The sequence below is a fragment of the Atractosteus spatula genome, chromosome 17, assembly GCF_055471065.1.
Source record: "Atractosteus spatula isolate fAtrSpa1 chromosome 17, fAtrSpa1.hap1, whole genome shotgun sequence".
Classification (NCBI taxonomy): domain Eukaryota; kingdom Metazoa; phylum Chordata; class Actinopteri; order Semionotiformes; family Lepisosteidae; genus Atractosteus; species Atractosteus spatula.
In genome coordinates this window covers 8,937,561-9,044,283 of record NC_142722.1, presented here as the reverse complement: position 1 = coordinate 9,044,283, position 106,723 = coordinate 8,937,561, and the positions used below count along the sequence as shown (strand labels likewise).

General features: G+C 37.0%; 7 protein-coding genes across 10 annotated transcripts; 5 read left to right on the top strand and 2 right to left on the bottom strand.

Annotated features, from left to right (window-relative positions):
- The first annotated feature begins 3,530 nt into the window (after window positions 1-3,530).
- Window positions 3,531-4,224, top strand: cldn26 (claudin 26). The gene has a single exon (XM_088936166.1). The coding sequence runs from the start codon at window positions 3,531-3,533 to the stop codon at window positions 4,179-4,181; it is 651 nt and encodes a 216-aa protein (XP_088792292.1). The 3' UTR covers window positions 4,182-4,224.
- Window positions 4,225-13,198: 8,974 nt separating this feature from the next.
- On the top strand, window positions 13,199-36,848 carry aifm3 (AIF family member 3). The gene is made up of 20 exons (XM_088935878.1): window positions 13,199-13,287; window positions 21,731-21,932; window positions 24,941-25,157; window positions 25,998-26,107; window positions 26,313-26,422; window positions 27,128-27,172; window positions 27,624-27,720; window positions 27,858-27,970; window positions 28,255-28,341; window positions 28,424-28,515; window positions 29,118-29,248; window positions 29,572-29,687; window positions 31,208-31,279; window positions 31,564-31,627; window positions 31,711-31,787; window positions 32,357-32,474; window positions 32,595-32,693; window positions 33,435-33,510; window positions 35,026-35,130; window positions 36,127-36,848. Exons 2-20 carry the CDS (start codon window positions 21,902-21,904, stop codon window positions 36,167-36,169), a joined length of 1,803 nt encoding a protein of 600 aa, XP_088792004.1. The 5' UTR covers window positions 13,199-13,287; window positions 21,731-21,901; the 3' UTR covers window positions 36,170-36,848.
- Window positions 36,849-38,206: 1,358 nt separating this feature from the next.
- LOC148819005 (uncharacterized) lies at window positions 38,207-56,944 on the bottom strand. Of its 3 annotated transcripts, none has more exons than XM_088935985.1 (12): window positions 56,730-56,944; window positions 52,694-52,805; window positions 50,999-51,092; window positions 49,075-49,129; window positions 44,955-45,111; window positions 44,494-44,654; window positions 44,060-44,158; window positions 43,377-43,522; window positions 43,024-43,195; window positions 42,092-42,204; window positions 41,898-41,985; window positions 38,207-41,221 (listed from the first exon to the last, which is right to left on the bottom strand). In XM_088935985.1, exons 3-12 carry the CDS (start codon window positions 51,088-51,090, stop codon window positions 41,165-41,167), a joined length of 1,140 nt encoding a protein of 379 aa, XP_088792111.1. In that variant the 5' UTR covers window positions 51,091-51,092; window positions 52,694-52,805; window positions 56,730-56,944; the 3' UTR covers window positions 38,207-41,164. The 3 variants fall into 3 exon arrangements, with proteins under 3 accessions (XP_088792111.1, XP_088792109.1, XP_088792110.1); XM_088935983.1 differs by having other exon boundaries at window positions 44,955-45,095; XM_088935984.1 differs by having other exon boundaries at window positions 38,207-41,218; window positions 44,955-45,095.
- Window positions 56,945-60,741: 3,797 nt separating this feature from the next.
- slc2a11b (solute carrier family 2 member 11b) lies at window positions 60,742-70,023 on the top strand. The gene is made up of 12 exons (XM_088935831.1): window positions 60,742-60,813; window positions 62,938-63,036; window positions 63,902-64,062; window positions 64,416-64,540; window positions 65,135-65,264; window positions 65,511-65,659; window positions 66,058-66,245; window positions 67,179-67,289; window positions 67,924-68,025; window positions 68,273-68,348; window positions 69,020-69,147; window positions 69,820-70,023. Exons 1-12 carry the CDS (start codon window positions 60,742-60,744, stop codon window positions 70,021-70,023), a joined length of 1,545 nt encoding a protein of 514 aa, XP_088791957.1.
- Window positions 70,024-72,262: 2,239 nt separating this feature from the next.
- Window positions 72,263-76,018, top strand: gstt2 (glutathione S-transferase theta 2). The gene is made up of 5 exons (XM_088935917.1): window positions 72,263-72,392; window positions 73,210-73,297; window positions 73,912-74,062; window positions 74,765-74,941; window positions 75,033-76,018. Exons 1-5 carry the CDS (start codon window positions 72,269-72,271, stop codon window positions 75,177-75,179), a joined length of 687 nt encoding a protein of 228 aa, XP_088792043.1. The 5' UTR covers window positions 72,263-72,268; the 3' UTR covers window positions 75,180-76,018.
- Window positions 76,019-76,153: 135 nt separating this feature from the next.
- On the bottom strand, window positions 76,154-88,670 carry chek2 (checkpoint kinase 2). 2 transcript variants are annotated; one of them, XM_088935915.1, is made up of 15 exons: window positions 88,557-88,670; window positions 86,491-86,800; window positions 85,979-86,103; window positions 85,607-85,739; window positions 85,137-85,227; window positions 84,942-85,038; window positions 84,775-84,828; window positions 83,382-83,446; window positions 80,792-80,891; window positions 79,270-79,356; window positions 78,811-78,974; window positions 78,548-78,666; window positions 78,228-78,313; window positions 77,210-77,275; window positions 76,154-76,888 (listed from the first exon to the last, which is right to left on the bottom strand). In XM_088935915.1, exons 2-15 carry the CDS (start codon window positions 86,774-86,776, stop codon window positions 76,805-76,807), a joined length of 1,557 nt encoding a protein of 518 aa, XP_088792041.1. In that variant the 5' UTR covers window positions 86,777-86,800; window positions 88,557-88,670; the 3' UTR covers window positions 76,154-76,804. The 2 variants fall into 2 exon arrangements, with proteins under 2 accessions (XP_088792041.1, XP_088792039.1); XM_088935913.1 differs by lacking the exon at window positions 88,557-88,670 and adding an exon at window positions 88,024-88,133.
- hscb (HscB mitochondrial iron-sulfur cluster cochaperone) lies at window positions 88,383-96,046 on the top strand. The gene is made up of 6 exons (XM_088935916.1): window positions 88,383-88,866; window positions 89,433-89,529; window positions 91,772-91,861; window positions 92,829-92,973; window positions 93,899-93,946; window positions 94,471-96,046. Exons 1-6 carry the CDS (start codon window positions 88,430-88,432, stop codon window positions 94,563-94,565), a joined length of 912 nt encoding a protein of 303 aa, XP_088792042.1. The 5' UTR covers window positions 88,383-88,429; the 3' UTR covers window positions 94,566-96,046.
- The last annotated feature ends 10,677 nt before the right edge of the window (window positions 96,047-106,723 follow it).

Here is a 106,723-nt window from a genome sequence, read left to right as displayed (position 1 = left end):
ATGTATTAGGTTGCTTTCGTTTAATGATCGAACGCTGAATACATAAACATCAAATCTGGTTGATACGTAGAAAAGTAAAATAACTCCCATCTGTAAAATACTGTTTTTTCAGAAACGTATCCACCATTTTCAGTGTGATGTGTTTAAAATTAAATTTAGACTATGAATTATTTGTTTCTCTGAAGAATTGCTATTTGCATTGAAGGCAAATAGATGGCAAACAGATAAAAGCTGTAGAGTAATTTTAAGGTCATCTTTTAAAAATCAACTCTCTTCCAATATCAGTCACTGTTACTGACGATTGATAGGAAAGATCATTGTGAGCCTCTTGTTATACTCATAATTTTGTTACAAGTACTTATTCCCGCTAAAAGATAAGTACACTCTTATTGCACAGACGGTATAAACAGGCAGAGCAAATCAAGTACTCAAAAGAAAAAAATGAAAATATGTGAAAGCACCATTCAAATATGAATAATCCCTTTACACTTTTTGATTATTCTAAGGCATTACACCGCATGGTTGTTTTGTTATTCAGGATGGTAAATACTTTTTTTTTTGCAAATATGTTTATAGTGTTACCGATCTGTGAGTTTTTTGCTGTCATGCTTTTGCTTTTTTTATTGTCATGCATGGATCAGTGTGACAGGAGCGTAATTCTCACAGAGGAAACCTCAGAAACATGTGAGTGAAGCACAGCATTATCTTTATACTGAGTTCAAAGGGTATAGGCGATCTAGTTCTGCACATGCATAATTAGATTAGTGCTGTCTAACCAGGAAAGCACTCCCCTCACCACAGTGTGCAAAGCTGAAACAAGGCACACACATGGGAATATCAGTGGTAGAAGAGATAAAAAAACTTAAGCAGAACATGTCAAGATAGTTTTAAAAAAAAAAATTAAATAAGTATATTTACCAAAACGAAACTTGATAATAATGAATGAAAATCAGGCTGCTCAAACCATGTTTGAATGATGCAGGGGCAGAGCGGTCGGTCTTAACTGACGTTGATAAAATGTTCTGCTGTTAGGTAAACCTTACTCCCAGGGTCAGTTGTGTGGTCAATGCAATGCGAAACGATGCAGAATGAGCTCTTTGAGAGGAGAATGCTTGGACACACAGGACTGCCAAGCTAATTTTGGAGAACAGCCTAGAAGCACATTACCAAACTAGACAATCTGCACAGTAATGAATGATTAGGCTAGACAATAAGATGCCATCATGGCCATCATGAACGCCCTGTACATAGTTTTGCACGTCAAAGTGCTAGGAAGATGTGCTCAGTATGCAGAACAGTCGTCAACAACAAACCAACACCTTTAATAAACAATGACAATCTACAAGACCTCTTGACCTTTTATGTCTCAGACCCCTTACTAACTTCTTCACTTCATAGCAAATCCCAAAGTGCAAGATTAAGTAAGATTAATAATCTTAATTAAGATTAAGACTTTGGAAACAAGCTCTGAATCACCAACATATTAAAGTGGTGGTTCTGTAGGAGGTTGCTGGTTCGAATCCCACGGCCAGTAGAGGAATCATACTCCGTTGGGCCCCTGAGCAAGGCCTTTAACCCCAAGTGCTCCAGGGGTGCCGTCACAAACCGCACGCAGACATCGCTGCATTCCCACGAGCATCTGATCACTCACAAATTAACTTCGCTCACCTTTGGCTGTTTAAACTCCCACTCTGCAACTTGTCTTCGCTCACTACTGAGGTTTCTTCAGCCAAAGCTACATGTCCTATTCGCAACTTAGTCTGACCTCTCGTTGTTCTTGTGACCCCCTGGATTTCTTACCCCTTGCTCCTGATCTCCGACCTCGCTCTAGCCTCACGATTTGGATTACGTTCGCCTAAGGAATCCAGTTGTTCTTTCTCTCTCTGACTCTGCACAGGGTCTATTTTCCTACCCTTTTCCCTCGGCACACCTGACAGGCGCCGTATAAATGGCTGACCCTGCACCCTGACCCCAAGCTTCTCTCTCCCTGTCTGTGTGTCTCATGGAGAGCAAGTTAGGGTGTGCGAAAAGACAAATTCCTAATACAAGAAATTGCGTATGGCCGATAAAGTAATCGTATCTTAAGTGATCTTATATCTGCAAACAAGTATTTTGAGAGAAAATGGTTCTCACACTGAGTGATCATAGAACTTCAAATAAGATCGATGACTAGGTTAATCTTTGACCTTTCTGTGCAGAAACTAGTCAGTGCCTTTCAGCAGCTTCTGTTTCCTCATATATCATAGTGAGATAAAGTTACACTAAATAACCTCAGTTGAAAATTTGCCATTGAAGTGCAAGGCTAAAGTAATATGCCTTATAATAATTTTAGTAATAAACTTGAAAATAAAGAAAATGTAACAAAAAAACGAATGAACTCATCTAATTGTTTTAAGAAGAATGGGAATGAGTCCATGTTTAGAAATACTCTCAACAAATCTGATAAAATTCAGGAGACATTTAGATATCTAGCCTTTGGAAATTAATTATCCAGTTCCACCCCAAAGAAAATCTAATACTAAGAGAAACAGCAATTAAACACAAGTTAAATAGTTGCAAAAAAGGGCAAAAATGAAACTCCCAAAAGCCATACGAGGGAGCTAGAGACAACTTTTTCCCTGTATAACCGTTTCAATGAACATAGATAACAGACTATTATTGTGGCGGACTATACAGTGTTTTACCAGCTGTTTAAGATTGAAACCTAGAATTACGCTCTTTTGAAGGGGGGGGGGGGGAATCGAAGACATTATGAAGAACGAAATAATAGTATGAGTGCAATAAATCTTCATTGTATGAGCAGCCGATATAGTTATCCTTAAAAGTATCTGATTTCGGAAGCTTGCCTCAAAAAATTATCCACTAAGTTTTGGCTCGAAAAGCAAATGTGTGGTCTGAATGGAGACATTACAGGTCATACTGTAATAGCATACTACAATATAAAAAATATCAGGAGTACTTGGCGTCACAGTTTTTGTATCAGGTGTTACCATTAATCCAGAGGACAGCTGAGACGTTAGTCTTTTGTTTAATAGAAAGGCTTGTAATCTGAACCTTCAGCAGTAGCTATCAGTATAATCTGTAAAACACATTATACCATTTAATTCACTAATTAAACCTTTTTAATGAGTATTAGTTAATAACACAAGATCTACATGAAATGACTAACAGCCTATATGTTGACGTTTTAGACCAATTCGTTCCCCACAACTTTCTTTGAGTTTCCCTATTCTTTACTTGATCATGTTTCCTTTGCCTTGAAAACGTCTTGTGTGTGCACTGCCGTCCGTTCTCTCTTGGACATATCTGGTTTCATCTAAAACAGTGCTCATTGTTCCCTATAATGATATTTATCGCTTTTACAAAACAGTATGTCTGTTGTAATGCTCAAGCTTAGGGATTACCCAGCATTTATAAGGTGCATTTATAAGGTACTTGATTAGGAGCCCTACCAGGTCATTACCACTGCAGAGCCTGTGCTTGCTGCAGCTCACAAGCTGTTCTCTAGACTGGAGCTGAACTGATAGACAATGGTGTTGTTGACTTCCAAACTAGTGGAGAGGATGGCTTTTTTTGTTTCCTTCGTGGGCTTTGTCATAACCTGTGTGGTCACTTTTCTGCCTCTTTGGAAAACCCTCAACGCGGAGCTCAATGAAATGGAGAACTGGTACGAGGGGCTGTGGCACACCTGCATTTTCCAAGACGAAGTGGGTCTGCAGTGCAAAGCCTTTGACTCCTTTCTGTCTCTGCCCTCAGGTGTCATAGCGTCCAGGGTCTTGATGATCTTTTCCATGGGAACAGGGCTCCTGAGTGTCTCTGTGGCCTTTTTTGGACTGGAGGGCATAAATCTGGGAGAGGGCAAAGAGCACGTCAAGAAGAGGCTCCTCATCCTTGGAGGGGTGCTGTCCTGGATTTCGGGGATCACTACACTTTATCCCATCTCCTTGGTGGCTTATGTGACTGTGGTGGAATTCTGGGATGACAACGTTCCTGAAATCGTTCCCCGGTGGGAGTTTGGGGAGGCTCTTTTTGCAGGATGGTTCTCTGGGCTGTTTCTTGTTCTTGGAGGGTCGTTCTTGTTCGTGTCGCTCTGCATGAGAAACAACAGCCACTCACAAGTGCTCTCATCCAGCATGACGACCCAAAAGAAACCGCAATACTTAAAGACAGAGGTGTTATAGTCTGCATTTTATTATCTGCTCTTATCGTATATTTCTGTTTAAGGGGAAGGGGGAACTAGTTAACATTTAAGTAATGGTGTGTGGTATCAAGAGGAAGTAAAAAGAAAGTAAGCAGACCTGTTAAAGATGTGTCAGGAAGTCTTATTTTATTCTTTACAACTATTTCTAGTTAGGTTTAAGAAATTAATTTCAGCCAAAATGTTGAATTTCCAGTGTGGTGCTCCTGAACTCTTTTTACTGGAAATGTGCCAGGAAGGATTTCCATAGTTTTAAAACATCTATAAATTTCGTGTTATTGGTTCTTTTACATTCACCTTGAAGATTTTGTAACTTGGAATATGTAAATGATAACTAGGACCTTATTCTGAATGTGCATCAACCGTAACTGATCTACACTTTTACTGCTTGTTCTTGATCATATTCAGGGTATTCTTGATGATTGTTGAAACCAATTGCAATTTTTGATGAAAAAATCAGGAAAAAGAAAGAAATCTAGCATGTAATTTCAATAATATAAATACGCAAATACGCTAGTTATACTTTAAAATGTTTTAAAGCCATAGATATAAAATTTAACATGAACTACTTGTAAGAGTTGTTTTAAAATAAACAGTCCATTTCACAAATCGATAATTAATATTGCATTATTTCTCTGTACAGCTCAGTAAGCCAAGTGCTTAGTGAGATATTTAAAATATTTTGACAGTATCTGTAGGTAGATTATAATGTCTTTCTTGGTAGAATTACTTTGAATCTATCTGCACAATAAACACATTATTGTTAATAGAAATCATGTCTGTTAACATTTTCACAAATTACAGTTTATTGCACAAAGCATTCATTTTGATTGCATGGTCTAATCATTTACATTATTAAAACAAACAAATATTGTATAGAAATTAACACAAGGAATATGAACTTTTGGTACAGTAAGCAATCAATAAACAACAAGACATCCCTTTTCTCTTTTCGGTGTATAACATGTCACAATTCTTATTTTGTGACATGACTTTTAGTGACTTTCTTATGCTTGTATGTGCTTATATACTGTTGCTAAGCAGACTGTCTTTGGAAAATAGTGGTTTAAAGAGAAACTAAGACATTCTAAGTCCTAAATAAGGTGTTTCAGTGGTTGTTATTGCAATGCCCTAAAGGATAATTACTGTATTTACCACATTTACCTGAAGTATTGTGATCAGTTCAAGTTGTATTACTAGTTTTTCAATTTGAACAACTAATTAGATTTTAAACTTAAACGTTTGATAACAAAGGACACTGAAAGATTAGATATCTTTACCTTCAATATTGATGTTATCCTGCATTGCCTTTTCATTTATTTTCTTTGGGGTTTTATTCTTTTAGTCAATGTTATTTCCATTCATGTCAACCCTATTTTCAGCAACTCCATTGATGCAGTCCTTTTTTAAAAAATGCAAGTCTTGTCCAGCACACAACAAGTCTACTAGAGGGAGTACAGAGTTTCTCAGTAATACAAAAATGATAAATAATGTCCTCTGGGTATTTCAGATTCCCTGAAGGGGCCATGGAGGTACCATTTAAAAAAAAAGACACAAACATGAAATACAGCATGACTGTGACATTTTGATATACCTGATCTTTTCATCTGTATTCTTACGTTACAATTGCAACAAAATGCCAGATTTATCCCAAAAAGTGTATTGTAAGACAAGAGAGAGGTCTGTTAGAATGAGACAATGTATACTGTATTTCCAAGTTGAGCTTTCTCCACCCCTAAGATACCTAGATCTATTTTTATTTTTGCTGGAAGCCATAATAGATTCAAATACCTGTAACATACCATGCACATAGTTTCTGAAAGATAATAAAATATAAGGACAGAAATCTACATAGATGGTCACTTTTAATAAGAATCATGCTTTTGTACTCAGTTGTTTGCCTTTCCAGGCAAAAATGTGAAAATGTGATCTTTACAGTGTGATACTAAATCCTTAATGCCTGTTTTGGCACAATAACACTGCACTACTTAAGAATGATGAAGCCTGATACTTGAAGATATATGAAAAAGCAAATGAAACAATATCTTAGCTGAGGAATGTACAGAGATGTCTTCAGTGTGTTTCCCATAATGTGTGGAATAAGTTTATTTTTAACTACTATTAAAATTTCATGTCAAATCAGCCTGTTTGTGGAATGAATAAATGGCCTATGACTAGCTTTTTTGTTATTTATGTGTAAATATTTTACATGAATAAAGGCAGCATATTAGAAACACCCCAGTGAAGAAAAAATACTTATATACTCATAGTAAAGTTCAGAGTTTACATGATAATATTCCTTACATGTACTGTACATGTATGTTGCTTATGTTGTCATTGGTTGTGGTATACTGTAGTTTACACATTTCTGTGTTTAACAATGATTTTAACAACCATTTTATTTCATAGTAAACCATTCCAACATGAAGCCTCAAAAAATGAATTTGAGTGAGCATTCTCTGGCCTCACAATAGTTATTTATCTCTTAATTGATCAGTTGAGCTGCTCTCATATAAAAGTAGAGAACACTTTGTGATTTGTAAAGCCTTGCACACATTGTCAGAAAATCCAGTGAAGGAGTACATTATGATGGAGTCAAATACATACAGTGCTTCGCATAGAGAGAACATTTTAAAAGCATTTCAGGCCTAATGTAAAACTAGCTATATAAGTATGACCCTTGAAGAGTTTAAAGTTAGAGTTTGGATTTTAGCAAAATGGCTAAGCATATTACAGTATATTGCTTTGGAAGGGCAGTTGAAATATTCTATACTGTGCTATCTATATTTTCCTTAATATTGCTGATTAATATTGGAACACAAAAAGGGTTCTGTATTTTAGGGGAAAGATATTTAGCTGAAACATCTGCAACTTTGTAAGTCCCTAATTAAATTTAAATGAGTGATTTATGAATGATGTAATGTGTGCTACCTGACTCCCTCCCCCCTGCCAAAGTCCTTGGAGAGATATGATCTGTCATCTCGTAGACCTTTCAGCCACACAATAAAACAAAAGTTTTTTATTAACCCTTTTGCTGACTACCAAGGCTATGCGTGTCGTGTGTGAACCATATACATACTGCAGAGGAGTCAATGTCACTGTGTACGATCCTGTTCTTACTGGCCAATTGACAAAGAATTAATTTCAAGTTAAAAGCATTACGCCATGAAAGCAAAGTTTTATCCTCATTTCTTCACTTCTACATAAAATGTTTACTTACTTGTGAAGTGTGACTTTTGTTAAAAGCTGTAGAAATTGAGTCAATACACAAATTGGTAAAATAAATAATTTAGGTAATTTTTTATATTTCCATAGATGATTATTAGTTTATTAGTATTTGAGAATCGAGGACATTTTTAACTTAATCCTTTTGCTGGTAACATGGAAGTCCAAATGAAAGTTTAACACATAAGGTCAGCCTTTGTGGGCTTAGCTCATTCTTTAGGAACCTACCCTAAACCAGCCTCTGGGTTACCTGGGTGTTCCTTTCAGATGGAACTGAGGACTTACTAACAAGGTTGTGGCAGGGCAAGAGGTATGATCCAGAAATCTGCAGTTAGATTTTGGGGGGATTTTTATCCCAGTTAAGTGGAAACCTTAAGCTCATCCTCTTTCGCTTCTTTCATGATCTGACTCGGCCTTTGAAAGGCTGCTCTTCTGCACCAACAAGCTCAATTAATGGAAAACTCAATCTCTGCATCTCTACACACTAGACCTCTGATCAGGCCTTCCTACAGCAGCACTCAGTGCAGCTGGAGGAATCTTTGAACTGACATGCATGGAGTCTGCACACTCAGTTTTTCACAAGTGTTCAACGTAAAGAGCCTGTGCTTTATTTATCTAGACAAACTTCACTGAAGCAGGCAGAAGAAGGGAGTTGTAACTTATTGTCAGCACTTTCCCCAGAGCTCTTTGTTCTTGATTTACAGTGTATAGACATTTTCAGGACTTTATGAGATGGATTTAGGAAACCTACTAATGAGGAGGTTTTATAACACCTCCACTATCCTTATCATGATTAGATAAATAAAAGATTAAAGGACTTTGAAAAAAAAACTTGCTAAGGTTAGCTGTATTACTCAAAAGGTGACAGACTAGTGTCAAGAGTAATTAATGATCAAAGCCACCACTGCTGCACTTTGGGCAATACTTTTATCTCAATACTGACATGCTGTGTCTTTGAGTTTGAGTTTGTGACTGTGTACAAATGAAAGAGAGTACTGGAAGTACTGTGTACCTCTGGTGAAACTATAGGCACAGAATATGGTTGACTAAACAATTTTCCAGTCAGAGATTTCAAAATAGCAAAGACCATTGTGATGGGAATGATGTTATCTTAGTATATCTACAGCACTGATCACCACAATGTCAGTTTCATATGGCAAACACTGGGTAGCGATACTCTCAGCTATGTCCACCTCTGGAAAAAGCATTCTCACTGATTGTTGACAAACCGGTTTAAAAGACCAAGAAAAGGAATGCCAGAAAACTGCTGGGCTCCTCCTACACCAACCCAGCTTATTGTTCATTGTGGTCGTTTTAATGAAAACACTCTATTCAATTTCTGGTTTGCACAAAAACACAAAACATAAATCTAAATAAAAAAGCATTAAATGTCAGAATGCCAATTCAACTCGGATAAGGAATATGCTGATACAACACAACATTTTTTATTCAATTAAAACCACCATTTCTTTAATCTTTAAACAATTACATTACCAGGATGAAAAAAAAAATGATCATTGAAATAATATGCAGCAACATTTAGAGCTTTTATTTTTCAATCAAACTACTCAAATTTGTTGATCTCTGGGTACTTTATGATCCTAACCCACACCTTGTATTTACTTTATTAGCCTTCTGAGCATCTGTGCATTACAGTTGCAATAGTATATTCTCACTTCTTTCAAAACTGTTATTTTTTTAATTATGTCATTTAAACAGTACACTTTTCCAATTTTTACTTTAAAAAGTACCGATTTTTTTCCTGCTACCCTGGATAACATATTCATGAAGATAGCTTCATATTGTGGTGTTACAAAAACATCAGTAGATACTTCAAAGCTATTTCTTTTCAAACAGTGGATTAGTGTGCCAAGGGGACTGTGCTAACTAATTGTATATCATGTCTCTGCCCATTTATGTCTTTTCTGTAATTTACAGTTAGCTCTGCAAATCCAAAAGCTAACATAAAGGTTTCAGATAAGGAAAAGCTAAGATGACCGGAAAAACCGAATCCAGTAGCTCAGTCCGAATATTTGAGATGTAAAAGGTCACTCACTGACCTGTTAGAATTTACCTTTAGATAACAGTGGGCAAGTTAGGGTCCAACCATTAATGGTAATGACCAACTCTTTAAATGGTAATTAGAAGTGTCCTCCAAAAAAGTAGGGAAAATATTTCAGCGGAATGACTGTAGTGGCTGATGCTTGTTTAATCTTCAACAGAAATGAATTACACACAAAAGCATGCACTGTAGGAAGCCTTTTGTACGTGACTGTGCAGAGAATTGCTCAGGAAGAGTGCAAGATCCTGCACAGATGGAAAACACGCAGTTAACTCAGGAGACAAAAGCACCTCATGGGCAGAGAACTTGGAGCCAAAAATAGACCTTAAATAACAATTTCCAAATTAGATTTAAGAAACGACTGAAGAACTAAAAGGAGCTGATTTAGTTCTGAGGTGTGACTTTAGTTTGACTTTGGCATTTGTGCAATTTCTTTAATCCTGTGTGATGAAAGCCTTTTTATGCCAATGAATGTGATCAAATGTTCCAGGAACTAATGGCATAAAATAACAGTTTTATTGTTCCATATATAATCATTAAATGAGGCCTACAGTTTTCAGCTGCTTTCTGCTTAAGAGCTCTCACGTTCCCCCAGGGTATTTGTAAAATACTCTTATCTCTCCAGTTAACACGAAGGACAGAGTGCTCTACCAACATTTGGAACAACAATGGGATTCAAACAACATTTGGATTTAGTCTGATATGATTGTAGTCCTGTACTCTTTGCATTTTTTTCTAATTCAATTTCTCACTGTGGAATTCAATGTGACGCAAAAAGCAAAAACGTAAGTACTGAAATATCTCTTTAATAACGCACTCAAAAAACAGCATGTTTCAGTTGGTCATTGTTAAAAAGAATTAACCTTTTCGTCAGATAGGAAATAATTCTCAATCTTGAAGCAACACATTATTATGAAAATTAAAGTGTTAACCTGTACATGTTTTTAGCTCATTGGTATAGAAGCACAAGCAAATTTTCACTTTGTAAGAGGAAGTTAAATATGAAACCGGGACAATCTTAAACTTACTTCATTAATCAGTTACAAGATCGATATACTGTATATACTGTAGCTAAAATATTTTGAAAAGTATACCTATACAAGCCTCAATGCTTCACCACAAGTTCTACACAACTGCCGCAAAGTCAGTTTTGAAAGATCAAACCACATGATTGTAAATTCCAACCCTCCTTCTGTGAGTATTCACAGAAACAGACCACTTTGTTAACACTGGTTAAGACAAATGAGTCATTGAACTAAAACAGAGTTCAATGCAAAAAATGCTAAATAAGTCACACTGCTAAATTCATTTCTGCACTCTTGAATAAAAAATGCAGCTTTCCTTTAATCAGTCAGTACATAACAAGAAGTTCTCCTCATGTACCTCCAGTAACATTGAAAAGTGATAGAAATTAAATTAATAACTGATCTTACAAAGTAACAGACTAGTAATCACTTTCTTACAGTGAATGTACACACCTTTTCACACAGACGTTCACTTTCATAGGATGTATAAATAATTTTAATAATACTATAATTAATGCATCTAAATAACGTATCAGCTGAATTGAAAAAAAGATGATCAATTAATTATTAAAACCTTCAATAGGGAGGGTATTCCATTGTTTTCGAAGAAATTAAATGCCATTAATGTAATCAAAATTCCACACCTACCAATGTTTCTGATATTTACTGTACATGTACAGTAAACCCACCATTTAATTGGCAAACAGGGTCCATTATTGCTGAATGTCTGTTAAATCATGAATGACGTTTTTCAGCCCCAAAACACACTATTATATACGAAAAAATTAAATATACTATACAGTATATGCTTTCTGGATCTTTTGACTTTTAAATATAATGCTATCGACACAGTCAATTCTTTTCATCATAAATACACCCCTCTTTATTTCATGTGTGGTAAATGTATAGAAATATATATTTGTGTTTCTTTTCTTCTCTTTTCAACATGGAATAAACCTTTAATTTTTCCTTTGCAGCCTATGCATGCTGACGTAGCTACCTACTTGAACTAAATATGTGTATACTGTATATGTATAAAATGTGCTAAAGCATACACACTTCCAAGATCCATTGGAAGCAACTGACCTTCCCCTGTAGGGGGACCATTAATATTTGTGAATTTCAAACCATGTTATACCGTATTAGACATACCTTTTTCACAGAAGTGCTTTAATACACGTATTATACAGAAGCATGAGTAAAATCATTTTTAAATATTGTGTTTATATATTACTTGTTGTGAGCACACCAACTGCAAGAGGTTCTTAACATTCAGGGCTGGCAGAGTACTTATGTTTTTTGATGGTTAATGCCTATGGCAGGCCTTTTTCTATTCAGCTGCTCACTCAGCTTCACGGCAGCAATGAATGCAAGGAAAAGGGAAAGAGGGACTGAGGTGCACTCAGGGCTTCAACAATTCAGGCTATGCAGCTTGGGGAAACCAAGGGAAGCAAGACACTGCACTGCTGTCACACGAGTCGGTATGGAATCTGAGCAGCAAGATCAAAGAATCCCTGCTGTAGCTATACATCTCAGAAAAAGTAGGCAAATCCCACTGTGTCCAAGTGATCTGAAGAATAATCTGCAGAAATAGACCTAAAATATGATCTAGTGAGGACCATCTCTGTAACAACAACAGCAACAACAATAATGATCTGTCTGATGATGTTTCAAAGAAAGTATTTTACAATCTTCCTGGAAGATTGAATGGCCGTCCTCTAAAGAGTTAACATTTAGATGCCCGAGGGACTAGGCAGAGCAAATACAAAACTGCACTAGTGCAGTTTACTTGCACCTAAGGATCTCACATCTTAAATGAATCATGCCAGCACCTATAGCTCAGACTGTTGCTTTTAGAATATTTGTGGTGCCACTTTGCATTTATAAAGCTCTCTGAGGACAGTGGACCCACAGCTGTGCTCTGGCACAAAACATCATGAACCCAGCCAAAGCGAGCCCATTTAAGTAATAGAGCATCTGCACTGCTGTGTGCTCTCTCGCTTCTAAAGGGATCAAAAATACTGTACATGCTGGCAAGTGTCAGAGGTGCGCATTTGTGTTGCAGGGTAATATCATGGGATTCATGACATTTTATTTTCGCTGCAGAAGGAACAGAGCTGGTCGACATCCCATTCTTTCTGCACACCTTCCAGTCTCTGGTGCTGCTTGGCAGTAACGAGGCAGGTTCTGCTGCATTTTCCCCTCTGCAGCTCCTCAAGGTATAGCAGACCTTGCAATAAAGATAAGCTCATATGCTCCCTGGCTTGCACCACGTTTGAGTCCCAACAGTAACAACTCTGACTGCACACTGGAGCAAGCAGGCAAACAGTCAGGCAGGGAATGCAAAACCAGATCGTGTCTTTAAGGTGCTTAACAGGCGAGTCAGCCGTTTGGTATCTGGAGCCGGAGCTGACAGGAGCTGAAAGGGGTGTTTTGTGAATTCTTGCTGTGTTTGCATCCTGAGCAACTTCATCAATACTGCATGCAGCGAAGAACTGGCAAGGCTCCCTGCTGCAATCCTGGGACTGATTGCCAGTGAGCAGCCCCGTGTTTTTTCACTTGGAGGATGTATGTGCGTGTGTGAGCTGTACGACTGCAATAAGAAGAAGAAAAAGAAGTAAAGAAGAGCAAAAAAAAAAAGAACTCGGGACATCTTGCTCAGTCAGGGACGAGAGATCTGGGGGAATCTATACCAGCACGCTAACATCCTCAGTGGGACAGGCTGAGCACTGGAAAGGTTAAACGGATCTTAATGCACCTGCTCCTAATACGCATGGGTAAGCTGCATTATTCTCTTGCAAAATGTTATGATCTTAATGGGCCATTGAAATGGATCATGAATGAGAGTATTATGTGATTGCCAAGCAAGTGCAAAGTATTTTCGACTCAGATGGGTAACAAAACATGAAAGTTGCTTGAGTATATACAGCATATGGGTACACAGTACCTTCATGTTCTCATTTTAAGAGAGCATTTTGTCCAGAGCAGGGACCAGGAGGGCAACATATCAATAGAGTCACACACGAATGAATGGAAATGATCATATTTCACCTTAGCTGGTATCTTTACCTTTTTGCTCTTGGAGTTGCCTGGGGCTTTGAAGAATTTTTACAAAAGAAAATGACCCACATAAAGAAATTCCATCCATTTCACATTTCCCTCAACACAATATTTAAGAATGGATTTTATTCATGCTATAGGTATCTTAAAACTTTTGTGGGCATGTTTTCATGTCAGTACAGCCACTGTACATAAATGGTGCTGACATATTGCTTATGTTAATGAGTGTCAACATATTTCAGGTCAAAAAAGTGTTTTTTAACCTGAAAAAGAGTGTTTTTCTCCTTGGACATGACCCTGTAATTGTCTTTTATCTTTACATTTTTTGCTTCGTGGAAGACAAAGATCACTTCTTCAGTTCTGACATAAATCTACTGAAGGATGGAGTACATATGAAATTGTATGGTATATGTATATTGCATATGGGAGTGCATATGAATAAATAATTACATGGCAGCTATTCATTGACATTTCAGTTACTGAATTCCAATATTAAAATTCAAAACTGTAGGAAAATAAAAAAGATGGTTACTTGGTTCTTTACTGTAAAAGCTTAGAAAGTTTGTTTAAGGTTTGAATAAATCTAGAAAGACATAAAGGAAGAATAAAACAAGAAATTGTTTGGGTTCCCTGACCACATGAGACAGAGAAGCTTCAGGACAGGTATATGCTCTATGTACATAGATAGGTTGTAAATAGCTATTTTTCATAAAAACGTCCTCAGGTTACATATGTTTCAAGCTATATAATCAAGAATTTAAAAGTTTCTATAGCAGACATTTTATAGGAAGGTTATTTGTTCAGTTTTTAAAACATTTTCATTATTTACGGGTCTTGTTTCTTGTATTATTTTATCATTAGAAATATCTGCTCAGACTACATGCTACATTGGTCATGTAAATACCTACATATGGAATTTGGGTTGATTTCAAGTGTCACATGAAGCACATTCATTTGAGGTAATAGACATGCTTTTCAACACATTCTCTCCAGACATTGCACACATGATTAAAAACATCTGGTGATCTTATCAGATGTGTCTGGCTGAACCTATCTGCTTAGCTATTATTTCCCTTTTTTAGAATTTTAGTTAAAAAAGTTAAAAAAGAAAGTGTTGATGCTGTCATGTTAGGTTAACAACTGAGATCACCTTGTTTATCATCCAGAGATGTCATTATTGTCATGACAAAGTGAAATATGCTGGAAAAGTTATTGTTATAGTGATTCATTGACTGATTGATGGTGTTTTCTTCCATCACACCTACTGTATCGAATGTGACTTCTTTAATTAGGGAGCTGTGATTTTATATTGACTGGAATAGGAGTTATGCAGTCTCTGCAGTATACAAATATGATGGTTTTTAAATATATCACTTTTAAAACCATACTTGTTTTATGGTTGTTTATAAACAACCATACTTGTTTTAAAAGTGATGTATTATTGAGCAGGCAAAGAAACATTTTACTGACAAATACATACAACAGATCTACTAATCAGGCAGTTAATACAACAGGGGAAATCGCCTCTTCTCTGGAGTGCAAGAAGTACCTCTTTAGAGGGAATCCCCAGGGTTGTATGGGATAGCAACTAGGGGGTATTCCTATAAGGTTTAATTGAGAGTGTTGCAAGGCTGCACAAATTTTCCATTGAACTACCCTGTACAATATTCTCATTTAAGGTTGCTTAAATATTTTAATTTAAGTGCTGCTTTAAAGTAATTTTAAAACTACTTAGAAAGTTATTAAGCGAAAAGAATGTGCAACTATTTACTACACCTCTGTAGTGGTAGCTTAATGAACTCAAGTGCGTCAGCTCAAAAGCAAGTTGTGTTTGACTTCATGTTTTCCAACAAAATGCTATGCATGCATCTTCATGGGCCTTTAAAAATAAAAACCCCCGTTTTTGGTTACAAGATTTAAACTTGCATCCAGCAACACTCATTTTAGATAAATATTCTTAAAGTTAGGAGAGAAAAATTCGCAGTGCTATACTAATGATCTGGGTGGTACAGATTCCTACGTGTATTTATTTAATATTGAACAGCCAGTTAATTTGTATCTTATTTAGCCTTAATCCTGTGTCTAGACTGCATTTCCATGGCAAGTCAACATGTAAGAGGATAAAGGCCTTGACAAACTAGAACTCAGCCTAAAAGTATCCACTGACCCCATGAAATAGTATTATTATTAGGGGGACAAGCAATAAAGTTGCCAGTATCCTATTGTTATGGTCTTTAAATTCAATGTACAATACCTATGAATTTATCAAACAGTATAGTAATGTCTGTGAAAAACACTGGATAAAACACCATGCAACCTTGCTTGATTATATCCTAATGAAAGATAAAGATTAAGATTATAGGTCACAGTTTCTGGTTGCAGTTTTTGATTTTGAAAATCTTTTCCAAAATGTCTTCTGGCAGAGTCATATGGTCTACCTTTCTGTCCAGGATGTAGGTTTCATCCAGAGAAACTGATTGGTTCTTGAATCTGGCAGCCATATTGGGCTCATTAAAAGTACTGAAACATTTTATCTGAAACCAGAATGCCAGATGAAGCTGAATTTTGCACACATAATATTCAACGTTTTGAGTTTGGAAAGGCACTTTATAAATCAAATGTATTATTATATTGGTAGTTATTTATCATGTTTGCTGGAATCAAGAAACTACATGAAACATCCAGAAACCAAATTTCAGTTATGGTTATTCTGTTTATATCTACAAACGCTGCAAAATTATATCTATGATAGAATGCAGTAGACTCATAAATCTTCACAGTCGTAGAGGTCTATCTGATATAATATCCACAACTAAATTTAGCTGATCAGAACATCCTTGACTGTAACCTTTGAACTCAAATGCAAAGCTGTAATATGAGTTCTTTAAAGAGTACAAATTAAGTTACATTTACTATGGAACACATATAGGAACCCATATTTGTATAAAAAATGGCTTTCTTGTGTTATATGGCCTCTCTTTAAGATCATATAATTGTTTGATCTCTCCTAAATATCAAATACAAATCTGGACAACACAACACTTTAGAGAGCACAGATAGTGTTATAGAAATATATACAGTATAATATAGCATAATATAATACTAAGAACAGGACGTACTTCTCTACTCAAAGGTTGTGGGAGCATGAAAGTCAGTATTGTGACCTCTTTCAAGAAGTGGCTGGTTGAGATCGATGGATCAAATAGAAGCTTAGAAAACTGGGCTAGATGAGAAGAATACCCTCATTTTGTTTGTAACCTGTGTTCTTCTGTAACCCGTCTGTCTTTTCAGTTAAGAACTTTGAGAAGTTGCTCGTAAAGCAACTTCTATATAAATAAGGATTATTATTATTGTACTTAATCCATTTATTATCTGAAACATGTACCTAAACTGACACTATTTGCACCTAATATGACGCTTTAAGATAGTTTTGCATCTGAACTTGTCAAAGGTCCCAGGACACAGCAAAACAGCACATGGGTTCTTGTATGTCTTGCAAGAAAACTCATAAGACCACTCAGGGTGGTAAAGGCCTACGAGAAATTGTGTCACAAGTAAAATCGAGGTCATAAGTCATTAGAATTTGCTGCATATTGCTACAGTATATTGCATTTGTTAAAATATAAAAGGTCAGCTCCTCCTACACTGTTGTACTGTTTTATGAAAAACCTTTCCAACATAATCTTGGCAAACTGAGTCCAGGATTCCTCAGATTGCTGTATCAAAACCACTAGCCACTGTGAGCCAATTGGATTAAGCAATGATCAGTTCATATATATATATAGCACTACTTATCTTTTGTAAAATATTGTACACTCATAAATTTATCATGTTCACACAGTAGTAGAGGTCATCACAGTTTACGTTGGCTTGGTCCCTAGTCATTGTTATGAGCCAATTTTTTAAAATCTTTTTTTCTTTACTGTTACAATGGCAGGGAATGTATTAAAATGCAATCTTAAAAACGGAATTTTCTAAAATTCGGAAATATTCTTTTCACCTCAAAACATATGGTAGGCGCAGAAGCTTCTTCTTTCTCAAATGTTATGTTTTTCGATTTATGATTATTCCATTGTGAGTTATTCCTATAAGTTATTTTGCAAAACCGTGTGAGCTTCTTCAGCTCACACCTGAAGAAGGCTCCATGGCCAAAACATTGTGTTTTCTTTCTTCTCTTTTTAGCATGGAATAAACCTATTACTTGTTCCTTATAATGAACGATGCAGAGTTTGTCAGCAGTGTAGAATATAGAGCATCAAATTGAATTCCAATGATAAATTGCATGCTAATGTTAGCACTGCAGCTGGGAAACAAATCTCACAAGAGTCTCAATTTATCATCTTGGGAACCAAGAAGAAGTTTCAGGGAATACAGAAAACTGTTAATATTAACAAGTTGAGACATCTCAGCTGATTGCTTTTGAAAAATTATAGAATGCTTCTAGTTAGGAAAATTAAATGACTAAAACCATTTTGTACATACTGTATAGACTCCATATTAAACATTTGAAAATGTAACGAAAAGACTGATCCTGGACATCATATTGAAACCTCAGTTTGCAGAGTGTAATAGGAGAGGTATTGCTATGTAATGAACTCCTATAGCAAAGCCTACTAAATTCCTGGGGTTACTCAGGCTGAAATGGCTGGTTATTACAGTTCAGTTAAAATATCCTCAGTTGCTCTCTTTTAAACTTTATTGTACAATTATGGAAGAGCAAGATAAAGTATCACAAGCTGGCAATTACTCATCTTACCTGGGGTTCATAAACTTAAAGAGACAGATTACACAGATCTTTTGAAACCTACAAGTGAAATGTTAACTCAGCCTGATTGCGTTGCACGCTGGAATTCTTGCTGCTTATCTGGTTTGAATCACAAGTTTGGAAGATTCTGAAAGGCTGAAGGTTAACACACCTGAACAACAGGTGTTGGCAGGTTGTCACAATGCATTTCAGGGTGGTTGTGCAAGCCATCCCTTGAACAGGAGATGTATAGGTGCTCACACACTTGAAAACACAGGATTTTGTGTGACTTGCAAAAGAAAGAACACAGGGTTTATGTTGATGAAGACACATTCTCCAAATTAAGCTTAAAGCCTCATTTCCTTTAATGCCTTAAACATGACTAAAAATAACATTCTGGCAAGAAACATACAGCTCAATAAATGAACATTCAGTCATTAGCTAGATAGATAGATAAGACTTTATTGATCCCGAAGGATCAAGAAGTTATCAGTTTGATTCCACCCATTTATTTGCAATGGTAGCAATTTCGCTCTAACATTTCTATAAAAAGATTAAGGATTAGATACGATAGATTCCACTAGGGGTATGGTGCAGAGGATAACGTTGCAGTTCTTGATCCCTGGATTCAAGCCAGATCTGGGATGCTATGTGTGTGGATGTTGTATGTTCTCCCCTTGTTCACCTGGGTTTCTCCTGGTTGCTCTGATTTCTACCCACTGTCCACTGTGATCACTGTAGATCAGTTTAGTTTCACATATACAAAAATAAAGAAAGACTGGGGTTAGGTATCATGGTTTCCTGATAAAGGGCATGGGTGAGTTATTGAAGTTTGCAGAGTGTTTTGGGAAATAAAATTAACAAAACTTAAGGATCCACAATTACAAACTGGGGTCTGCGTCATATGTTGCTGTGAGGAAAATCTGCTTAACCTACTTTAGCATACAAAATATTTCAGCTAGCTGGAACCCCTGGAAAGCTGCTTTTGTGATAAAGTGTAGTGTTCATTAAAACTCCATTTGGACTAAATGACTAGAAACAGAAACACACCAAAAAATACCTTATACAATTGTGTTTTTGTTGCATCTTACATCTTCTAAATGATATAAAATACATAGTTATTTTAGTTTATTTTAGTTTGAAAAGCAATATTCAGTGTTTGTTAGAATGTCTTATCAGATTAGTATTCCCTTTATCTTGTTTTTATGTACTCAGAGTTCATGAAAGCTTACAGAGTAAAACACTGCAAGACATCTTCCAGGTTAATCCAAAACTATGGTCCTGAAAAAGCAATGACAAAAATCAAATAGTTAAATTCTAATTCCAGAGATAATTACGAAACCCATAAACACAATGTGAAAAAACTACAGGTACCTGTAAATAGAAAAAAAACAGTTTAGAAACCTAAACATAAAGGTACATTTTGAAACGGATTTCAGGCTGGGAGGAACTTAAGAGCACTGACCATTCCCTGACCTGTTAGCTGCAGAGGTATTTTGTTCCACTGCAGTTGGGATGTGCTTTGAATATTAAATGCTTTCCTGAAGAGGTTTATTGGCAAATTAACGATACAGTATGTCTTTTCTTTGAGCGTTGCACCAGTCACTGTGCCTTTGAAGAGCCCTCTATTCAGATCGCGTGTCTCTGCTCTCTTCCCTTTCACCTCACCTCCGGAACAATGCAGCTGAAGCACCAGAGCAAAATTCCACAAGCTCCGTTGTCAGCACCGCGCTGGGGGCAGGCGAGAAGCCTGTTATATGAGCTGCACATACATAGCTCATAGGAGCAGAGCCACAGGAAGGCTGTTAGGTCCTTAATGGCATTAATGTTTACCCCTTTATGAGGACTAAAATGCTTAAAATTAGTCAGCATGAGTGTCTAGAAAATCCTCATGTGATTGTTCAGGGGATATCCCAGCTGCCACAATGCTCTAGATGGATGAAGAAGGTTTAACCACTGTGATCTTTGCTCACCCCTACATTGTACTTGGGATTTTTATTGTCTTTGCATGATGATCAGAATTATTCCAGGAAATGACCACTAATTGATCTAATTGATTTTTTTTATATGCTCAGAAATTATACTTTTACTATGGCCTTTTCGTTGTTAATTGGATATAAAGCTTACTCATAATATACTCCTGATTTTGTATGATCTCTTACATCTTGTCTTTGAGCAGAGTAATTTTATAGGAAAACTAGTAGCCAGCATTATCCTGCTTTTCAATTTATGCTTATACCTGTTTGTGTAATTATAGAGCAGGAATTATTTGTAGCTTGTTACAGTGCTTGTTGTTATATCAGCAATAACAGTGAGTTACTTTTTTGCCTGAAAGGGAGAGAGATACTAAAGTTTTCAAAGTCTCTTTCCAGCAGCAAACATCAGAGAGCTAGCGCTGGATATTTGCAGCAATTTTTGTGCATGATACAAGTCAACCGGAGGTGGCTGCTGTTGTTGGAGTATCTGTCTCGTCTGAAGGCCCAAACTTCAAAAAGGGCTCTCCATACTTTGAATTTAGAGTCAGTAATGGTTTGTTTAGAAAAAGGAGTACAGTTTAGATTTTCTTGAATATCTACACAGAATTTCTCCTTACCAATTTTTGTTAAACTACATACTGTAGCTCAACCAGATGAAGTTCAGTATAGTATAGAGTCTGTCTAATATCCCTGGGTTTGGCTCAGCCACACCCACTGTGACACTTGTTCAATTTCAGCTCTGTCTGCCTGACCATAAATGCCTTCACTGTAAACAAGCCCTTTGGCAGAGACAGGGCCCTTGGATCAATGACCAATCCACTGTATAGTTAACTACACAAATTAAATGCATATTTCACAGACTAAAGTGAGGTCAAGGACAATATCTGTTCTTCTGAACACTTTGACTCCTGAGAAGGCACAGTGAAACTGGACAAGAATAGGACCAGCAGAATTGAAACATTCATCTCATAATTCATACCTTCATCTCCAAGTCCTATGCATCCCTAGGCTCTAAGTCTAAAGACAAATTCCAGTGGCTCCTTCCTTTTGAAATGACTTATTCTTACCTATTAAATCCATTATGAATTTCAATACATTCCTAGGCACATTGAAGTCCTTAAATACGTGTAAGCCAATCAAGCATTTCTGCCACTTCTCTGTACTTTATGACAGATGCAGGCTTTTGTATTGCTGAATAAACGAACTTTGTCTTTAGAAAGTACCTGTAGTACACAAAGCAGAAATGATGTTCTGCATTATTGTGTGATGTATTTAAATGGCACAATGGTGCTGCAATCAACAGTCAATTTAGCCTTTTCAAGTAGTGGCTGCAATGCATTCCTGTGATGTTAAGCTCTGGTGGGGATTTAATGGGTTTAATTGGCTGTAACCGAGACTTTCAATTGCCAATGACATGAAGTGTGTTTGGTCTAATTGTAGGCTATGAAGAAAATCTGATGTCTAAGATGGCTGGCCCAGACCTGCAGTTTTCAGGAAGAACCTGCAAGCACTGTGATTCCCCCGGCACCCTCTGGCCTGCTAGGAGTGACTGATCTCTCACTTGTAGAAGTCTCCAGGGTACTTGTTTCCTCGCAGTAATCTTTGCCCATCATGGGAGGATGTTTCTCCAAACCCAAACCAGGTGACTGGTTCAAATCCCATAATAATTGGCACTTGTTCCCCCCTATATATAGGTCATATGCTACTCACTACTGTGCTTTGTAGAGTGGTGGTTCAGGAGGAATTTTAATTCTCTGAGTTGCACTGATCCAAGCGGATTATAATGAAATATGAGTTTGGTTTACCATCGTACAATGCATCACAAGTGTGATGGAATGTAAAGTCGAGACGAAACTTTCACTAAAACATGACTTCACTTAATAGCATTGTTATAGGCTCTTGCCAATGTGATTTTCACTAGACAATCCATCTTTTGAAAAACAGCAAGCAAGCTCTTCAGGATCACTTCCTATGCTGTTGCTAAATGAGGTGAATATAAGCACTGTATAGTGGTACATTTCTCCCAAAAGTTCGCAACTAGCAAGATGCAAAAGCTGGATTCAAATGAATGCAAAATGTGAACATTAGCTTAATTTTTAACTGTATGACAGTATTAATAAGCTCCAATGATATGGTGTTTCGCTGCTCTGTTACTAAAGTGGTTAGAAATCTAAAATAAAATGCAAAAGTTTTAAACATGGCATGAATGTCATTAGCATACATTTACTGGGCACTTTGTGCTTTGTATGGGTGTAGTGTTTTCACAAATAGAGCACCCTTTTAAAATTCCAGAACTATAGTAAAAATGATTATTAATAATTTCCCATCGATTCTCAAATGCTTAAGTGAAAGCATTTCAACTTGTGTTTTTTTTTTGTTGCTTCACAAATACTGTACAGTATATCCCCTCTAGCTTGGTGGGTGTGTTATTACTCGCAAAATCACCAGATGTGGAAAATCTCCTCTTGAGCAAAAAGCTTACAAAAATCTCATTAATATTCAACTATAATATACAGATTGATTGTGTAATTCAGTTAACTTTTACAAGTGGTAATGCATTTACAACCCTTTCCCAGTCTGTTCTGAATCATCAAGAGGCAGATGTCTCACTGCATAATTTAAATGGCACAGCAGAAACATCCTTCCTCTGTCAGCTAGCTAGAGGGAGTCTGATCCTGGGCAGTACATTTATAAAAGAGTATCATAAACCCAACAGTGTTTGAAGAAATATACTAAAAGTTCATTTGAGGGAAAGACTGAAAAAGCCAGTATTGAAAATGATAATTAAGTAAGATTTGTTTAAGCCTCTGAAAAGTTTTATTAACACTGTACTAGTCAAGCATTTCTGCCAGTACAAATATGAACAGCAGAGTACTCATGCAAGATTGAGGTCCCATGCAAAATTGCATAATGAATACCTTTTGACATTAATGATCTCCATTAAAGTGAAGACAAGAAAAATACAGAAACATAGAGGTTTTTTAAACATCTTAAATTATGTCAGTCTAGTGTTTAGTTTTATAAGTATTAATTGTGTCATACATGGTTAATCATCAAAACTGTCAATAAAACTCTCTTCTAAAAGTTTTATCTACATCATTTTCGATGACCCAGAATAATTTGGAGAATAAATATATATCTTTAGTGCAAAAACAAAATAGTGTATCAATGTTAGTTTTGATTATATTAAGGTAGAGTTTGGTTCAATCCAATCTTCTACTGTTTACTTAGTTAATTAACTTTGAATTTAGAAAGTGTTTGAAGAACACTCCAAACTCCAAATCTGTGCACACGTATTAGCTTTCAAAGCTAAGAATTATTCTGGTTTAAAAGATTTTGTTTTGTTTTTGAAGGGGGATTTATTGTTCTCATAATAATTATAAGACATATTCCAAAACATATATATTTCAAAGCATTCCAGAGATTTGAAACACAAATGTTTTAATAAGCAAATGACTGTTGAGTCAAAAATTGAGTCACATGAATTAGCATCTTGAATGGAGATTTTTCCTTTTCCACAGAAAGTTTGCTGTGTAAATGTTCAGCTTAATTCTAAAATTGTAAAGCATGGCAAGATACATTTAAGCATATTAAAATTCGACACTGCCAACCACAAACAGAACTGATCAAAGAAAATACTTTTCTGGAGGGCTTTAACTGCATCAGTAAACATTTTCCTTATAACCAAATTGATTACGTTTTAAGGATTAATGTAATGTTTTCCACTTTTTTAATGAAGTCAAGTCAACTTTGAGAAATACATCCTTTTTAAAAACTAAAACATGCCAAACAGAACAACTGATTAAGAGTCCTTTCTTTCCCACAATTGAAGTAACATTTATGATTTTCCATTGATTTTAATTAAAGTATAGCTCAGCAGGTAAGAATTCCAGGGAGATTAAGACTTAACAAGCAGAGGGTCAGCAAATTTTTCCAGTTGAAGAGATAAAGCTGGCTCTCAGTTGGTTGTAATAAAAGGTTACACAACTAACTTTTCATACAAAATAAACACCATGTTTGAGGTAATAAGATAGAAAGATAGAAAATACAGCTTCTTCTCAGAGCTACAACTAAACAATTTTCTTATTTATGCCTGGTCAGGTATAGTTCTTCCAAGCAAAGCAGTATGACATACAGTAGTTGCCATAGTTGCCAAATAGAAAAAAAATATTTAGGGATATTAAGAGAGCCATGGTCAGACATCTAAAGGGGGTTAAATGTTCTACTGTCTGACAAATTGTGGCATCACTGCTTAGAAGACTGGCTTACATCTTAAAACCGAGAACAGAAGCAATTCTTTACCAAAAGGATTGTGAGAGTATGGAACAAGCTACCCAGCTGAAAACAATATTCTGAGATATTTCAAGAAATGACTGGATGAGATCCTTGGATTAATTACTTACAGTACTAACTACTAAATAGGCTAAATGGCCTCTTGTTAGTTGTCATTCTTATATTCTTACAAAACAATGATTTAAACGATTTCTTTAAAGCCTGATTGCAATGGCGTGTCACAAAGGTATTTTGAACATCCTGAATGTTTTACGAGATTACTGTCTTTTCCTGTCATTCGTAGTTTTTCCTCTATGGCCCCTCCAGAAATGAGAGCACATTTTTGTTTTGCCTACATTGCTATTCTATCTCTCACAGTCGAGGTTAAGGTTGAAGTTGTGGTCCCCGATAAAGAAAAGGAAACCGAAAAAATGTCTCCCAACGGCAAGGCCAGTCCATTAGCAAACTGCAGGCCGAATGGGACAGCCAAACACTTCCATGATGATGACAAGTCCATCACCTTGAGTCCATACCAAAACCCCAGGGACTTTGTGGAGGCAGCTGTGTGTCACGTCAAGGACTTGGAGAATGGACAGTAAGGATTACTGATTTGAAATATCAGGCTGTCGTTTGTCAGACTTCTGTTTACTTTACAGCCTTGCAGCTGCACAGATTCCAGTTTACTCAAAGCTAAATTACTTAAAGCTCTAAGAAGATCTCTTTTAGTGTTAATTCCTGTTTGCATTCTTCTCTGAGTTAATTCAGTGGAAACATGGTATATTTTTGCAGTTCTGTTTCCCTACTAAAGTCTGATTAACTACCCTGTTGTTACAAACCTAATAAACATGACGTGATGTGATTAAAATTTGCACTGCAATGATATATTTTGTTCCGATGTTGTGTAAATGGTTTGTGTATCTCTTGACACAGTGTGGGCAGATATCGTGAAGGCGTACACTCCGCTTTTGTCAGCGATAACTACCTGGGTTCAAACATGTAGCTCCAAATCAATGTAATGATTTGTTTTCCTAAGGAAGATATGCCTGTGGTCCACCTGACCTGCCCCCAAGGAGAATCTTTTCAGCTTTCTGGCAGGAATTAATACTAATCTGGGCCTATACCAACTCTCATTGAGAGTAGCTGGGGCTTCTTCTTAAACAGGGGGGTTAGTTCTCAATACATATGTACAGTTGTATGACAGGACAACATTAATTAGATTTAAGCCTAATTTCACATAAGTTTAGCATCCTTTTGATTAATAAATGCAGTTAATGGTTTCTTTTTCAATTAACTATGTTTCCATTTAGATACACCAACACTAAAAGCACTGCAGTAAATATGTACAAATAATGCAGTCTTAAATGATGTTGGCAGTCACTATAACTTCTTCTAAAAATGTGTTGCATATTCCTCAGCGGTGTTTGTTTCCTGGCAGGATGCGAGAAGTGGATTTGGGCTGCGGAAAAGCTCTGCTGATAAAAGAACGTGGCGAGTACTGTGCCATTGGGCACAAATGCCCACACTATGGAGCGCCGCTGGTAAAGGGTGAGAACATTGCATGAAACCAGCATCGCTACACATTCATTGAAAACCACACACCTTCTCTTTTCTTTCCCTCTGTATGATAGTTTTTTACTGTTAAAGACTTTGTTTAAAAAAGACGAGATGGTGCTCTTCACGTGTTCATCAGGACAGGTTAGATGAGGGATTGAGGGACTGCACAACAGTGAGGATACCTTCCTGTTTCCAGGTGTTCTGTCGAAGGGCCGTGTGCGCTGCCCCTGGCATGGCGCCTGCTTCAGTACTGCTACTGGAGACATAGAAGACTTCCCAGGACTGGACAGCTTGCCGAAGTTTCAGGTAAACTCTCACATGAGCCTCTGCTGAAGAAACTGTAACCTGGACCAGAGGTTTCAGTAACAGAATATCCCACAGGTGCTCCCTTCAGACCATTGCACTGATTTACATGGATGCAGAACTACAGAGTCTTCAGCCATATTTTAGCTCCTGTAATTTCTAAATACTGAATAGACTCTGCCTCAAGGAGGCCTAAAAGAAAAGATAGGAACTAATCACACTCTAGATAACTGATATTCACTACCGATCCTAGAGTTCTGCCACATCTTCTTGTTTCCATTCCACCTTGGAGTCTTTATTTTTCACCAATTGTTCACTTAATTTTTCTGTATCACCGGTGTTTCCAGACCTTCAGTCATTGAAGATTATAGGTTACCTATAAACCCTGGTGGACAGCATACAGTACCTCCAGGACCAGGAGTTACTATCAGTGCTCTAACTGAAGCACAGAAAGCACCCTTATCTGCTATCATAACAAACTGAGATGTGAGAGACATTGACCTGCTTTAAGACGAAGGTGGAGGGCAGGAGGGCAGAATCGAATTCTGGCAGTGTCACAGATATATATTATGCTTAAAAATAGAACAAGCCCTTTAATATCCGTATATATGATGATAAATGACAGAACACAGATTCTGTCAAGAGCATAAATGACAAAATATGTATGGATATATGATTTTGTATTGACATAGTTTCTGCTTGTTTCAGGTTAGAGTAGAAAAAGACAAGGTGTATGTTCGAGCAAGCAAGCAGGTAAGTTCAATTAAAATTATGTATTATTTACTTCTGGAGATTTGAGCAATCAAACGACAATAATATGTATCATTAAATAATATTGTAACTATCTTATGTTTTTGGTTCCAACATGAAGCTATCGCTTGTTTTCTGTTATTAGCAATTACTCACAAAAAATGAGACATGGTGTACAAAACATAGAAGCAAGCTCATCTAATAATTTCTGTGCACCAGGGTGAGTAAATGAAATAAAAATCCGAAAAGCAGATTTAAGTAAAAGCTTTGATATACGTTGATCTAAATGGAAAAAATACTATTTACTAAATACTAAATACTAAGACCTCAGTGTGAAGAACCTTATTGACATCGTTTTTCTAATGGATTTGGAAAGGAAGGCCATCTGACAAGAATCACCTCAGTGATGTTTGACCTCACTGTAAAAAGCTATCAAATCTTTCTAATCCCCTAGGCTCTCCAGTCACAAAAAAGGACAAAGGTTATGACAAAATGTACTGCACTAAGCAACTATAGCACTGGCTTCAGCAATGTCCTCATCATTGGAGCAGGTAAGATGTTCAGAGTGCAAGACCTTGTTTAAAAGGGTCTGTCACCTGTTCAAGATCAGAGTCCCAGTGTTTTTTTACAATTGTTTTTCAGTATTTCTGTCATGCGTTTCCTCAGCAGTGCTGGCTGTGTATTTCAGGTCCAGTTGGTCTGATGTGTGCTGAGACATTGAGGCAGGAAGGTTTTTCAGACCGTATTGTGATGTGCACTGCAGACAAGCATCTGCCCTACGACAAGCCTAAATTGAGTAAGGTTTGTACAAAGCCCTAAAAAAATATAATTAATTTTACTTTTTGCTGAAAAGATAAAATACTTGTAAAGATGAAAGCTGGTTAAACTGGTTGGATAATAAATTTGTTTCTATGCAGTCTGTCCCTTTGCTTGTCTGATTATATAAAACAGTCTGGAAATGTCATCCCTGGTGTGTTTTAGGATATCTCTTGTTCTCAAATGATTCCTTAACATAATTGATAAAAGCAAGACACAATGTACCAATGCTTACAGATAACACAGAATTTTAAAATGTTCTTTTCCAGTCTCTGGAGAGCACTGCAGAGCAACTCAAACTCCGATCCCTGGAATTCTTCCAGACACATGATATAGAGTTACTCAAAGAAAAGGAGGTGAGGTGCTGTTGGCAGGGATGTTGTTGTGTGTGAAAACATTTAAGTTTTGCTTTTTGCAACGGATGAATATGTATTCCAGGTAGTGTCAGTGGATGTTAAGATAAAAACCGTCACATTCCAAGATGGACTGAAAATGGAATACAGCAACCTGCTCGTCGCCACGGGTAGCAAGTAAGTGGAGCTGTTCTGTTTTTTGTAAAATGGAAGCTGTGGTCGCATTTTGAACCCATGTTTGTCAGTGGTGGGGCATAGTGGTGTAAAGTAAAGAAACTGTACTTAATTCACAATGTACTTAAGTATGCAGCATTTTGTTTTCCTTGGTCGTCATAAATGCCCCTTGACTGGTCAATAGTGGTGTGCCACAGGGTTCAGTCTTGGGCCCTTTACTTTTTACTATTTATATACTTCCTCAAGGTCAGATTATAAGACAACATGGTCTTCACTTTCATTGTTATGCAGATGATACTCAGATGTTCGTTAAAACTTTTCCCTTCAGATCTCCCTCCTCCATCACCCATCTCTGTTTTGTGTGATATCAAGCTCTGGTTGACATTAAATTCCCTGAAGCTAAATAGTGAAAAAACTGAATTTTTACCAGTTCACAGCTAATGTCAGCTGTATAAGTTGGAGAGCTTCACAGTAACGGCTGATAGCTTCCCACTTCACATAGACATACACTATTATTATTATTATTTCATATGCAAGCATTTAAACATTGGTAAAAAACCATTAGGAGTGGCACACATTACCAGTATTTCTGTGTTCTTTATCAGACCCAAGCTTTTGAACTGCAAAGGAAAAGACGTGGAAAACGTATTTTACCTCAGAACCCCAGAAGACGCCAACCACATAGCCAAACTGGCAAGCAACAAGAATGCTGTCGTAGTTGGAGCATCATATGTGGGTTGGTATCGTTGAATGCCCATCTTTCATTGCACTATAATTACAACTAAAGTTATTCAGGCCTCGGCTCCAGCCAGTTAGAACATTGTTTTTCATTTGAAATAATCCTCAAAGGTAGTTTTCATTTGCAATTTACCGTATTGTCCATAGTCTATTCATTATATTTTGCTAGATATTTACTGAATATTCAGTGCAATATTTTGTAGCCCAAGCCTGGTTCTTTTCTCAGTCTTTTTGGACAATGTAGTTTGATTTCTGGCCTTTTATTTTTTCGATGGGAATGTACATGGTAAACCACAGTGTGCTGGCTCATGCTTGTCTCAGGAATGGAGGTGGCTGCCTATCTTGCTGAGAACGCCCACTCAGTCTCAGTGATCGGACTGGAGGCTGTCCCGTTTCGAAAGGCTTTGGGAGAGAAAGTTGGAAAAGCTATAATGAAGGTAAACAAGAAGAGGCAGTGAAATCCATTCCCTGTCTCACCTTATCATGTCTGGCATGCATCTTGTTATAACCATACAGTATACAAAACAAATATTGTACGAATTATTTTGTGTGCTGCAGTGCTTCTGCATTGGAATTTCAGAGTCATGATTAATTGCAAGCATTTATACAACAATTTAAAAATCCTTATGAATTGGTATTGGAAGAATGGAGTTTGAAATGCCTCAGGTTGTAAGCCACAAGCATACAATACCTCAGGTCTTCACAATTATCTCACCTTTTGCTAAAGTCAAGGGCCTCTTTTTTTCTTTCAAGTTCTTTAAACCTAACTAATGCATAGACAAGAAAAGCCAGGGTGCCATTGCCCCCAGCACTGTCGTGATTCCTCTGCTCAAACTGACAAACTGACAGTGCTCAGAGAGCTCCTGCTGCTGTGGATCCATTAACCTCTTCCCAAGCAAATGTCTGAAAAGGTCGAACAGGGATTTTTTTTTTCTGAGAAAGCATGCTCCCAAAGCAATTACAGCTGACTGAATGTCATGTGAAGCAGTGCTGAGTCATATGCTGCATCAATGGCTCCTATTCTTTGAAATGATAGGAATTTCAATCACAACACCCCCGTGCCTCTTGTGGTGCACCTGTAGCAAAGGTCCTAACACTTTATTAAAACTCGCTGGTGCATTGTGGGCACAGGTACCCTGTCTCAGAGCTCTAGTTATTAGGGAAAACTTTGGAAAATAGGCTTAAGCCCAGTGGAACTCATGCTGGACTCTGTAATTGACCTCAGAAATATTTGTTTTTAAAGAACAGCAATTTGGAGGTAACAGTCATGCAATGGTGGTCCTAGCTACGTAGCCCCTGTCATTCTAGTGACTAAACTGGCCCAGACTTAAATTAAAAAATCGTAGAATGAGATGACCACACCAAATGTAAGACTACTGACAAGGCTAATGACTGGCCAGTGACTTTCTAGTTTTAATGTCAAAGAAAAGACAAATAGCTCAGCACTTCCAGAGGTGTCTGTCAATCTGTTTCAGCTTTCTCTGTATATTATGTCTTTATCTCCACCTGCTGGGTGCAGGAGAAAACAGAGTAGCCCACACTCTGCAACAATGAACCCTACATTCCTCTGAATGAGGTTTTTGCTAACCAGATCTCTGTGTGGGTGATCATGTTTTTTCATAAAGCGTCTCCCTTTGTAAACCAAAATTAGGCTTTGTGCTAACTCACATAACCAGGCAGCTTTCCTCAGGCATTTTATAATCTCCGTTCATTACGGAAGACACATCCAGTCTTAAATAAAAATCTTTTTAGCACTTTTAATTCCACAGATTGGACGTGCAATTTTTTCACACTGACACAAAATCAACATTTTCCTATGCTGTACAGGTAGATCAGAAAAAATGTATTCCAAAAAATAACAGTGGAGTTGAAACCGCACATTTCTGAACATAAAACCTGTTCAACCATCTGGGAAGTAAGCAGTTCAAAGATGTCAATTTCATTTCTCTCTCCACAGATGTTTGAAAATAACCGAGTTAAGTTCTACATGCTGAATGAAGTAGCTGAACTAAGAGGACATCTTGGCAAGGTAAAAGTTTGCTCACTCTTAGGGAGATTTGAATACAGGGTAGTCCTTTGAAGATGTGGTAGGACTTTGTCTCAAAAGGTTTCAGGTTCAAATCCTAGGTAGGGCATTACTGTTACTTTTATTAGGACTATTACTAGTACTTTACTCAGATTGTTTCTCTAAAATACCCAGTTGTATGAATGGATACAAATCTAAGCAATGTTGGATAAAAACATCAGTCAAATAAATAAACTAAAAACACTATACTCTGTTGAGCAAGCTTCTATCCTTTCTTCTTTTGCAAGTTAAAGGAAGTTGTTCTGAATAGCGGAAAGGTCCTGAGAGCAGATGTTTGTGTAATTGGTGCAGGTGAGTCAGTGTCTATATAAATAACAGTTAGAATGTTTTTCTAAATTGTCACTTTTAAGCACCTTACTTTTCCTCTGATATAGGGTCAGTACCAGCAACATCTTTCTTGAAACACAGTGGTATACACATGGACTCCAAAGGCTTCATCACAGTGAACAAGGTAGAGTTAGTTCTGGGCTGGTTTCTCATTTTCACTGTGGTAATAAATACATCAATGCCTTACTGATCATTGTAGGGACAAGTTACTGACTGTAGTAATGTATGTATATGTTCATCAACGGTTCTGGAAACTGTATTCACCACACAGAAAGAGAAGTGGGATATTCTCATTATGTTCAGACTAAAACTTCATTTTCTTTGTTTTCTTAATTGCAAAGATAACAGCAGTCTAAATTACAAAGATAACAGTCTATAACAGTGAGTGCTTTTACAAGCTTACAGAAATTAAAGGCAAGGTGTTGGGGACCATCCTAAGTGGAGAAAAGAAGATAGTACAATTAAATAAAGCCAAAGGGAGAGCTATCAGGTTTAAATGCACATCTAAGTGGTATATTGCTTCAGGTAGTAGGGATTCATAAACAAAAATGAAAGCATCAAGAGGTTCTCCCTGCTTTAAGTGTGTTATCAGGAGCAGAGACACTGAAAGGGAAGTAAAAGCTGGCATTCAATCTGGGCAAGTTGGTGAACTGAGACATATTCCATTACATACCTTAATTGTTTGCTTCTCAGTCAATGCAGACCAATGTACCTGGGGTCTTTGCTGGAGGAGATGTGGTCACTTTCCCCCTGTCTCTCCGTAACAACAAAAAAGTCAATGTGCCCCACTGGCAGATGGCCCACATGCATGGTAAGAGGCTCTTTTTTTTTCTCCAAGAGATGTAGCAGAAATTGCCAGTCCCTTCTTGCAGCCCTCAGCCAAAATACCTGACAAGTAACCTTTGGCATTTTCACTTTTTTTCATCAAAAGGGCGGATAGCTGCTCTCAACATACTTGGGCGTCCATTGGAGATCAACACCGTGCCTTACTTCTGGACAGCCATGTTTGGGAAAAGTATAAGATACGCAGGTAAAAATAGTGCTGTACATTGTTAGAACTTCCTGAACTGAGATCATGGAAACACAAAACACAATGAGTACAGTTTGTTATTCAAATCCTATATTAAACTAATATGACATTAGTGTGTAGCAGTGGTCAGGGTTATGGAGCTGTAGCCAAAAGGTTATGGGTTCAAATTCCATTTGGGACACTGCAGTTGTACCCTTGAGTAAGATACAGTATTGTACCTCGTCCAAAATGTTCTAGTAAAACACCCGACCTCTATAAATGGTGCACATTGAAGTCACTTTGGATAAAAGCATCAGCCAAATACATTGGTCATAATCTGGGTAAACTTTATTGCAATATTTAAATATTGCAACCGTCAGCTGCTACTTCAGAAATGGACCCATATTGGCACATTATAGTAATTGCATCATGTAAATAATAAGTTTAATATTGAGATTGCTGAATTGCCCCCAAACATGACTATACTGAACCAGTTTGTGCTGGTTAATGCACATTGGGGAATATGATGAGACAAAGTTAATTTTAAGTGTCTGCAAAATCACATTTTCAATGTGGAAGTGCAAGACAAACTCTACTGCCACTTGAATGCAAAAAGACATTTTTGGCAAAACCCTGTAATTGAATTTGTTCTGCTTTTGTATTTTCAATACCAATACCTTACTAGCATGACATGCAGAAAATAAAAAATAATTTATGAGACCTTAAAATTTCTAATCAAAATATGTTTAATTTTACTGCCAGGTCATGGAGAGGGATTTGATGACGTGATTATCCAAGGAGATTTAGATGAACTTAAATTTGTAGCATTCTACACAAAGTGAGTACATTCCCATAAGCTTGCTGCATTTTCAAGCTTAAACTTGATTTTCTGTTCGATTAGCTGTCCGTGATCTTCCCAATAAAACCACAGAAACAATAAATCCTACACATTTCTCTTGTTAAGCAGTTAAGATTGGATAGTACCTCCTCTGCCAAGCCCCCAAAATATGATTTTCTATATGCCCTTATAGATATAGATACTTACATATAATATAAATATGTAAATATGTGAAAAAGATGTACCATCTTATTTCCATCTAAATATTTTAAACTATTTTTATAACAGTATCAGTGAAACAAAATATCCTTTAACGCAAAAGTGTTGAAGTTTCACAACTAAATATGACTAATTTACTTTTCCAATTATCCTGGACACTTCCAGTGATCTTTCATCCAATCCACCCTGTAATTAAAACGATGGCCCTTTGTCACAATTTAGGAAGGCTACAGCGAAGCTTTCTCTCTGTAGCAATAAACTACTGTGCTGCATTCAACCATGGAGGTAAAAGGTGATGTGAAGCTCCTCTCAGGTTTCCTGATTGGGCATGCTATCTTTATAATCTTACTGCTGCGGACTGAACTAAATATCTTTAAAAGGCATGCTATCCTTTTGTGTTCGATGCACGCAATCCTAATGGCTGCGATGGTGCTACTATTCACTCTCCTGCACAGTGGCTAAGGTGGTGCTGTTATTCACTGTCCTGTATTACTAACAGAGGATTTCACTGTGAGAGTTAAGAGGAGTAAATATTTCTGTTTCCACTGCATGGTCTGACTGTGGCCAGAAATATAGGTGATGGTTATAAATTTAACCCTTTGAGACCCAAGCTGAGATTTTCTTTTTCAAATGGGTCAAACACCTTTTGAATGCCTGCCATTTGTTGCATATATGCCCCCAGGGTTAATTGTATGAAGAGGTGGACATGCTTAATGGGACTAATGTACAAGTGTAGAACAAATTGTTACTGTATTTGGTAGAGATGTACAACATTGCATTGGTGTTAAACTAAATACACAGGCAATGTACTTTTATTTGTAGTTCTGATTATGCATCTAAAAGCACAGTAAGTATACAATCACCAAAGAAGAGCATTATGGGAGTGCTACAGTATGATCTATAACTTATTTGTGCTGAGCCATAGCACTTCATTATGCACCCCCTGTAAAAGGTAACCTGCACAGAAAAAGCTTGGCCTCTGAGTCTATTGCTTTGGGCTTTTTATATGCACTGAATCTTTTTCATAGACAGTAAAAGAAAAGGTCTGATGCTAACGTTTCATTTCAAAGTGCATCTAATTGATAGAGATAAAAACATTGTTTCTGAATTCTTAGAAGCTTGCATTTTTAAATTTTAATGACTTTTGCTGTGCTGTAAATAGGGTATTGTGCCACCAACAGAAACCAAAAAGGATGATTACCAGAGTCCCCGATTGCTCGACTGTCCTACCTTCTACAATACAACAGTTCTTTCATTCTCTCTCATTATTCTTCTTGTAACCTTTCTGTGCTGTAGGAGTGAAGAGGTCGTTGCGGTTGCAAGTATGAACTGCGATCCTATCGTATCCAAAGTAGCGGAGGTCTTTAAATCGGGCAAGGCTATTAAAAAACGAGATGTGGAGTAAGTCCTTTTCTACTTGATCACCTGAATGTCCGGTCAATGCCAATACAATAAGTTTACAGAATTCTTCCAATTCTGAAGTTTGCAACACCTTCCAGAAAATATTAGTGGCCACTGTAGTTACTTCACTGTATTTAGCTAAAATGAGGTTAAAATATACAATATACTATATGGAATGTGCAAAGCAAAATATTTTGAATTAACACAATATAAGATTTTAAATTAAAAAAACGAATAATGTCTATGTAACATTTGGTTCAATAACTGCAATTACCTATTTTACTATAAATAACTATTTTTGTTTCCTACTTAATGCACACATAATGAAGGATGTTTGCACGACATGGCAAGTATGTAAACATGAAAATTTTAATAATATTCCCTTAGGTTTATCTATGTATCAACATACATCCCATAATATTTAACAGTTCCCTTGCTATCTTGATCTTGAGTGTATGAGGGGGTCTCATTGTCATTACCACCCTGCATTTGATTGAGAAAAAAATCACATCCATTACCCAAACCATATCCAAATATGGCAAAATGCTATATTTTCAATATACTGTATATACAGTACCTTTGTTGGATGATATCAAGAGGGTACAAAACTGTGGACTGCTGACACACTCTATAATTCTTGAACCCATGACATGCTCCAATATCTCCATTAAAATAAGGCTACCAGTGCTGTAGCTACTGCACTTACTCCTTCAGACGTCTATGACATTCATAGTCTGTTGTAATGTACAGAAACCCTTGTGGTTTACTCATTACCACAGAAATGACAGAAGCAGAGAAATGGTGATGGAAAAAAATAACTTTTGAGTATATGAGTTCACAATGGCATACTTGCTTTGAACAGCACCCCACTGTGAAAGCACGATCAGAAAAATATAGTTGGGATTTCCCTCGCCGTCCCTCTACTGTAGCAAAGCATCTCTTCATGTGGCTTAGCTATTTGAAATTTGTCATTAATACAGCTTTGGTTCATTGCAGGACAGGGGATATGTCTTGGCTAATTGGGAAGGGAACACAGTAGAACGTGTCTCACATCCTGTTCGCCTGTTCACCACCGAATGGTGTTGGGAAGGAATGGCAGCTAAGCAGCTCTCGAAGTCTTCGTGGAGGCTCTGCTGTGAGCTTAGGCTCACTGTATTTCGATACACTGACAAGACCTTTCTGACCTGTTACATTTTGGAAGGTCGAATGATTTTCACCAGGGCAGGCTCGCAGCTGCCCACTTCTTATTCAACATGGGTGTCAACTGTGACAAAACTGTACATATTGTAAAAACTTGTATAAATGAACCAAAACATTTTTAACAGTTACCATGTAATTATTGCTTATCTAGTGGAAGACCTGTTTATTTTGCACTTTGGGCTGAACTAACAAGCAAAACTGGACGCAATCCCCGAGTTTGTGCATGATGTACCCATCTGTACATTTTGTGTACAGGGGTGAATAGGGGGAGTGGTCCCTTTTTTTAAGTGCAGCTTTGGACATTATTCTCATCTGCACTCTCACCAAATCGGAATGTAAAACTCACAAAGATCCTTGCCTGATTAAATACATAATAGCTTGAATGGAGATCAGGCTTCCTGGATTTAGGACTGGCTTTGTTTAAAGGTGTATTTATATCTTTGTTTTGTACTCGTCTCAAATGTATTTTGCATTCTGGACTAAGTATCCAGTGCCAACATCTTTAGAAGCCATAATGACACATTCCACTAGAACGAAAATATCTCACAGCAGTGTTATAGAAATTTTACTGTGAATGTGAAACATACTTTTCTTTTAAAACTATGTAAAGCTTAGATTGTGCAAAACAATGCAAGACCTGTGTAACTGAAAACAAACTTCCCAGGTGTGTACTCATTTTCTCTTTGATATTAGAGCATGGTTAGAGTCCAAACCTAGTTTGTCTTGTATGCTAAGAGACCGTAGCACATTCACTTTTTAAAATGAATATAAATGACCTACTGCAATTAAATGATTTGGTAGACCTGCTTGTAGACTGCATAAATTCTATATTTAAAAATAATGTAATGCACAGCATAGGTTTGCATTTTATAATAGGAAACAAACATGTAAAGAAACTTCCATTGATGAAATAATTGCTCTAAAAAACAGATACTTTGGTAGATGTGGCTTCTTTATGAAACTGTGTTACTAACTCAGGGAGCAAACGTTTTAGATGTCTGGCTATTTTGGATTTGTTCCTCCAAAAATAAATTTGTTGCTTTTATTTTCCTACCACAATGCTGTGCAACTGATTAAACCTGGTATGTCAATTAAAAAGTCTCATTTACATCAACAACAGCCCGGAGACCCAATTACACAGTGTGGTATTGCCTGGACAGATTTGAGGACAGTAACTTGCTCAAAGGTATAGTATGATAGATGAGCATCTCCACTCCGCATTTGAACCCACTACAGTCTAGTCAGGAGTCTAGACTCATATCACTACTCTATACTATTGACCAGATTAATTTGATGCGAAACAAAACAACAGATTGCCGTTCCCAAATATTAGTTTTATGTCATGTTGTGTAAGACAACTACACTAAAGCACGTCAATTTTTATTGTCAAAGGAATTTCCTGTTTTACCACGTCAGTGGTTCACATAATGAAAATGTACACTTCAAAAACTAAAAACCGCAATACAATACTACTGGGTGTTACTTGATTCAGCTCTGCTTTCAACATGAAAGATTTCAATTGCACCTCACTGTTCCTCCATGATGCTGTGGGAATTCACTTGAATAATAAAGAGCATGACTGCTGTTCAAGGTTTAAAACATGTTTTGCAAAACCCAAGTGTGCTTTTAAATAGTACAAAGTGCATAGAGAGCCAAAGGGTACAAATTTAAGTTTAATAACCTGATATTTGAGAATACAAGAAAAACTAGGCAAAAGGTTTCCTTTTAAATTCTGGAAAAGATAAAGGGCCAATGTGAAATGGTAGAAGCAAAAAGTGCAATTAGTTTGGAAAGACAAAGGCAACAATGGTAAATGTTGTAACACAGCATTCCAATATTAGCAACTGCGAGAAAGACAGCCTAGATCCGTGAAAATGTCACAAAAATGTTTCAAAAGATTTATTATAAAAGTCTGAAAAATGTATACAAACATATATAACCATAGAAAGATTCATTTGCTTTTATAACTTTAAACAAAAAAGCAAACTATCCTATAACCAACCACTTCATCAATGACTGGTCTTCTAATCACTAGGCAGATCTTTAATGTTCAGGCAACAATAAGTTAAATCAGAATTTATATAAGTAATTTAAAATAAAGTTTAAAAATAGATAAATTATTCAAATAGTTCCCATCTAGCAGACATAACGTTTGAGAACAAAACAGCAAAACCCCTTGAGGCAGTTAATGGTAAGTTTCAAGACAATTACAGGTTCACAGACATACTGTATTAAAAGTTGTTTGCTCTGACTCATCTGGGTCTTGGACACTTGAACACTATTGTAAACATAGTAGGTGTACACCATTAAAGGCTTTAGATTGACAAAAAACGGAAACAGGGAATATATCACACAGCCATGGAAGAGGTAATTGGTTACTTCAGTCACATTATTACTGCACACTTCAAAGAAAACCGACATTTTGAGGAAAAAAAAACGTTTCTTCTGCAAGTCCAAGCTGTCACGAGCAAGGCTTCAGTTGGAAAAAGTCAAAACAATGCACTGACTCTTGGGAAAAAATAAAATGACAGGAGGGTTCTTAAACAGTGTCTGGTAACACTGAGACATTCATATCCTTTAAACTCTTAAACGATGTAAATGTCATTTTTTTTCTGATAACAACGTGTCCATTCAAGTGACCATCATGATAATCAATACTTATTCCTAGAAAGGACTGTGGCAAAATTTGTTTGTTTTTTTTTGCTAGTAGTTTATTAATACAAAAGCATCATAACATACAATTTCATTAAAGACATTGTATGGTTTTGTATCCTGCTTTTCTGGCACAATAACAAACTCCCCATGATGTTAATGAAAAAAACCTGATTTGAAGATGACAATTCAGATAGTAGGATACATAACAGACTGGTCCAAACTGGTGGATGAGCAACACAGAGTGTCTGAGTTTCCTGTAAGTAAGTCCCGCTGTAATGGAAAACCTGTTTAATTGCATAAAGACCTGTAAAATCCTGTATAAAACCCTGAATTGAATTAGATATTTTTGCATGAGAAAAAAGAAATGTTAGTCTGCACTGTGGAAAAAAGTACTGGCCACTGAGAAACATAATGTTGTGCCGTTTTCCTATACAGTAGCTGCAGTCATGATTCCTTCTGATGAAAATAAAGAACTAGATCAAAATAATACAAAAAATACAAATTCTGGAAAGATTTATAAAGACTTGTCGGGATGACAGAGAAGGTAGAGCTAAACACCGGAAGAAGTCTCCGTAGCTACGTCGTTTCTTTTCTTCTCTTTTCAGTGTGGAATAGACCTTTACTTGTTCCTTCGCAGCCTACGCATGCTGACACAGCTCCCTACTGGAACTACCAAGACACCATATATCTAATTAGTGGTCAGGACTGGATCTATGCAAAAGCTCTTGAAAGCTTTCCCTACATTTAAAATCAAAACCACACAATAGGCATTTCAAAGAAAAAAAGCTGCTCAGTTAAAAGGCAGGATCTCAGGGTATTAATGACTCTGTTTCATGAACCTCTGTTTCATGCTTTAGGTTAGCATACTTTCACAACATAGGAGGAAACATCAAAATATAAACTCCAACTAAATCAAAGATTATAGCTATTCAATAAATCACATTGTTCTCACAGTCAACATAAATGCTACATCACATGAAAGTTTCACAAAGGTTATTTTAAGAATGCCCAGTAGCACATCTTGCTCGTCTCCATACTGTAGCGCAACGAGGAGAGATGAGAGAAACGAGGTACACTGCAATCCTTCAAACTGGCTGATGCATTCAAGAGTAAACTGAAAAGAAGTACCACAGACTGTCTTGAATTAATTAAATCCATTAATTCATTTTGAGTTTGCAATGCTTGCTTTTATTTTTGTTTAAAAAAACCGTGAAACTCCTTTCTTTTCCTTTAGTAGTCAGGTTTCTAGTTTCTAGTAGTCTCATTTTGTTCATCATCTCCTGAACAGTGTTTTATTATCATATTACTGTTTCTCTCATTCAGTTTCACATGCTTATTGTTAGTTTGGAAGTCACACCTTGTAAGAAACTATGCCAAGCCTTTATTAATAATTGTTGACTTCCATCCATCCATAAGGCACTTCGGTATCTCACTATTTTTACTGAGAACATATACCTATAACAAATAGGTACCCTGTATATTATTAATTCATGTTTTTCTGTTTGTGCTTTGGAATGAATAGTGTTATTTGCAAAGCAGGGAAATTCCAAAGCTAATTTCAACAAAACAATGTGTGTGTTGTCCATTAAACAGCAGCCCAGCCTAGAGTAGGTGTATTAAGATTTCCACATTGAGGAAATTCCAGGAATAATCACAACTTCCAGGCAGCTGTCCACTGCAGCCTCAAGACTTGGCATCCTGTGGATTCAGCGTCTTTTTACAAGAAGAATCTCTATTAGGGTGTTGTGGTGGCTCCATGGCTAAGGATCTGCGCCTGTGGCTGGAAGGTTGCTGGTTCGTATCCCACAGCCGGCAGAGGAATCCTACTCCGTTGGGCCCCTGAGCAAGGTCCTTAACCCCAACTGCTCCAGGGGGGCCGTAGAAATGGCTCACCCTGCGCTCTGACCCCAAGCTTCTCTCCCTGTCTGTGTGTCTCAAGGAGAGCAAGTTGGGGTATGTGAAAAGACAAATTCCTAATAGAAGAAATTGTATATGGCCAATAAAGTGATCTTCTCTTATATAGCTTACATTATTTAACAATTTAAACCAAAGATAAAAAAAAATCTATATCATACTAAAATGCTACATTTGATTTAACATAAATAATTACTTGCTTGTTCATCTGTAGAGCTCAAGTGCTTTTTGATCATCCTCTTCAGGAGTTGGCTGAGGTGCATGTCTAGCCCAGGTCATAATCTGCAGCACACTGACGCAGATACTCGCCATAAAGCTGCTTCTGGTTAAAAAAAAATGAGAGCAGTGAAAACCAGCAGTGGGGAAGATTAAGCATTGTTGTTTAAGCATGCAGAGTCTAAGAACAGACAATTTTGGCAAATCTGAACAAGTTGTTCAGCAATTTTAGCTTAGGTATTTGTATGAATGTGGTTATGCAGCAGCAAATACAGACTATAAGCTTTGAGACAGAATAATTAATATGCTCTGCAGGAAAATGCACTTCGTTTTTCATCTGTATGGTCCAGTTATTTTTCTACACTTCATAAGTAATACACATTAAAATGTAGTACATGTATGAAAACTTTTATTTTAATAAAAAAACTTTTATTTGAATATCATTGCATATTCATCTCTTGGTCATCCACCCCCTTCCACAACCCTTCCACTGTTCTCTGTTATTAGTCGATTAGCCATCTCTGCCTGAGTCGATTTATCTTCATCGTCTGCTGCTTGTCCAAACTCACACCTCATTGGAGGGACACACTACCAGTGTACATCGAGACTGTCCAATCCCTAACCACGTACTGTACCAACACCTCCTGAAAATTCAACCATTCAGATGATACATGTGACCTTTTGACTTTCCATTTGGCCTACGTTCAATCTTTACACGTACTGTAATACATTTCGTTAAGGCCATACAGGATCAGATGATGAATAATGTCAGTAAAAATTACCTTCTTCTGCTTCACGACATCCTGTAGGTAACTACTATAGTCTAGAAGGCACCTCTTCTCTCTCTTCGTGAGGGTCCGGTTTGGCTTGCTGTGAAGGGGCAGGCCACACAACAGATTACATGAGATTCTTGTTCCCAAGCAAAAATAGACCTCACTCATCAAACTGCATTATAGACAGAAAAACGTTTGCTTACCCTGCATGATATTTTGCCAAGTAAATACAAAGGTAAGAGAGGGCTCCTAATATTAATATAAATAAAATCCGGCTCTCTTCTGGTATCCAGTCCCACAGAGTCAACATCAAGCCCTATTGATACAGACAGAAAAGAGCTTCTTAACAGGACATTCTCCACTCAAAAGCAATGAATTATTTAAAAACAGACAAGTATTGTTTTTAAATAAACACACCATGTTAATTTTAGATTACATATTCCAAATGTATCTGACTCCTGCCTCATTAAAATATTTAAAATGAAGTCAGATATTCACCTACTGAAAAAATAACATACAGATTTTTCAAACTGAAGACTTGAACTAAATGAAATGAACCTGTAGCACTGACATATCTTCTGAATTCTCTGTATGACCCATTTCTTCTTCTTCACTATAAAATACTTGTTTCAGAAAACAGTAGCATATTTCTCTAAGGAATTTTCAAAATCTAACTGCATGTCCATTTTTATCTGCTGTTACAGTTCATCTCCCCCCAGACTGTGAAAGCAGAATAATACAAAAGAAAGGGAACAAAGCATTCTTAATTAATGAATGTTGTCAGTGCTTGTTAAACTGATGTTACTTTATATGGGAGATAACTGATAAGCAAGGAAATTAAGTTACAGTAATAAAAACATGGCAACTCAGATATCACACTAGATGTTAGATTGTAAGCAGGGACTTTGCCATATTCTTGCTTTGGTATTAAAAGCTTTATTGGATTTTGAATTAATGACAAAGAAGGACAAGAGAGAACATGGTAAAAAGCAGAACGGAGAAAAATAAATACAATAAGAAACAAAATTTTGTTCACTACTGCAGCTGGCGTGATAATGCCCAATCAAAAGCCAACAGAATTTGACATTTCCATGTACTGTACTTACATACTGTAACCTGTTTGTGAGACACATACCGTACTTATGGAGAGAATGCTGGCCATACCCTCACCAATCACTGCCTCTATAGCCTCTCTGGCCAAAATGTTCAGCACAAAGCTGAAGATGAAAAACAAAGGTAACAGAACCCCCAGTGTGCAAAACAGGAGAGAGTGAAGGCAAGCTCTTTTATTGTAGCTCTTGATTTCTCTGGAAAGAAGAGAAAAACAATAAGAAGCACAATAACCAGCATTGTTAGGCCTTGTTGAGGTCTTTTAAACTGAAGATGGTACAAAAAATAAAATACCTAAAAGAAATAAAGGTTAAGAGAAAAAACAAATTATCAGGGATACACAAACAGCACAGAAGGTGAATTTAAAGTCTAGCATACCTGTCTTGTACAAATTTATTGCTGATTGTGTTGGATATCAGGTCACAGTCCTTCTCCAGTTGGTCCAGGGTTTTCTGGACAGCCTGGTTAATGGTCTTCTCAATTGTTTGGCACATTCCATCAATATGGTTCGCACACCGGGTGGACTGGAACGAGTTGAAAAAAACAAACAATTAAGCTGAATCCCTAGCATGGTCAGCTACATTTGTCCATTGTTATTAATTGATTTTGGACTAAAACAAGCTTTTAGACAGAAAATGAGTAACTTTCATGTCAGGTGTTAAAAGTTTAAGTGAAGTGATAGTTAAGCATCCAGGATTATTTTATTATGCTAGTGACGCTTCGTCAGGGGGTGGCAAGCGCTATAATTTTTTTGTACTTTTTTACCATATTTGGATTACATTATTATATTACTATACGACTTAATTTCAGTTTTTTATCATTGTGGTATTGTCCTAATCACTTTGCTTTCGGCTAGGTGTCATTACATATCAGTTTGCTTTCATGACATCTATCCGAAAAAGCCTTGTACCCAGAACCCCTCCCCCCATTTCTCCCAGATATGAGGTAGTTTAGTGTACATTGAACCAGGCAAAGAAAAAAAGAAAAACTCTTATCGAAAATCCAAATAAAGAAATACAGCCTAAGCACTCACTACACTCTCTCAATGTGAACCGACTTACCCTCTGTGGATTGGGTATGTAGATTGTGGGCATTTCAAATCCACATTTGTTTAGACCGGGTCTTCGGCAAAGCTCCTGAACTATCTGCATCATCACTCTCTGTAAGGAAACGGAGAAGAGCAATTTCTAGTCAGAGGGTATAAGATATTTCCTGTTAATACACAAGCAGAAATGGCTCAGTTTCCCAGTTGTTTAGGATAATGTGTAATTCAATGCACAATGGAAGGAAAATTTCCCTGTAATGTGACTGTGCAGAACTTTCATATTCTCAGAAACACCACAGCGGAAAATTTCAAGGCAAGATAAACTGGATATACACAAATGTTACTAGTCTATTTTCATAGTCACAGCATGGCCAAAAAAAGAAAAAGAGGAAAACAAGAAAAAATAGAAGCCAATAAGGAAGCCAGCTTCACCATTCAGGATTGTCTTACCTGCCTGTCTGTCTCATGGCCAGCCTCATCAGCTTTACTGAGGTAGAATCGCAATTTATCCCCACAGCTCTCGTTGAGCTTCTCCACGATATTCAGAGTGCGCTTGCACAGGGCCTGACCCATTGGGTCAAAGAAAACGAAGATGAGGTCAGCTTGCTCCCCTATACAAAAAGACAAATAATGCATCACACAGGATATTCCATTTTCTTAAAGAAAATGTTTTTTAATCTTATTTGAAAACTCTAGACAGTTCTGCTTAAGTATTGTATTCTTTTTCAGAATAATGTTTTCTTTAACAATATTTTGGGCATCTTCAGATATAATGCACATCTCAAAAGCAACTATAATGAAATCGAAAACAAGTGCTGTGCCCTGCATTTCCTAAAGCTGGAATATTGTGGCTAAATAACTTCCCAATAACTGCTTATTAAACCATCATTTTAAAGGACAGCAAGACTTACCAAACCATATCATGGCACTGTTCACATCAAAGGGGTACTTCATATCACCATCCACCAAGCCCGGAGTGTCGACAAACGTCACCAAGCTAAATTTCTTCTGCTTGGAAGTGGAGATCTCAGCAGAGAGGTAATCGGAGACACCTAGAAGATATATAAACTGCATGCATACATAAAAGTGTGGTTTGCATGTGCCACAGGTTTGACATCAGATGGTCTCCACTAAACATGGTACACATTTACCACACTTTAAGAGCAATGTGTCCTATTGTTTGTGTTTATTATGCTAATTTTTTCCCAATGGTTGCCATAATATGAATATTCTAAGGGAACAATGCTAGGTGCTTCTTGTCCTATTCAAACTGCACGTGTTCCTTCACTTTGCAAGTAATTTCAATTGGAACCTGTATGCTCTAGCATTTCTATTCACCAGCATAAAAGGGCATTGTTAATGTAGCTGGTGACAGCTTCTAATTAAAAAAACAGTTCAGTTCAAAACAGTTGCCTCTACTATACACTGTACAGACATCCAGCTCAGAGGAACTGTCAGTCTTTGCACCAGTTCTGTTGTCATGGTCACCCACAACAGCTCTTCAACTGGCAGCTTTACATGGACAAAAAAATAAAGCTAGCCAGTGAAGAACGACTGTGGAGTAACTCTCCATCATGTACAATCATGAGTACAACGGCTCCAATAAATAGAACAAGAAGTAAGAGTATTGGAATGACACTGATTTCTTTAAACATTTTTTCATTTTTGTAACCCACACATGTTTAATATACTCAAACCCTTTGACTGCAGCTGTCCACAGGCATTGATATTCATTACAGGCACTCCTTTTATTGTCACAGTGAGCCCTTCTTGAAAAGACTATCAGCTGTTGAACTGCATCATCAATTTCTCTGATACAAAAGCATCCGACAAATTTCTGTCACCAATCTCTGAATCAAATGAATGGTTTAATATGTGTAGAACCTCCCAGCAAGGTTACCAAACAAAATTTAATATCCGCTTCAAACTCATGCTCAGAGATTTACTGCCATTACACTTGGGTAGAGGACATTAACTCTTCTCCTGCCAGTCCAAGCACCTGGCTCATTTCAAAGGGGAACTGCAATGCTATTGCAAAGAATCAGCACTGAGGAGTGCAATTTAAATTGCAATAAAAGTAAAATATGCTCAGCGACTTGTAAAGCCTCCAATTTACATCACATAACAGACTAAATTTCCAGGTAAGCCCAGCACCATGTTCCGTGACTCAGAAAGAGGCAATAAAACTTCCAGTGACGTGACACAGCTCTATTACATTGTAAAGAAGTAAGCTTGTGAATACATCTCTTAATCCAATAGAAATATTGCTAACAATTTCGAGAATTTTTCCAACAAATACTACTTACTTGTTAACTCTGCATGCGGATCACGTTGGAATTTCTGAAAGGTGAAATGTCTACTACACAACCTCTACTTATTCACTTGTACAGTACATCACATTACATTAGTCATTATGGTAAGGACGAGTGAGCAGGAAGAGCCACTTCATGTGGCAGTTCGTGGGAACTGTCATTGTCACCCATGGCGAGACCAGGGGTTTGCAACAACACAGCGATTTACAGCACTTTCACAAAGTTCACGATTTTGTGCTTAATTTGGAATTTGGATTTTTTTTTCTTGACTGTCAATGAATTTATTTTGTTACTGTCATTTAATTACTGGTCTGAGAAACTGGGGCTTCAGCTCCCCTTTTCTAGAAAGATATCTGGGATGGCAGTAGCTTACAAAATGCAAATGGTCAATGGTGGATTAAAGTAAAGGTGGTTTTCCAGGAAAATGCCATATCAAGTTGGATCTTTTGCAGGACAGAGATACTGACAATAAACTAAATGAAGATCTACTGTATGTATGACACAGACTTGAAGTTGTACTTACTAATTCAAATTGGCTCCTAATTTTACCTAAAGCAATTTACATTTTCATACAATTATACAGCTGACTAACTGGAACAATTCAAGTGAAGAGGTGCAGTACAACAACAGTCTCTTGCCTTGGGATTTGAACCATGTATGAGTCCAGAACCCTAACTACAGTACTACTCCACATGGTTGCCTTTAAGTAAATGAGCATTAACTTCCTGTCTCCTGAGTCTACCAAAGTGAAAGTCGGTCAACCCCAAATGCAAACTGCTTCAATAAAGAATTTGGACTTGACACAAAATTGTAATTTTGCTTTTTTGTTTTTCACCTGTACTTCATAGAAAGACCCTTTTGACATCTGTTTTTGTCTAATCTTTTGAGACAGATCATTCATCAGCTTTTTAGGTATTAATCTTATTCTAGGATGCTTCTATTGTTCAAATAAGATATTCTGACCCGAATTCATCCTTCAGCAAATTCCTATTTGTTGGATATTTAATATCAGAATTAAAGTAATGACGTATAGACATTTTTTTTAAAAATAAGCAGTGTGCTGAGTCATAATCGCCTTCCTTTCAGATTCACATTCTGTTTATAAGAGCTTTTATTTGCGTCATCCCTTTGTGCTCCATTTATTAACTCTGTATTGTCAACACTGTGAACAAATGACATCAGATCACTACAAATAATCCATGTATAATCCATGTATGAAAAACGCCACTACAAAGCAAAAAGCCTTGCAATGATAAATACTGTATATACACATACTGTATCAGAAGTAAATAAGGCTAGACTCAAGGAGGTAGAAAGGTGATGTTTTCTTTATGCCACCTGCATAAAACTATAAGATTAAGACATATTTAAAAGTCATTTTCTGTCAGATTTTAACTCCTTCCCAGTTAATTATCACCACCTAATAAGCCAAACACTTTGTGGACCAGGTCCACATCTTTCGAACTGAGGTGTCATTTCAGAGCAATGTCTATAGAGAAAAAACTCCAGCCCTCTCCAGCATTTTTCTCAACTCCCACCTTTTATTACTTGTGGGAGTGACTCACACGCTCACATATCTGTACTGAAGGATCCCAGGCATCTTACAGACCCTGAAAAAGAAACTGCTTTGTCATGAGGAATAATAGTTCCCAACTTCTAGATAATCTCATAAACAGCTCTGGGATTTCTGGAAAAGGTACAAAACCTGCTACTGTTAAACAAAGCATTTAGAATTATTTGCATACAGTCTGATTAGAAATAGTGCCAACAGTTCTACAGCAAAGCAGGGGCAAAAACTACACCTGCTGCTATTGCTTCAGGCATTCTTAAGCATATAACAGCTTACTGTAGTTGAAAAGAATCTCGAAATTCAAAACTGAAACAGTTGTAAGACAACACTGCCCATTATTTGTTTTCGGTGAGAAAAAGTAAAAGAAATAAATATTACCAGACAATGCGAGACAGATAATTCATGTTCATTAAAAGGTCTGGATTTTCAAGCTTTTACCTAGAGAATGACAAACTATGACTCACAGAATTGCTTTCATCGTTGGCATGAACTGTCATAGCTCAAAAACAAGTAAGACTGCTGCAGGTACACAGGAATGCAAATATTCATTTTGTGCACACAAAATGTGGGTAATGAATGGACAGTGCTCTAGACATGATAGTTTATATGGTGTTCTTTTCCAATTCCATTTTAATTTTGTAGATTTGGACACACAGCAAAACACCTTACATCAACTGCAGATTATTCTATAATGCTTTAAAACAAAAAAGATAACATTTACATTTTTGTACACATCCGCTAGATATTTTGAGTTATTTCCAAACCGTTTGCATTTCCCAAAAAAATGGGTTTGACAGAAAGATTAAGGTTTTTAATCTCGGCTGTAATTTCACTGCCTAAATCTCAAGATTTGTGACTTTTCTGTAAAGTAATTTTAATTTACATCACTTATTGATATGGCATTTGTAGGAAATCTCCTCTTAGAATATTTGCATACTTGGCTGAGTCAGATAGAGATCATTTAATTAAGTAAAACCACTATATTAAATATAAAGACATCAGGAGCATGATTAACTCTATATTATTACCCAGTATCTATGAAAACAGAAAATATATATATACTGTACACATATAGCCAGAGGGGAAAAACTACAGCAATGGTAGAAAGACAGCTATATCTTATGATTGGCTTCCTAAAAAACTACCTACCTTCAAACTCCAGAAGAGGTCGGAAATGAGGGTAGAGATGAAGCGTTGCATTACCCTGGACAGAGACAGTAAAACAGGAAAAACACTGTAAAAAATGTACGTTAAGGATTTAGGAGAGTCACCAAATAGTCTACTTTCTTTTCTGTAACCTGGCAGGCACGCTTGAAATCTATGTCTGGATTTTTAGCAGTGGAGCTAAGCTGAGCCGGCCAGCTAAGCCGTCCCTGTATATAGAAGATAATCCTCTCGGTCCAGGTCCTGGGTGTAATTACATTATTCATCTTCATCTCCTTTACTCGTGCCTCAACAAACTGTCTGACTGGATCTGCTGCAGACAGCAGCCAACGCCTTACCCTTCGCTATAAAGCTCCTCTAAAATATGATGCAAGCTTAGCAACAACCACTCAGGGAGTGTGTGCCATTGGAATAGTTACAGTATATTGCTTCTATAAGCAATAAAGGTATAGTTGGCAGAAAAGAGCTCTCCAGCCTCATTCAAGGAATCTTAAGCATGACATTTCCCTGCAATACTTTAGTTCTGTTGATTCCAGTAAATCGTTGTTTGATTATATGTCATAAATTGACGGTATAGAGAACTCTCTCAAATGAAGTCATCCAAAACGTCACGAGTTCATGATAATTTATGACTCATAGAGGGCAAGCAGAGATAAAGACAAATGGATGATCAACATCACTGAAATAAAGGATGAATGCCAACTACTGTACAGGAACAAGTAATAGGTTTATTCCATGCTGAAAAAAGAAGAAAGAGAACACAACGTTTCGGCCGTGGAGCCTTCTTCAGGTGTCAAACTACTGTACAGTATGTGTAACTACCAACATTTACAGTACTGTATATTAAAATCACTCTGTTCTCGAAAACAAACTAAAATGAATAAACACAACAACACTCTTTTAACCTCTGTAATCCAATAAATTGTTTTGAATACCTCAGTATATCTGAACCTGAGGGGGGAAATTATACAACGGATAATACAGAGGGCAGTTATATGCCATGCTTTACAGAACTGTACTCAGAAATATTGACAAGGAAATAAGTGCTGTACATAAACCTCATGCTCAAAGCTAAACGTGGTGCAGAGAGGAGCCAGAGCACAGGGAACGGGACACTCCATCCTCCAGGAAATATGGAATTTGGAAGAATTAGAATATATTAAGGTACAGCTCCTGAAAGATGAGCACAGCTGCCTTTTTGTACTCTTTGTGCATTATCTTATTACAGTTGTAAAATCTTCCCTCCAGAAAAGGCAGGACACGGGGCTAACAACCAATATAGCTACCTGTTTATAGAGAGATTTGAACCCTTTAAGAGCAGCACAGTGGTGCAGTGGTTAGCATTGCAGCCTCACAGGGCTGGGGCTTGGCCAGGGGTGTATCCTGCCTTGCGGCCGTTGCTTGCTGGGATAGGTTTCTGGCTCCTCCCCCACCCCGACCCCAACCCTGAACTGGATGAGAGTGCAGAAAATGGACAGATGGACTCTTTAATTCACACATTTCTGGTTCAAGCATGGGCTCAGTGGTTGTAATAGGGATCCCTTAAATGATGCGGTGGGGTTTGTCGAGCACAGATGGGTAATTTGCCTAGAGGCAAACAGGGTCACCCCTGGAACTGAACGCGTCCCTGTGTGCTATCAGTGCTGTCAGCAAGTCCTGCATCACTTCTCGCGTTAACGCTCCTTCTGAAGTAGCACTGTAGTGCTTGCAGAGTGGAGTATCTAATAGCCCTGACAGACCGGTGCTGGAATTGCAGAAGTAAACCAAGTGTATTTAACAACCGATGTTTACGAACTAGTTAGGTATAAAAAGAAAAACAAACCAAGTTAAAAGCTGTATGAAACTAAGCCTGAACCTTCTTTAGTTCATTCTGAAATACCATACCCCACTTAAGGAAATGAAGACTTACCGTGAGTGATTCTCGTTTTCGACCACTTGTGACCAAAGTGAAACCTTGAGTTTCAATCGCAACTCCTGTCTTCTGAATGTGCTCTTCCACATACCTGTAATTACAGCCATTTCAGCAGCTGTGATGGGAACTACAGTGCAAGTCACAATAACGAAACAGAATCTGGACCACTGCTTACAGAGTAGCTTCCTGATGCGATATACTGTACAATAATCCCTTGCATAGAAAATCTGCAATCTGAGGGAAAAAGGTCACACTCAAGATACTATTTAAGCCATGAGACTCAAAAGGAAATCAAGTCAGTGCTGCCCTGAGAAAAGAAAGCAGTTCCTTGCTAAACAAGAAATTATTGATGTATGGAATTAGACACCAATGCTACAGTGAGTCAGCATCCACAATGAAGTCCATAAGGAAAGGTCTAAATTAAGTTTCAGGACAATATCATTCAAGCTTTTATCATTTTTAGGTTGTTCTGTACTACAGCTGATAATTTTAATCGGTATATTTTTTTCCCCCCAACTAGTACGCTGAGGAAGGAAACGCAGGAGAATATTGCCTGATTTATAAAAGTATCACAGACAGAATACATTGTGCACATTCTTGCTCTATATAAATTAGAATTTGAAACATTTTCTTTTTTTCTGACAATCCACATACATCCTGGCATCCTTTGCTTTCCATGGATAACCAAGGAAAATCTATTTAGCTGGCCTGTGTCTGCTAAAATGGCGTTAACATCAATCTGCATGACCAAGTCATGAGAGAGATGAAGCATATCTTTCTATGGTTCAGTAAGCTAATCATATCTACAGTCTGGGGGCTAGTGAGGTTCCAAACCCTCCTCAAGCCTTTAAAAAACAGCCTTAATTTAATATATGCTCTTCCAAAAGATAGAGGAAGTTAGACTTTTAATTTTAAGAATATGGAATATGGAAGTCTACCAATTTGTCTTTCAAACCTTCAGATCCACTGTTCAACATAACTCTTGTTTCAGTAGTTCGGTCTGACTCCAATGTGGAGAAGAGGAATAATTTAAATATTGAGTTTTATTTGGGTAACTCACTTGGCTGAGGAGAATGACAACCCATTCAAAAGGATGGGGCTGTTGGACCCCCCAGATCCCTTTAGCGAGGGATCAGCCAGAGAGCTTCTGAAATGGTGAAGATGGAATGGAGAGATGAATTTTATACATAATTAAGCAAAAGTGGGAGTGATGAGGTTTGGATCGCCTCCTGACCTTTTGTTAGGACTGTATTGTTGTTGTTCACATTTATATTGTTCTTTTCATTCCAAAGGAACTTTCATACAAATAGGAGCACACCCACTTCATCCATCACTGTACAGCTGTACAGCTGCACTCCACCTGGGTGATGTTTGTCAGCCATTATGAGTCAACAACTCATACAATTGAAGTAGAAAATTTAGAGATGCAAGACTGTGCAAACCCAGTGTGGAATTTAGCCAGGATACTGGGCTTCTTGTCGACTCTTCCTAAAAGTAAAACAAGAACTGTAATGATCAAATAGTTTGGACTTTGGTTTAATTAGTGAAGCAAGCTTCACGATTGAGTCACTTAAAAGAAATCTTAAAATTTAATTGTGCTTTTCAAGCATTTGTTTTAATGTTTCTAGGTGGTAACAACTCTAGGGGAATGTGCTATTGATGCCTGAAACTCTAGAAAAAAGGTTTGATTACCAGTTAATAAAGGAGCTTTTCCCAGCAGAGTGGTTTCCCATAATCATCACAGTGATTTTCTTGCGGGGAGGCAGCAACCGGAGGCCAAGACTGCTTGCAATCTTTATCAGTCCTGTTAATGTTAAAAACAACAGCCATGAAACAAGTTAGCAATCACAAAAGGTAACTTAGGTAGCTAATTTGAACAATAACATTATATGGAATTTGTGAAATCATGGCAAGGAGTGTTGTGCAGATTCTGAAACCACTGAACAAAAACATGTAGTAGCCACCACATTTATTCATGAGCTTGATGACCCATGACAAAAAGATGACTTAGCATGGAAATCTGGGAACATATTCAATATTCATCAATACAGATAAAATTAAAACTGAACATTGTGTATTGCACTTAGCAATCGAATCCATCTCATTCAAAGTGCACGGTCTGCAAGCTTTCCTTTGTAGGAATGAAAAAAGAAGTGCTTTTCTGAGTTCCATTACGCAGTTTTTCTTTAACTTTTTGAGTCAGGTTGCAGCGAAATCATTATTCAACCTATTTCACTCATCGTGGTTGAAAAAATGATAATTTCACAAATTAATACATACACGCCTTTCATAGGATTTGACAATCTTATAACAAAATATTCAACATGTCTACATGTAACATGGGGGCAGAGACTTGTTGGAACCTGTACGCCCTGCTCACTATAAATCTTGTAGTGTGAGCACAATCGAGGCAATAAAGAGTTAAACTACTCATAGAGGAGATGTCTGACCACTCCTCCACGTTGAATGGGATCTTCCTAGATCTGCCCTTGTCTTGTCCTAACAAATGTGCTGCTAGACTCTAGTAGGTTCAGTAGGGGGACTCCACATCAGTTCGGACTTCATAATGTTGGGTCTAACAAAGTCTGATCATCATCTCACAGATGGTGGCCTCCCAACATGGTCTCCTCAGCCAAGCACAGACACCAAATGTCTGAACCAGAGGCTGTGATGAACTTTCAAGGAAACCGATTTTCTAGGCTCTCATAACCATCGAGCCATTGAGGCAAGATTTATTTTTGACCAAGCCTGGGTTTCTAAGTTACAGTAGGCATCAGTTTTTGACTGAAACGTCACAGTGAACTGTTGAGTCCCCCTGTCCCTCAGTTATAACTAAGATACCAGGGCCAGAGAATACAACACAGCCCTAAAGCAGGACGCTTCTGGGAATTTAAATACACACTGAGGGCCCCCACAAAAAAGTATAAGGTTTGATCTGCAAAGTCTTTCTCCTAGGCGAGCTCAATTAAGCCCTATCCAGTCTCAGAGAAAACCTGCAAAAGGGCACTTGTCTCTTTCACTTGTAATCCTTTAACTCCAGTTTCAAAACAAAATACAAAAAAGGAAAATGGTACTGACAAATTATTTGATAAATAAAATGACCAACAAAGATCCAATAATTGTATCAGTCTCATCAGTCTCACAAAAAAGGGAAGAACATCCCAATTCTTGTGCATCATTCTACAGCCCACATTTGTAATGTTTTGGCTATTGTATGGGAACAAGTGTGTGTCACAGCTCAAAATTAAAACAAAAAATATATCTGTTTAGGTTAAACAAATTCAGTTTAACCTCATTCTTTATTCTTTTCCTAAAATGATAAAACAAAACCTTAAGTTATTTTTTCCCCAAAAAGAGCCTAGAACTGCTTTCAAAAGATACTCCTTCTACCAACCTGAGCCAAGTTATTCCTTACATCTCAAAACACACTTTGCCTAATTCCTCAGGTCACAGAGTGCATTTACAATCTCAACTTCCGGATAAGAGTGTCAGTCTACAAGATTAATATCAGATTAAAATACTATACTTAGTCACACAAGTCACTCATATACAAGTTGCATTGAAAGGTTTAAGCACATTTTGTTTCCATTGAAGCGCAGGTGATCCAATGAGCCACAAATAACAAGGTAATCTACTTGGACAGCCTGCTCTTTACTTCTGCTCCTGCTTTGCCTGTTGTCTTGTAAATCCAGCCTACTCTATGTGAGATACAAAGGATGTACTTCCTTCTGGTCTTGGGAGAAAAAAAAACCAGGATTTATTAAAATAATCTATGCATATTTGGAACCTTAAATGGATGATTAAATCCATTCTACACTCCATTCAAAACTTATCTGTTAATAAAAATAAGTCATTCAAACACTTCCTAGAATATGGTGCAGAGTTACTATGCATTGATTAGAATGGTTTTACTCTCCGACTGAATAACCTCGTTTAGGTGTTAAAATATATGGCCAGCAGCCATATAACCTTGCAACTCAGAGGTGTTAGTGGGGCCAGCAGGGGACGCTCACCCTGTGGTCTGTGTGGGTCCTAATGCCCCACTATAGTGACGGGGACACTATACTGTAAAAAGGCGCCGTCCTTCAGATGAGACGTAAAACCATGGTCCTGACTCTGTGGTCATTAAAAATCCCAGGGCATTTGTAGAAAAGAGTAGAGGTGTTACCCCCAGTGTCCTGACCAAATTTCCCATTGGCCCTTACCAATCATGACCTCCTAATAATCCCCATCTATGAATTGGCTTCATTACTCTGTTCTCCTTCCCACTAGTAGCTGGTGTGTGGGGAGCGTACTGACGCACTTTGACTACTGTTGCATCATCCAGGTGGGGCTGCACACTGGTGGTGGAGGGGATCCCCATTACCTGTAAAGTGCTTTGAGTGGAGTGTCCAGAAAAGCGCTACGTAAGTGTAAAATGTTTACATAAGTCTAATCTCAAATTACACTGTGTGCCACAACAGACAGACTAATTTTGATATTGTGGAATATATCATTCTTGAATACTACTTACTGTATAATACTGCCCCATAATCATTACATCTTAGAATACTGCAAAAACATTTTGATGTTTTTGCACAGTTGTTCTCCTGGTAACACTAATATTGTAAAAAGGCTTCATATGATGCTAAATACACATCCACATTTCCATACAAGCATGAAGGAAAGCTTAGTGCACTGCACATTTAAGATAGTGGGGAAGCCTTTTTCCGTTAGGTAATCAGTATCTTCAGAGAGATACTGAATCACTTGAACGAGCCTGAACTTAGGCTTCAGAGAAACTGCTAGATCACTTAGGTCAAAGTCAACTTTCACACTGCATAAAAAAAACCAGAGTCAGGGATCTCCAACATTGGTCTAGAGGTGCAGCACATTTTTAGTCACCATTAAATACAACCTGCTAAACACTGAGCACATTTGTAAAGTATTTATCAATTAATCAAGTAATCTGTTCAATTAAGTGAGTTTTTTTCACCGAGGAATGAGTCGTTCAGAAGATCTCTATATTATACGATATAGTAAAATTCTTTTGTCAGAACAAATTTAATTGTTTCAGGCCTTTGATTTGTTTTTACCTATAAAATGGTTTTACGATTTCCAGGAGCAAGAGACGTTACGTCAGATGTGCAAGAGTATTGCAAGCCATACTTTTCGTCTATCTAACTTTAAAACGCATGAGTAATAACTGCTAGGAACTGATAACTGCTCGCCAGTCCAGCGATGTCGCCCCGGAAAACACGATGTCGTAAACAGAAATAAAACATAAAGCACCACATTTTCCCAACAACAGGCTTTGCTTTAGGAGCACGTCTCACGGTTTAATGAGCACACGTTGGAATTTCTCAAAACTGTAATTCTTTGTTGTGAAAAAAAAACAACCTCACTGAACAGTCATCAGGGACAATGACCTGTTTAAGAAGTCAAGAAAACATTGCTCCTGGTGTGTTCAAAGACAAGCAAAGCTATGGACAAGGATGACAGACAGAAACAGCTTTCTGTTCATCAAGGCCACGGACGACTTTTGTATGCAGCTAAACGCGACTAATCCTTAGCATTTTATTGATCAGAATACTGAATCGTTTTACGTTGCATCGTGACGTTTACAGTAAAGTAATAGTACTGCACTTGTTGTCTAACAGTTCATTGCATAACCAATTTGACCGTGAGAATCGGATACTGTCAGGCTACTGTTACACCCGTTAAACAAACTAGGCTCTTTTTGTTTTACCGTTATCGGCGTCGGTATACAGACTGTGACATTCTTTCAAAATTCGCTCGCCGGGTGAAGATGAAGCTGAATCCAGTGGATTCGCCACCGACCTAGGCTTAGGTTTAGCTCTACCGCCGAACATGATGCAAAGTAGCCCAGAACCAGAATATAGCAGAAGCAACAGCAACAGGAACTAAATACAGTGTTGCACCCACCAAACCTCACCCAGTCGTGCATTTGAAAGCGATCAAACCAGAGTTGAGATGGGCTTGCAGTGCCCCCCCACGGAATGAATACAGAATGCAACTTTGCAAGTTGCAGCGCTGTAGTGCAATTCTCGCGTTTGGAGTTTCATAGAACACCAGTGTTTTTTTGACGATTTAATTTTCAACCGTTTTTTATAAGTACTATTACTTTAACAGCTGGATTGGGTCACATAATTTGTGAAATATGCCATGGGCTGCGGGTGTGTACCTTGTCAAGAGCAGTCGTTATATCTAGTCCAGAAGCTCACACGATACCCTGCATCACTGCCTGAAGATCTTAATTCTGCGGCACGAAACACCTTAAATTAATTCAGCCCTTTAAATGTTCAGGCCTGTTGTAAAACACAAGATACCACGTTTGCATAAACGGTCTAGTTAAGGGGAAAATCCATATTTAAATAAGAAATATACGTAAAGTATCTTCGGATTCCAGACCAAAAACTCGTAACTATGATGAGGGATCATTAAGGTTGCGGAGGTTGTCAGACATTCAATGTCATTACTGTACCACAAGCTCATTGCCTGGGGGGCCCCCAGAGATTCATTTTCTCCAACTGAATTTTCATTTTCCTCTCCTCCGTGCCTAGATGTTCAGCTATTACTGCACGGTGTTGTCTGCTGCTGTTTAATTCTGCAAAGCGCTCGGTTGTCTAACTGTTGCGAACTGTACCACAATAAATTAAATAATTAATAACTGTCTTTAAAGAAAGTATTACTTTCGATGAAGATGTCATCGTGCGCACCATCCCTGACTGCACGGGTTTATAGTATTTATACTGTCCTGTAAATGTTTAAACCCATCAAATATATTAATTGTTGATTCCAAAAGCTTTAACTGCTTAAGATTTATGTTGGATTGCATTTATAACTCATAAAAGTAATTGATTCTAACGATATAATTAAGTCAATTCAACTGTACTAAGCAGCGAGCAGAAAGCACCTATTTAGTAGGGCACATGGGCTAACGTCTCGTATTCTTTTGACCTCATTATTCACGTGTCTGGTGCTGAAGACCTCGAAGGAATTCGAACCGCGATGCATGTGATTTTGCGGGTGATCAAGTAATTTTTTTCCACACATATTTTACACAAGGATAAATAATGAGCATACAGAATCATTCGTTGAAAAAGAGCTTACAAAGAGCTGTTTCAGCAGATAGTGATATGCAATCCAAACCCACAGGAAAGCCAAAATGAAACTCCTGAGGTATTCTTATTCTTGTTCTTGTTCTTGTGTTCATATGCCTTCTCCAGGTGGCACATAATGTGTTCCTTGTGTGAGGTATTCTTTTCAGTACATTGAGTCCATACAAGGCAGGAGCTGAACTCCACCAAGAGTGCATCTTGTCTGCACCTGTGTTCATGGTTTTCAAGGACACAATGTCATTTGTCATGTCATGGTTGTGTATGGGGGAATGTCTGGTTTGGGGGTTTACTTAACTGTTTACAGATGATGTTGCCCTTATTTCTCATTAGAATGTTTCCCTGCCAAGAGCCAAGAGGTTGGAATGAGAATCGACATCTCCAAGTCTGAAGTATTGTTTCTCTCACAGAAAAGTGTGAGCTGCTATTTCCAAGGGAGCTAGGAGCATCTGCCCTTGGTGGAGGAGTTCAGACACCCTGTGGCTTTGTTCTGGCATGAAGACAATTGGGATCATGATGGCAGCTGGGATCAGCTGTGTCAGTCTGTATCATTGACCAAGAGCTGAATTCTTGTACAAAGTTGTCAGTTTGCAGGGTGATCTGTCGCTGTCCTCATATATGGCCATTAACTCTGGTGGGGACACAAAGTCACAGACACAAGCAGCAGAAATGAAGGCTTCTTCACAGAACTTGTGGGCTTATTCTCCATGGCAGAGCGATGATCTTGGCTATGTGGAATTGCTTGGATTGCTAATAGGATTGCTTGTCCTCCAGATGAAGAGGAGGTTTAAGAACCTTGTTCCTCTTACTGGGTAGAGAGCTCAGGATCCACCCAGGATACGCTGAAGGGTCTATCTGTCAGCAGACCTGGGAATGCTTAGGATTTTCCCAAGACAGGGCTAAAGTCTGCTGCACAGTACAAATATGTCTGGATGTCCCTATTTGACATGTGACAGTTGAAACCCCGACCAGGGAAAAGGACAGAACATGAACAGATCAATATATCTTTTACATTTAAATTCAATTTTGATTACTATGTTTACAAACAACAATGCATACTAAACAGCGGAAAAAACTAATAAGAAGTACGTATATAACCTAAGACTGACTTTAGCATTCTTAGAGATTGAATTAGAGATGGCACACAATAAGCACAGTCATTGGTATCAGATATTGGTATATGTATCAGATTATAATTTTTCATCACTTATAAATTCAGGGTAGAAATAACAGAAAGCTGTGTCTTTTAGGGACACATTTTTCACCTTTCTGCATTCTTTGGGGTCAGACGTGAAGGCATCATAAGTGGGAATTCAACAGATTTTAAGGGATTGTAAAGAACTCAAGTAATAATTAACACTTTTCCCTGAAAATAAAATTGATTGTGCAATTCGGCGATGATTAGTTGAAAAAGAAACTCTAAAATAGAGTCGTGGCAGTCACTTGACTATCCGACAATGAGTTCTTTGTGGCCGAATGTAAAAGCTTAGAAAATAAAAATTCTCTGGTGTTTGGAAAAGCTTTAAAAAGCAATTTAGATCAAAAACACCCGTGATCACTTTAAACAGGATGTGGCAGAAAATATTTGGTTTATCAAATACGGTTCACTCGATAAATCTTATCTATAAATACATCATTTACAACAAGAAATGCGACGTTACGGACACTGAAAAGGAGTTACCGTTTCAACTAGCGACCTGTTAACGATGCACAGTATACAAAAGTCCAAACCGGCGTAAAATGTCCCTGCACTAATCCAATTAACCCAAAAAAAGTCAACACGTGCGTGTTATGGATGGGTGTTAAACACGTGGGTCACTAAATCATATTCTAGGTACTGTAGTTTTGCGGTGACATTGATACTGTTGTGGAACTTTTCAATTCTTGGTGCAGGCTATGAAAAGCAACTACAGCTAGTTACACTAGAGCAAACAGCTATCCCCTACAAGAATGCCATTCTTACATTGTTATAGACTCTACCACCCCCTCCCCTCACTAAGAAGTGGAAAAATATCAAAGGCGCATTGTACACATGAACAGTCAACAGGTCAATCATCCGCAAATACAGAAAAAGGTGGAGTTATAAAACTTTCAAAACTCTTGTACAGTACTTGACACGCTACTTAAAAAGACTGCACATTTAACATGGATAGATCCGATGAAAGTGCCAATGCTACACAAATAAAGAAAGAGGTAAATGCAGATTTTCACTACCATGAAATTCACCTCTTTTAAATGAATGATTTTGTGAACTCTGCAGGAAATTGTGGGCATAGTGGAAGAATAATGCATTTACTACGCTGCAGTTAGTATCTGTAACACTTTCATTTTCTGGTAGGTCATTCATTTTCTTATATATACTGTACCATAGTTCAAATTGATTTTCTGCACCACACGAGGATCCTGCCTTGAACTACAGCTGGGTAATTGTGCTCCGCTTCGGTATATGTTGAAGACATGTCCTCTGTTTGAAAAGAGGTTCCTTTGCCTGCTGCTGAGAGCAGTTTGTTCGCTACGGACAACCTCTATGGCTTTAAGAACATCGATTCAGATATTCGAGGTTGATTCAAGTTCTAAGAAATAAGCATACTTATACTGTGTTGGAGGTTTAAAAATTACAGAATGAACAAAGACAGAAGTGAAACGGAATACGAGCCTTTGCTTAAAGAGCTTAAAACCCAAAAGAAGTTTCGGGTAAGTAAATAAAAAACAACAATATTCTTAAAAATTAAACCTATAATTGGAGGGAAGAGTTTATTTTAAGTAAATAATTATTATTTAAAACCTTACTAGACATTTGGAATGAGATGATTTTGTTCGGAGGAGGTTAAAACATCATCTCTATTTTACTCTTTTTGGTTTAAAAAACGTAAAATGTTATTTTTTAATGGGTTACATGTAACATGTTTTTGTTTTTGACAGTTCTGTTGAGAGAATTTTAGAGATGAACCATCATGCGACACAAAAATAACTTTTTTTTCTAGTTCTGTTATCTCTCATTGAATAATATTCGAAGTACCTCGGAACATACTAAAATGAAATACTGTATATCATAACTACAACCGAGAATGACATTATCAATTTCTGCATCAATTTACATTGGGAATCTAAGAACAATTGTCGCGATTTTATTGTAGTTGTACAAGTCTCCAAGTTAGGGTCTGATATTTTTGTTTTGTGCAATACAGTACAAATATAGTGTTTGTAATGCTGACATTATCCTTTACTGATGATGTGCATGAAAAGTATCTGGCCTGGTTTTTACCGAGCAATTTAAGATGAATCGTGCTCTTGAGGCTTAGCGCTTTCAAAAGATAAAATGGTTTCACTAGCCATTAACAGATATTAGTATTGGACAGCCCAATAATGTAAGTTCAATAGGTTACTCATTTTAAGTTGAAGACACTTATTTTTGGACAATACTGTGTATGACATTTTTGATTACAGAATTGACCTAACACTTACAAAGTCATTCTGTTAATGATTTGCTTAAAAGCAACATTTAATCATTTCATAAGAGTAAATGTCACTGATGCTGATCCCTAAATGCACTTTTTTTTTGTCATCCACTATGCCACCTACTACAATAGTTTTAGAGCCTGCTAGGACCCTTTTTTTCTCCCAAAACAGCTTTTTATCTTCCAGAACCACCACAGCACCCACAGACCAGACAAGACAGTTTTCCAACATATTTTCCCCTTGTATTACAGTCTATGAATCTGACTGTTGCATAAAAGCATCCTCCGAACGCAGTTTCTGTAACTGACTATCAGAACACATAACTTATCCAGCAGAGACCCTCCCTTACGGAACATACAGGAACCCTATGGACCCCAGTTACCAAAAGCAAAGTCCCAAAGGAAAGGCCCAGCAGTGTTATTCCCCCGAATACAGCTCTGGTGGCTGAATTGGCCTCTTTCCGCCACAGTGAAAAAACTCTGTAGATTTAGGTGTCCTCTTCACTCATGGCTGTCCTGAACATTGTGGTCGCTGATGCCCCTCCCATCACTGAGTTTGACTCTGAGTCCAGGGGAGGATGACAATGCTGGTATCTGAATCCTCCCCTGGGTGCTGTGGCGCAAACCATGTTTCCTCCAGCTTCTTTGCAACTGTCTGGGTGCTCTGTCAGCGAGATTTTGAACTCTCCCCTCACCGTGGCTCAGGACCCGTTTCCTTGGGGAAGTGTCCCTTTGATGTCTTGGGTTTGAGTAAATCTAACTGGTCAGGGGCACCTTGATCAACTGCAAGATGGTATACAGATGGCCAGGTGTACTGAACCTTATTCTAGAGCCCCTCTCTCTGTCTGAGGCCCGGGTCAGCTGGTCTTGCAACCCCACATGTTACTTTTGAACTGTGTGGTAATTTAAGAGTATCTGCACAAGGGGCTATAATGTAAAGCCCCAGAACAAGGAGAGATGAATTTAGGTCCCTCATGGAGACACTGGCCATTCTATGAAGACTTCATGTTATAATAGTCCTGGACAGCAGGTGCCCAAACACCCACTGTTGCCTTCTGTAACACTAACCGTAGTCTGACTAATTAATTTCAAGCCCAAACTAAAATCCGCAGCTTGTCGTGTGTACACAACTATTTTACGTTTATCCTTTAAGATCTCAACATATGTAGAATCAAACTCATGGTGGAGAAGCCTCTTTGGTGAATCATTAACCCAGGAAAGTAAGGGGTATTTAAGAGGCTGTTATACGTTATGAAATGAATTTGCCATTTGAAAAGATTTACACTGAAAGCAGAAGCCATGGATGACATGAATTACCTTGTTGAAGATTAACACATTTATTGCATATTATTGGTTGCAGTTTCCTAATAAAACACTTCTACTGGCTGTTTGTGCAGCTTGCATTGGAGGGACCTTTCAGTATGGATACAATATATCGATCATTAATTCCCCCACTAAGGTGAGTGCCCATTCACAGATATTCATGAGTGCATTGGATTGTGAGCATGGAGGACTGGGGACTGTTGTGCTGTTTTTGTACATATGAATTGGGCATTTTTGCAGTCTCTTTATCTCAATGTCTGGCAAATGGACACATTACTGGCCATGTACAAATAGGTATTTGAAGTATAAACAATAACTGTTAACACATTCATTATAAATGAAGTCTTACTGTTTCAGTTGTTTGTTTTAAGGTAGAAAAAAACAAGCATGCACATCATTGCATAAAATAATTAATAATTTAATAAGTAACAACAATGCAGCCTTTGGTGGATACTTTATATCAAACACCTTGTGATCATCAGATACATTGAACTCTAACTCTCTTTAGAATCACTTTTGCACAGTTTGCCAGTCACATGAATAGTGCACACAAAAGAATTACAGTTATTTGGAGACAGTTATCTTGAAATCACAGTCATTATGTTACCCTGGAAAAGCATTTATTTATACTGACCCCTTAGAGATAGTTGCATGCCATTCACAGTTTATGTAATATTGCTTGAGACATAATTAAATCGTTGACCTACATTAAGCAAAAATAGCATTTAAGGATGTATGTATAGCACAAAAGCTTCATTCCTGTAAAGTTAGTTAGAGTGATCATTATCTAGTAGATCCTGAAAGACAACAACCTTCACTGTTTAAACAAGACATGAAACTTTGTTGAAAGTCTTCCTTGAAGCAACAATTTTTTATAGCTTGACTTTTATCCTGCATAAAAAAACTATATTAATTAATAAATCATTAATTGAATGGAAAAGTGGAAAAGTAAACTAACAACCTTTTGAATATTTTTTGTTAAATTTGCTTATTTTTTCAAGCCTATACAGAATTTTATCAATGAGACCTGGCTGCAACGGTACAACACCTATGTAAGCAAAGAAATCTTAACACTTCTCTGGTCTTCGATTGTGTCTATTTTCACTCTTGGTGGTTTTATTGGAGCTTCTACCGGTGGAGCTCTGGCAATTAGGTATGGGAGGTGAGTATTTTCACTTCATTTTGATTCAGTCAACTGGAGAATACCTAAAGTTAAAAATGTAAGTTATAAATGTCAGTAACTATAGGGATTTGGAATGTCTTCCAGAGAATAATAGAATAATTACAGAATTGTATGTTATACTCTTCTGTCTTTAGGCGTTACTATAAATCAGCTCTACATTTTTAATTTAATCTTCTCAAGATTGAATCTGGAAATTTTCCTTCAAAGCCTTATTAATGGTGATCATTGTTATACGGGACTCTTCTCTCATGACCCATGGAGAGAGTTTGCTGCTATGCTGGTGTTGTACAGTATATAATTTAAAGAATTATAACTTGTTTTCTTTCCTTCAGAAAAGGGACTCTACTGGTAAACAACATATTTGCTTTATTAGCCTCTCTGTTAATGGGTCTGAGCCACCCCACTGGATTGTTTGAGCTTTTAATTGCTGGACGTTTTCTTATTGGGTTAAATGCAGGTAAACACTATTTTTCTAATTTCAGTGAATTGTTCTATGAAGCAACTATTAGCAACAGACCAAAAAGTGCAGAACCTTTTTTCTGTGGAGCTGATTATAAAGATTGATATATTCCGAATATTCTGCTATGAGTGACCAAGCTGGGTTTGTCACCATTCTTGAGAGAATTTATAAATTTAATCCACTTTTAAAGGCTTTGTAGCATAATTCATTTAGAATGGGTGGCTATTCCTTACTATTTAACAGGGTAATTAGTGCAGTATTTTCTAGGAGAAAACGCAAAACGTTTTAGAGAATGGCTCTAAAACTGGAACTTTAAAATTGGAACATTAAAATCATGTCTTTAACACTTAAATCTATTTGATGCCACTCCTTCGAAGGTCATTTAGAAAAAAATCAACAGCAATTAAATTACCTGAAGCAGAAAACACAATAGCAGCTGGTGAAAGAGTAATATATCAATTCTTATCTCAGTTTTATGAAACTGTGCAAATAATTCCTAACATTTCATTGAAAAAGAGCGCAAGGTGGATGGATTTGCTTATAATGACAATGCAGAACATTTTAATCTTGTTCTTTATTTCCCCTTGAAAGGCATTGGCATTTGTGTTCAGCCTCTGTACCTGGGAGAAATTGCACCCAGATGCCTACGTGGAGCAATGGCAATGGGCACATCTGTGTTTATCACGGGTGGCATTCTAACGGGACAGGTGATAGGGCTGAAGTAAGTAACAAACAGAATCCAAATGTCAGTTATTAGAAATTGCTAAAAACAAAACAAACAAAAAAACACAGCTAGTTTGCCTTGGGAATGACAATTTGTAAAAAGCAGTTGATTTTAGATTTCTTTTTTGGCTGAATTTGACATAAATTGCTACAATCATGTAGTGTTAGATACACTGTAAAAAAGCTTTCAGGGATGATACAAATTACTCAACTCAATTACTCAATGTAATATTTTACATTTTAGAGAGCTGCTGGGTGCAGAACAGTATTGGCCAATACTACTGTCCACCAGCTGCATTCCTGCAGTTCTGCAGTTAATTATACTGCCCTGGTTTCCTGAGAGTCCGAGGTACCTACTGATTGACAGGGGGAATGATCTTGCATGCAATAAAGGTATGTGCAGAACGGGCACTTACAATTACTTTTCAAGTAATATTCCTTTATATATTCCTGGATGATCTTCTATGCAAGAGTACAAAGCTCAGAAATCTAATTAAATATATGATAAAACAGGCAATTACCTGTGAAAATAAGTTCTTTACTACACCTTGTAAAGTCACTGATTCCAATCACAAAGCATATTTGCTAATGGTAAAAGCTAATGGGAGAAAGAGTATGTCTGAACATTAAAGAAACATAGATAATAGCTTGCCTGGGTTTATACAGTACATGTACTTTGGCAGTGGATTAACTTAGATCAAAAGGAGACACAAGTAATTGAGACAAACTGACTGGTGATGCAGCACTAGTGTAATAATGGTTTTATAAAGTATTTCATACTTTTCCAACAGCTCTGAAGAGACTACATGGGTCTGAAAACTACCATGATGAGAGAGAGGACATAGAGAAAGAGAGGCTAACAGCCCTTGGGACTCAGTCAAAAAAGCCCTGGGAGCTCTTCATGGACAAAAACCTGCGTTTGCAGGTCATTACAGTGATTCTCTTGAACTCAGCCCAACAGCTCAACGGCATCAATGCTGTAAGTGAGGTGTAACTGTATTTATGGCTCTGTACAATCCAGCATGTGAATGCAAAGTCTACAGCCAGTATCTGGGCAGTGCTGCATTCCTTGTTTTCCTGTAAATGAACTGAATGTGAATGAAGTAAAAACCTAGATGTTTTTGTTTAGTCTGTATTCAGGAAATGAAAAGAAAACAAAAATGGAGCACTCTTTTTTCTGTAATACATTTTAAAAGAAATAATCTGGACCTGTTTGACTACATCTGAAAGAATTAAGGTTGAAGCAGCACTTCAGATAATATGTGTGTGGGGTTCTGGTGGCATCTCATGTCTCACTTCTGTTAGGAGAGCTTCTCCAGTGATTGAAGCTGCTTTCTTACTTCAAATCCTGATGTGACTTAATGATGGGACGAGCTGAGCCTCCTGTTTGATCTTTTCTGATGTTTATTTCCCACATTGTTTTTATTCCACCCGAGTGAACAAAAACCCATTTGGATTCATCTGCTCACACATCTAACTTGTCTGAAAACAAATCAGGCAAATGGGGTGCTGATGGCAAATTTTATGCTTACAAATCACTACTTTTTTCATTCTGTTCTTCCAGTTTTCCAACACCTTATCATCATGTGTATTTTCCAAAAAATGAGAATGTGTCAATGAGCGTATTCAGGAGATTTTCTCACTCCACTCAAGATGGGTCTATTGAAGTTTTTTAATGTTTTTTCTTGGCATTCTAATGTTTTTCTGTTACTAATAACGAGGCCCCAGTTAAAGCCCTTTTGCTCACAATGGTCAAGTTGAATCTGCCTGAGCTCATATTTTTGCTTTGTGTCTGATGTCTGTGAAATTTTGAAGTTACACTTGAATCGCATGAGCTTCAGTTTCCACACTCTTGGAACAGTGTCAAGAATCTATATTTATAATCGCTTGTTTCATGTATCTTCCATGATAGATATATTTTTATGCAAGTTACGTATTTACTCGAGCTGGGATCCCAGATGCCAGGATTCCCTATGTCACAATTGGCACTGGAGCCTGTGAATGCCTCACAGCCTTGACCTGTGTAAGTAAGATCATTTCGATCATGCTGATCGGTGAACATTTATCACTGTACAAGGAATGTTTAAAACACCAACTTGCTTTACTGTGTATTTCTTATGCAAGAAATACTTGCAGAATCTTCTGCAAGATTCTTTATGGAGTAACAAGGAATATAATATAAATTGACAATACTATGTTTTCTTTACACTGAATCTGTACAATAAAGGCTACGAGAGCAATTACTATTTACAGTATATTTACCAAATACTAACTGTTGGAATCTAGATGTCCCTTATCCTATCTATCATATATCCTATCTGTAAGTTTTCCTGCAAAACTATTCTTCCAAAAAAAAAAAAGTCGGTACATAAACCGGGCTGAATTTGTGAACTTGAATTTTGGTCAGTTTACCCCCAAACAAACATCAGTGCAGAGTTAAGGATAAATATCGAAATGGCTTAAAGACTCTTAGGTAACTTGACTTAGAACCACCAAAAGAAAAAACAATAATTTGACAGTAAAAGCTTATGAATCAGAGTAACATTGTGAAATATTTACTTTAGTGTGGCCACACATGTTATGTGAAAACCAATATTTTGGCCTGCTTGCCTGTGTGCTGTGTGCGCATGGTGGAACCGGAATGCTCTGTTTTTCAGGGCATGTTGATTGAGTGCCTGGGAAGAAGGGTGCTTATCATCGGGGGATATTCGCTGATGACTCTTTGGTGTATTTGCATAACAGTGTCTCTCACCTTTCAAGTAAGATGTCACACGTCATTTGTAAAATGTCAGATACAAAGTCAGTAAACTTATATCTCTAAACACAGAAGCAATGTTCTGCTTCCATGTATAACTGTCAAGACAGACACAATGTTCTGCTATTATATACTGTATATACGTGTGTCTTAGAATTATTGATTTATTTTAAATTTCCCTATTTTTTCTCAAAAGAAACACAGTTATTTATAATATTTAAGTTATTCTATTCTATTGTCTGTCATTGCAGGAAGCCAGTCCATGGGTACCTTACCTGAGCATGATGTGTGTCTTTGCTTTTATCTTGAGCTTCGGCTTAGGACCAGGTATATTATTTCAAACACACTGCTTGTTTCGGTTCAGTGGAAAGTTCTGTGTTTTAAGCATGTACTTGATTAGGCCTGTGGAGGTCGCTGGCCTATTGAAACCACCATACACTGCTACTGTACATCGGAATGTGAGAAGGCTGGGTGACATTAGTGCCCCCCCCCCCAGGGAAAGATGCTCCCTGTGGTCCCATTTGTACAGTATGTGCCCCACATTTCAGTCCTTCAAAGTGCAGTTTTCTGATTGAGCTGCCTTGAATAGGCCAACTAACAAGCATTTTACATTTAGAAGAGGGATTCTTTAAACATTCTAAACATTCTGTATCTAGAATCAATAATCAATGCAACTGAGAATGGATTAAAACTGTCAGCCTGATACAGCTGGTGGTAGGTAAAAATGAGCTGGATTATTTTTTTTTGTCTCAAAATCAAAAACTTGACTTCTGTTTTGTTAACTTTAATATTGTAGAAAGAATGAAATGTAAAATTTGCAGCAGTCAGTACTGAAGCCATTTCCCATTCTGAAGTTAATGAGACCTGCTTCAAGTAGATGACCGCTATTGAAATTGTAACGTCTGCAATAGATTGGTCTTATAAATAATTTCATTATTTAGCAATATTAAACTGCATTGAAATTGTGTCTTCTGTGTTGCTGTATTCCCTCTTATCAGGTGGTGTGACCAACATTTTAACCACAGAGATGTTTACGCAGACAGCACGGCCTGCAGCATACATGATTGCGGGATCTGTTAACTGGATGAGTTTTTTCTTGATAGGAATGATATTTCCATTCATTGTGGTATGTTCTTATTTTATTTTTTATTTTCTTAAGTGGGCGTGTTATTTACAGGAAATCTACAATATCATCAAACCAAAAACAAATGCTACAGTATGTCTTGTAACCTTGGTTGTCATCCCACAGCAGTCTGTACAGAGGCTGCTCAGGTCTGTTGGTTGACTGGATTATGCTAATCCATAGCGAGTTTACACCCATTACTAACTGGGTAATGTTTTCAGGTTGACAGCACGACACATTTCACACCCAGTCTGTAACATGATTCTTTAAATTGTATGTTTTTAATTATTTCTGAATCTGATATCTGTTCATGTCCATTAGACCTCAGTGTTGTGATTCCTGCATCAATATATTTAAGGAGGTATTTATTTCTAACTGTATTTCAAGAACATATTTGCACCTCACTAAGAAGGGGTTTAAATCTGCTTTCACTTAGCTTATTTAACTAACGGTTCCCAGAATACCTCATTTACCAGCTGCCAGAAATTGGAATACAAAACTTAGTCATCTGTGTCTCTCTCTCAGAACAATATTCCACATTGTTTGATGTGAAAATGATGCATAATAACTGTAAACCACCATATTAAGAATTTCATTTGCATATTTCTTTCTTGATGATCAAGACCTTTTTCTTCTCTAACTCAGATACTTTTCTTTTGTATTCTTCTTCTTCAGAATGGCCTGCAGCAGTATTGCTTCCTGGTGTTCCTGGTTATATGTTCCCTAGTAGCACTGTACATATTCTTCATAGTTCCAGAAACCAAAAACAAAACCTTCCTTGAAATTCAAGAGGAATTTGACTCTCACAGCAGAATAAAACTCTGCAAAAGAGAGAGCGTTGAAAGCAATGGGGACATACTGCTTTCACCACCACTGTGAAAAAACTACCTACTGTAGAACTGGGTTATTGGAATGATATAGATATGATAATATATGTTAAACACATCACATAATCTGTTCGTGCTTCTCAGCTGTGGATCTGAGGAAAAGGGTGAAGATGTCAAGTAGTAAAATTGTATTCAGTGTTTGACATGGGAAGGGATGTTGGTTAGAATAGACAACCTTGGAAGAAAAGAGTTAATGGATTCTGTGCTCTTATATCAAAATATTAAATCATGATCATATACAGTATATGAGCCTTTTGCCCTATGCATCACCATAAGGATAGTAATGACTGACAAAGAGAGAACCGATAATAATAGAACCAAAATCCTTAGGGTTCATTTTCAAAATTTTGAGACCATTACATGCCAAATTGTTAATCTGTGTATCCTTAACAGAAGCAACGATGCATGTCTGGATGTTCGGAATTCAGTATACATAATTTAAACAACAATTAACATTGGCATACTGTCATTCTGCTTAAGGTACTTAATGATGTATACTGTATGCATCTTATATACAGTATTTCTTATTCTCTAAATGAATTATAAATAATGTAGAAATGTGCATATATAAATCAAGAGTTGTCCGGTGAGATAAATACATAAACTGTTGTGACGTATACTCAGAAAACATGCTGTGGTTAACTTTCTATTTTAAGTTATTCACACCTATTCTATATTTTATGTAATAAACTTGTTTTCTTGGGAAGATCAACAGATGTTGATGTTCCCAAGAAAACAAAAAGATGTTTGGCTTTTTTTTTCAAAGTATCTCACTGTGCATGAGAGGTTATGGGAGTGAGGAAAGCTTAAATAAAGATAAATTGGTTAAACTAATTACATTTCCTTGCAACACTATTTTTGTTCATTTGCTAAAATACTGTAATGCCAATTTTTTTTTTATCTTTGAACCCCATGAAGAAAAATCTTATAACCAGTGCAGCAAAGCAATTATATTTATGCTGTTGGCACCCGATTTCAATTGCCCAACAATTGAATTGGCCTATGCCCAACACACATGATCCTTAACCTGATAAAATAAATATCTTTAATGAACTGAGAGTTTTATGAGAACAACTCTGCCACTTCATAACCTTTCTGCTACCAAACAAACAAACAAACAAACAAACAAACAAACAAACAAACAAACAAACAAACAAACAAAACAAGCAGAGGTTAACTCTAAGCTCAAAAGTGAAACAAAAAAGGAAAAACTTTTAGCTTTTAGCAAAACCTTTAGGTGGATACACTCTACCATCAAGAAACTTATCAGCTTTGGTTAAAAAAGTAAAACAGCCTTTAAAAAGATTTCAAACTGATGTGTTAAGCTCAGTAAAACTATGTATGTACCAAATCAGTCTCTGTAGCTATGGACTGCACATGTCTAATACATTTACAGAGACAAAAAAATAGCAATTAGCTTTTGATTTTCTGTATTGTGAAATTATTTCTTGAAATCATGAAGCACAGTGTATATACTGATATGTAGAAAACAAATGCATAATAGGCTTTAAAACAGCAGCAAAATATTCTTTTACAATTAATATTGAATATCTGTAAGTAAAAACTGTTTTAACTATATACTGAGCTTAAAGAATGTATTAATAAAATCATGAGATAACAATACACTATGAGATATATATAAATAAAACAATATCAGTATTTCCTGATATGAGTATATAGGTTTACAAAATGTGGCTTCATGTTATCATGACATTATACAGTACAATAAGTACTGTGATGGACTGGTGTTCCATCCAAATTGTATCCTGCCTTGCGCCTGTTACTTGTTGATTTTCTTGAGCTAGTTTTGTGCACGAATCAGCTCATACAGCAAATCACAGCAATCACATGGGACACTTTTTCTCTATGGCAACTTTTCAGGACGTGGTTATTCAGAAGGCCAAGTGGATATTATTATTCAGAAAGTATACCAAACTCAGTGAGACAACAACCAGAATAGACCCGCGCATTGCTGAGGATTTAGACACAGTTCCACAGTTGCATTGTATAAACAGTTCATTTTTAAGCAAACAATTCATTAAATAATTTATGGTTTGTTTAAACTGCTTCATTTGCGCACCGAATCTAAGCATGACAAAACAGTCAACAGTCCTTCTGGAAGTGGCGAGCCCGGATTAATACCATTAAAGCCTACAGAACGCATGCGTGACCTGCGAGAATCATGCCCTCTATCGCTTACTCCGAGGGCGATTGAATCGTCTGCAAAGGATACAGTTATGGCTGCAGGAAAAGCACTAGAAGTGTACGTGGATTTGCTGTCACAGCCTTCCAGGGCTGTGCTTATTTTCCTAAAACACAATAATATACCGCACACAGTGAAAACTGTTGCTATACGAAAAGGTGAGACGAGTGTGTAGTTTGCTTTCAATCTAAAATAATCGGCAGTTTGTATATATAAAGACACACTGCAAATTCTAAATAATTTTAGATCATAAAATACAAAACAAATCACTTGCCTGGAAGCTATTTGTTTTCGTCTTTATACCAGTGTTCCAAGGTATTCATTAGTACTTTCATCATATGTGCAATATGCAGTGTAGACATCGGAACGTAGTTTCGATATGCAATCAATTATTGAATTCAAATTATGATCATAATAAAAAACACGATCTACTAAATAAAATGGTCCAGAGGAAACCGAACCGATTAATCTGATTATAAATAGTTATATGTAACTGTATTCATAGGCTAAATAATGTGAAATCCATTTGGTCTGGACTTTGAACCTTGGCCGTTAATTGCTTTCCATTCTGAAGTAACCACAAACGGATTTATTGCAAATTAATATACAGTATATATGTATTCATGGAAATGCATGTGACTTTGTTTCTTTTCTATTTCTTTTTAAATGGCTTTCCATTGTACAGTGCAGTATTTTAAAAGCCACGAAAATGCACAACAATTCCTAGATACCTGTACCCATCTTGTGGAAGAACCGTGTAACTGCAAGAAAAATATTATCGGACGTCTCCTATTAAGAAACCGCGTTTTCTCATATTTTGCATTATTTTGCGATAGTTACAAATTTTTCCTAGCATGGTATTAAAATAGTGAATACAAGCAAGAAACAGGCATGTTATTTCCTTTCAAATGTAATTTTTAAACACAGCTCTAACAAACATGTTACATAATATTAAAAACACTCTTTCCAATTCAGGTGATAACAGAACTCCCGAGTTTACCAAGCTAAACCCTATGCAGAAGGTACCAGTAATAGTAGATCATGGCTTTGTTCTGACTGAAAGGTAAGTTAGTGAAAGTAAAAGCACATAACCCTTTATGGCTTAATTTTTTTGGGTAATTTTTCTTATAATTTATTGTAGGAATACTTCCTTTAATAGGAAAATAACTTAATAAATGTTTTCATAGTTGGATGACTGTATTTGCAGGCAGTAGGACTTAGATGACAAGAGCTGGATATTCCCCTGTTGAATATTCTGATTCTGAATACACTATAAGACAATTGTCTAATAGTACAGTGTGCATTAATTTTTTAAATTACATGCATAAAAATAATCCATTTTTTTAAGTATGATGTGTGAGATGCATTCATATAATAATGTTTCAGCCACATTGACTCAAGTGTTCAATGGAATTTTGTTTTTTTTGTATTTGTATTATTTAATATTGCGGTGAAAAAGTAACTTTTGTACTGCACTTCCTACAGTGACATTCCTTATAGCTTGGGGACCCGAGTGCATAAGTTAACAATACAAAATTCTAGACTTCCTTGTCACTGTACATTTCTTTTCAGTTCTGTTTGTGATCTGTAATAATCCATTTTGACCTGCAACATTTAAACCCATTAGGAAAATTAATAACCACAGGGGTATAATGGCAGTTATTATATGTATTGCAGTGATGCTATCCTAAAGTATTTGGTGACCCAGTATAAAACAGCTGCACACTGGTACCCCCAAGATCCTGAAAGGAGAGCTCGAGTGGACGAATACACTGCCTGGCACCACACCAACACAAGACCACGAGCGGCCAAGGTTTTCATTCTGGAGGTAGGAAATGTCTGCTCTTTATTTGAAACTGTGAAGGTCTCACTGGGGGGAGACCCTTCAAAACACTAAACGTCTGTCTGACTGGATTTAAAATAGCTTAGACAATTCGCAACCCTCACAGCAGGTAAAGGACACAGGTACCTGTAATCTTGAGATATGATGAGTGATTAAAAATATTTGCAGTCATCTATTCATAGGCATTTTTACAGTAGGTGTTGACTGACATTTGTGTGGTATTTCAGAACATTGCTTAAATACTTCATGAGGCAGTTTGAATTTGAGAAGGAGGTGTATTGGTTGCCTCTGATTTCCCTGTTTTATTTAATTTATTGCCTTTCATCAAATTCATTTGTAATGGCACTTACCAAAACGTATGTACAGTATTAATATACAACCCTCCAATGTGCTATTTACTACCATACATCCTTTTCTCACAGCTGGTGATGACTTTCTAAGACATAGGGAGATGAATGAGTGCTGTAGGGGTATTCACAAGTGGACTCACAAGTAGCCTCTCAACTGTTATGTACTACAATATACTGTACTATCCATTCATACATATATCCATTTTCTAACCGCTTTATCTAATACAGGGTTGTGGGGGAGTCAGAGCCTATCCCAGCAAGCAATGGGTGCAAGGCAGGGTATACCCTGGATGGGACACCATTATAGTACTAAAGAATTCCCAATATCCGATTTCAGGTGTTACTACCTCGAATGACAGGGCAAGCTCCTGACCCATCAAAGCTGGAAAGAGCTCTGACAGAGCTGGATGAGACACTGGACAAACTGGAGTCTATGTTTTTGAAAAGACAGCCCTTTCTGTGCGGGGATGACATCTCCTTGGCAGACTTATTGGCCATCTGTGAACTTATGCAGGTTTGATGGGTTAATGCTCAACTTAAAGTGTTGAAGTTTGTCTTCCAACAAACACACCATGTTCGGGTCTGACGTAGTTTGTTTTCTGCAGCCTCTAGGTGGAGGCCGTGATGTGCTGAAAGATCGTCCCAAACTGCTGTCCTGGAGGAGCAGAGTACAGGCGGCGCTGAAAAACACTTTTGATGAGGTTCATGAAATACTGTATCGCCTCCGGGACAAATCTAGATCTAGATTATAAAAAGGTCCATTCTTTATGTAAAGGATGAAGAAATGTCATTGCTTTCGAATGACTACTGGATCCCACTGTGAAAATGTTTTGTGAAATGCACATATGAAGCCCCATAATAATTTGTTTAATACAGTGGGGTGTGGCAGATAGCTCAGCTCTTTGGTACTGAGATGAAGTCCAGTCTGGGGCATCTTCCGTTTGAAGTCTGCATGCTCTCCCATTGTTCACATAGGTTTACTCTGAGTGCTCTATTTCCTCCTTCCAAACACATGCTGGCTAGTACTGTAGGCTATTACCTACAGTATGTGTTGTATGTGTGCCCTGTGATAGACTGGTTTTGTGTCCATGATGTTGTACTGCCTTCCACCCTGTGATTCTGAAATAGGCTCCAGGTTGCCATGACCCTTACCAGGAACAAGTGTCTTTCTTATGATGGATGAGTATTTATTTTTCCAAATAAACTCAACTCTTTGTGCTAGAGTGTGAAAATTACAGTTGCACCTTTAAAATTGCAAATGACTTTACAAGCCCTAAAAAGCACATTGCATGAAATAAAATGAAAGAAAACTACAGCAAAAGTGTGTAGAAAAGTTTAAACTGGAGGTGATCACAAACATAATGAAGGAAACATACTGGGGCACTGAACCGTGTAGAGCCTTAAATGCAAATGATATAAAATCCTTAAAACCTGACAGGAAGACAGTGCAATGTCTCCAGGGCAGCAGTAATGTGATTGCTTAAGCAAGATAATCACAATTCTAGAATCTTGTATAATTAAGTTACAAACATACTGTACAGAGTAATTGGCAGGGCTTCTCTTGAGATTTTATGCAGTATTACCTTTAGCAGATTTTTTCTTTTATAGGCTAACAACTGATGTACTGGTAATGAAAAGAACTGCAATGAATTACTAATCCAAAGTGGGTGAAAATATAATTCATTAGAAAATTAAAAGAACTCTCATTTGAGACTACTATAAAAGCTTTTTACAGTTGCTTTTTATTAGAAAGCTGTCACTTTAACAAAAACCAAGTAAAACAGGGAAAACAAAAATAAAACAGTACAGGATAATCAGATACACCTATGTCATATGTCCTGCATAAAAAAGCTATAAAAATGTTTTCTTAAAAAATAAAGAGGTTTTTTTTTTTACAAAGCTAATAATTTATCAAATTAAACGTGTTGGTGTCTTGGCGTCATTCTTTACAAAGACATTTATATGAACGTCCTGAATATACTGCTGTCACAAAAAAAGAGACAACTTTAAAAAAATCAAATTAAGCCTGTCATTCTTTAAAGAAAATTTTAATCAAGTAAAAAAGTCTGAAAACCTGATTCAGTTTTAATAAGGAGGAAAGCATCAAAAGAACTTGGACCATTTGAAATCGTCATGCTTCTGTAAAGTTAATACCACACAAAGTTTCTGAAGAAAACGGGTGTTTTTTTTTCCCTGAAAGTGTTCAAAGTTTATTGAACACAAGATTATTCTTCAGACAGTACGATAACAGTCTAAAATGTGTTTCCACAAAACGGTGCAGAGCAACTTTTAAATAACAATAGAAAGGATTGCGAACCAGCCGTCTGTGAAAGTCTTTAAAATGTGCACTGTGTAAAATTTCTCATGCCGTCTGGTTTTAAGTGGATGGTCCACTTGACATTCTTTTGCTCAGTTGTTCATCCACATTTTCCTGCAGTGGTCGCTTTCTACTGGAAGATGGCTAAAATAATTTTATACATATTAGTTATCACTAAATGGGAACCAGACAGGAAGATATTTTTGTTTTCATCACATGAGCTGACCTGGCAAAGCTAACTTAATAGTTAACGTTATACAGTACATCTTCCACAGGTCTCAAGAACCCCAGTTATCACTAATACAGGATTTATTTATTGGGACTGTGGCTAATCACTAGTATTTATGTCATATATAATAAAATAATAAAATGATATAAAACACTTGGACATTTAATTAAAAATGGAATAACAGAAACTATTATATGCTGAATGTCTTAAGGTATCATGGATAAGAAAAACAGTACCTGATCCTCGCCAGTTACACTTTCTGGATACATTAATTTCTTTGCCGTTGCCCTCATATCTTCATCCTGAAAAGAAAGTAATTCAATTTGAGCACAAGGGAATGAAGCTAACGGCAGGTTATACTGCAAGTTCTTATTCTCTCCACAATAATCAAAAGGCGAGTATTCCTTGGACAGTTTTAATTTTCCTCTTATCACTTAAATAAGCAGAAGTACTCCACCTTACCCAGTTCATGTAGATGACATTTCCATCTAGAAATAAAATACAGGCTGTATGAAACATCACACGTTTCTCACCAGATTACGGTGTTGATAGAGGAGGAGGTTGTCTGGAGAAAAATTTTCTTATATCCTGTGCCACTTCTGCTAAAGAATTTAATGTAATGTTTTTTTTTTAAACTCCACTTACACTACAATACTCTACAAAAGTATTGCAACTTGCTCCTTTTAAAATCCCCGTCTTAAACCTTGAAACCTGAAGAGTCATCTATGTTGTGTTGAATTACAAAGTGACTATGCCATCTGCATTTTTTGAGCTAGTAACAGTAACTGGAAGTTTAAAATTTACACCGTGGGAGTTTTAGTTACAATATGCAGTGTTTCACAACAGGAAAATGGACGTTATTAGCTAATTTGACTGATACCTTCATTCAATGCAATTAATTATATAATATAATTGTATATATATAGCCTAAGTTGTGTTCAGTTTATTTGTCATATGCACATGTGCAATGAAATGCTTATAAAGTGCAATTAAAAACAAAAATAACATACACTTACAATTGTCATCATAATTTTCCATTATAAAATTTGAAACTGGCCAAAACTCTTTACCACTATACCTTCAGTAATAAGAAGAATACTTTCATTGCTAATATGCATCTTGATTAAATTAAATAAAGCAATAATGTGTTGTCTAATGTTAACCCATTACAATCTTTAAAAAAAAAACTTCATTGTAATTCAAGTCTTTCCTGGAAAGGAATCCAGCATTCTACTGGATAACTGAGGAACTGACCTGGAGCCAAGGGTGTTGCAGTGCTTGTTGGACTGACAGTCTTTTCTCTGGGTCTACAACAAGTAGCTTCTTCACAAGGTCCTTGGCTGAAATGTTGACAATAAGTTTTATCAAAATCATTTATGCCTTAAGCAAACTAAGTGAATAAGCAGTCATAAATCATTGAATCGAGGCAGATGGAAATAAAAGCAGGACCCCTTGCAATGGAAAAAAAATAATTTCCCCCAGTGTCTCTAAAAGAACCTTTTTAATTATCAGGGTAGTAAAGGGTCTAAAACAACACATCAACTGCACAGTATAAGCAGTAGTTCAGACCTTACCTTGTTCTGAAATCTTATTCCAGATAGATGGGAGGAAACTGTATAACCCCTGGGTGATTTGTTCCTTGATACTTAAGTTGATTCCCTGATGAGTATGGAATGGTGGGTACCCACTCAAGCTGTACAGACAACAGATAAAACATTTTTCACACTATGCAGAACACTCCGAGGTTCCTTTGCCCAGTTCTCTAGGTGTAAACCGTCCCAATACCAATGACTCTTTTGTCTAAAGTAAGTCATTGGAAAGTGGTAACCTTACTTACCAAACAAACAACAGGACTCCTAGACTCCAGCAGTCCACAGCCCTGCTGTAGCCCACTGTCTCTGCATGGGTGAAAACTTCAGGGGCAAGGTAGGTAGGTGTGCCACACAGGGTCTTCATCAGGGACGCCTCCTCTAAAATTTTCGACTGGTTGAAATCTGTGATCTAATGACAGAAGACAGGGGGTAGCATACAGAGTGTCATACATACTGATTAGTGCTTACATTAAATGAAGACGCTGAGAAGTAGACCTTGGTCTGTTTTTGCAAAAATTGCACAGACTTTGTCCCAGGGATGGTCATAACACAGGGAAAGATTAGACAAATAAAACTGCAATGATCAAAAGTAAAAAAAATACATGCAAAGCAGACGGGATCTTACATGTGATTATCAGCATACAGTAACTGAAACATTAAAGTGCCTTTTTGAGGACTATGAGATGAAAAAATATTATACCAACCTTTATGAGACACACGTCAGAATTGGACGAAAGCAGCACATTTTCTGGTTTGAGGTCTCTATGGATTATGCCATTGTTATGGAGGTACTGCAAATAATGAGAGAAAACATTGGATTTGTTTATTTGTTCAATTAAGTGACAGGCCATTTCTATGTTACATTTCCTGGAGTAAAAAAAGGAAGGTTTCTGTTAAGTAAAAGGAATTTTTAGATCACTACAATTTCATCTAATTTAAGAAAAAATTGAATTAAATTCTGGTGCTCATTTCTCCCACATGAGAAAAAACTAGCATGTATATTGTGATTGTTAAACATTGAGAATATAGGGCTGAACCTTGTTATAAAGAAAATAACGATGCTCAACTATTTTATGTAGCTCCTTTAAAAGCAATATTTACAATATGTGAGAAGCACTGTCTGTAAAACAGCAGAAAAAAACACCAAAAAGTAGATGAAGACTAAACAATAACAAAAAAGCCTCTCAAAAAAGTAGGTTTTGAAGATGGACTTAAAAGTACACAGTATGGCTCAGTCCCTGGTTTCCTTTGGGCTGGTATTCCAGAGTCTTGTGACAGAACAACACACGTTTCTGTCACACACAGCCCAGAAGTGGGAACACATCTAGTGTAAACCAGAAGCAGTTGAGTGTAGCTTACATAGGGGAGAGTACACAGAAAAACACATTTGCTACTGGGTATCCATGTACAGCCTTGAATGGAAGCAAAAGGATTTTAAAGTCAACTTGAAACCAGACAGGAAGCCAGTGCAAGCACTCCAAGACAGGAGTAATGTAAATCCTTGTGTGAGACCTAATCAGGATTCTTCTGTTGAATTCTGATCATACTGTGACTTAAGTGCTCTTTTAGATACTCAATGTCATGTCATTTGCCAAACTGTTTTATACCATACGGTGACGTGGGAAGCCGGAGCCTACCCGGCAAGCAACGAGTGCAAGGCAGGGTACACCCTGGACAGGGCACCAGCCCATCGCAGGGCAAGTGCAAGCCAATCATACATGGAGGCCACAGTATAGGCCGAGGGGGAAATAGTGGCCCGGACACCAGGATAACTCCCTACTCTTATTGAGAAAATGGACTCCTCAATGTGAGATGATAAAATAATTAATACTTGGAAAAAAAACTCATTACTGTAATTAGTTATTCATCTAAAGATGACAGATGGAAAAACTAATATCTTTACAATATACTGTATTCAGACGTCAATTCATAATCAAAGATCAAACTGTAAAGTTGAATATAATCAAGCAGAGCGTTGAATTGACAAGCTTACAACAATAGTTTATGGAACTGATGGGAAGACCCACTAACATGGTGTGTCTTTTCGCAATAAAGATGAAAACTTTAGTGTCAATAGAGAGTATATACATCACAAACCGCAACATACTAGTATATACAGAACACAAGTCATGCATTCTAATTTTTGCAGTAACATTTTTTTGTGTGAATACATTATTAATGTATACTATGTAAGCATTTTTTAAGTTACAGCTAAAAGCAACTCACCTCTACTGCTAGAAGCATCTGATAGAAATACAGCTTTGCAGTTGATTCTTTTAGCCCTGACCTGCTACGGACTCTGTCAAATAGCTCCCCACCTTCCATCCTGAGAGAAACATTTAAACATACTTAGGTGGGATGTAGCTTCAAATTTTGTTTCAACAGTTAGTTTTCCCCGGCAATACTTAAAGGCCTTTAAGTAAAATATTTACATAAAACTAGATAATTTGTCCTGTTTATATTGTGTTTTTGATCTTAACAAGCATGAAATTCTGGCTGAAATGAGCACTGCTGGGTTCTACAGAGATGCACTTTAAGCTAAAGGGATTATATTTAATAACAGTGAAAGTTTATCTCTGGTTACAATGTGGTTATTATTTGATTAATTAGAAAAGGATGATTCTTGGAAAGTTATATATGTTGATCTTTCTTGATATATTGATTTATAATAACTGCAGGTCCTGCTGAAAACTATTTAACTACACGAGATGGATGTTTTTTCTCCCATCTCTTATGAAAGCCATATGCTTAGATCTTAAAATGCATAACGAACACAGCTAATTTGTTTCTATCTACTGTAGCACATGCTGTGCTACTTTTTTTACTCATATGCATAAAACTGTCTGAAACACACTTTTTCTGTCAATGACAGATTAATTTTCTAGCACTGCAATTAATCATCAAAGCTTTATTTAGAGACATCAGCAAAACTGAAAGTGAATAATGCTTTTTTTATGACTACTCTTTACCAGAGGAGGAAGCTCTCCTACTACTTTGCAAATACTAAAATGTTAAAATACAAGCACAGTATTGTAAAAATTAAAGTTTTCCTTTTAAAATGTATATATATAACAATCCATTTCTGCTCCTATCAAGAGGGTGTAACAGTCACATAATCTAGTTACCCCATATTTAAATAAACAATACTAGTTATTAACATCCCTTGCCGATACAGGAACAAGTCTTCCTCTAAATTAAACTAAACTGTAAATTTACAAAATGACTCATCAGTTTCAAACAGTTCAGATTACAGCTGTGATGGAAAATAAGCACCACACACACCAATATGAGCAATATTCTTTCACTGCAATGTTAAAAGATCAGAATGCACCGCATGACTCATGCTTGTATCATAGTATTATTTAGTTAAGAATGTGGCATTTTATAAAACAAATAAACAGGAAAATTAGCATATATCAAATTCCATCCATTTATTAAGCAATGCAGCTTATTCTCATCTCATAATTAAATCCAATTTGTGCAGGGGGTGGTAATGTCTCAATGAAAATCTCAGACAGTTCATCTGGTATTCAACGTCAATGTCTGAAGAACACGGAAGGTTTTTGTTTTTCACAAGAAAGCAGAGCATCTTCTGTGTGACCTTGTGACCAAAATCCACTTCCATGGAAGAGGTCCGTGCTCTTGCCTGTTCACTCAGGCTCTCAATGTGACAAATGTGACCAGCATTCACAAATGCAAATCTTCCCAACTATGTTGTACAGCCTGTTTACTGTTCCCTCAAAGAGCATGAAGCATATAGCAATACTAAAGTCCTAAGATTTCAGGATTTCATTCAGATTTCCTCAGTTATCTGCAATGCAGCACACAGAAAACTAGCATCATATTCACTTTCCTAAGTTATATTGCTAAAGCCTTTAACCAAAACAACTCACATTGGCACCCATACACAAATACAACTGGGTATTTTACTGCAGTAATTCTAGTAAAGTACCTTGCTTAAGGCTACAACAGCAGTGCTGCTGTGGGTTGAATTTGTGGGTTCAAATCACCTGGGATTTGAAACCACAACCTTCCAGTTACAAGTCCAGAACCCTGACCACTGCTCCATGCTGCTAGTATTCTTGACATTAAAGTTACTTTAAATAAAGTTTTATTCCCCAAGCTATCTTAATCTGTTGACCAAAAGAAACTTTGCATACCATTAAATCCAGTCACAAGAAAACAGTAACCCCAAGGTTACCCCAATTACAAGACTAAGATTTTGTGAATGGGCAAGGAACTGACAGTTATAGACTTCCCAAGTAGGACGTTAATTAAGTGTCTCTCAATGACAAATGAAGAAATTGCACAGCATGTGATGCTACATCATATTTAAAAGCCAGCCTCTAAAACCTATCACTGTAAAAAAGAGACTAAATTAGTTCTCTATATAACTTATTTAATAAGACAGGTGATTATATCCTAATCCTGTTGAAGCTAGAACCAGAATTTCAGGCTGCATGAGTCATCATGCCATCTGTGAGAGCTATGATCATTTGGCCACTAGGGAAACTCAGCAGGTAACGGACAATATTGTTGCAGTCGGTTTCACTTTTAGAACAACTTTAGCCAAGACAGCAACCATTCAATTTCAGTCACGCATGACTTAATGTTGACCAATTTTTTTTTGTTCTTGGAGTTGTTGCTATGATGACAATGCAATTATTATAAATACAATAAAAATGCCTGTACTTTCTTTTAAACATTGTCTATGTTTTTTTTACATTAAGCAATAGGTACAGAATTTAAGTTTAGGCCCGAAGACATTACAAAAAAATAAAAATGCAGTGCACTTTGTTTCTGGCAACATACTTACAGTTCTAAGACAATGTAATAAGTCTCTTCAGTCTGGAAGAAGTCTACAGTCTTTATCAAACAAGGCTAGGAAAGAAAAAATAATTTCAAGAGATATGATTACATTATATATATATATGTAAAATAAAAATAAATCTAAAATAATGGCAGATTTTGGGAAAAGGCATTCTTTCACCACTGTATTAAATGCTGACATTGAAGTCAATGATATATACAGTACAATATTTAACAAGCAGCAACTTAATTAAGTATAAATCAGATTCATGACACTGGCACGGTCCAGCAACATCATGAATAAACTGTAAAACTAGCCCAGGATAAAGCAGTTTTACTAGATACCAATAAGAAAGGAAATCAAGCAGAAACTGACCTTTGAAAAAGTCTTTATAAGAAAAGGGTTCAGGCTACATTTAAAAGTACTAAATGTGGCCTAATTCCTTGAGTTCTTTTGGGCTGGTGATTCAGAGCTTGGCGGCACAGCAACAAAAGGACCCATCAACCACAAAGTACTGACAAACATTAAAACCAGGCTTGTAATTCAGTGATATTTGATTCACACTGATCAAAACCTTCAGAAACGTGAGCACAACAACTCAAGGTAAACTGTAAGCTAGTAGCAAACATTAAGTGGTAATAACAGACAGATAATAAATCCACCACATTTACCAGTTCAAATCTAATGGACTCATTAGCGTAATATTCATCTTCAAAATTATTTGTTTCTCTTTACACTTCCGTAAAGCTAAAAGATACAAGCTACAAAACAGAGATCTATCGGAAATAACTGTTAGCTGTTAGCCACCAGAAATAACTGTTCATAAAAATAAATGGCTTGAATCAGTTTAATTTAAAGCAATTGAAGCTGATGATCACGAAAGAATTAGAGTTTTGCATGAAGGGAATGTGAAAACAGCAGAACAGTTCACAAGCCCTGACATTTGCATAGCAGTACATGTACAGTACATTAACACCTATCCCTGGGTGTTAACTTTGACTTAATATATGCAAAGTGGAATTCTTTCTAGACAATTCTTCTTTCTAAAGCTATGAAACAGCCAGAACTAATTATAGTCACATTTCCATAATTACTAGTGTATTAAAACAATGCGGGTATACAGGTTTTGTAACCCAGAGATGCTGTGTTTTTGTGTCTCCACACATTTGAAACAATTAGCATAAAATGATGTTCAGAAAGAATATGGCCTTTCTCAGTCATTTGAATGTTTGCTAAATAAAGTAACTTGTATAAATTGCTTTGTCCATACTAAGCAAAAAAGTAGTAAGAGGGTATAATTACACAAAGCAACATCTTGCAGATATTTTACTACCAAAAACCTAAAGACATCTAGCAACACCCACTGACAACTAGGTCGAACGGCAGGTTACTCACGTACATGGTCTACTTTCTTCAAAATCTCAATTTCTCTTTCGGCTGAAGGATTTGTTCTCTAAAAATCAAAACATTACTTTAGCCTTTGAGTTAACCTCCAATTCAGAAGGAGCCAACAAATTCTAAAAGAATAAAAAAGACAGACCACTCCTTTTGAAATCCCACACTCACGTCAGTGGATGAAAAATCCTTCTTATTTATAGTCTTCACTGCCACCTTCTTGCATGTAGACCGTTCAAATGCCAGTTTAACTTCTCCACAAACTCCTCTGGAAGATAAGGCCTGACTCCGTTAGAAAAAAAAATCTCATCTCCCTGCCAACACCCCCTTTAGCGAGGCAACACACTAAACGACTGCTCTACTTACGATCCAATTTTTCTTGATATCAAGTATTTGTCCTTGAATTCCTTTGGGAGGTTTGACTGTTCATCAACGGTGAGGTCAATAAACACAAAAACTATAGAGAAAAAAATAAAATATTTCATTTTAGGTACTGGGAAGCAAGAAAAAGAGCAAGACTAATGGAACATATCACCAGCTTCCCTTATACAAAATGTATTTAATTAAACATTACAGGATACATTTGGGATTCCTACAAAAAGCTATGCATGGATATGAGAACTTTAGAAATGACAAAGTTTATAAAGCAACAGTCTCTAGAACGGGTTAAATACGTCAGAAGAAGGAATCCTGAGCTACATGGGCAGTACAATTTAATTCACACTAACACAAGTTAGTTCACACACTGATGTGTAGATGTCTTAAAAACTCATTTTCGAACACCCCACCAAAAAACAAACAAACTTAGTAACAATAATTACACAGAATAATTCTACCTTTGTTCTGGGGGACAGAAAGCGCCAGTTCAGCATTATTTGCCAGTGGTAACTTTTTGCCCTGTCCCATATACTGTCCGTCAAGATAGGTCCCATTCCCACTGTGGTCTTCAATATACGGAATTCCGCTTTCCTGCACAGAGAACAGTTGGAGTGGGGAAGGGAGGGGAAGGAGGTGTTAAAAATGTGTCAGTTTCCTACAAAACTGTGACCCAATTAATCACAGCATCAGACAACTATTTCATGAATTATTACATAATTTTCTCATAAAGAGACATATTGGGATAACAAAAGCATTAAATCTTCAAAAGGAATTGTTCCTAGTGGATACCGGAACTGCTGACCAAGGACGATAACAGAAGTACCTCCTACCCTGAATATCCTGAAGTGCTTCTTACTGTAACTTGCGTACTTTTCTGACTTTCTGATTAAGGCATTATTAAAACTGTAGTCACATCGTCTGTCTCTCCCAAACCAGTATTCATCCTTTATGCAGTCTGAAAGAAAAAGGCCAGGTTTGCCGCGTTTAACATTAAACGATTAATGTTCGCAACTGCTTAAGGTCACAACACACAACACAAAGAAATAATTAGTAAATATTTCTTTATACTTCAAAGTGGCCATTTTACAGTATGCTCTTCTAGGCTGTTCACAATAAGTACTGTACACAAAGTCAATGTACGGTACAAACTTTCTCTTGAACACACCACTTAATAAAATGTTCGAGAACACTGAAGAAATTAACTATTTAGGTAAAGCGGCCCATTCACTTTCAGATTCATAATCAGGAGATATAACTTCTTTCTACAAGCTTCCGAAAGGCAGCGATGGCTAAATGGCACAGAACTGTCCTTTGGGACCCAGTACAGACAGGCAGCCCTCACTGTGCATTGCGAAGCCCTTCTCCATGGGCAGCAGGCGGCCCCAGGGCTGTGGGGGAGGCTCCTCCGGGTCCTCGGCCTCCTCAGGAATGGACGAGAGGTCCCGCACAGGGATGGTGTCGACGGAGCTCAGCGTGCCTGAGCCCGAAGAGGAGGATGACTGGCTGGAAGACTGAGGCGCCGACGAAGAACTGGAGCTGCTCTGGGACTGGGATTGGGATTGGGATTGGGATTGGGATTGGGACTGGGATTGAGGCTGGGTGTCACTGGGGCCAGGCTCTTCAGACATGGTTAAGCTCCCTGGTTACCTTTACTGAAAACATCAAGCACAACAGAGGCACCAGAACAGTAGTTAGTGGTCTAGCTTTCCTCTGCACACCCTTGTTTTTCCTTCAGCACAAAGCTGCTTCCTGTTGTTAACCTTTGATGCTACTTCTCATGTGGAAACAAAATCATGATTCTACTTCCTGGCTCAGAAGAACTGGTATGTTGTTTTTATGTTTATAGATGCAAACACAACACGGGTACCAAGGTCAGGCCAAACACTTTGACAGCCACGGACATAACTGCATATTCTTTCGTGAACATGAGCAAATGGGGTTGGATAATCAAGCACATCAATAATGGTTGAATTTAAAATGGTAAGAAAATCACCTGCCTTGGACAGGGTACTTTCGTACGTTTATGATAAAATCCCTGAGAGACAGTGGATTTTCCTTGTTTTTGACCTTTTAATAAATTATCTTGTGATGAATGTAACTTCCAATTCAAATTAACGCTGCACTTAAACACTAAACATAAAAAATCATTGTATTAAAAAACATAAAACGCTATATCCGAGGTGCCTTCTTCAAAGCATTCGGCACAATGCTAGTGCAGATTCCGACAAATCTGTGCAGTTCTGCACAGCTTCCCGGTCTTTGGCGGCCTGTGACGTCCCGCACCCATTTAGCACATATCTGCAAATTTTCCGCAGCAAAAGAGGGGTTGTGGCGGCGCACGGTAATGCAAAGGTCAAGAGTGGCTTGCAGCTAAATTTTATTGTACATCTATATAATCCTTTCATCCACAAGATCTTGATATGCCCGAGGTAAAAACAAAATAAAATGTTTTCATTAAAAGTTGTCATTCGTTTTGGTAGGGGGGCATTATTTAGAATATATATATTTCTGGCAAAGTGCCTGGCATCCCATAGTCTGCAGTCCCTGCATTACAAGGAAGCAAACTTGCATCCGTCCGCAATAACAATAACAGAACCTCCTTCTTCCCGGCGCCACATGGTAACATAGGTCGAAATAATTAAGGAAACACGTCTAAGATATGAGACACATTTCTTTAACATGACTAAAGAAATCAGAAACTGTAGCTAAATCTATGCAATGAGCTCAGATGACGTACACATTAAAAGAAAAAGTAAAAAAAAAAAACTGCGCCCATGACTCCCGGTCAATAAAACTAATACAGTAACGTAAACTTGAAGAAAATACAGAAGCATGCTGTTTTCATTTTGCATGATTCATACGAGTAAGGTCATACCTGAGTTCAACAAAATCAGCAACTCACGTGCCCAGAATTCCCCGATTATTCCTCAATCTCAGGTAGTACATTCAACAACGCCGAAACGTTTTACAAAATCAACCAATTACAGAAGCCAACCAATCGGGGAATCGCTGGGGCAGCCTGGGAAATGTAGTTCAGCCTCTGCCTTGAGCCCTAATTTGTGAAATATGTGACTTAAACTTGAGGTTTGCCGACTTCCATAATATTAAACGAACCCACAAATTTAAATTAATACATGTAAATACCAAAGTATTAATACTGCATATTTACTTTTAAATAATTGTATGTTTTATATATCCAACCGGAAATAATTCTGATGCTTCCTGTTTTCTTCCCTAACCACCTCCTCCTCTTACGAGAGGTGAAGGTAGTACCGGCATGCATGGACAGTGACTTAAAGGAAAAAACAATGCTGATATTAAACAGATTACGATTTGCGAGCTCGCTCCGTAGAGTTTGTGGCCTAGGGCTATATGTTGGAAATGAGCAATCTGTCTTAAAACATCTACCTTCCACGTCTGGCTATGAAGCTTTCGTAACGGTGTTCACATTGAATGGCTCGGGCAGCCGCTGTTCCTCTGGAGTCTGTTCAAAAACATTGCGGTTTCTGGAGCGCTTTAAACCAACTCAGATCCCAGCCACATCGCTCTTGAAACGTCGATGCGGTATGATTTCCAGGACTTTTTGCACGGTTTTGAAAAAACTAAACTGTTGGAAATGCGAGGCACCGCTGCAGACGCCTCCTGCGTTCTTCTGCCAGGCTTGCCTTGTCATCCAACCACCTGATGAAAACATCAACTTCTTCGACATCATGGACTGGTGAGAAGGAATCTGGTCTGTGTGGCACCCTGAGTAGTTTCCCCACTTGAGCAGTTTCGATGTCAAGTGTCTGCGTTGGCTGACTGAAATTGTTTTCAGAGATATCCCTCTGATATGCTAAAGTTACACATGGTTTTGTAACCTTGATGGGTTTCCATATCTTTGTTAAACGTGACTGCATAAAACAGTTTTGCATTTCTTAAAACGTTTTAATTCTTAGAGAGTACATAGAAATATTGCTATTAAGAATCCTAGTTCAGGTGGGTAACTGCGTCAGTATGCGCAGGCTGCAAAGGAACAAGTAATAGGTTTATTCCATACTGAAAAGAGAAGAAAGACTACACAACGTTTTGGCTGTGGAGCCTTCTTCAGGTGTGAGGCTCCGTGGCCGAAACGTTGTGTTTTCTTTCTTCTCTTTTCAGCATGGAATAAACTTAATACTTGTTCCATTAAGAATCCTGTACATGCTAGTTGACTTTTTACATCTGCAGCATTTATTGCTCGACTATCATCAGATGTTGGTGTAAGTGCACCTGATGTTAATAAACCTTTATGCACTGTTTTAGTGAAATATCCTTTGCTCTGGATGTTCGGAAGTTACAGAAAAGGTACATGCATCTTCAGCGTTCTCTCCACCCTGATAATTTCAGCCAGAAAACGCAGGTAAGCAATGCAGCAAGCAGGAGTATGGCACGATTTCTGCAATTAGTTCTTAAATGGGCAAAACGTTGTTGGGTCACTGTGTAGACTTGTACTTCCACTGTCCACAGCTTGTTTCTGTTCAGCATCTATACAAGTCCAATGAATAGAATCAAAACCCAGTGAATTATGGACTGGTGTTTTTTTTGTCAATCAAATATAATCTTGCATTTCTGGTATGGTCTGTAAGTGAAGGTTCACCAGTCTCCATAGCGTGCGTGCACCTGCCAACTCTAATGTCTCCAGACATTTTTAAAAATTATCGTGTAGGCATACTCATGTCATGTTCAAGCTACAAAAAAGTCGGGCTCGAATAGCAGTGGAATTAGATGGCAGGAGTAACACTTTCAGTTCCCCATAGGCTCCCGCAAATAGACTGAGTGTATCTTTTAACTTTGCACTCAGTACTTTGTAGTCTGGTCTGAGGATTTTGGAATTCCACATTGCAATGCAGTAGTGTTGGATATGGAGACTATTCATGTCTAAAAATAAAGACTTTGCTTTAAAAATAAATGGCTTGTCTGATTGCATTTAACTCAAGTGATATGATGTGAAAAGCGTTTGGCTTGAAGAAGAGTCTGTTTGATACAACATGGTGCATATTAAAGGACAAACAGGGGATTAGCATGGTGGGGTATTGAGCTTCCCCCCAAAGCACTTTCTGTTACTCTGCACTACTTTAAAGAATTATCAGGAAAAAAGTGAAAATTTGGCTTGTAATGCTATTTCAAGCCCCCAGGAAAACATGCAGCTTCATCTGCCTCCTGCTGATTGTTAACCATATTTAACCATATGGTTTGGTACTGACTAATTCATGCTTTTGGATATTGAGGTCCTAAGAGCAGACTGACTCTGGAGATGATCCAGTCTACAGATCAGTTTTAAATGAGGGGCTTGACTGACTGTTGGTGTTTTGTGTAGCATGATGTATGGATATAGCATAGAAATCGGCCACTTTTAATTCTCATTGATTCCCATTGGCTGCATAAGCCTGGTACCTTCAACTTGTCTTCCAAACATGAGATGTTTTTTCAGTTATTTCCTTTTACATGTTTCGTACACACCAGCTTCTGTTGTTGGATTCAAAACATTCATCTATTCCAAGCATGACAAAACCTTTAAAAAATCAAATTTTCTCTGTCACTCAGGACCTGGTAAGTGTAAAATTAGCCTATCCAGATATATTCATAAAATGGCAAGCAGATCTGAATGCCAAGGTTTGGCTGTAGGTTTACAAAAGTACTGCATAATCCCACATTGCCGTTAATGTAGTTGTTTCATAACTGGACTGAGTTGCATCTAAACAGTAGGCAATACACATGTACAGATCTGGTCCTCAATGTTGTGTTAATTTGTTTGAATATAATAGACCTTTTTTTTAAATGCACAAGGCACTTTGAAGCACTGCTTAGGTAATCGTAACTTTTTTGCACCTAATTTCACGTTATTATTTATGATGTAATTGATAAATGACCAGCTGTGTTGTAGCTTTTACCATGGGTCAGCATAAAGCAGTTTACAGCTGCTTCTGTAATACTTTATATGCTTATTGTGAAGGTTTTGGAAATTTGGTCCAGAAAAATAGTAGCTTGCTATGGTACCTTTGTCTAAATAGTTTATTGATCTCCAGTATTAGCTTCAACAACATGGCTTGGTACCATGGTCCAAACCTCCACATAAATTGGTGTAAAAAGCCTCTCCTTTCAGCCATAAATACACTTTCTCATGAGCAACTTGTAGTTGTGCCCTTTTGTGCTTATTTTACTCCTGAGCATAAAGTCATCTTCTGGGCTGACCTGTACCTTTCAGGTTTGTGAATACGTTTTTCATGCTTGGCCTCAAGACTGAAGCTGTTTAGTCCCAGATATACGTGGACCTTCTGTTTTTTCTACATTATTTTTTTAATGAAAATGAGAGGCATTTCATATAAAGAGTTATCAAGTGCTTTTAACCTCTGGTATGTTCAAGCACATTCTGCCTGTCAGAGCTAGTAACTTTCCTTTCACAAATAATTTATTATATCACATCATCAGATCATGTTAAATATGCTACATTGAACACTGACGGAAAGGGAAAAAATGGACTTTTGGGGAAAATAAAGTCTTATGATTGCCCTGTGCGATTTCTGGAACATGTGCTGTAATAAATAACATGCAGGGTCTTTATTGATTACTTCCTGGAAGTTATTTTGTGATGTCTCTTACAGCAGGAGCAGGAATACTCTGAAAGTCAGTCTGCCCTGGTTAACAGAGCATACAGAACTTTACTTAAGCCTCTCAGTCGTGGGCTTTATATGGTAAGTATCAGTCCTGTCAAACTAGCAGTGACAATGATACAGTACATAGATAAGTTAAAAATATTGCCATTACTTTTTGCATACAAAGAGAGAACTGACAGATGAAAACCAGTTATTGAACTGAGCCAACTCCTTGACAGGTGTTAACGTGCAGTATTACAATTTTCAGTATTTTCCTTTTTAACATTTGTGACATTAATGCAGTAATGAATGTTGCAGAATAATTGACACAAGCCTGGGAATGTATTCACATCCTTGTAATTGTAAGTAAAAACTGATTTAGCAAAAAAAAAACAGGTTTTGATGTTTCAGCATTTATAAATTTCAGTCTAACCTATAAAAGGGAGTACTACAGTAATTGTATCAATTAGCATTAATGGGAAAATAATGGCATATATTTTTAAATGCAAATGTTAAATGTTTAAATCTATTTATACCATGTAAATATGTTGAACATGAATGTTGTCAGTTCTCTAATGTTTTCCAGTCATCTGGCAGTTTCACAAAACATCATAAAGTTTGTAGAAGCTTCTGGAAATCACTTGTTACTAAAGTAATCCCCTCCACAAGTCAAAGGTGGGGTCACAAAATACTGATTGCTGGGGTTTGACTACAATTAAACATAATGCAACTATTTTTATATGTTCTTTGTAAGATAGAGGTCTGAAAGTCATACAATACTTTGTTTTTCTCAAGAACTATATAAAATGTACACCTAAATTTTCATACAAAATCAGCTGTTAGTTAGTTTTTTTGAGGCTATGAATAAATTTGGAAGTGAATACATATGGTATCTTAGCACACTTGGCTTGATTTTACCAGGATAAATAAAGGCATTGGAGTTTCAGTAATTTTCATTCAGAATACCACTTTCGTGACGTTTAGTGACGTTTTTCACTAGTTTAAAGATTACCTGCATTCGTCAATTTGAGTATGTGGGGAAAAAAAACTCTTCATTTCTCCTTAGCTGGAACTTGAAGGGATAAAACTGGAGGGAGACCCTGATTGTGGGTTGAGCCTAGAGTTTCTCCAGGATATCCTGGAGATGAGTGAAAGACTGGCAGAAACACAAAGTCAAGAAGAAGCCAGTGACATCTGGGATTTCGTCAGAGGTAAAATGATGCGTCTTGGTGCTTTGTATTAGTTTTTAACATGAACTGTTAATTTTTCTATGAAATTTTAACTGAAGTGGTAGTTGTCTTTGAAAGGAACTATAGCTATAATACATTCTTCAATATTTTAAGTAATTGTACTTCATAAACAGCAGAATTATCACCTCTGGCAGAGTCTTCCTTCTGCTCTAAGAAATACACATAATTTATAAAGTTCCAAAATGCATTACTTGAAGTAAATGCTCAAACAAGATAGAAAATTGACCCTGTGCATGAAGTATGGTGATATTTATTATTAGACAGTCAGATTATGTACATTTCATGTTTTTCTATACAGGACATTACAAATAAACGCACAGCCTTTATAGCTATATAGTGTGTCCCAGCAGCCGAGTTTTCACAAGATTAGCACAGTGTTCCTATCTTCATTCTGCACATATATTTTTCATAATGCTGATGCAAAACTGAGTGATCTATCTTTGCTTAAATATATTATCTGCATATTCAGACATTCAATCTGTCCATCATATTAATTTATTATAGGCACTTTATAAGCTAAAATTTTGCAAAGTGCTTTACATTTTTAAACTGCTGAAAGAGCTGTTCTAATTTGATGTAAACAAGATTGGACTCTTAGATGTATTATTTATGATTCCAACCTCATTACATAATATTATCCATATATAATTCAAGCTTCTAAATGTGAGAAATGCAATCTTTATATTAAGTGTTGACATCTCCATTGTAGGTGTATATTGTTGCGTTATGTTTAAGTCACATTGCCTGCCACTGGTGTGGTTACTCCAATTGAACTATAGTCGCTTTTAAAATATTTTTTTCGTTGTTTGTGTCTAGTTTGTATGCACTTTTATAATGAATGCAATGATAGCTTGAATTGTAAAATGTACTTTTTTGCTTTGAATAGGTAAATTGGAAAACCTGATCGGAGAAATTAATAAATCTTTCAGCGAAGGTACTGTACTAAATCTATATTATTTTCTTGCACTACTGAATTTCGTTCCTCATGTGTAATTAGAAATTATTTTTTTTTGTTATTTGATAGCTGGGGAGATGTGAGGTGTGACAATTTAGAAATATATACATCCCACTTAGAATTTCTGAGATTTACAGCATGCAAGAACAATTTTGATTTTCTAAGGTTATAAATCTCTAAGACTATATCTCAAGTCATCAGGGCAACTGTGTGGAGCTTTGGTAATGTATGTGGACTCTTAACAGGAAAGAAGATTGTGGTTCAAATCGCAGTACTGCTATTTTACCCTTGACCAAAGCCCTTCACTCAGAATGTTCCAGGAAAAATGTCTAGCTGTATAAATGAAAGTCACTTTTGATAAAAACACCAGCCATATTCTTCACAAAGATCACTTGCTCTTGGACAGTCTGGAATTGATACAGTGGCATTCAGTACTACATTCACATACACAATATCGTATGGTCAGGAATGATGGAGTGATAAATGTGTGTTCTTTATTTCAGGAGACCTTAACAGAGCAAAGGTGCTTTTGGCTGAAATGAAGTATTTTGCTAACATTGAGGAAAAAGTGAAAGATAAAGTTTCTCAGATCCAATGATGGCCTTTCAATTTCGGGCTCCAGAATGGATGTACCTCTTCAGACTTATATTTTGTTAACAAACTTGGACAAGAGTATGTATATTTTTTTGGTTTAAAATGGAAGAAAAGCAATTCTTTTTTTAAGTGTATAGCCCAGGTGGCTAAAATTTTAAGTCATGTTTATAAAGACACTGACCCAAGGAAGTAAAAAACAATGGCACTTTTTGGATGGATGGTGTCTGGAATGGAGACAGAGATTGCCGACTCTCAAAACCAATGGCCAAGTGTGTTAACTGCTTTGACCTAAATTAATAAATGGTATATATTTTTACAATGTGTTAAACCAAAAATATGCAAATTAAGAGTGCATAAATCGAGAAATGGCTGTTTTTTCTAAAAGATGACAGTTATCTTGGTTTGTGTACATTTTAAAGATGGAAAGATATACCAGCACATTAGTGGACAATTGCCTTTCATGGGGGATGCTTTCAAATAGGTAAAACTTATCAGTGGCACATACAGTGAGTACGAATGTACAAATGTTCTTTTGTGTTAAATAGCTGTGAAATTGTTGTGTGGTCTGAAATCCTTCATGTAACTTCCTTCTTTATTTCTTTTGATATGCAAACCTGCATATCGCTGTACTAAATGTATAGCTGACAGTTCAAATGTGTGGCTGTTTAATTTCTTTTATGCATTCTGCATATTGTTTTAGTAGTGGTATATTAGGGGTATTTATTGAATCTGAGAAATATGTTAATAAAAATCATTTAAACATTTTAATCTGTTTGGGGACCATCAACAAATGGACATTTTGTAAAGTGAATTTGGACCATCTGGTAAATCCCTTCCTGAAATCGGCTCATTTGTGAAACATGTTATGGTTCTGGTTTTCCTTTTTTACATCTCTTCCTTTTCTTCCTGCTAATTTTCTGTTCTTCTAATGCCTTCACTTCTACTAGACAGGATGTTGTGTAATGTAAAATTCCGCATGTTGAAGTCTTCTTCTTGAAGATGTTGAAGACATTTTATGAAGCTGACTGCCTTATATATTATCTTTTGCCTTGATGAGACACTTCTGAGGCTGTACGAAAAGCACAAGCCAAAGTAATAGCCAATGGGTATGTCTGTTGTAAGTCATTGATAACAGGTGTTATGCTTTTACATTGTATATGAAAATGTGTACTGGGAAAAATCAGACCTTTTCAAGAAAAGTAATGCAGTAAGAGGCAAGCATGTGATCCGTATGAAGAACCACATCTAAGAAATGTTCATTATAGACATCAAAGATCTGTACAGGTGATGCATAACCACCAGAACGCATATTTAAAACTACTGAGTAATGGTATGTGTTTGAAAACAAGGAATTAGACCAAATTAGCACATCCATTCCAGGAGAAATATTAACACTATGGCAGTGTGCCCAGACAGACAGAAAAGAATGGGTTTGCTGTTAACTATGAAAATTTGCAAATATTAAATCAACTTTGAATAATCCTACTCTGTTTAAACATGTCTTCTTAAAAGATTAATGCAAGCAAAGCTTGGAATGCAAATGTACTGTAGATTTATGCTAAGAATTGAAGGAAACAACAGATTAGACTTAACTTATAATTACTGCAGTTGTCTAATACATCGTCTGTCTCATACCACAGTAATCTCATGAATATTTTGACTGCACAAATTCTCACCTTCACTATGCCTAGTTTTAAAGAGTCCACTTTATTGGAATCCATGAAACATAAAATGGGTTTATGACCCTAGGCACAGGGATAAAATATGAACAACTTTAATTTATTAAAAAATCTGTTTTTGAATATTGTAGACCTAAAGTTCTGAAAACTGTTAGCTAATGCTTAAATTTCATTAGCTTTTGTTAGATTGTTGATGACTTACAGCACAAAGGAAACTTTGTTAATATTTATTCTGCCTAAAACAACAAGCAGTTGCAACTTTAATAATGCCAATCACCTGACAGTATCCAACATTAAGTTACAGTTTTATTGGAGTTCTACAATCAACAGTTAATTTCATATTATGCTCTTTATGTCTGTTAAAGTGGAATAAGTATGTATAAAATCATGAGATTTTAATGAGATCATCTGATAGCCTTATTATATCGCACAGATTCACACATAGTATAACATCTTAAATAAAGTGAGATTTGGACATGAACCAAATAATTAAATACCACTCTGACTGAAACATGTTCAATCTTGTAGTTTCTGACTGAACTGCTGTAGGGGAATTAGGTATAAATTCAATTATTTTCTTCTTTCATCGAACCTGTATTTCAGAATATTAATATGCCTCTTAGGTATGACTTTAAGAAATGTAAAAAAAGATAAATGCCTTATTTAGGCTGTAGAGGGAAGCATATCACTTAGTAATACACCATAGTGGCAGATTGAAGTGAAAAGACTGGAAATAAGGGAAATTCTAAATACAAAAATTAGAATCTTGTTACATAAATGTTCAGCACATTCTTAGCTGATATTTTAAATCCTAGAAAGTCATGGTGAAGAATGATTTTCAGATTTTTATGCCTTTGTCAATAGATGTTGTAGTAATAATTTATCTGATGCTTTTATCCAGAGCTTGCAGAGGCTAAATAGTGAATTAGATTTCAAAAGCTGCTTATAACAGCTTTCTTAAAGTATTTTCTGAAAGACAGGTTAGTCCAGTAATTTAGTTACCTATCTTAAGCACAGCTGTATATACAGCAAGAGACAGAACAAAGATTGAAGCATTGCATTCATAAATTGTGTAAATGTTGATAATGAAGGGGAATTCGTTAATTTTCATTCACAGAAAAATTCTAGTTTCAATATATGACATTTTTTTTCACCTTGTTTTGCTAATACACAGCAACTGCTTCAGATTAAATACAACATCAATTTTAAGACCTTATTGTATTATATTACATTCAAAATGTAGGTTTAACCTCTTTTTGACCAAAACCTATACAGTAGAGGAACCATATGTGAATGACTTTTATATTTTACAGTTTGGGATCTGTGCTTCTTTGAAAATCTTTGAAAAGCCCCAGTCTTTGTGAATATGATTTATTGTGAATATGGATATCGTTATGCTTTTGGGATCTGTGTTAACATGTTAGCACCGCTGTTGTCGATTTTGTTAAAGCAAAAGAAAATACCTTTTCATGAGAAAATAATTAAAACAAGGACATTTAGAGCAATAGCACTTCTTTAAGGTGCTGGAATGTTCTGCAAAAATAAGTAAATTGTTAGTTTCTAGGTCTGAGTGATCCTAAACAGACAATTTCTTTTGTAGGGAACTCTCGTCTGAGTGCCTAGCCAGGAAAGGAGACAAAGAGCAGAAGGGCTGCAGTAAGAGCTGCAGTCTTATTAATTATTCATCAGCTAATCGGAAAATATCTTCCTATGATATGATTCTCAATTAAAACAAAAGCATAATTAAGACATTCTTTAACTATTGTTCTCCTCTAGGACTCTTTTGACCTATATATGTACCAGGCCCTGTCTAGGTGAGTAGACTCAGATAAAAAATAAACAGGAATTGAACTGAATTAATAAAAAAACACTTTGAATTGAACTGCAAAGACCTTTGTTCTGTAAAGCACTTAGAGAAGACCTTGGTAACATTTCACATTAAGGATACTGTAGAAATGTGTTGTAGTTACACATGGAGAAAGGACTACATTGCTTTGTAGTTACACAAAGTTTTATGCAGACATCCAGTGCAAATCATGTGTGATTTAATTTCTTTAAGTGGTATATGCAACCACACAATTATCAAGGTTACATTATTTCTAAGCAAATAAGTACAGCAGTTACAGATGTGAGATACATTTTAACTGTGTAACACTATGTGATTGTATTTGTGAATGAATATCCGTGTAATTACTTTATTAATGTCCTGGAATTAGCAAATTAGGTAACAGCGCTCATAAAGAACAAACCCTATCATGTTTGACATTAGAGAGCCTTGTTTTGCACATTGCTCCATCTTCTTCTCTTTACCAGATCTTAATTACTTACTTAAGGAAATTTAACACATACATTTTTTTGGCTGTCGTGACAAACATTTGACCACATCTGTTACTTCAGTAGCTATAGTTTAAACCCTCATATACAGACAAACCTTGTCAATTAGTTACAATTGCATGTTCATATTTAAAGAACAAGCTAAGAAATTTAAAATGGTTGCTGAGGTATCAAAAGCATGAAGGATAAATAAAGGTAACTGTATACAAAGAGTGTTACATTCTCTGCATCAATAAGTAACAGCAAGTGTTTTGTAAGAAATTATGCAGTTTGGAATTCAGTTGCTTTTTGCTTGCAACCAAAGAATTGAATTCATTTAAAATTTAACAGTCATTAGTCATACAAATAGGGCAGAATGTGTTATAGCGCTGGGGGAAACAGGCTTTGTGCATTTCAGGTGTCTGAATGAATTATCTTTTTTATGCTTTTTTGGGGAACAGATGAGTACACGCATTCAATTCCCTCTAAATTCCCTTTTTGTAGGGAATTAGGAGGAAAATATGAACTTGAGGAAGAAAATAGGCAGTAGCATTAGGATGCACAGACTGTAGTTTAGGAGATAACCACTGGGAAATTCTTCTGAATAGATGATTAATTGTTAGTCTCCACTGGGTCAATCAAATAACATCAACATCTCACTGTATAATTATCTATTTTAGAAAATTATCATATAAAGTATATCTGTAAAACACATATATCCGGATATGCTTAAGGCATGACAGCATGTGCAGGCACCTCTCTCGCAGGGTCAGATTAATTCATCTCATTCCTTTGACCCTTTTCAAAGTGCAATATTGAAGGATGCCGAAATGGAAAGATCCTTTAATCCCACCTCACAATCTCACCCATGATTCATATTGAGGGAAAAAAAAAACATCTACAGTTTGCGCCTTAAAAAATAGATCTCCTACTTGACAACATTCTGTCAGGACCCGGAGGAGTCAGCTACAGCTAGAGAGGGTGTACTGTGAAGCAGTGTCCCATGCAATGAAAGAAGTGGAAAGCTTGTTCTTTACCAAGGAAACCCCATCCATCCGACTCTCTGTCATTTACAGAACATATCTTATTGCTAGTAAGGATTCCAACAACCTGAGGAGCTACTCTCAAAGGGATCTTCCTCAGTTCAGACATACCAATTAACTAAATCAGCATGTGTGAAAGGGTACCAGAGCGCCTGATGACCTAAGTGAACTCACTCCATTGTCTTTAGCAAATGTGATGGATTCTGGTTTCCCACCTGGTTCCCTGGAACCTCACAGTAGAATCAGACAGAGCCTGTTCTCAAGGAGCGTTGAGGGCACCGTACAAGGTTGAAGTGTCATGGTTAATGTGCCTCTTCAGTATTGCTTGAAAGCCAGTTACAGTACCTCTAGAGTGGCAACTAAGGGGTGGTAGTCCCCATTCTTGAGAAAGGAGACCAGATGGTAAGTTCTACCTACAGAGGAATTACACTTTAAAGCCTCCTCATCAAAGTCTTTGTCAAAGTGCTGGGCATGAGATTGTTGGTTGAATTCAGGAGGAACAAGGATAAATATAGGCATGCTTTCAATTGCTTGCAAGCGAAGGCCATTGGCCCTTCTAGGTTGTTGGGTTTCCAGTAGCTAATTGATCCAAGGATCTTATCCATTTTAAAAGGTGGTATCAACATTGACAGCATGGCTAGGTAGATTGTTCCAACCAGGACAACCCTAAAGAGGTACCTTCTGTTCTAGCCTTTAAATGAACATCCCCTTAGTCTCCTCTGGTTCACGTTTTACTGACGATTCTCGAGAATCATCAATGTCCTGACTGAAGGACGATAGAAATCCAGCTAGGCACAGACTTCAAGGCCAACCCAGGACACAGTGGAGGGACAGTACCTCTTGTCTGGCCTGGGAATGGATGTTAAGCCAGAGGGATATTGCAAATGTTTTTTCCTCTCAGTTAGATTTGCTACTACTTTTCCTTCACCTTCACCACTTAGACGAGAAATAGATGGACCTACTTGTGTATCAATAGAGCATCACAACAGGAATTCAGTAGCGTTTGCTTGCCTTCGTGCCAGTGAATTTGCCAGTTGAATGATGACGGATAGCAGGCTATGTAAAGGAGCCTTGCGAAAACTTTCTTTATTTTGGAAAATTCCTTAAGAAGCTGTAATTGATGGTAAATGTATATAGTCAGTTGAGTTTGGTAAATGAAATATACGTTTTTGCCGAAATACATACGTAAAGGTATTCTGAAAGAAAAAAAAACATTTTTACATACTGTAGTTTGAGAATGACTACATCTCTGATGAAGTTCATTTTTTGAGCAGTGTAATAAATGAACACATGTACGGACAGATATAGGGATAGAGTTGCAATAATGAAAAGTGTGCCTGGCCTTTTGACAAGCAATGGGATGAATGAGCTAAGGATTATAATCACAATGATGTATAGTCATTTTTAAGAACTTGATAAGTGTAAGCCTAATTACAGACTAAGTATTAAAGCTTACAAAGCTATGAGTTTTTAAATTACTTTTATGGAACACCACTTTTTATTAGTTTTGTGGCTTAAGAAGATAAAATGTAATGGAAGGAGGAAGAGCTCAATCAGATCCTCTGAGAGATTTCCCCAGAGGGTTATTGATAGTTGTTGGTGTTTTTTATTATATTTTTTAAGTTAATTAAAATTTTTTAACAATTTGCATTGTAATATCTACATAAATTATTATGCAATTCATTTATCTTATGCACTTGTAGAGATAGAGAAGAAAATTGTGATTTGTTTCTTCTTGCAATCTAGTAATGGATCTGGTCAACTAAGTGCTCCATTTAAGCAATATGTGCTGTAGAATTTGTTACACTAGCCATATGTGTTCTACCAGGTACACGTTCCCAAAGTCCCAATATTTCAGCTCCATTCGTGTTGGGAGCTTCATAAATGATGGGTTATTTATTTTTTAGTGCTATTGATTTTCTATCTTTAAGGACTGAGGAATGAAATTTTCCTTCAAATGTCCCTCAACCAAGGTCTGTCTGTTTGTGCCATCGCTTTACTTAGAAATCTAATCCTCTAGAAACAAGTTAATTATGATGAAGTGCCTACTGGTTCTCTAATTATGACACTTTAATTTTTTTGTAATGAAAACCTGAGGTTATCTTTGTTTTTGAAAAATGGCAATGAATGCTTGAGCATCCCAATTTGATGGAGCACACAATTTCCCCTGTGGTTGGCTTCTTGGGAAATATTTGTAGCAGACCTGAAGAGAGCAGTGAAATGAGCTATGAATGTCCAAATTTTAATACCTTCCAGAGGGTCCATTACATTGCATTAACGTAAAAAGGCTGGAAAAATGCATTTAGCAGGTTTCCTTTGCAATGGACATCTTAAACACAGGGATGACAGCACAAATTGTATTAACACTTGATAATGTCACACATTACAATTTTCACAGCTAGAACACTATACTCTGTGACTCAAGGTAATTGACACAGTTTCAGTCCCCAGTTGTTTCTGGAACGTCTAATCTCAGCCTGCGCTCCATTGGAGAAGCAAGCTGCCTAGTAACTGAGGAAACATTCGGGCATTGTTAGAACTATCACACCACGTCTTTGTGATGGACTGTAGAGGCATGATTTTAAAAAAATTAAAAAAAAATGGATTCCCCAAAACTGCAGTGTGCTCAGTTTATGAATTTCTTTAGAGGTTTACTTATTTATTTATAGGACATTACCCAGATGGCTACCCTGACTGTAGAATACGTCACTGGAAGTGGAAGGCATTATTATCAAATTATTTATTAAGGCAGTATTATCAAAATATTATTGTTCCACAGGGGGACAGTAATAAATAATTATCATTCCTCAGATAAAGATCTGGACAATACAAACTCATTCTGTGTGAGATTGTTCTCCACTGGGAAATCTGTCCTGTCTTTTAACTAGGCATTTTAAATGTGGCAGGCTTACTATCTTTCCCCTGTGTTGAGTAACAACCTGTCGGAAATCTTTTTCCAAAGCACATCCTAGGTGTTGTAAGTCTGAGGCAGTCGGATGACTTGCTAAACCCTTGTCAAAATATATTTTCAAATAGGTCTCTAAAAGAATGCGTCAGTATATTTTTTTCTGTCAAATCAATTCACTTAGCCCCTTGTTGCAAATTTTGCAGCATGTTAAAATGTTGAAATTTGTCAATGGCAATAGACAAAATGCAGAATTTGTCATCTTTTTTCACAGAAAAGGTGGTATTGTATTGACCATAGGGAGCAACACTGGCAATCACAGCTCAGTGGAAGAAGTAATTTTAATTAATTTCCTTTACTCTTCTGATCATATGGTGATAGAAATATACTGTCATGAATTCTTGATTATCTTCATGAACTCTTTTATGTATGTATTCAGCTTTACCAAAAATAGTATTACGGATTCACCTGTGGACATACATTTTAAAGATGTCTATCAGTGAGATGCATAGAATTCTACTATAAATAGAGGAATGGGCAGTTCAATAAAGCAAATTCCTGAAGTATATAAATACCAATTACAAACAGTGCTGTTGATAGAATAGGTACATCATAAAAGCAATACAGCAGGAATTCAGTTTATTTTTTGGTTTGGTTTCATTTCTTTTGCAGTACAAATCTACATCAAGGTCTCTTCATTCAGGCTATTCAATCTGAATCCCTTTTTCATTAAAAATCAGGCCACTGGAATTTTCACGTTGTCAGGTCGTGGCTCACAATCTAAGCCGACATTCTCCCGTTTCAATTTAATTTCACGAAATAGCTTCTGTTATTTTTTCTCAGTTCTCATAATATTTAGAAGCAAATTTAATAAGGAGAAATAGATTGGGGAAGCACTTATGAAATCATAGTTTTTCACTGGAGGATGTTTCTGAAAGGTTGCCATGGCACTTATATGGCTATTTATCTTAATTTCATATAGTTGTTTATATTAACACTGTTGAATTTGATGTAGTGATAAAATAACACATTCTGAAAATTTCCTGTAGATTTTGAAGGGCAAAATAATACAATACTTATACTGATGAAAAAGCACATGATGTAAAAATACACGGTTTATTGTTTCTTTTAATGCAATCTGCCAAAAATATTGTTATTAATGTCTTGTGTTCTCTGACAAACTGTGCATGTAATTTCTCCATAACTGAAAATTCTGTTTTACATTCATACTTTACCTGCATTATCACAGTCAAACGTGTAAATGGCCAGTTAGCAGGGTTTTAATAAACGATCCGTTTCATGTACAGTATGAATATTTTTTGACAGCTTAAGTCTTCTCAATTTCCAAAGTTCAGCTGTAATAATTTTATTACACCTGCTTCATCCTCTGTTGATTAACGTGGCTGGTTACAGGAGTAGAGCATAACCATTTGCATTTTCCTGTGACTTTTTGTTCTTCTTTTATAACGCATCCTTTCTGGTGCATTGCTTGTGGCTACGTGCTTTAATTGTTATTTATTCTGTGACAAAGTGTTACACAGAGAAAAATAAATTATGAAGCATGATGCATTATGGAATGCTGCATACATAAATCCATGTAATACTGCAATGTTTTGTTATCTCCTTTCATCTCAATCAGCTGGGAAAAGTCTCCCCATAGTATGAACAGGCTGGCCATACCAGCACCAACCTTGTTTCTCACAAGTCAATCTGCAACAACAGGCAGTGATTTCAGAAAGCTTTTACCTCCTGCAAGTCCGAAGACCAGCCCTTTTAAGTTAGTTTTTAGGACATTGTTTGATTCTGGTTATAATCCTAAACAAAATCTACTTTGCCCTATTCAGTATGGTTATATAATGCATTTTATGAATGGCTTGAAACAAAAGAGAATATGAGCTCAGTATCCTGAACATTTCTGGGTGCTACAGCTGACAGGCTGCTCTCGCTGACACTAGCACAGACAGTGCAAACTGAAAATCGTATGCTATACTGAATAGTTGAATGAGATGGATGCACTAGGGAGTCTTGTCAGATTGTCTAAGAATGTTTAGAGGGGGATTTATTTGAATGCATATCAGCATCTTGCATTGTGCAATCCACAATCCTTGGATCCGCGGTACTTATGTTAATTTCAGTTTGTGCATGATTTCTCACATGGTCCAGATGATGAGCCCTTCCTTGTCCTGGACCAGGAAAGAGACCCACAATCTTAGAGGACAAAAACCTTGAAGAAATCATACACGTCATATTCATCACCTTATTCTATGGCATTATCCCAACCTTCATAGTGAAGGCTTAGTAGGTCAGCAAAGCCAACTAATGTCTCAGGACAGATAATAGCAAACATTGGCAAATGTCACACTGCACCGTGCAGATGCAAAACAAACAAAGAGTGAACTAACAAGCAGTGCAAAATAAACAGATTTTCTTACACCAAGCCAAGCAAAGCAGTAAACCAAGAGGATGTGGGTAGAATTTTTTAAAATGATTAATAATATTTAAATAACACTTTAAATGAGAAATATGAGCTACTTCGAAATATTTATGTCTCTAGGCACATGTTTTTATTTTTTAAATCTATTTACCAGATACAAATGTTATGACACATACTGTATATTTATGGTATAAAAGCTACAATAGAAACATTTTAACTTATTGTCATTATTCTTTGTTAATTTAGTTTAAGCAGCCTGTGTAATCGATTTCCAAACAAATGTTTTGCCTTCTTTGAAATAAGCAAACACCTTCCACTTAGCTTATTCCGTAGCTTTGCCACCAAGACAATGGTGGGCCGAATTTTTGGTGCAGTTCTACGAGGTCCGGAAAAAATAACCTTTTCGCCATTCATGGTTTCCATGCCAACAGAACCCTCTGCTGTAACATCTCTGCACAACAAACAGTGATGCTGATTATTGATTTCCATATTCCCGCCACCTTGATAAATCTTTGTTCCCTCGGTAAAATGTTTCTGGGAAAAGCTCTGATGCCAAAACATATGGCAGTACCCGCTGAACATGTTCAGACAGCAGGATATTGCCAATATCAAGTTTAAAAAGAAAGAACAACAACAAGAAAACAAAGTAAAACCCTTATTGTAGTACTTAAAATACCGACAGGCTAAATCGTCCAAGTCTAGTGCCAGAGAGACTGTCTTAATTTCTAGTTGAAAGCCATGAGTTTATAGCTTCATAAATTTGCACTGAAACTGTCTGCATAGGCCATGACCTTTGGGTCAAATAATAAAATAAAAGTTGCTGGATGGGTCATCTTCCAAAAAAGCACTACTTAATGAATGTCGACCTGCAGTTGATCTTCCATGACAGCAAGGCCCAACTTTACCCTGAACAGGCTCATAAACTGAATGGAATTCTGACATCTGCAATCGATTTAACTTTTGTCCATTTAACTTTTGTTAACGTGAATTTTCTAGTCATGTTTTAGCAAGCCATCACAATGAGGGAAAAATAAAAAATGTCATGTTCATGTAACGCATTATCATTAAACCGTCCAACTTAGAACATATAGTTATTTTGTTTTACAGAGATCTGGCACAAGTCTAAAGCATCCCCTGGTTCAGTAAAAGAACTGTGTTACATATTTATAATATTGCATCCGACTACAAGGACTTCTGAAATAGAACAGGCAGATTATGGCAAAAGAACAGTGCCTTGAGCTTTTTGTCTGCTTTATTACTGTTATTGCTTTTGACAGGATGGTGACCAAATAAATCAATGCTGTCAACGCTTGAATTAAGCTCAGCTGAAAAAGTGTTTTGCCATTGACCTGATGTTTTTTAAGCCTTGTTTTTTACTAAGTAACTTCACTTCTAAACATATGTAACATTATGCTTTTTAAGGTTTTGAAGTCTGATGAGCCTTAAGTGCAGAACAATTTGCTATCCCAGCAATGTACTGCATCTACAGTATGTAGATCCTTACTATACTGTTTAGTTTTCAGAAAGTAGAGGGAAAAAATGCTATTGGAATTTTCAGAATAGGAGTGATTAGTCTTACACCATCCCCAAACCAATCACCTTGAGAAAGCAGAAATCCCCACACTAACAGGGCGTTCAACTATGAATTGGCTTCATCACTCTGCTCTCCTCCCCACTGATTGTGTGGGGAGCGTTCTGGCGCACTATGGCTGCTGTCGCATCATCCAGGTGGATGCTGCACATTGGTGGTGGTGGAGTGGAGTCCCCATTACCTGTAAAGCGCTTTGA

What these genes read in the sequence shown, in the direction of transcription:
- aifm3 (XM_088935878.1), top strand. Translation starts at nt 21,902, where the DNA reads ATGGGAGGATGTTTCTCCAAACCCAAACCAG. An exon ending in TTGGAAAAGCTATAATGAAG is followed by an intron (nt 29,688 to 31,207) that starts GTAAACAAGAAG and finishes CTCTCTCCACAG; the next exon opens with ATGTTTGAAAATAACCGAGT. An exon ending in GCTTCATCACAGTGAACAAG is followed by an intron (nt 31,788 to 32,356) that starts GTAGAGTTAGTT and finishes TTTGCTTCTCAG; the next exon opens with TCAATGCAGACCAATGTACC.
- cldn26 (XM_088936166.1), top strand. Translation starts at nt 3,531, where the DNA reads ATGGTGTTGTTGACTTCCAAACTAGTGGAGAGGATGGCTTTTTTTGTT.
- slc2a11b (XM_088935831.1), top strand. Translation starts at nt 60,742, where the DNA reads ATGAACAAAGACAGAAGTGAAACGGAATACGAGCCTTTGCTTAAAGAG. An exon ending in GGACAGGTGATAGGGCTGAA is followed by an intron (nt 65,265 to 65,510) that starts GTAAGTAACAAA and finishes TTTACATTTTAG; the next exon opens with AGAGCTGCTGGGTGCAGAAC. An exon ending in TGATCTTGCATGCAATAAAG is followed by an intron (nt 65,660 to 66,057) that starts GTATGTGCAGAA and finishes CTTTTCCAACAG; the next exon opens with CTCTGAAGAGACTACATGGG.
- LOC148819005 (XM_088935983.1), bottom strand. Translation starts at nt 56,853, where the DNA reads ATGTTCGGCGGTAGAGCTAAACCTAAGCCTAGGTCGGTGGCGAATCCA. An exon ending in AAAAGCTCCTTTATTAACTG is followed by an intron (nt 51,093 to 52,693) that starts GTAATCAAACCT and finishes CTGTAATTACAG; the next exon opens with GTATGTGGAAGAGCACATTC. An exon ending in ACCTCTTCTGGAGTTTGAAG is followed by an intron (nt 45,096 to 49,074) that starts GTAGGTAGTTTT and finishes TATATCTTCTAG; the next exon opens with GTGTCTCCGATTACCTCTCT.
- gstt2 (XM_088935917.1), top strand. Translation starts at nt 72,269, where the DNA reads ATGGCTGCAGGAAAAGCACTAGAAGTGTACGTGGATTTGCTGTCACAG. An exon ending in CCAAGGTTTTCATTCTGGAG is followed by an intron (nt 74,063 to 74,764) that starts GTAGGAAATGTC and finishes ATCCGATTTCAG; the next exon opens with GTGTTACTACCTCGAATGAC. An exon ending in CCATCTGTGAACTTATGCAG is followed by an intron (nt 74,942 to 75,032) that starts GTTTGATGGGTT and finishes TGTTTTCTGCAG; the next exon opens with CCTCTAGGTGGAGGCCGTGA.
- hscb (XM_088935916.1), top strand. Translation starts at nt 88,430, where the DNA reads ATGGACAGTGACTTAAAGGAAAAAACAATGCTGATATTAAACAGATTA. An exon ending in TTCTTCGACATCATGGACTG is followed by an intron (nt 88,867 to 89,432) that starts GTGAGAAGGAAT and finishes GCACTGTTTTAG; the next exon opens with TGAAATATCCTTTGCTCTGG. An exon ending in TCAGTCGTGGGCTTTATATG is followed by an intron (nt 91,862 to 92,828) that starts GTAAGTATCAGT and finishes ATTTCTCCTTAG; the next exon opens with CTGGAACTTGAAGGGATAAA.
- chek2 (XM_088935915.1), bottom strand. Translation starts at nt 86,776, where the DNA reads ATGTCTGAAGAGCCTGGCCCCAGTGACACCCAGCCTCAATCCCAGTCC. An exon ending in TTTTGAAGAAAGTAGACCAT is followed by an intron (nt 83,447 to 84,774) that starts GTACGTGAGTAA and finishes TTTCTTTCCTAG; the next exon opens with CCTTGTTTGATAAAGACTGT. An exon ending in GTGTAACTGGCGAGGATCAG is followed by an intron (nt 76,889 to 77,209) that starts GTACTGTTTTTC and finishes AAATTATTTTAG; the next exon opens with CCATCTTCCAGTAGAAAGCG.